We start from the raw sequence: 142,069 nt of genomic DNA on the forward strand, positions 1-142,069 counted from the left end.
GAGTTGGGCCCATTTCTTTACTGTAGCCTTGTGACTAATTGTATGTGCTCTCTTTCATCCTTTGACATGAAAACTGGCTCAGAGCTCATCTGCTTGTGTCCTGCCTGCATTAGGCCACTGTGGATCTATATAATTTATCTTTTATATATTTGCTTATTTTTGTATGTCTGCTTCTCTCTCTCTAAACCCCAGTTCCGCTGCAGGTTTCCTCCTGTTAACCTCTCTAAACCCATTTGCAAAGCGTTTACAAATAATAACTCAGAATGCATGAAAGTAACACTGGTAAAATGTTAGACATCGTTTGAGATTCTCCACAAATCAACAGCCTAGTTTAATTTATGGGCATAGCGAGCACCAAAGCAAGCATGTCTTTATTACTGCTGTTCAAAAAAGACTTATTATTTTCGAGAATTAAAAAAACAACTTTGAGTCATGTTTGAACTGATGCAGCTTGGGTGTATTTTTCACCCAATTTTCATGTATATATTCAGAAACTAGATTCTAGTTTCTGAATATATACATGAAAATTGGTTACTAGAAGATTAGCTTTCAAATAACATATCACACATTTAATTTAGGCTTACAGTTCCTCGGTTATTTGCTTTTTCATTTGGGTATGCAAAACAGGCGAATTTCCCAGAAATTAGGTGGATATTAAGAGGTTAAATGAGAGTTTTTCCTCTCCACCGTGTCTGCATGTATGCTCAGTGTGTGGGATTGCTGAATAGTCAACGACAAAATGCAAGCGAAATTCATCGTTGGACATCCTTCAAGGAGGAGAATATCTTGCAAGTCAATGACGGATGTAATCAAATGGTTTCCCTGGATAGAAACTTTTAACCTATCTAACTTTATTGTAGGGAAGAGGATTAGGGCCAGTGGAAAAAAAAAAAAAGTTAACTGATTTTTAAATTTTATTTCAGTTTAGTATGGGAAAAAAGTCAGAATTCTGACTTTAATCTCAGAATTCTGAGAAAAAAGTCAGAATTCAGACTTTAATTTCAGAATTCTGACTTTTTTCTCACAATTTTGACTTTTTGTATTGTCAGAATTAAGTCAGAATTCTGAGAAAAAAGTCAGAATTCTGACTTTTTTCCCATAATAAACTGAAATAAAATGTAAAAATTAGTTAACTTGTTTTTTTTTCAGTGGCTTCCGTATTATTGTCTCTGGAAAGTGCCTTGAAATATCATATGTTATGAACTGAATTGAAAGTCCCATTTTCAACTAATATGGCTAGTAATTCTATGCTAGATTTTTCTAGGTTTTTTCTAATGAAATGCAGGTGAAAAATTGGCTTTAGCTATTCTTCATAAGAAAAGCTTCATCCTCATACCAAGGTCTGGAAAAGACCCAAACTGTGCGTTCTACTTTAGAGAAAATCTATTTTAGAAGTTCAGTAGAGACCCAGGAACCACCAAGCCTGATTGGAAGCTCCTGGGTCTACAGTGTCACCCTCAATCTGGAATCCTGTTTTTGAGCCTGACTAAAATAAAAATAAAAATCTTAACCCTTGGCTGAAGTTTGGAACAATGAATAACAGCAGATAGAATATCTGGTTTCTAATAAAGTCTAAGTGGACATTTGGCAAAATTTTATTTCAATTGTTTTTTATTTAAATTGAAAAATGTATGCTATTATATTTTATCTCCATTAATTTTTTCTTTTTGCATTGTGTTTATTTATTTTAGCTTTCAGTTTTTATCTTATGCTCTGCAACTGTGATTCCTGTACGGCACTTTGGTCAACCCAGGTTGTTTTAAATGAGCTTTATAAATAAAGTTTGAATTTAGTTGAGAATAATGAAGACGTTCTTCAACTTTGCTTCAAAACAACAGAGTTGGACACTCATCAATAAAGGTTTGGGAGGAGAGGAATCAGCTATAAGCTCTGACATCACACCTGTTCACTGGAAAAAATGGAAATCTAGATAAGTATTTTTTTCTTAAAATAAGTGCATTTGTTCTTGGATTGAGGAGGTAAAAGAGACATTTTGCCAATGGAATAAGACAATTTACACTTAAAATAAGGAAACACAATTGTATTGTCTTATTTCAAGTGCATATTATCTAATTATCTTATTTTAAGAGTAAAATACTCATTCCTTGGGAAACTATCTCATTTACCTACTCAAAATAAGGATAAATAAACTTAATGGAAGATATTTTTACTTATTTCTAGATCGTTTTTCCAGTGTTCTGACAATGTCCTAATGTCAACTTACAGCCAGTAGGCCAACATTTTTAAATTACTTCTAGGAATTCTCATGAGAAAAGTATTTAAATCTAATTGCAACTATATGGCTATGCCATTTTTTTTATAAAGAAGAACAAAGAGCTAAAAGCTTTACTGTTGCTAGACAACAAATAGCACCTGGTGTAACAAAGTAGTTTTACGTTCAATTTTCAGTTAAATTAAACGTTATAATTAATTCTAAGAATGAGAAGCTGATATTTAATCCACTACTGTAACCTGGGAACAACAAAAAAAAAGTCAGAAAAGCAATGAGGATCATCCCTTTTCATCCCAGATTGAGTATCTATTCCTCCTAAAGCGTGACACCTCAACAACAAACACATTGTCCTACTGTATGGAGTCATACTGTGGCCAAAAAGACATACAGCAATACGTTTCAGAGCTACAAGGAAGCCAATCTCCTCTGGGGTCAAAGCACCTTCGGCATCCGTAGCTGGTCCAAAAGCAACATGGTTGGCTGAATGCGACCCATGCTGAGGAAGAGGTACAGGGGCGAGCCTACAGGATGTGAGACGGGATGATCAAACCACAGGGATCTGACTGGATTTACACTGCTGCCAGCATCTTCTTTGGTCAATGATAGACTTAATATCAGACCAAACAATGAGACAAAGGAGGATAACAGGACAGGACAAACAAACTAAAGGTGGTGCTTTGAGATTACATCTAACAAGTGATATTCTACGATAAAAAGTATAAAGGAAATGAGATTTGTGAGCCAATGAGACAGCGCATTTAAACGCGTGTGAAAAGAAGCTGATAACCCCATTAAGTAAAGATCTGTGGATTGCAGAGAATGCATCTTCAATCTTAACTAGATAATTTCAAACGTTGAAGGCTGTTTCTCGCAGAATGCTGGCACGCTCTGAAAACCACCTTGGCAGTATAAGATGACAAGAAAAGAGTTGATTTGTTCATATTTTCGGCTCAAATGAAAAGGAACGGATCCCAATTGCATAACTTTATTAAGAAAAATCTAAACAGAAGTCATGTGAAATATTTAACTGAATAAATAAGTAGGACCACGAGGAATGTTTTCAGTGAATGTTTGCAAAGTGGTGAATTTGTAACAAACCCTGGTATGATCATTTAAAGTGAAAAACTTCTGTTGGAAGTTCCAAACATTTTTAATAAATCATCAGCCTCTGACTGAACAGAAAGAGTTTGATTACAAAAAAGATCCAATAACCTGCGAGAAAATGAAATACAGATATGCAAGAATTAAAGGACAAAAAACGTCAGCTGTGTAAAATAACACCAAACTCTTAAGGCCAATTTATGCTTCTGATGCTTAGCCTCTGCAACCACGCACCATGTGCGCAGGTTCTGCAACCGTCGTCGTGCACCTCAAAAATATCCTGACTATTCATTGGACGGTGGCAAACCTTCGCAGATCTCAAGCGGAAGTGTGCAGACAAAAATCTGCTGTGATTGGTCCTTGGTATGCCTTTCCGGCTGTCTGTGTGGTCGTCTTTCACGATTCGGTGCCGGGGCGCGCCATTTTTAAAAACCAAGGGAAAACTACAATGGACAACTACGACGAAAGGTTAATCAGTCTTTTTGCCAACTCTATTAACAGAACCTGTTCCTCTTTGACGTCTAGCAACTCTGGATCCTTCTCCGTGTAACTTGCAGATGCGCCATGTGTTTTGGAAGATAAACACTCCCGCCGTCAAAGTTCTCTTTACCATCCTCCGAAGTTCTTGCGAGTTCTCGAATAGGCTCCCACTTGCGCTTTGGCGGGAAACTGCTGTGCGTCCCGAGAAATTCCAGACCGACGACGCAGAAGCATACCAGCAAAACTGGTTTGCGACCAGACCCAAGCGACATTTGACGTGCACGGTCACAGAAGTCTAATCTGCCCTTTATGCTTTTGTTCCGTCTAATACGATATTGAACAAATTTTTGGAATAGGCCTACTGTAATTTCCATGACTCTCTTCAAATTCAATAATAAAGCCCAGATAACCAGAAATACACTCAAGGACAAAGACCCAATTCCTTTATATGCTCTGCTGTCTGAGCCATAATCAATAAAACTAAATCCATCCATCCATTTTCTAGCACGCTTATTCCAAGTGGGGTTACGAGGGGTGCTGGCGCCTATCTCCAGCAGTCAATGGGCAAGAGGCGGGGTACACCCTGGACAGGTCGCCAGTCCTTCGCATAATAAAACTAAATTTGGAGGTCTTTATACACCATCCCAATTGCAGAGCAGGGAATTGGCAGAATAAAGATTGGTTTGTACTTGGTTTGTATGGGCGGCTAAATAGCATCATTTTGTGCTTCCGCATCTCTCCAAGCAGCGTCTGTGTGGACAGAAATTCCACATTTCGCAGGAAAACTCAGAACTACACGGACAGATCAAAGCCGAAAAACATGGCGTCCCAGCAGCAGCTCCTAACTGCGTGCGTTCACAAATTTAACCCTTATATTATGTTGAAAAAAAATTACATTCATTATGTTGCGGGTCATTTTGACCAGCACTGTGTAAATACAAGCAAAATAGTCAAGAAAACAGGTTAAACCAATAACCAATTTATTTTAGATTACTTAAACATTAAGTCAAGTGACAAACCATACAGTTTTAATTCACACACTTTATTTAGGTTTAAAATGTTGCCTCTTCACAAATTTGGTTTTTTGAAATTTAGCTTTAAAATTCGCTAGTTACTAATATTTTGAACATTCAACAATTTTAAAGTTCTCCACATGATGGGAAGAATGTAACTGCTTTCTGCAGATGGAATTCATACATTTCACACAAGATGTACTTGTTTTACTGTCCTCTCTGGAGGGACAGAGCTGTGATCTTTTCCTCTTCTCTTCACCCGTCTCCACTTTATGTTGGTTGGGTAGCGGGCAGTCTTGCCCTGGCAGTTGTATATTGCTGTGACTTTGTCCAGATTGTCAACTCCTCCTCTGGTTGAGTTATAATCCAGGATCATTTGTGCCTTCAAGTCCTTTTTTGTGCTCAGAGATATATCAGCTTGCATTATATTCATGATAAGAACCTTCTGTTCCTAACATGGTCAGCTTTCTTTTCTGAAGTTCTTCTCCAAACAGGTAGGACATAGAGGTTGTCACAAGTGATGTTATGACTTGCAGCCCTTCATTCATCTCCAGCATCAAAAACATCCCCTGATTCTTCTAAGCTTTTCCTCCAGGTAGCTTTCCAGTATACAGTATACTCATATTCCATGCATAGCTGGATTTTGCACCTCAGGTTGCCCATATTATGATATGGGCATTCTGAGCAATGCTGATTGAATCTCTTCAAATCATGTGATTGCAAATCTGGTAGGACCAGGAGTTTTTATCAAATTAGCTGATGATAGTCTGCATCAACTCTGGTGTTGTGATGTTGGGGGGGGGATAATAGAAGACTCTTCCTCTGAGTCCATCTCATAGTAGGAGAATTGATCATGTGGGTCAACAATAACTTTGTCTTCTGATTCTGGAATATCCTCTGCCTTAGAAAACTCTATCTCTACATCACTATCCAAGTTCAAAATTTGTGAAAAAGACTACTCAGCTGTAATCCTTCAGGAGCTAAGTTTTTGGTGAGTTTTTTCATATAGATGACGTGAGAGCAGTGACAAGAACTATTGTAAGAAAGTTCCCTCCCTTACCACACCTGGGTCTGGGTCTCCGAGGCAAATGAAAAGAGTAAAGTACATCAAAGAGCCATTTTTATTTACCTGAATGGCTACTTACCCACATTAAAGTGTCCGGGTCAAATTGACCCATAACATCATATTTGTATACATACTCTGCACAGACACTCCACTACACATCAGAGTGGCCAGATTTTACATACATGTTCATGACCCCAGATGAGGAAAAGTCACCAAATTTCATGAAGAAGAAAAAAAGATAACCAGTACCTTCATCAACACAAAAACTGAAATGGGTCAAATTGACCCTAATATAAGGGTTAAACATCTAGAAACATCCTGTGATTTAGCTAATAGTTAGTCAACAGATTGTGATAAACACTTGGAAAGAAACAGCTGTTGCTCTTGAACAGCAGGAAGAGACTTTAATAAAGTTGTAAACAGCTGTGTTTTCTACATGTTTGTGTCATGCTGTGTTGTCAGCTTGCAGTTTGAGCTGAACACATCCCCCCTGGAGCCAGCCAGAATGAGTATAAATGCTGCAAATATTGGGACGAGTAGCTCATTTTCTATGTGGATTGTATGTGCATCAAGCATAATGAGCTCCCCATGCGTTAACTCTTTATAGAGTACTCAGTGATATTTGGGATGCACGATATTGGGATTTTGGCCGATATCCGATATGCCGATATTTTAAAACTCATGTAGCCGATAACCGATATCGATACCGATGTTAAAGCTGGACAAAAATAAGTAGTCATTGAAAATAGCAGTTTTGTTATCCATTTCTGACACTTTGAAAAATAATATACTCAAATATATTTTCATATGCTGATATCAAATAGATTTTTAAAAACGCGGTATCGATCTATTTTACTTTCAAAATCTCGTGAAATTTAATCGTTCTGTTACAAACTCTTGTGATATTTTGCAAATTCTTGTGAGATTTTGTTAGTAAAATAGATCGATGCCGCGTCAATATATCAACATATAAAAATATGGCAAAATTTCGTGAATTTTCGGGGGGTTTCGTAGCATAACGATGACATATAGCAATATTTCATTAGTAAAAGAGATTGATATGGTGTTTTTAAATGGCAATATATCAGCATATGAAGATATTGGGATATTTTAATGTATCAATATTTTTTCCCTCGTCTTTAGAAGTTTTTAAGTCTGTAAAAAAGAAGTTTTTGAAGAAGAAGAAGAAGTAGTATATATTTTTTTTTAGACTTTAGAAAATTTAGAAGCTGATCAAATATCGGGTTAAATATCGATGGGGTGGCCGATGTCCAATATTCGGTTTTAAGGCCGATACCGATAGGGGGCCGATTATATCGTGCATCCCTACTTTGGAACATTAAAAAAATATGGATATTTTGATGGCAACAGTTAATGTAATAACAACTTGCCAGAATATATTAAGAAAAATAACAAATTCTGCTTCTATAAGAAATTCATGAAAAACACTCTGAGAGTGAAAGAAACCCTTTTTTTGTACAATATAACCTTAGAGGCATTAATGCTGTTTATATTTACAAACCTAAATATAATCGTTAACTAGGCTGATTAACTTTTTAACTTAATTTTTTAACTTTTCAATTAGATTTTTACCTTTTTTTCTTGACTTGTTAACTTTTTTCAACTTAATTTCCAGTAGGTAATATATCATTCAAGGGCTCATCTAATTGGTCAAATGCCAAAATAAGATGTACAGCCATGTAGCAGTATCTTTGCTGAATGGATGGATGTAGATCTTGTGCTTCTAGACCTCACTGAAGGACGGGGGGGGGGGGGGGGGGGGGGGGGACTCCATTTGTAAGGGTCATCAAAAACGTTAACTTGCCCTATAAAGGGTTAAGAGTGTGTTGGCACTTTACAGAAAGGATCGTATGTATCAAATCAACATCTCAACCCATCAACCAGGAAGGAAAACTGAGGAAATGTACACAAATACAAAAAAAACATCATATCCACTCGGTTGTATGCATGTGTGTCTCTACCCCCTTGGAAAACCAGGTGTAAGGCAGGAACTGGAACTCATCAACCCTAAAAAGGAGAGGATTCCTTGAGGCAGGGGCCAAATTGTTTTGCTCTTTGTGGAAATCAGGCTTACAACTTTTTATCTCTTACATTTATTTAAGTTTAATGTTTAACACTATTTGCCTGCTCTCCAGGTAACTAGCCTATCAGTTCAGGCTCTGCTTCTGGTTTCCAGTAATTATTAAAGGACTCACCTCAAGAGTCCCTCTGTGAATCTCCTCATCTTTAGATAGCATGCTGTCCTGTCCTCTCTAGAACCACCCCGTTATTCACCCGCCGGCTGAATGGTCTCCACCTGGAGAGAAGAAAAAGGAAATCATTACCAACAAGCCCCGCTTTTATTAGATATTTTTTGACACAACTTTACCAGGTTTGAGCTAAAAGAGAGCGTCTGGATAGAATATGAGCCTGCTTGATTTTATAAAGGATTAGGATCAAAAAGAATGCAAAGCGTCGGCGTCAGACTCCTTCAAAGTCACAAACACTTTGGTTTGTCTCACCTTTCTTTAAAGCGAATAATTTTCCAAATATGCAATTTTCTACAAATTATTCTATCTTAATAAGACCTTGAATTCAGGGGATAAAAAACACCATGCAGTGTTAGGATATAGGATAAAGTCCACTGGAGGAATTTATCATTAGTGAGCGAAGCCTGAAGGTATGTGAGCTTTTAAAATTAATGACAGAAGCACTCTGACTTTTAGTCCGTCTAAAATTTTCATTAAATTTCATTATTCAGCTGTCTCTGTGGCCCTGAATTAATAAACTCCAGGTATCATACCATGAATTCATATTACATTGGAGACAGAAAAAGCCAGTTATGCAGCCCCCTCTTCCCCCCCATCTTTACAATATCCGAAAAAACATACAATTAAGAGTAAGTTCAAAGCACGTTCTTCAATTCAGAACTTTAGTTATTACCTTGAAAACAGAAAGTGAGGACAAAAAGTAAAGAAACACACGTACATGTAGGCACACACACAGCCAGGTGCTATTTTTGCAGACTGAAATCAATGGCTCCAGCATGTATCACTCAATTGGCTGGGAAAACATCTCTTTTTACTGACACTGACAAATGAAGGGCACACAAGAGAGATTTTCCTTTAAGCGCCTGAAAACATCTCATCTCTTAATGGCTCCTTTGCTAACTATTTCTCTCCCTATAATGTGATTTTTATTTTTTTTTTGGTGAGGAAAATGGGCTTCAGGGATGCAGGAGGAGATGCCAGTGGCAATTATGAGCGGCGGCGCTGTTAAAGAGTTTAAGAAGAGGAGGGAAAACAATGCTTGTTTCATCTTAAAGCTGAAAATTGTTTTGGAAAGGAAGCGTTTAGGCCGAGCAAACTCCTTCTGGATGAAACGAAGCTGTGGATTCAGTCTCATGAATACAGATTTAACTCCCACCAAACCGTTTCTGACAGATGTGCTCAGACTCTGCCTGCTTGTTTTCCCAACATCTACAGCTTTCTGGGTGTGTGTGGTGGGGGGGGGAGTTCTCTATATGTAGCATCTGTTTTGTTCGAAGCTTTTTACATATTGTTCCTTTGGCCAGATTTCTAAAAACCTCCTCGGAAAATGGACAATTTACCCTGGAAGGGTATTTGTGTAAAAACTGCAGACTCCCGCTGTGTGTGGAAGTCATGTTTGTTTACCCTAAGCGTTATGGAGCGGAGGTTAAAGCTACCTTTAGGCTCTATAAAGAAGCAGAGCTGGAAGGCAACATGAACACCTGTTAATAGCGCTAGGTTTGATGGTTCTGACAAACTCCAGAGATTTTGCTGTATAAAAATAAAAAAATCAAAGCAGGATTTTGTTACAGGTCTTACTTAGGTTATGCATTATGAGATAATGGTGGAGAAATGCAAGGTAACAGTAAATGCTATAAAATGAACAGGTATATGCTGTGTTTTAAGGGGATTTTTGGTTTGTCGTTAAGACTGAAAGGACCAGGAGTTGTCCTTCTAACAAAGTCGTTAACAGGTAAATTTTAAACAAACTCTTCGGTTCTTTGGTTTAGGGCTTTCCAAAATGGGTTTGCAACCGACAGGGATGTTGCAAGACAAAAAGTGGGAATCGCAATATGGTTTTCAGAATCATCATATGATTCCTGAAGTATACAGAGGGACTAAATGCACAATGAGATAAATAAATGTGAGTAGCGTGGGGTCCCTTTAACATCACACTACTCCCTGGACGCCGCACAATGGCAGCCCACTGCTCCCCAAGGAGATGGGTTCAATTCAGAGTTAATTTGTTGCTCTGAACTTGTGACAATGTCATGACAATAAAGTTTAATTCTATATTGTATTCTAAATAAATAGGTACAACATGCATTTATTTATCCAATCCATGGTTCAAGTATTAAATATTAGATTGAATGAAAAAAAAGCACAATTAAATAATTCAATATCTTATTAATTATTTACAATTTTATTGAAATAATATTAGAAAGCAAAATCAATTAAATTATTTTACTCTATATTTGGATGATTCTCCAACTGCATTTAAATTAGGTCATATAATGTTTAACAGAAATTTCCAACATATTTTAAGAAATATTTTTATTATTTGTTCAATTTCATCACAATGTGAAGAAACATTAACTGTTGGTGGTGGTTAATAAGATTATATGAATATATTGTGTATAAATATTTAAATATATATGATGCTGGAAATGACTGTTGAGGAAATGATGATATATTAGCATGCTAACGTGCTAGTTTGAAAGTTAGCTTAAAATGTATCCAAAATACACAATATAAAACAGTATTTTTTTTTATTGTTTCTATATTCAAATTAAATATGAGGGGCTCGACAACAACGACCAATAAATCTACTCTTAGTTTAGGAAAAATTCACCTTGATTTTTTTTTATTCTTGTTTCGCTTCCCTCCATGGAGCTAACAATGCTATCCTGCCATCAGGTCTTCTGTCACGTGACAACTCGTGCTTGTACACCGAGGGCCAGGCTGGAGATTTTTTTTTTTCTTTTATTTCAAGAATAAAGTCGGAACATTTCGAGAATAAAGTCATAAAATTACAAGAATAAAGTTGTGATATTAAGAGAATAAAGTCCTAAAATTCCGATGAAAAAGTTGTATTTTATGACAACTCCTACAAGAAGCCTTTTCTTCCCTAAAATGAGGAATGAGGAGCATCATGAGAAGTTTTCTTTAGCTCCGGTTTGACAAATAAGGAAATCTTTTAGCACCAGCATCAAACACACGTTGTTGTATGATGACTATATTCTGGTAATAATACAACTTATTCTCAGAATTTTAGGACTTTATTCTCGTAATATTATGACTTTATTCTCATAACTTTACGACTTTATTTTAATAATTTTAGGACTTTATTCTGGTAACTTTATGAATTTATTCTTGTAATTTGACGAGTTTACTCTTGTAATTTTAGGACTTTATTCTCGTTATATTATGACTTTATTCTCATAATTTTACAACTTTATTCTTATAACTTTATGACTGTATTCTTGTAACTTTATGACTTTATTTTCATAATTTGACGACTTTATTCTCGTAATTTTAGGACTTTATTCTCGTGATATACCAACTTTATTCTTGTAATTTTACGACTTTATTCTTGTACCTTTAGGACTTTATTCTTGTAATTTGACAACTTTATTCTCGTTATTTTACGACTTTATTCTTGCAACTTTACGACTTTATTCTCATAATTTGACGACTTTATTCTTGTAACTTTACGACTTTATTCTCATAATTCTGACTTTATTCTTGTAACTTTAGGACTTTATTCTTGTAGTTTGACAACTTTATTCTCGTTATTTTACGACTTTATTTTTGTAACTTTACGACTTTATTCTCATAATTTTACGACTATATTCTTGTAACTTTACGACTTTATTCTCATAATTTTATGACTTTATTCTTGTAACTTTATGACTTTATTCTTGTAATTTAATGACTTTATTATCCTAATAATTTTAGGACTTTATTTTCGTAATATTATGACTTTATTCTCATAATTTTACAACTTTATTCTCATAATTTTACAACTTTATTCTCATAACTTTATAACTATATTCTTGTAACTTTATGACTTTATTCTTGTAATTTGACGACTTTATTCTCATAATTTGACGACTTTATTGTCGTAATTTTACGACTTTATTCTCATAACTTTAAGACTGCATTCTTGTAACTTTACGACTTTATTCTTGTAGTTTGACAACTTTATTCTCGTTATTTTACGACTTTATTTTTGTAACTTTACGACTTTATTCTCATAATTTTACGACTATATTCTTGTAACTTTACGACTTTATTCTCATAATTTTATGACTTTATTCTTGTAACTTTATGACTTTATTCTTGTAATTTAATGACTTTATTATCCTAATAATTTTAGGACTTTATTTTCGTAATATTATGACTTTATTCTCATAATTTTACAACTTTATTCTCATAATTTTACAACTTTATTCTCATAACTTTATAACTATATTCTTGTAACTTTATGACTTTATTCTTGTAATTTGACGACTTTATTCTCATAATTTGATGACTTTATTGTCGTAATTTTAGGACTTTTTTCTCGTGATATACCAACTTTATTCTTGTAACTTTACAACTTTATTGTCGTAATTTTACGACTTTATTCTTGTAATTTGACGACTTTATTCTCATAATTTGACGACTTTATTGTCGTAATTTTACGACTTTATTCTCATAACTTTAAGACTGCATTCTTGTAACTTTACGACTTTATTCTTGTAATTTGACGACTTTATTCTCGTAATTTTATGACTTTATTCTCGTAACTTTACGACTTTATTCTCATAATTTTACGACTTTATTCTTGTCGTTTTAGATTTACTCTGTGGTCTGATCTGCATGCAGAAATACATTTCTTAAAACCTTTTTTTTTTTTTTTAAGGCACCAAAATTCAAACCATGAAAGAATAAATGTACTCCAGTTTTGAGTGGCCTCCTACAGAATATGAATGGATTACAAGGTTGTCTATTTATTTATAACAACGTACATCCATAACCTTTGCCAGTGTTGTATAAAACAGGGAACAGAAGAAGTACAGCTCTTGACTTTCTGCTTGTAGAAAATAAAATAAAAAAGTGTGAGCTTTTGTTATTGCACATTTGACCAAAAGATTCCTTTGAATTAAAGATTTACTGTATTTGCCCTAAGATAACCACTCAGACCCGATCAAAGGAAGTTTTTTTTAAAACACTGACTGGTGGTTGCTTCTTTCAGTTATATAATGGAATAGAGTTCTAATGGAATGCAAAGTGGAGCAGCAGGTAACACTGCTGCCTTGCAGCAAGAAGGTTCTGAGTTTGATTCCTGGCACGGGATCTTTCTGCATGGAGTTTGCATGTTCTCCCTAAGCATGGATGGGTTCTCTCCAGGTACTCCGGTTTCCTCCCACAATCCAAAAACATGACTGATAGATTAATTGGCTACTCTAAATTCTCCTTAGGTTTAAGTGTGCATGCATGGTGTGTCTCTGTGTTGCGCTGGACAGACTGGGGAGCTGTCCAGGGTGTACCTCGCCCGTAAGCTTGTGGAGATATTCACCAGCCCCACAGTGACCCTGACAAGGACTAAGCAGGAGCAAATGGATGGACTAATGGATGGAATGGCATTACTGGTAAAGAAAAAAGTAATATTATTGTACTTCGTCATAAAACACAAAATTGGTTTCTATGTGAAGGAAACATTTCAAGATCTCTTTAGTTTGGGTTCTTTGGTTGTGCTTAAAAATAATTTTTATGAGGTGTTACCTGTAGTTATTTACCGGCCTGCCTTTTTTAAGCTGTCAGATGTTTGATGGGTCTCTACCTCTTCCCCACCGCCATTAGACTACTGAATGTTGTATAAAATGAGGTTAATAATACAAAAAAGCGCTGAATGTTGGAAACTGCAAATCACTTCCAGTCTTATGTTTACATTTTATCATTGCTGCACTTTAAAAAATGGAAATGTCTTGAGAGCTGTACTGAAGGAATTTTCTTTTTGTAAACACTGTGTGTGCACAGTCTAAGTCTAATGGTGAGCTGGCCAGATGTTTGTACAGCAAACTGTCGGGAGCTCAAAAAACTACGGTCCAGTGCACATAGAGACCAGCGTAGGTGTTCCCGTAGTGGTATTTTGTTGTTGCAATTTTTGCAAACTGTCATCTTTTAAACATGGTCCTGAAGGGTAAAGATTTCAAAATCCTCTTTTCATGTTTCGATTCATGCATGCTAAATATTTTCATTGGAAACTATGACATTATAGCTCCACCTTTCTTTGTAATCACTGCTTCCATGTTTTTGTTTCCCTCAAAATGCTGAGTAACTATGTTCTCCCAATACGTTTCTTTTTTTTCTGCTTTTAATGGGAACTTTAAAAGGGGTGTTTTCTTCAGTGCAAGTTCAGTTTGACGTTAGTTAGAAGAGACCCCAAAAACGAAACTTTCTTGCATACAAAATGCTATATTTAGCTGGAAACTAGCAGTCCACTAACCTTCTAGTATTTTTGAGCTCACAAAACACCCAAGAATCAGCTTAAATCATTTGAATCTGACCCAAAACAGGTCCACCAATTAGGTTTGCAGTTTTATAGTTTAAGGCGGGACATATTGTTGTGATTTAGGCAATAGCTGCCCAAAATAAACATGGCAGCGCAGGAGGATGTATGCGTACACTGGTAAAAGTCAAAATCTTGTCAAGTCATTATTTCTTAAAAAAAGTGCATTTCTTCTTGGATTGAGGAGGTAAAACAGTAATTTTGCTAATGGAACAAGACAATTTACATTTAAAATGAGAAAACCCAATTTCATTGTCTTATTTCAAGTGCATACACTGCAAAAACGGTCTAAAAATGAGTAAAAATGTCTTAAATTCAGTGTATTTACCCTTAATTTGAGTAGGTAAATGAGATAGTTCGCAAATGGAATGAGCAATTTTACTCTTAAAATAAGATATTTAGATAAAATGCACTTGAAATAAGACAATACAATTGTGTTTTCTAATTTTAAGTGTAAATTGTCTTGTTCTATTGGCAAAATGTCTCTTTTACCTCCTCAATCCCAGAACAAATGCACTTATTTTAAGAAAAAATGACTTATCTAGATTTGGATTTTTTCCAGTGTATTATCTAACTATCTTATTTGAAGAATAAAAATACTCATTCCATTGGCAAACTATCTCATTTACCTACTCAAATTAAGGGTAAATACACTTAATTTAAGGAAAGTTTACTTATTTCTAGATTGTTTTTCCAATGTTGCTGCTATTAGATCTGTTTTGTCAGAATCCAAGAGGAACTGTAAGAGCAGGAAAGCATAAATTGATTTGGTTTCTCATGGCATCTGCTGCTAATTCTTTTATTTTTATGATCGGATAAAACCGAACTTTGGTAGGAGGACACTTGGCCCAATTAGCTCGGAAGGTTTTGTTGAACGGCCCTCCTTTCCCAAACAGATTCTATCGTAGAAGCCCCAGATTAATAATGTGTAGCACTAAATCTTAGTGCTACACATTATTAATGTGACTTGCTATGTTAACACTCCACATCGCTGTGAACACACAATTACCACGACAAGCCAATGTGGTGGCAGGGTCAGGCTGTGGAAAAGGGAAAGGTCAAGTTTAAAGGAAAGATTGATGTTGATAAATACAAGAGCCTTTTAGATGAAAGCATATCCTTATAGAATGGCCTAGTTAAAGTCCTGATCTGAATCAAAGTAAGAAGAATACAGCAAGATTGTAAAACACAGGTGTTTTGTGCATCTAATTCTCTTTTTTTATTCTAAATTTCTACCTTTTGATTCTCCATACACCTTTGAGATCCTATGGAGAAGAACCAGATTATTGCATTATTGAATATATACAGACAAACACATGAGGCTGCAGGGTCTAAGTGTAATGATTAATGTTAAGCCTTTTATAATCCAAAAATCTGGTTTTGGCAGTTCATGGATGTTACAGAAGAAGCAGGCGGCCAGGAAGACATCAGAGACAAATGTAACTAATTGTCACATAACCTCGCGCTGGGGGCTAAGAACGTGTCTAAATAATGGCAGCTAATTTGCCTTGTATTGTGCTTTCTTGATGGGTTTAAATTGAATGAGTCAGGATCCATTCTGCCGTAATGTGAAAGCAGGGGCACCGGTTCACACCGGAGACATTCAAGGTCACGCTACTCCAAATGAAGGGGTGACGGAGTGGGGGCTGGGGGTTGACGAGATTTAAAGTAAGGAGGCTGAGTCAGTGGACAGCTGGGGTGCAGATTTGGCTCCACATACATGCAACCTTGAATTATTATGTTGTGTTTTTTTTTTTCCTTTTCTGCTTTGAAAGCTTTCCTGCAAGCCCTCCTCAAAAATAAATGCTTTTCTGTCACCCACATTAATGGCACAATCAGCTTGGAAAAAATTGCAGCCACAAATTATTCACTGTAATCCTCAATTTGAGGAGCCTAATGCCTCTAATTGGGCTTTTATGACTTACAAACTGTGTCTTCCTCTCTCTTAGTTTCTTTTATTATTATTATTATGATGGTGTTTTTTTTTCCCCCTCTGGCGTTTGTTTTTCTTCCTTCCCGCCATGCTGCGGGAGTGACATTGAGCCTCTCCCTGTCGAGGTGCTCTCTTGTCTCACTCGGCTGCACATTTTCACTGCACCCCCCCCCCCCCCCCCCCCCCCCTTCTCCTCCTCCCCCAGACATGGAGCTTTTGACTGAATACATTATCCGAGCTGTTGTTCTGTTTGTTGTTCTTTTAGTATCCAAGAAAAGAGATGAATTATTAATGATGACAGACAAAAAAATAAATAAATAAGAACTACTTTTTTTTTAGGATTGGGGCAGATCCCATCACCAGGCAGTATTTAATACAAAAGACATTTCTAAAAGGGAAAAACAAGCATTATTTAGTGTAATAGATGTCCCATGTTGTTTATTTGAAAAATATTAAGCAAATATATGACAACTTTCCTCCTATTTGATTCATTTGACTGTCCCAGGCCTGTAGTTGAACACCACGATTAAAAACCCAGCATGTTTCCAGGATCTGTCCCAGCATACCAAATCCCAATTAGGACACAGTGTGCCCCCTCTTGGCTGTAAATGCACACTACACTGACTGTCCAGCTTCCCGGTGAGGTCTTGCTGAGATTAATGATCTCAGGAGTCGGCTGCAGAGTGATTAGATTCAAAGATACAGCACGCTGCTGGCACATCAGAGCATAGGGGGGGTTGTTTTGCACTGGATCGCTCATTTGTTTTATTGTAAAGAATAAGAGGGCAAGGACTTCTGTTTAGATCAAAGGAGGAGCTGCCAGTGACAAATGAACTGCCATGATTGTGTCAGTTTGTCACTGTGTAGCAGACTAGATACGGACCTGTTTATCAGAGCTGTGTTTACCTCTTTCTCTTAGGAGTTAGTGATAAGAGAAAAGTGATAGGTAGGGGGTTTACGGCCATCTAACCCATTGTTCAAGACGCCTTAATTGTCAGGCACTTAAATCAGGGAACTTAAATGAATAAAAGGAAGAAAAAGAGAATATAGTTTTTAACAATTTGAATTTGAAAAGTGTGGCATGCATTTATCTCAACCACAAAGAGGAAATATTAATTCTCAGAGGGTTTTAGGGCTGGGTTTCTTTGTGTCCCCTCAGCATGATACTCTCACTACCTTGCTTCCGTGTGTAAATTGCATGTTCATTACAATAGTGGGTTAAAAAGTAACTTTCCTTTTGCTAATGACTGGAGCTGGATAATGTAACCAAAAAATATATATATATAACGTAAAATCAGAGGTGGGTAGAGTACGCAAAAAAATGAAATGAAAGCAGCACCACTTTAATTTGCTTACTCAAGTAGAAGTAGGAAGTAGTCATTTCAACAATTACTAAGGTAAAAGTAAAAAAATACTTGAAATGGTTACTGAGAGCTTGTTGGCTCATAACATCGGATTTAATGTTTAAAGATAAGGCAATAGACAGTTATGTGCAAATTGTAATATTTCAAAGTATAACATAAAATACAAGTAAAAATTAAAATATAAAATACCAAATGTAGGAAGAAGAAACACCATTCTAACACTTTTTAAATTTTTTTTTACATAAACTTAAATAAAAAAATCTAAATTCCCATTTTGGATAGGAATTTTTTTTATTGAATTTAAAATATGTAAGGAATTTATGCTAGGAAAAGGTCAAGAAATCTTTTTTCCTGCATATTTACTAGATCTGAAATAGCTTAGGTTACTCCTGGTCGGTAGAGTTCCTTGAAATTTTACTCAAGTAAAAGTAGGGATACTTTCATAACAATACTACTGAAATAAAAGTCAGAAAATATAGTAAAATACATCTACTCCTAAAAGTATATTTCTTTCTAAAATTTTATTGAATGTAACAGAGTAAAACCCTTTCACTTAAATCAAAAATTCTAAATAATCAAAGAGTATTATTGTTGCAAAATACTAGAAACAATATTCCTTTAAACATTGTGTAACATACTCTATTATTAATAATAAAAATAAATAAATAAAATGTTAAATTTACTTATTTGGTTATTTACAAAAAAATCCAGTTGCAGAAAGGTTAAAGAGTGGAAATAATGCGTGTTAGTGTACAAGATTAAAAAACTATAAAAAGTTAATTCTGCAGGTTGCAATCTCTCCTCCCTTTACATTGCCTGATGCATGAATATAAGCTGTAATTATACACTGGGTTTCTATTAAGGGTTTAAATGCTTGCCATATATTAGATATTCAATTTGTAAAAGAAAATATTATCCTTTAGATTGCATCATGCACTTAATTTTGCTGTCCTGTCCCATAAAACAAATTAAATTAATTGAAGATTATGGTTTAAATAAGACAAAATTCGGGAATTGTGACTTTTGCAAGGCTCTGCAGATATTGCAGATATTGCATCTCTCTATTTTTTCCCTGCTTGTGTTCTTTTTGTACACATATCCTTAAAGCACTTTCCCCCCTCGACTGGGGGGAAAAAAACAAAAAAACCCTGCCTGTTTGGAGTTTACAGGATCAGAGAGGAGGTAAATATCATTTCCATAACATTTGAACCAGTTAACCAGCAGCACAATACAGAGAAACACTACTGTAAGCGCCTGACAATGCCAATGAGGCTGGAACTCTGTGATTTGCCGCTTCGCCAAAGAGGAGTGAAGCAAGCGAAAACATGGAGGAGGTGAGAGGTCAACTGTGCTCTCCCTGCATCACTTTCCAAGCAGCCCCTCAAGCGCTGGTGATGTTTTAGGCAACAGCGCCTCAATTTGGGGGGAGGCCTGATGGATACGGCTCCCAAGGTGAATGAAAAGAATAGCATTAAGCTGCACCGCTCTGCCTGGGGAGAGCTGCGCTGCTTTGGGTGATTCATCTATTGATTATTTCTACCCAGGCATGGAGGTGCCATGTAAACACACATATATTAGCAGTCTGCGATTGCACATGTGCGCCCCTTATACACATCAGACATGCTGGATCCAGTGAAGCTGGCCTCGGGCCTAGTTACTGTTTTATAATCAGATTCCGACTCCTCGCAGCTCGTGGGCATTCTCTAACCACAAGCCAGATACATCAGATGGAGAACTAAATAGAGATGAATGAAAAGATGAAGGAATAAATAAATGCTAAATGTGCATTACCTCCACTTATGTGGGCCAGCTATTATGGTATTGATTTAGGTTTGAGTTTTTGGAGAGTACTCACGATGCAGAGTGTAAGCCAAGTCAGACTTTATTACTAAAATAAAATAACCTCTAAACTTCAACAGCATAAAATCTTATCAAATCTGGACAAAGTTTATTAAGTTTTCTAGTCATTGATTTTCAGGTTAAAACACATTTCTGAGTGCAGGACTTTGAAACCTTTTAATCCAGAACTGTTTGGGAACATTTCAGTGACAAGGCAAAAGTAAAGTTTGGATAATTTATAAAAGAAAAAGAAATAAAACCAAAATAAAAACTATTAAATTAGTTCTATTTCAGTCTTTTATTAAAAGAGAGAACAGGTATCCCAGTTCAGGTTTGCCAGAGGAATACCAGAAAACTTGTAGGTCTTAAAGAGTGAACCATCAATCACTTTCCTCAAAGTGTTTTTGACTAATTCTCGGAACATTAAAAGTCAAATAAATGCAACTACCTTATAATATTGCTGATAAATTGTTTGCATAGATTGGTTCAGTCTCTTAAAGCACCTCGGATGCATGGTGAGCTGGCCAGATGCAGCAAAGCGTCTCCACCCAAACCATGACAATTTCTCCTCAGTGCTTCATAGTTGCTATGATAAAAAGCATTTTATAATTGTCTGTCCAGATATTAATCCAGAATCTCTGACATCAGCTGTTTGCACCAGCTTTCTAAAGCTGTCAGGCTCCTTAAAGCTCTAAACTGGAGCCACCTGCAACATTATTTTGCACTATTAAGGTGGATGAACTTTTAAAATCAATGTTCTGCTGCATTTTGCACCGTACTTACTTTGCATTGCACTGAACCTTTTCATATTAATACCCTTTTGCAGCATTGTTTTTAAACTTTTCTCCTACATTGTTACACATGATATCTGCAATATAATTTCACCGTTGTAAGCTGTATGCAACAGAATTTCGTTTTGTACACACTGTGCATGCAAAATGACAATAAAGTTTGTCTAAGTCTAACATCTACATGCCCCCCCCAGCTTAAACTGTGGAGTACTACAATGTGTCCTCTTGTACATATTTGATAAAAGTCTATATATGTCATCCACATTCCAACAAAGCTACTAGGGAAAGTGAGTTAATATCAATATAACCAGATGGATAGATCAGACTTCCCTGCTACAAGGGACGGATCTACAGGGGGGCATGTGGGGGAAACTGCCCCAGTGTTGAAGAGCCTTTTATGTCTTTAAAGTACTTTTAATTAGTAGTAACTTGCCTTCAAGAGCCTCCTATCTTCTACTTATTAAATATTAGTTTATAAAAACAGATATGATTGTAGATAAAAGTTAGCAAAAGATATATATATTCATACTGCAGCATAGAAGCAGCTTACCAATTTTTTTTTATCTGAATCCGTTTAAGAAGTTGCTGTTAAGCTTTCCAACAAGTTCTGGTTGAATCACTCATATAAGCTTACTTTCCAGAAGAAGATTTGCATTCTTTTCACCATGTCAGACTCACCACCGGTAAGTGAAAATGGGGACGAGCACGTAGGACGGCCTTACGTAAACATATCACCAGAATGATTGAAAATCAGGAGGACCACTTATTTTGATGATCCACCCGGAAAAAGAACATCCTCCAATATACCTTTAAACATTCACAACTGTATTTGGAAATTTTCATTAACAAAATACGTTTGGTAGCAGTTGAAGAGCTTATTGTGTAATAAATCGGTTTGTTTTTTCTGCAAACAAGCAGCCTTTAGCTAGCATTTAGCCGCTTTAATGAGCTACCAGCAGCATTACTATAAAAAGTTATGAATGCTACTGCTTAGCTTCCTTTACATTTTACAACCAGAATTATCTATAAACCATATTTTTTTGTAAATTCAAGAAAACTGTCAGCCTCTTTCAGGTAGCTGGGCAGCAGTGTGCAGCAGCAAGGGGAAGCTTTTGCACTTGATTCAATATAATCTTTTACCCATCAGAACTATAAGCTGAACATTTTTTGATGGCATATCTTTTAAGCCATCTCATACCTCAGTATTTACCCACCAGTGCTTCTCATTTGCTCCACGTTCCTACTGCTGCTCATCCAATAACACCGTCACATCACACTGTAAAATAATTCACCATGACACGGTAGCATTTCGTCTTTTCCTGCACTGAAGATACAGCTTCTTTTTTTGTCTGTAAAATTTGAGCATAAGTGCTCTTGTTGGGATTCAACCTTTTCATACATCAAACGATAATGTCAAAGTTGTCACTTATGCTGGACGTCATAGTTCGGGTTTGGCAGAAGCAACTTTTCTGCAGTCTAAAAGCTACTTACCTAAAACTTTATACGCCTTTAGACCGAATGCATGAATAAAGAGGCTTCAGAGGCCCTGTTCTGTATATTTTTACTAACATATCCAAGCTAAAATGTTGAGTGTGGGTCCCTCCCTCAGGGGCTTTGATGGCATTCTTCATGACAATGGCAGTGCAACACAACTCTGCCCTTGAGGGCCATGCGCCTCCTCTGGAGGGAGAGCACTGCAGAAACACGACAGGGTCAACGGTCACCCCCCCCCCCATCATCCTCCAGCAACTTGCCCTCCTCTCCCTCTCTTTGCCTTCAGATAGAGCAGAGAGAGAAAGAGGGAGTCTTGAAGCAAGCCCACTCAGTCCAGGCCTGGCAAACTGGGAGCTTTAGCCACAGGCGGTCCTGGCTGGGTCTCCAGCTCAAACAGCTCCCTGCTGTTCCTCCAAGGCCACGGCTGGATCAATACTTACAGCAGAGCGGATTCTTTTGGCACCCAAGTATAGCTGTGCAGTATTGCCCCAAGGTATGGATGGGTCCGCTGAAGACAACAGTGAGTGCATGTGAGCAAAGTGGACTGAGTTTACTCACAGGAGCGATGAAATGCTTGGCATAAAACCGATGCTTCAAACAGGAAAGTTGATTCACCCCCCCCTTCAATTTGTTTATTATCAAAAGCAATAATGAAGAAAGATTTTTTATTATTCTAGGCATGTCCCAAAACAAAAAAAATATTGAATGCCTCGCCCAAATCTAGAATTTCATTTAGAATTTTTTTTTTTTTTATGCAACGAATGCGTCACCTTTAAACAAAAAAAATACATCCAGCTGGAACGATAATTTGAAAATGTTTTTTCCAAATAAAAGCAGCCAGGGTTTTATTTTTCAAAACAAAAACTCTTCTGCCACCTGCTGGCTGAAAACCAAACTACTCTACAATAATTCATATAAGACGTAGAAATTATCCATTGGGGTTATATACAAAAAAAAAAAAAAAAAAAACAGAAAGAAAAGATGTCATATCAGCTTAGTATGCATTTTGGCACTCTTAAAATAATTTATGAAGTAAACTAAAAATATACTCCAAGCTCAGTCACTCATATCTGTACATTTGGCGAGCTCCACAGCAGTTTTTCCGTTCAAACATATAAAAAGTAAAAACCAGAAAATAAAAAACACAAATGAAGGAAAACTAAGCTGTCAAAGCTAAAGGAGCTAGGTCAGGTCAAACAGGCTGGTGTCCTTAGGGGGTCCTGAAGGTTCAACCTCTTAGGACGACATGCAGGCGCAGATCAGGCACCTGTGGAACAAAAACGAAAACCCATTAGATGATGAAGAGCATCAATTCATGGTGATCTTTTCCACACTTTGTTAAGTAAGCATCACTAATTCAGTTTGTTCAACTAGGATTTTAACTAACTTCGTAACTAATGCAAAGCAGAGTATTATCTGGTTGGAAAGGGACGGATATTTAGATACTGAAGTTTGTAAAGCAGCTTTTCCAGAAAGGCCTTAAAGGTTTGTTAATGACCAAGACGGAGTCCGGCTAAACTAACAGGACGAATCAAAGCACAGCTAAGGTGAGATTTGCTGTCAGAACTACACTATATTGCCAAAAGTATTTGCTCACCTGCCTTGACTCACATATGAGCTTAAGTGACATCCCGTTCCTAATCCATAGGGTTCAATATGACGTCGGTCCACCCTTTGCAGCTAGAACAGCTTCAACTCTTCTGGGAAGGCTGTCCACAAGGTTTAGGAGTGTGTTTATGGGAATTTTTGACCATTCTTCCAGAAGCGCATTTGTGAGGTCGCACACTGATGTTGGACGAGAAGGCCTGGCTCTCAGTCTCCGCTCTAATTCATCCCAAAGGTGTTCTATCGGGTTGAGGTCAGGACTCTGTGCAGGCCAGTCAAGTTCATCCACACCAGACTCTGTCATCCATGTCTTTATGGACCTTGCTTTGTGCACTGGTGCACAGTCATGTTGGAAGAGGAAGGGGCCAGCTCCAAACTGTTCCCACAAAGTTGGGAGCATGGAATTGTCCAAAATGTCTTGGTATGCTGAAGCATTCAGAGTTCCTTTCACTGGAACTAAGGGGCCAAGCCCAGCTCCTGAAAAACAACCCCACACCATAATCCCCCCTCCACCAAACTTTACACTTGGCACAATGCAGTCAGACAAGTACCGTTCTCCTGGCAACCGCCAAACCCAGACCCGTCCATCAGATTGCCAGATGGAGAAGCGCGATTCGTCACTCCAGAGAACGCGTCTCCACTGCTCTAGAGTCCAGTGGCGGCGTGCTTTACACCACCGCATCCGACGCTTTGCATTGCACTTGGTGATGTATGGCTTGGATGCAGCTGCTCGCCCATGGAAACCCATTCCATGAAGCTCTCTGCGCACTGTTCTTGAGCTACATGAAGTTTGGAGGTCTGTAGTGATTGACTCTGCAGAAAGTTGGCGACCTCTTCGCACTATGCGCGTCAGCATCCGCTGACCCCGCTCCGTCAGTTTACGTGGCCTACCACTTCGTGGCTGAGTTGCTGTCGTTCCCAAACACTTCCATTTTCTTATAATACAGCTGACAGTTGACTGTGGAATATTTAGGAGCGAGGAAATTTCACGACTGGATTTGTTGCACAGGTGGCATCCTATCACAGTTCCACGCTGGAATTCACTGAGCTCCTGAGAGCGACCCATTCTTTCACAAATGTTTGTAAAAACAGTCTGCATGCCTAGGTGCTTGAATTTATACACCTGTGGCCATGGAAGTGATTGGAACACCTGACTCCAATAATTTGGATGGGTGAGCAAATACTTTTGGCAATATAGTGTATTAGGAGTAAGAAAGTGTACTGGTTAGATCAGTCATGCCCAAAGTCGGTCCTAGAGGCCGCTGTGCTGCACATTTTAGAGGTTTCCCTGCCTTAGCACAGCCGATTCTGATGATTCTGATTATTTTAGCTCCGCAGGAGCCTGTTGGTCAGCAATCAATGAAAACCAACTGTGTTGCAGGAGGGAAACCTCTAGAACAAGGGTGGGCAATTCCAGTTCCTGGGGGCCGGTATCCTTCAACTTTTAGATGTGCCTTTGGTTCAACACACCTGAATCAAGTAATTAGTTGATTGAGAGGACTTGTGAGAAACTGACTGCATACTGAGGAGGTAACTCAGCTATTTGCTTCAGGTGTGTTTGATAAAGGAAGGATGTAAAACCTTCAGGATACCGGCCCTCAGGAACTGGAATTGCCCACCCCTGCTCTAGAACCTGCAGGCGAGCAGACCTCGAGGACCAACTTTGCTCGCATTTAAATGCTTATCACACTATCCTCACAGTAAAGTATGGCGGTGGCAGAATCATGCTGTGGGGAAACTAGATACTGTACGGCAGGAACAGGGAACCTGGAGCAATGATGATGGGAATAATGTAGACAGATGATTAGGGCTGCAACAACGAATCGATAAAAATCGACTTTTAAAAGCGTTGGCAACGAATTTAATCATCGATTAGTTGTGTGGCGCGATTAATGCGTCATCCGCCGTCGCCGTCATCCCGGGGAAGAAAAAAAAATATGGCGGAGCGAGTCAGCGCCGTAGTTGCAGTGTTGCCAACTCAGCGACTTTTCAGACCCCTCCAGCGACTATTTTTTTAAAAAGCGACTAGCGACAAATCTGGCGACTTTTTACGGTGTCACTGGCGGCTTTTGGAGACTCTTACGTGAAAGCATGTATCGTTCCTACTCTTGTCCTCCAGCGGCAGCTGCTGCCGTGGGGCGCCTCCCCCATCCCAACGCCTTTCTCCCTCTCCCACAGGAATCCCTCTCAGCGCTGCAGTCAGAGCCGAAGGATTTTAGTGAGGAGTTTACCCTCAGCGTCCAGACTGCAAATGTAGCGCGCATGCCCCGGGATTGACGGCGCAAATTGATCACAATAATGAAAATAGCCTGCGCTTTGTAAAGTGAAAAAAGTCGTAACATGCAACTTTTGTAAAAACAAATGAACATGGCACGGAAGCACCACTGTTATGACGCAGCACCTGAAAAGAAAACACGTTGGAGCCTTCGATGGCAGTGAAGAGAGCTGATCAGCAGGGTGAGCGACCATGTTTGTTTGGTTTTAAAGTGGGGAAACGTAAGTTAGTTTCTCAGGTAGCTCATCTGATGCTTTCCTTACCGTGTTAGTAGGTTACAGACAGTGATAAGGTTGGCTACTTATTTTACTTTTAATTTCATTTGAATTAGCTTAAGCAGCGTTTATATTTTCTTTATAAATAAATTAATTTGCAAATTATGAGGGCAAGGCTTTTAAAGTTTAAATCTTCTGGCAAAGATAAAGTAAAGAAGATCCTGCAATTTATGGAAGTAAAGCAGAATAAAATCCAGCAAGATCAGTAATATGTCAATTAATTATCTGCCACATTCCCATGTAAATATCTGTCTTTGGAGGATGTGTTTTTTAGCACCCCTAGTTCTCTCATTTTTATTCCAAATACAATTTATAATTTGAATCACAGGGCTATTTTTATCTCTATGGTTCAGTATTTTCTCAAGTAGCAACTTTAACTGCTATACTTTCCTGTCTTAAAAGGCAGAACTCTTCTAGTCTAAAAAAACCTCATTTGTTGAAATGGGGGGACCTATTGTTTGAACCCCTTAGGGGCTTTAAAAAACAAAAATGCCTGTCTCTTTTTGCGCTTTATGAAACAAACTACCCTATATTTTGCGGATGTACAGCTACATTTCTCATGTAAGTTTGCGTAGTTTTAAAACAAACATTTATTTTTCATATAGCACCAGTACAGTTAATGAGAAACCTGTACTTGTGTGCTTGTTTGTTCTGTCTAAAATGTTTATTTTGGAATAAAGAGGTTAATATAAAAAATATATTTTGTGTCCGATTCATCGATTAATCGAAAAAATAATCGGCCGATTCATCGATTTTCAAAATAATCGTTAGTTGCAGCCCTACAGATGATCCCAATTACTAATATATTAAGCAAAGAAAAACTGGTTTAAAATGTTTATTTCTAGACCTGCAAAGATGGTAAAAACTATGTGCAAAGCTGCATTTTATTTATAGCATTTGAATGAATGAAAAAGATTTTTTTTAGAATAATTTTGCAAGGCACTGACAGCTTGGAACTTACCATACTGATATGAAGACCTTGGAGGCGATGGAACAGAAACGTTTGGGCGTCCGGAGAGTTGGGGTCCGAAGCCGATTCCAAGGCCTAGTCTCTGTAGGCGGGATCTCTGCACGGCCATGGCAACCGCCTGTGCAAATCTAGACGGGGCCACCTTCGTCTGGCCCGCAGGCGGCTCAGTAGCATCTGAGGAAGAGCCACTGTCGTCAGCCTCGCCGGATGCATTCCTATGCCCATTCATGCTGGGAGCGGCGGTTCCACATGATGGAAATGAAGCTTCTTCTTCTCCAGTTCCCATGTTGTCACTAAACTCGACCGGTGGAGGAGGAGAGGGGAAGGCAGCTTCCTCCCCTCCTGCTTCCTCACGTGAAAAATCCTCCTTAGATTTTCCATCAGTACTCGAATTCAACGGAACCATGTCAGGACTTGGATCAAACTCACTCAGATGTTCTGAATGACCACCATCATGGTTGGTCGCTTCCTTATCACAACCGTCCAGTAGCGCAGGCAGGACTCCATCCAGTGGGACCTCTGGTTCTTCCTCTTGGTTCTGGTCTTCATGATTCTCCCCGTCATCAAGCAAGGGTGAGTCAGAACAGTTCTGAGTTTCCTCTAAAGGTGAGCCAGAAATTGAGCTGTCAACCACTTCGTTAGCATACGTTTCTGAGCAGTTAATCCCTGTTCTGCTCTCAAATGTGCTAGAGGAATGTGGATCTTCCTTCCCCTCAGGAAGAACTGATTTCTGATCCTGATCCATCATTTCGGGATCACAGGATGCTGGTTTCTTTGGGGGAACAACTTTAAAGGTGGTCAGTCCGCTCCTCTGTACTTGGTCCTCCCACTCGTTCTCAGTCGGGAGGTTGGATCTGAAAACCGATTCCCGCTCTGCGCAGAAATCGCCGTCATCTGGACACTTTGAAGCCGCAGACATACACGAGGAGACATGGAAATTTGGGAAACCGGCAGAGTTTCTCAGGCGCCTCACCAGCGTCCCTTTGGAAACCGAAGATGTGAGGACTTTAGCGAGAGCAGAGCGGGCGTCTGATAGGTCTTTGCCTCGAAACGAAGGCCGATAGGAGTCGGGTATTTCCTGGAGACGAGCCAGCGATGGGCTTGAAGAGGCCATGGATGAGTGCGGCTGGGAATTTTCCGTCTCTCTCAGCTCCTCCACGGTTTTCAGGGACTCTTTCGACCAGAGGAAATATGGGAGGGGGACAAAACAGTTGAGATCTGCTATAGAAAAACCATAAAAAAATAAAAAGGTTCCAAGTAAACCCTCGCCAAAGTTTTTCCAAATCAATCCAAATATTTTATACACTCATTTATGTTGTTTTTCCTCTGTTTTATTAGATAAACTTTGGATTTTATTTTCCTGATTGTTCAACAAAACAAACACAAGCTGACTGCATTTACTAGAACTCTATATAATAAACCAACACAAAGCACAACTTTAATATAGTGGGAGAAAAAAAAAAGGAAAAAAAATAAACCCTATTGTTTTAACCAATCAAAATATGAAACATAATTTAGTTTTTCAGGGACATGAATCTCAAAATAGATATTGTACCAGATTTACCTATTGTTAGTTTCCATCTAAGCAGGTGGACACAATGCTAGCAGACATATTTAACTTTTCCAAAGGCTTCTCCCCCGAAAAGATTCCTACTCCACCTCAAGTGACAGACTATCAAGGAGATTTTAACCATGATAGGAGAACCATTAGTCATGAATGTTACAAATGTGGCCTAATGGTCGATCGAAACCTCTGGGGCTATCTTTAGGAAGCATCCTACTTCCTTGTCCTACCTCCTTCATCACTAGCAGCACTAATCCTGAAGCATTTATAGCAACCACAGGCTTCCACTGTGGCTTAAGAATTCTTACTGAATTAATGAATTGTGGACGGATGGTGGGTCTGAGTGAGCAGGAAGCTATAAGGAGCAAAATACCATCTCCAGCTAAAGGAACGCCCCCTACAGGCTGCAGAAGTTTAAGACAACTGGTTTCACTGGACGTTAGAGAAAAAGAGCGACAAATACAGATGAACACCGCACTTTTCAGGTTTCATGCAAGAGAAAATAAAGAACTATTTCCCCCAACTTTGCAATGACGTTACTTTGCGTCGATCTATTGGATAAAAAAAATAAATAAATGTTTTTTTGTGTGGCTGCTTTTGTAACTTCAGCTACTTTCAACATGTAAACAAGACAAACGGTCACCAAACAGATGCTTCCCACTGGCGTGAGTGGGCTGCAAGAAATGCTGAAAAATGAAAAACTAAATAAAGAAAATGAAGCAGAAAGAAAAGGCTTTAAAATGAAACTAAAATGACTGTATTAAGCCCTGGCTGTTTTAACTCATTTTCAGATTAATAATAATAATAATAATAATCATCCAGGGAAGATTTGACAACTTTAAAAGTTACATGCTCAAAACAAAATTAATTAATATCATCTTTCATATTTAAATTACTTTTACTTTTATTTTAAAAGCAATAAATTGAAATTTACAAAACAAAACTGACAAAACTAAATATGAAAAAGGGTAAGAATAATTAAAACTAATAAAAACAAGCTGCAATGACAACATTAGGTAAAGATGGAAAACAAAATATAAATTTAAGCTAAGAAATATTGATTATAGATTGTAATCAAGAAGCACCATAATGAGTTTTTAAATTCTTAGCAAAATTAGCATTTTTTTCTTTTAAAACAGGTTAAAAAAAATGTAAACAGAAAGGACTTATAATGAAAGGCAATAGTGACACATCCATGAAAGCCAGACGGGATGAGAAAAAGGAGGAAGAAGCCAGTGCAGGGGAGGGGGGGAAACAGGAAGAGAGGTGTTGGAAGGAGAAGAGGAAAGCGACTCCCCGCAATCACCCCCTTCAAGGAACAGAGTCTGTAAGCAGGAAGGAGAAAGAGCTTCGCTTCAGTCTAAAGGTTCAACATAAAGAAGCTCACAAACAGCATTTTCTGGATAGAAAATCTCACAAACTACAGATAGATTGGCTTTTAGATTAAGGGAGGCCTTGACTATAAAAGCGAGGAGTACATTCATTGACCATAAACTCTTCACTAGGAGTTGTTTTTCCAGACTTGCACCAACACCAGCTCAGCAAGGCGACATGTTAGCTTTAACTCAGGGAGGGGGAACCAGAACTTGGCTCTAAGCAATTTAATCGTTAATTGGATCACTTAGAAAAAACGGCCAGATGTTTCTCCTAACCAAAAAAACTAAAAATCGTCTAAAAGCAATCAGGGAAAAGCAGCGATGCTGAACTCGGAGCTGAGGCAGCAGGCAGAGTGAAAGCTTTGGACAATAGAGGGATTTCTCTCCTAAGAGGCAGAGGCCAATATGCTCCATGAACAACGCCGTGAGTCACTTTAATTGCTCTGAACGGGGTTAAAGTGTTCGGACTGATAAAAAAAAAAGAAACATTCTACCCCAGGTTTAGCAGCTAAATCTTCCATTTCATGCCATTCGCTGTGACATTTTAATCTTGATTTAAGGTGAATCACCGCTGAGCTCACGTGGCTCTGATCGAGGCTGCGAGGATTTGGAAAAATCACGAGCTGGAAACCCATTTAATTTCCTCTCAAATCAAATGTCTACAGGAATCCTGGAGCTCTAATCTGATCAGTTGTTTCAGGCAATAAATTCCATAAAGACAGCAAATGGAATAAAAAGTGGCTCAGCTTATCCTTAGCTATCTCTATAGTTATGCTGCTATAGGCTTATACACATAGGGACATAGGGACCCTATTTCATCATTCCATCTCTATTCTCTCACTCTGCAGAATCTGTTAGTTTAATTTCTAACGTTCTGCTCTCTCTGCTTTTTCTCATAGTAGCTTCGCCTCGTCTTTTCCTTGCTGGCTGTGACTCCATCCTGGAGATAAATATCAGCTGTGCTGCTGCCATCAACACCTTTGTTTATAGATGTTGGAGATCGGCCTGTTTTTCCAGTGTAGTCCTGTTTCTCTGACTGTGACTAACTGGATGTGCTCTCTTCATCCTCTAAGCCTGGTACTGCTGGAGGTTACTTCCTGTTAAAAGGGAGTTTTTCCTCTCCACTGTCGCTACAAGCATGCTTAGTGTGAGGGATTGCATTTGAGTTAATGAGTCGATGCAATTGTTGCGGTGAACGCCACCCTTACATCAGCTGTTTGAGCGTGAGCACTGCGTGCAATGAATCACTCAAAATAAGGTGAGACACTTCCGGGTTTGAGCAGGAGGATCACAGCATGAAATAAAAAGTCTGCCGTTCTACTTGGGCAGTAGAAAGAGGTGTGCAAAGTTCGCCGGTAAGCTTGCATTTAATGCCCTGATGAGGCATTGAGACATGTGGGAAATGTTTGTGTCTGTAGCGTGGTTAAGCTTGTAAACTCTCACATGGTGCATCGTGAAAATGTCGGCTTGTAAGGCTACTTCAAGCTTGCTTTATTTAGTCGGGGAAATGCTGGCGTTACTTGTTTTCAGTCATTTGTTTGACGTTGTGATTTAAACTGTCCAACTTTATGTGTTTGTGACACTGTTGCACGGGGTAATTTGTACATCTTTCTTCCTGCATGTGATTAAAACGGACTTTGAGTATTCCACAACTAAAATGAAACTTCATAGGTTGTGTTATGCATATTTAAAACGTGCTAAAAATCACTGACTAGTTATTTACTATTACTGTTAAGGAATTCATATAATCTATGGGGTTCAATAACCTGCATAAATCATTGTTAAAATGCTTTAATTTTTTTATGCATTTTAATGATAATTAAAAACTAAATAGTCTTAACTTAAAGGTAAAACCATAGTCTATTTTCATAAATATATCTAATGATACATTTCTCAGAACTGACTCTTACAATGTGCAATATGGTAAAGGTTTTGCTTGGTTTGGTCTTTTTAAGGTTTTTTTACCTGCTTAATTAATGATTAACTGTAAACAACACAAGAAGAAAAAAAAAAAAGGAAAAGATGAAACAACAGTTTGTTCATTGAGTGGAATCCAGTAAATGTTCAGCTTGATACAACCCTTCAAGTGTGGGAATAGCACAGCAAAGATTTAATCACTTGAATGCAATCAACTGGTTTTCCTTAGATAGAAAACTTTGAATAGATTTGACTGTATAATCTGGTGGACTGTAAACTATGGAGGATAAAAAGTGCCAAAATTAAATAAATAAATACAGAATTAAATAAATAATTAAATGTGGGATTAAATAAATAAATGTGTCATTCATTAATTAAAACCACGTCACTAATATAAAGTGCCACAATTAAATAAATAAATACAGCGATAAACAATTAATTGTGTAATTCATTAAAGAAATAAGAAATTAAATATATAAATATGTCATTAATTTAATAAAATACGTCTTCATTTTATAAAAAAATATATATAATTATTTCAGTGTGCATTTAATTATTTCATGGTCAGTTAGGGGGCGGTTATCTAACACCTGATTGGTCACCCTGCACATTAAGGCAAAGCAAATCGATTAAAGAGACTCGATTTGCGTTAACCCCGCCCCCTAACTTTGATGGGTGAGTTTGACAGATTCTTTTAACGGTTTCGATGCACTGCGACACAGGACCATGAAATAATTAAATGCACACTGAAATAATTATATATATTTTTTTTTAATAAAATGAAGACGTATTTTATTAACTTAATGACACATTTATATATTTAATTCCTTATTTATTTAATGAATTACACATTTAATTGTTTATCGCTGTATTTATTTATTTAATTGTGGCACTTTATATTAGTGACGTGGTTTTAATTAATGAATGATACATTTATTTATTTAATTCCACATTTAATTAATTATTGACACATTTAATTATTTATTTAATGCTGTATTTATTTATTTAATTTTGGCACTTTTTATCCTCCATAGTAAACTGCCTTGAGATGACGTGTTGTGAATTGTCACTATAAAAATAAACTGAAATGAAAAAGAACATCTGATGCGTCTCACTAAAGTAGTCATACCCCTTTTTGAAATGTTTTATAGTTGCAGGTTAGTTGTGACATTAGATAGAAAAGCAAACCGTTTACCTCCAGCATCACTTTGGGCGTCGTTGGTGGCTCCACAGGGAGGAGGAGGAGCCCTCCTCTTGGTGCTCCTTAAAGTAGATTCTGCAGACGACTGCAGAAACGGTTTAGAGGGATTTTTGTTTTTATTTCATTTGGGGTAATGACATTAAAAAAATATTAAAGGAAGAGATTCCATTTGCTGATATTGCATACCTGTGTTCTCTTGACGTAGCAGGTGCTGAGGTTGTTAGGGACACTCTGCGATGCGACTATAGGCGGCGGCGGCGGCGCCGGCCTTTTTTTGGCCGTATCTGCAGGCAGGGTGTTATTGGATGAAAGGCTTTCTGAATTCCCACGGACTCGGACTTGTTTGCCCCGGCTGGGAGAAGTAGGAGCACTCAGCGTCCCATTCTGCCACACAGTGAAATATATCCACAGCTAATAAACAAACGCTTATCAATCAAAACATTAATTACAGAGCGCAAAAACACACCGTTTCATTTATCTTTTTGCGTCTTCTGAAGAAGCTGAAGAAGCCCCTTTTCTTCTGCTTGTTCTCCTTCCTTTGCAAGTCTGGGAAACGCAAACAGGTCTTATCAGAAACTGATGTCATGTCGGCATTGGCTGCGCTGCGTCTGGAGCCATGGCGTCCATCGTTTTGTGTGCGCGTGTTACCTTGTGTTGGAGGTGGTGAGATGATCTCTGGAGTTCCAGCTGTTGCAACAAGAAAACATGACATTTCAGCACAGATTTATACACAAAGGTTTAACGGGAAAATGTTTAATAGATTATTATGTTTAAAGCTCAGTTTGGATTTAACCTTTTATTATGTTTCAAGCTAACAGCTTCCTCACAAACCTTCCTGTCTCTTTATGAAGCCATTCATTCATTTAAAGAACCTCTGAGGCCAAATTCATACAAAGATTAAATAACACACAGATGAACTTTCAAGGGCACTTTGACAAATCTTATCAAATCCCAATGGAAAACAGTAAAGCTTTAGGTTATAAAGGTCGTTTTCCTTGCATTTTCCTTTGCTGCTCCGTTATCTGACATACCTCCTTCGGTCGAAGCGTTCTGAGCCCCTGTATCTTTGGCGAACACCTCCCTCAATCTGTGGTCATTCAAGGTCTTGGTCAGGTCCAGCGGCTCCTTGGACTGAGGGTCCCTCAGCAGGACGGTTGTCTTTATGTTAAACTCACACTTGTCACACACTGCTGGCAGCAGCGCCTCCAGCGGCAGTCTGGGATTCACCCGCACCACCGTCTTATGGGACTTATTGTAGTTGATCAGTAAACGCACCGTTGCCTGAGCAGAAAGACGGCTATTTAATCACACATTTTGCCTCCCAACTTCCCCTCAACACTTTTATGTTCATTCTTACCTCAGGCATGTATGGCTTCTTAATTTTATCTTCAGAGCCTTTAAGCTTCAATAAAATCTTCTCAGCTCCCAACGAACCGATAGGACAGTTCGGCTTGTAGCTGATGATGTTCTTGTTAGGCGACAGGAACTCAATGGTGTAATCGGAAGGATTCAGGTGGTGATTTGCACAGAGCGTCACCAATAAGTCCATCACCGGTTTACTGCAAGGAGACGATGTTGAAAAACATACAGATTCCAGCAGCCATGCTTTGTGAAAGCAGTAGAGTGTACCTTCCATGCACTGTAATGTTTTTCTCGATCCCCGCTGGGAGCACAACACGCAAGGAGTGGTCCCTCTCCAGCGGACTTACTTCACCCATCTCAGGGGACGGTCGGAGGAACCAGGAGGCCACTGGGAATCGGACACTGCATCCAGTATCAGGTTAACCTCCTGGAGCAAAGATATTTCCACCACCAAGTTAATGTTGGTACATCATTTGGGGAAGAAATTTAGTACACAAATACAGCTACTATAATGTACAAAATTAATCACCTTTCCTGTCACCCTTTTATTAAAAAAAAAAAATAAATAAACAAACACTCATGTTTTCAGATCTGCTCAGGGCCCCGCCCCTTCTTATGATGTCAACATATGGCAACTCCACTCGGACAAACTGTATTGCAACAGTTTAAGAATAAAATCTCTTTTGGAGTCTCAACATATTGTTACCTATATTTTCTATTATTTTACATTTAATTGACGTTCTAAAATAGCCGAAAGTAGAAAACAATCATTCTAAGTCTTGAAAGAAATTACTGCGTTCTAAGATTGAGCTCTGCCATTTAACAGCTTATTTTAATTTTTGATTTTTTTTTATTAAGATCTGAGGACAGGAAGGACAAATGGAACATCTCAAAAACAACTTTCATAGAGATTTTAGAAAAATAAAACAGTTATTCTGCTTGTAGAAAATGAACGGATGCTGTTGACAACAAGTTAAACGGATTGTAGCGTAATATGGCTAACTGACCGAGCTAAAAGAGGCTAACCTGTTAGCTACATTTAACAGCTTATTTTAATTATTTTTTTTATTAAGATCTGAGGACAGATGGGGACAAATGGAACATCTCAAAAACGACTTTCGTAGAGATTTTAGACAAATAAAACAGTTATTCTGCTTGTAGAAAATGAACGCTTGCTGTTGACAACAAGTTAAAAGGATTGTAGCGTAATATGGCTAACTGACCGAGCTAAAAGAGGCTAACCTGTTAGCTACTCAGCTCTTTATATCATGGTCTTGCAGTCACTTCGTTCACCATAAACAGATTTCTTTCCGTTTTTTTTAATCGATCAGGTAAAACTTTATCGGTCATTAGACACGCCAACACTACAGCTGGTCCTGACTTTGCACAGTGACGCTGCACGATGTTATTATCGTTGCCTGGGCAACCATGTTTTACATCATGTGGCAACGTTCAGCCAATCATGTAACGTAAGGTCACTAACATGTGCAGGACCCGAGCAGATCTGGTACCTACACCGGAGTACCCGGGGAGAATCCAAGCATGCAAAGGGAGAACATGCAAACTCCATGCAGAAAGATCCCACTGCTTCAGGATGTAGCCCTCTGACAAAATATTTACAGCTCTAATACTAGTAAAGTTTCAAACATTACTTATTATATACATTGTAGAAAAAAAAAAGTGATTTATGGGGATTATAGAATATAAGCAGGATTATTTAAAAAGTTAAATTGAAATTTTAAAGGGGGAAATTAAATGAACTAAGAAATATTTCTTACTCTGGAGTTGTCAGTAAAATCCCCATTAACCTTCAAACGTAGAGGGAAGGGCTAATACCGCTTTTTTTTTTTTTTAAAGGATAAGTTTACAGCTTTAAATCAATGATTTAAACATTTAATAAATGGGAAGCCATGCTATATATTTTGCATTCATTCAATTTTACTTAAATGATTAAACAAAAACACTAAACTACAACCTTGATTTAGAAAAAATATATATATGTATACAGTGAAGTGTGGCACATTTAGCCTTCCATACTTTTTCAATTAAAGCCCCACAGATTTAGGGAGGCCCTGTGGCATTTCTAGAACAACAATCATAATCTTACCTGATTTGAATATCTCAAAGAAATAAGAATATACAGGTGCTGGTCATAAAATTAGAATATCATGAAAAAGTAGATTGATTTCAGTAATTCCATTTAAAAAGTGAAACTTGTATATTATATTCATACATTACATACAAACTCATATTTCAGATGTTTATTTTGTTTAATTTTGATGATTACAAATGACAACAAATGAAAATCTCAAATTCATCATATCAGAAAATTAGAATATTACTGAAGACCAATAAAAACAAAGGATTTATAGAAATGTTGGCCAACTGAAAAGTATGAACATGAAAAGTATGAGCATGTACAGCACTCAGTATTTAGTTGGGCCTCCTTTGGCCTGTATTACTGCAGCAATGCGGCGTGGCATGGAGTCGATCAGTCTGTGGCACTGCTCAGGTGTTATGATAGCCCAGGTTGCTCTAATAGTGGCTTTTAGCTCTTCTGAATTGTTGGGTCTGGTGTATTGCATCTTCTTCTTCACAATACCCCATAGATTTTCTATGGGGTTAAGGTCAGGAGAGTTTGCTGGCCAATTAAGAACAGGGATACCATGGTCCTTCAACCAGGTACTGGTAGCTTTGGCACTGTGTGCAGGTGCCAAGTCCTGTTGGAAAATGAAATCTGCATCTCCAAAAAGTTGGTCAGCTGCAGGAAGCATGAAGTGCTCTAAAACTTCCTGGTATGTGGCTGCGTTGACCCTGGACCTCAGAAAACACAATGGACCAACACCAGCAGATGACATGGCACCCCAAACCATCACTGACTGTGGAAACTTTACACTGGACTTCAAGCAACGTGGATGAAGTGCCTCTCTTCTTTTCCTCCAGACTCTGGGACCTTGATTTCCAAAGGAAATGCAAAATTTACTTTCATCAGAGAACATGACTTTGGACCACTCACCAGCAGTCCAGTCCTGTTTCTCTTTAGCCCAGGCAAGACGCTTCTGACGCTGTCTGTGGTTCAAGAGTGGCTTGACACAAGGAATGCGACAGCAGAAACCCATGTCTTTCATACGTCTGTGTGTGGTGGTTCTTGAAGCACTCACTCCAGCTGCAGTCCACTCTTTGTGAATCTCCCCCACATTTTTGAATGGGTTTTGTTTCACAATCCTCTCCAGGGTGCGGTTATCTCTCTTGCTTGTACACTTTTTTCGACCACATCTTTTCCTTCCCTTCGCCTCTCTATTAATGTGCTTGGACACTGAGCTCTGTGAACAGCCAGCCTCTTTAGCGATGACCTTTTGTGTCTTGCCCTCCTTGTGCAAGGTGTCGATGGTCGTCTTTTGGACAACTTTCATGTCAGCAGTCTTCCCCATGATTGTGTAGCCTATAGAACTAGACTGAAAGACCATTTAAAGGCTTTTGCAGGTGGTTTGAGTTAATTAGCTGATTAGAGTGTGGCACCAGGGGCCATCAATTTTGAACCTTTTCACAATATTCTAATTTTCTGATATGATGAATTTGAGATTTTCATTTGTTGTCATTTGTAATAATCAAAATTAAACAAAATAAACATCTGAAATATATGAGTTTGTATGTAATGTATGAATATAATATACAAGTTTCACTTTTTAAATGGAATTACTGAAATCAATCTACTTTTTCATGATATTCTAATTTTATGACCAGCACCTGTATACATCTCTTCAATATCAAAATTTAAATAAATTCACAAGATTTGATTACGATTTTTTTTGTTTTTGACTTAACTGACTTGTTTCTTTAAATAACGTTTTCAATTACCCGATCTAAGTCCAGGTAAAAATGAAGTGAAAAGCTGAAAAACAAACAAACAAACAAAAACTTTGCCAAGTTTCTGTAAAGTTCATCAAGCCAAAGTAGACTCACCTGAAGCCTGGAGATCACTAACTGCTAACTGGTGTTTCCAGGGAATGGAGGAGCAGTTTACCAGTCCTTCCTGCTCCCTTAGCGGCTATCTGAGCCCAGCTGTGTGGAACAGTTCACTGAACAACAGCCAGTTTCTCTAGACTTTTAACAAGAGGACAGTGGCGCGTGCCAGCGAAACAGCTGCAGCTGCTCTTCAGCGCGCGGCTGCTCCTAAATGCGCGACAGTTCACGCGCTACACCCAGTCAGCAATACTTATCTCTACCTACAGCTGGTTTGGTGATTTACATAAACTACACCATCACCTGTTGGCAAAAATGATTAAAACTCATTTTGTTTACATTTAATTTATCATGCAAACTGTAACAGTGGCGGTTCTTACAGGTTTGGGGCAGCGGTGTATTTAGGAAATTTGGGGTCTTGGGCAAATACAGGCAGGGGGCCGTCTGAACTGAGAAGACAACACACAGATACTGAAATTTTAATAGAATAGACATACACTATTTGTTCTAGGTTGTCTCTCTCTCTTCTTGTTCCTTTTCCTGTCGTTCCCCTTTCTATATTTTCTTTTCATATTTGCAATGTGCTCATGCTGTCTCAAAAGGCTACGTTCACACTCAGGCCTTGATGCTCAATTCCAATTTTTGTGTGAAATCTGATGTTTTTGCATTGCCGTTTACATTTTCAAATATATGCGACTTGTATGTGATATTCTGTGTAAACTGCAGTCATTCAGCTTAAGTGTCCCGCATGCGCAGTAGAGAACGCAATGACATCACAGACCAGCATGCTCTGTGTTTACCGTAGAAAACATCAATGGTAGCGCTGGAGCACATCTAGCGATCTTTCCAAACCTTAAAACCTCAATCTTTTCAAGATGGTTAAATGGTGTTCAGCCATTAATACCCGACGTCTGTTTGGACATTTCTGAACATGTGCAGCAAATGGACTGATCCAATATGGTGGACACAGAAGGGAGGGGCTGAGACACACCTAATATTATAAGGGTTCTGATTTGATTTTAAGGAAAGGATTTTTATCAAAAACATAATTAATGTGCACAAATAAGGAATAATTGTATTAACTATACATTTAAAAGGAGTTTTATGGGGCCCCCAGGAACTTGCCCCCCCCCCTTTCCAAACGCACACAAGAAATACAAAATACGTGAGTGTTTTATATTGAATATATATATATATATATATATATATATATATATATATATATATATATATATATATATATGGAGGATTAGAAGTGCCGCAATACAATAAATAGATAACTTATCAATGATTATTTTATTTATAATTTTTATGTATTTAATTTATTAATACTGGAAATAAATGCATTTAATATTAATTTCTTTAATAAATATATAATTCCTTATACAGGCCTTAGTTAAATATATTCATTTTATTTAAAGAAGTGAATATAATCATTTCATGATTTAATAAATTATTTAATGTTCCTGCACTGAAGTACACTATTGATTATTTTAAACTATCAAAAAAATCTTCAAAGTCAAGGAGGAGGGACTAGGGCCGCTTCCATAGAAATGCTAAAGTCTGACTGGCTGCTTCTTACTGAGCAAGATAAAGGATATTCTTCCTGGGCTTTTCTTTACACTAAAGTCAATATTATTGCTAGAAATGTTGTAAATAATTTTATAAAACATGTCGACATTTATTTACAGCACATTGGACGTGCAATTCCAGCCTCTATATCCATGATTAAATCTCTAAAAAGTTAGATAACAGGAGTAGGCGTATGATTCTGTTAAAATCCCCTTTGGTCCAAGCTCTATTATAAACTTATAAAACTGAAATAATCTGCTAACTTCTTGTACCAAACATATATGAAGATATTAGAGGGATACAAAAAAGTTTTTAATACCATATTGTCTCATAACAACTAGTAGCAAACCTTCAAAAGCACGTCTGCCTAGTGAAGAAACATTTTCCCACAGCATGATACTACCAACACCATGTTTCACATTTGTGATGATGTGATCAGAGGGAGGCATACTGCTAATTCTGCATAAAAACCAAAGGTTTTAATGGTGGAAGCACCTCAAGAAACTCCATTGAAGTATAAATCATCTAAATACTAAAAATGACTGGGGATAAAGCTAGTTCTGGAAGCTCCTGTACAAATGTGCATAGAAGATTAACAATTAACATCTGACCTTAAATAGATATAAACATAAAAGTGCAGCTTTTAATCAATTAATCAATATAAGAAGATATTTTTTTTAACCTAAAACCCTTAATTTATAGAAGACACAGCTACCTTCCCTGTATTCAGCCATATTGGTCAGGCTGTAAAGCTAGCTCCTAAATAAGCTTACCCTGTTCCTTAAAGCAGTAGGATTAGTGCCTGTAGGAATCTGCGTCTCTCTCTATGCTGTGACATTTAGAAACTCTTCTAATAAACCAACCTAGAAGCTGCTACACCGTCCTGTATCCACTGATTGGACTCATTCTCCTCCAGCCTTTCTGCTCTGCTCTGTAAAGTTGTAAACACAGACGATCCAGAGAGATGACAGAAATTTCTGTTCCCTTCTAATCCCTGCTGAGCAGTCAGGGCTGCCACACCTAGAACGCCCTGCCCAATCACATGACGACGCTTTGCATGAGTGGGTGTGTGTGTTTGCTGCATGGCTGCCTAGTGGATACTGAGGGGCATCTGCACCTGGTGACCCAATGAACCAATCCTCATCTTGGGAGCACTCTTCAAATACAACAGTGGAATTCTACAGGCCTCTCATTCATATAAAGGAGCTGATCCTCTCTGTAGGATCAGTGTGAATTTGTGCAGATTACCTATCTATAACTGTACTTAAGGAACAAATGCAATCCTACAACCTAAAGTTGCTAATTATTCTAAAAGTGTAAATTTAAGCATGATTTTTCATAGCATCACCATGTTGTGAAAGTGCAGAAAGGGGAGGCTGCAGGGTGATAGTGATGAACCAATATTGATAATTCAGATAGAGCGGAAAAAGAGTCTTCATCTGAAAACATACGAGTATCCGAGTAGAAGTTTTAATCAAATCAAGCATGGCGAACACATGCCCACACCTTCTGTAATCTTGTAATCTCATGGCGAGGTCTGTCACAGCAGACTCAATGGGCTTCTACAGGCGGCTGGCTGCAGTAAACAGATCGCTGTGTGACTGTCTTGTATAATGAGCTTCCTTTGATGACTAAGATATAATCAAAGAGCCTGTTCAATCAGCAGCCAGTCTGTTGCCATGAATCATGGCTGAATGTGTTGTTTCTTGAAGAGAATGATCAGAGAAACACAGGAGGCTACATTATTTAACCTTTGTTTATTCCTAGTAGTATCATTCCTAGTAGTATCATCCTGTATAACCGTCTTGTAGGTGATGCTCTAGACAATAATACAGAAATTTCTGTTTTTCTGTTTCTGTGCAAGTGAAGTGCGACTGATACTCTCATGATTTTATTTAAAGATCTGACCCACAGGCAGTAAACCAGAGAGACCAGGGAAAAGTATAACAGGTTTTATTGTGAGTAGGTAGAGAGGAGTCCAGTGCTGTTCTGAACACTGTCGAACCAGGACTGAAAAGTGAAGGGGAAGATTCTGTGGTTAGTTCAGGCTCAGTGGGAAATTTGTGTCTTTGATTTGAAGAAGGGAATAAAGGCAACAGGACTCACGTTTCCAGAAAAAGGAGTCTCGTTGAATCCAGTCGGTGTGTGGGTTTTTCCAGTAATTGATTTGTTCGTTGGAGGGCGGACAGGGTTTAACCAGGTTGAGGCGTTTCCTTGAGGAACGGAGGAGCTGACTGCCACTTAGATTTCCTGCGGTACTTGAACGGTTTCTTGTGGAGATGAATCCCCTGCTCAGAGAGAAGCCCAAACAATCCTTTGGGGAAAAGTAGATCCAAACCACCAGTTTGAATCCTCAGCTCAGCTTAATGCTCAGAGAATCCTTCCAGGGGGGAGAAGGTCCAAAACATCCATTTTGCAGGATAAATTCCTGCCGAGAGGCAAAGACAAAAAAACAACAAGATTAAGACTCAGGTGACAAAACTCAGTTTAATTGGCTAGAGTACCCAAAACTGGCAAACACTCTGGCGTCGAGGTAGTGGCAGTCAGCAGCTTAAGAGTCCTCCGGTAATGAGGCAACCATCCGCAGGTGTGTGTGGAGGATAACGAGAATCAGGCGCCACCTGGTGGTGGAGGGAAAACAAACAAAAGCACAACCCACACAAACTGGATTCCTAACAGATACGTCATAAAAAACACTCAACAGGTGTGAATACTTCCTCATGTACAGCTGGCTTGCCTTCCTTCACTGCATTATATGCATTCTAAGATAGCCTCACCTTTCATTTGCATGATAGAGCTTTGAATTCTGAGGTTGTGAGTCAAAAACCCACTCTCACAGACTGCCACTCTGGATCTGAGCAAGACATTCTGCAGCCCTGGCGCCCCACAATGGCAGCCCGCTGCTCCGCAAAGGGGATTGGTTAAATGCAAAGGTAAATTTCTGCAATGTGAGATTGATAAAGTTCAATTAATTATTAATTGAACTCCCCAGCATTTCTGGTTTTACTCCAATTTAGGCATCTCATATGTCCCTGCTTATAAAGCAGCAGATAATGTAGAGCATGGCAACATATAATGGAGTAAAACGGAGGCCTCTTCCAAAGGTTTAAGCCACTTATAGTCAGAGTTAGAGCACAGCTTCAAAATATCTTACCCTGCTGCTAATTAATCAGGCTGCAAAGTCACAAAGAGCAGCGGAAGAAGGTAATCCACTTAGGGTAACATAACGTAATGTAATACTTTTTTTTTACAGCCCTATGCTAATCTATCTGAGTATTTCTAAATGGCAAACAGAACAGGAAGTATGTAGTTCATTTAAGGAATTATACCATTACTTTGTGCATTTGTATTTAAAAAAAATCAGCAGTGTGATGCAAAGGAGTCCAAATCATCAGCCTCCACCACTGTGCATAAGAATCAGGATGTTTGTGCTTAAATGCTATTTTTAATGGATCTTTTGGGCAAATTAAACTACTGATAAAGTCTGTTTTCCTTTACAGTATAGAAGCTGGTGGTACCAGAGCAGAAAGCCAAGTCATAACAGCTTCAATGACTCAGCGTGACGCTTCTTAGCAGTTATCAGTCCTTCTATGAACTCTCCTTTCTCTTCCACCCACCCACTCAATGATTAAATAATAACACTCTGAACATTCACTCTCAGCTGCCTTCTGAATGTCCCTCTCACTAGGTTTTGTTCTGTTCATGTTATTTTTCTTTGATTATTTGCTTAGAACTGGAGGATCTGTATAGGAATTCCAAAATCAATTTATAAATAAATATTTCTGACACATAAAATAAAGTTATTTGTCTTTTAATTGTGGAATAAGATGCGCTTTTCAATGTAGAGAGAAAATGTTTACACTTTTTATATAGATATGAAACATGTAACACATCTAACAAAGGTTTTTCAGTTTTAAATATATTTTGCATTATGCCAAATTATCTACTATTTTATTCTTTGTTCCAGAACTTTCTGAGTTTAAATCTCTTTTTTATTTTATTTATTTTTTTGGCAGCCTTTCCAAATATACTTACATTTTCCGTCTTTTTCTGTTTCTAATTAATCTTAAGATAAAACCTGGACTTTTTGTGATTTATTTTCTAAGAATCTGCTCTGACTTTACTGAAAGAAGACTAAATTAAATGTTCTCCTTTGCCCTTCCACCATTTTCAGGTTAACAATTATTGCTTTTCTCACATCATTTCCAATGACTTTATCCATAATGTATATAAAAAATGCAGGAGTAAAATTGAGATGAACATTTTGTATTTTTTTCTTTGATAAAACCCTGCAGCTGCAGAAAAAAAACAGCTGGATGAATAAAGCCTGATTGTAACGGTGGTGTTTATATGAGGTGTCAAATATGTTCTCGGGTTGAAGTGAAACTCCTTTCACCCATGTGAGAAGGACATGGTTCACTGAGCACAAGGGTGTGTCCGCCCTGAGAATGACTCCTTCCTGTTTTTAAGAGTTGATGTTTCTATTGAAATCATACATTTGAATATCTTATAATAGGCACAACAACATTTAATGCTGGTAATGACATTCCAGCTGTAAAATTCCTTTATGGAGCCTAACTTTGCAAACCTAAGCCAAACTGCCGTTTGGAAAAAGCATAGCTTGCTCCCTGTAACAAAATCAAATTTATTGTTTTCCATAAGTCACGTTAGGGAACAAACTGGACTTTTTGGTCAATGTGCAATACATTATGTAGGGCTTAATTGAAACACTGCTCATCCCCTGCAACACATCGTCCCTATAGCACTGCATGGTGGAGGCAGCATCATGCTGGTCATTGGTTTTATTCTGGCAAAGAACAAAAATGACATAAATGTGGTTACTTATTCTATCGTAATTAACCCTGTAAAACAGGGTTAACCAATTAAAAATTAGGTCAGAATAAAGTAATCATCAACCAGTAAAGGTATAATTTAAGGTATAAGGTATAATCTGTTACGTCAAAAACAATTTAACACTGAAATAAAATAAGGTTTTTATTCATCCATGTTATAAATTCCATCCATCCATCTTCTTCTGCTTATCTAGGGTCGGGGCGCGGGGGTAGCAACTTCAGTAGAGAGGCCCAGACATCCCTCTCCTCAGCCAATTGGACCAGCTCTTCCGGGGGAATCCCAAGGCGCTTCCAGGCCAGCTGAGAAACATAGTCCCTCCAGCGTGTCCTGGGTCTCCCCCCGGGGCCTCCTCCCGGTGGGACGTGCCTGGAACACCTCACCAGGGAGGCGTCCAGGAGGCATCCTAACCAGAACCTCTCGATGTGGAGGAGCAGCGGCTCTACTCTGAGTCCCCCCCCGGATGACTGAGCTCCTCACCCTATCACTAAGGGAGAGCCTAGACACACTATGGAGAAAACTCATTTCAGTGCATTTCAGTGCTCCTTCTTCCCCTCATTTGTGAACAAGACCCAAAGTTACTTAAACTCCTCCACTAGGGGCAGTACATCCTCCCCAACCCGGAGAAGGCACTCTACCCTTTTCTGGCTTAAGACCATGGTCTCAGATTTGGAGGGATGATCATCATCCCGGCCACTTCACACTCGGCTGCAAACCGCAGGAGTGAGAGCTGTAGATCACGGCCTGATGAAGCCAACAGAACCACATCATCTGTGAAGAACAGAGATGCAATCCTAAGGACACCAAGACAGATCCTCTCAACACCTTGGCTGCACCTAGAAATTCTGTCGATAAAAGTTATGAACAGAATCGGTGACAAAGGGCAGCCTTGGCGGAGTCCAACCCTCACCGGAAACGAGTCCGACTTACTGCCGGCAATGCGGACCAAACTCTGACACCGGTCATACAGAGACCTAACAGCCCCTATTAAAGGGCCCGGTACTCCATATTCCTGGAGTACCCCCCACAGGACCCCCCGAGGGACACGGTCGAATGCCTTCTCTAGATCCACAAAACACATGCAGAGTGGTTGGGCAAACTCCCATGCACACTCCAGCATCCTGCTGAGGGTGTTACAAATTGACTTTTTAAATTAAAAAAAAAGAAAATTTTCCATTTTAAAATCTAAAGTGTTTTTCTTTTACTTTTTTTGTCATCAGTTCACCACGGTTCTTCCAGCAGTCCACACTTTCTCTGCTCTCTCTTTCCCATCGCCCGGCTTGCCACAGGTTTGTCTGCTGTGACTAAAAGTAGCAGCAGCAGCAACCCAGACTGACAGCTTATTGGTTAATTTGGATCACATGTGGCCGAGTCCCGGGCGCTCCGGAAGGGCTTTACAATATTAACTGGAGATAGCAGTCTAACATGCAGTAATTTATAATTTTTTAAAATCAGGTTGGGTCTGGATCCAGACCCCGGTCCGCTAATCCATGACCTCTGCTGTAGAAAATAAGATGGAGCTCTTATTTTCTAAACCTTTTCTTGCTTTCTTTAACTAAATCTCTTTAAAATATTTGAAAGTTGTTGCACAACCCTTCCTAGATTACTTGAGGCCAGATTTCATTGCTGATGTCTTTCCCTCCTAAAGAAAAGCTGTCCACTCCGAATAAAGAAATCTCAGGGACTCTTGCTTTAAAAATTTAAGCAATTAGTGAATACATGGTTATTGAGACACTCAGGGGCTAATTTACACTAAACCTTTTATCTCACAGCAATGGGGCATTTATTATTTAGCACACTGCTTCTGTGTTCTGTTGCCGGGTTTGTTAGATGGATCAGATAGTTTGTAAGTGGCAATATGCTTCTTCTTCGGTTGATAGATATGAAAAAAGTGCTTCTCCAGTGTAATTCATGATGCTTTGCTGCCTCGGCATTTTTTAATACTATTATATGCACTTCTGATGTGTGTAAATATATATTTTTTAACTTTTAAAATCCTTCTCAATTCACAATAGAAGACTGTTTTTTTAAGGTCACTGCTGATGTATTTTCTTCTTTTTTATTGGTGAAATTAACACATTTTGTTTATTCCATTGTGCAGGTGAACAGGCCCTAAGGGACTTCTGATTGTTTGGAAAGAGCAGCTTATATGTTATTGATGGTGTTTTTCTTATCTTGGCCTTTATGTTCCATCCCCATAAAAAGAACCCTGTGTTTTTAAAGATTGCTACATTTGCTTTTGACCCATTAACCATTTCTGTAAGAAGAACTTTTTTTTCCAACATACTTGTAATCGTTGTATAATGTAGTATTTTGTTTTTAAGATAATTAACTTTACAGTATATTGAGTTTTTTTTCCCCCCAGATCATTGGGATTGTGTGATTTGAAACTGTTTTATTTTGTAATATTATATTATTGGCATAAAAATAATGCTTTATTTCATTTCCAGCCAAAGGTAACAAGTGCTTCTCTAATTTGAGTGCTGATTTCTTTGTGTTTGCACAAAAACTGCTGTGTTACAGGCTGTGCAGAGCTCCTAAAATAAAGAAAATTATACATAAAAAGATTCAAACTAATTATAAGTTTTAGATAATGCACGAAATTTCAGTGATTTGTTAACTGAGGTCAATTTTCCTATCAGCTACATCAACTTCCAACATTCCTTATATAACGTTGGGTGTGTAACTCCCCAATTGGTCCGGTAGATGGTGCTGTTTCTCTGGAATAATAAGCGCTTCCATCATTTAGGATGAAGTCTGTGGACCCCAGGGTGGTCTCCACGTGTAGATGCACGTGTCAGAGAAAATAACACGTTTTTCGTTATATTCTGTAAATTATGGTGATTAAAAAAAAATTATAAGTATAACAGCAAGTTATATTCACATGTTGAGGTTTCTGTTTATTCCCTTTAAGATAGAACAAGGGGATAAATTATAGTATATATTTATTAAAATAACCTAATAATATTAACATAATTTTTTTCTGGCATATTTTATTGAAAAAAATTAATTTAAAATGTAAAAATATTAATCAAATGTATGTTTTCTGGCATTTGGTGATGACCAACAGGTTAATCACATCTCCAAGCAGGATTCTGAATTGTTCTAGAAGTGCTGCACGTTCGGGGGCCATCATGTGACGGTCCCTGACTGAACGACTCTCAGCGCGGCGCCCAACCAACCGGAAGCGCGGAATGATTTCTCCACGGCAGGCAAGGGCGGATAAAAAAAAGGAGGAGGGATAAAAACATCAAAGAGCCGCTTATTATATGATTAACAGCTCTTCTAACGAGATTTGACAAAAGAAGAGGAGAAAAATCTCTAAATCTGTCACTAATCCTTCAATTTCTGGGATTATTCTTTGGAAATGGGATCTACCTTCAGGGTCCCCACCTGCTGGGCACCGTAATGGTGGTAAGTATTCACATATATATTGGACTAAAAGCTTCAAATATAGGTAATATTCAGCCTTAGATGGACTGTTTCCTGTATATTTTTATAGTCAATTTAATCTGACGTCATGTTTTAAGTATCTTCTAGATGAAAACACATCAATGTTTAAAGCTTTGGTGTTTTTTAATTAATTTTCTTTGATATCCCTCCGCTAATTGCGCGCGTGCCAAGCTTATTCAGCCTTTGCAGAATTGTTGTTTTCCGTTTTGTTAATATATAAAAAAAAATTATTTAAAGGGTAAAATATGTTTTTCATCGATTCAAGCTCGGTCAATGTCATTAAAGGAGAAGTTTAATCATAATTACCAATTAATTTATTCTCTAGTCGTGATAAAACAGACCTGTTTGTGGAAGAAAAACATATAACTGTGGTAGAAATGGGTTTATTTTTATTTTATTGAATGTATCTCTATGTGACGCAGAAAGGGACAGAAATCACAGGTTTTAAGCAGGTAGAGAAAACCTGTGACAAAGGTTATAGTGGAGGGGGGGGGAAATAAAATGCCCTTCCATCTATTTTTGGAAAATCAGTGCGTGAAGTTGGTGAAATGACAACACTGGACACACATCTGTGTAGGACACGCCCAGAGCCATTCAGAACCGTTTGTTCAATTAATCCAGATTTTTTTTCAAGCCTCGGATTTACCTACGTAAAAAAATGCAATCATTATAAGAATTTTCGTTAGATGAAGCCTATTTAAACTAAGGTCGACCTGTTTGAAAATGAGTCCTTTTGCGCTTTGCAGAAACACACTGTTCACCAGAAGACTGTGAAGTTGGCTTCCGATTCGTCCCTCCATTAAAGGGCTATTTTACCTATTTTTTTAACTACACACATTTGTTACTTAAGTAGAAGTATAGATGCTGCAGTTTTAAAACACTCTGGGAAAAGTTGAAGTATCATTTTGGCCTCTTTACTCAAGTAAAAGTGAAAAAGTATGTGCTCATTAAAAAAATAATGCAACCTCTTTTGGCATTTACTTAAACACATTTAGTTACTTTAACACAATTGTTTTATGTCCTACCCTGCTAACATGAAACAATTGTGTTAAAGTAACTAAATATGATAAAGTAAATGCCAAAAAAGGTTGCTTTTTCTTTTTAAGTGAAGTATAAAAGTATAAAGTATCCTTTAAAAGAAAACAGCCAGATCCCACTATATGAATTGAAAGCTCAATTTTACGACTATTTTAAAATATTCTTTGAGATAGGGTCAAGGATGAGGGAGGTCTTGTTGGTCTCCATCTCCCGATACGCTCTTGCATGTGTCCAACCTTTCAGACATTTCAACATCTTTTTCTGAATCCAACATTGTAGCATGGCATAGACAATTCACGTTTGCAGTTTGAAGAACACCAGCTTGCTTCGGATGATTTCCTTTAGCTAACCAATGAGTGTTTGCGTTATATGACTCATCCAATCACACTAGTTTTTACTAGATGTGGATGGCAGCAATGATATTCATTGGATGGCGCACATGACGTGAAATAAATATTTATAAACATTAAACCGAAGCCAAGCGTAACGAGTAACGTCTGTTTTAAAAATTTAAGGAATAGAAAGTACAGATACTTGTGTGAAAATGTAATTAGTAGAAGTCAGAAGCAGTAAGAAAAATAAGTAATGGAGTCCTAAAAAGTGTACTTAAGTACAGTAACAAAGTATTTGTACTTCGTTACTTGACACCTCTGGTATTTCTAACATGGAAGATCATTTTAAAATGCATGAAAGCCAAACAAAGCTGCATCAGAAGTTATCCTCGTGGGAATTGATGTCATTTTATCCTGAGCTTTACGTCTTTCTAAATGCAGCTGCTGCAGAAGTTGTTGTTTTTATTCTGGAATCATGCTTAAAATATGCGTTAAAATATCTGTTTCGTAAGATGTGAGTTTCCACACACAAGCTTCTTCTTATTAATAACATTTTCTGGCACAAACCTCTCTTCGGAGTGTCTCTCACAGATGTTCTCTCATTTTCACCATTTAGATGTTCAATTGAAATTAAATTTAAGAACTGTAGAAAAAACTTAATTTGTTGTTTTTTAATTATTTGAAGCTGCCACTGCCTTGATTGACAGTTGGCGCAGTGTTCAAAGCTTTAAAAGCATAATTTCGAATCCTTACATTATTCTTAAAGCCATTATGTCAGTTTGTCTCATCTGATCACCAAACCTCACCAGAACACATGCTGGTGTTACAAATTTCACCTCAGCTGGAAGGTGTGGATTTTTGATGCAGATTGACCTGACAAAGGTTCAGCTTCATTTTGACTCTTCTACAAAATGAAACTCCTTATATGATTAAACCAGATTGTAGGAGCAGATTATGAATTTCTGTATTCCAAATGGTTTGGGTCACATGATCTGTCAGCTGTCTATATAAGTATGATCCGGTGTTGATGAGGACAGGTGTGTTCCACCCGAAAGGGGGAAACAGTTTTTGACCGCAACGCAACGCAAAGCAATACTACCGATACAGAAATGAAAGCTATGTGGATCGCAGAAACAATGTATGCGGTGTTATTGTGAACATTGCCGAGTCATGGAAATAAATGGATTACCTGCACTAACATCAAGGACGGCTCTCATTTCAATTAAGCGGCTAAGTAATCGGCGTGTCAACTTTACCCTGGTGTACCACCTCAGGGGCTTAAAGCTTTGGCTTAGCCTCTATACAAAAGTCAAAAACTGTTTATGAAAAGAACTGATCGTGGAGAAGGAACTTTGGATGGCGTTTGTCTACGACGAGGGACGCAGATGGAGCCTGTGTGTTGGGAACGGAGCGTCAGCTGATTGGCATCAGCTCATCTGCAGCCTGGGGTGACGTCGGACAGGATCGGCGTTCAGGAGGACACCTGGGATTTCCTCGTTGCTGGATTTGAAATGCACGCATCAAATAGGTATGTGTAGCGCTACAATTAGTAAGATGGCCATCTGAATCTAAATCTAAACGTGTGCACACATAATGGCATAAATCCAATGCATTGGTTGCTGAAGTGGAGGAACTTTGTATCAATTAACTGGTTGCAATCTATTGACTGACGGACTTTTATTATGGAGGATTGCATAGCGGACGTGGATTTACCAGCAGGTGCTATTGCGCCATCTACTGCTGACAAACAGGACTTTCTGACCAGCAGTTGTGACACACAAATGGGCAAACGAGTGGTTAAACTTTCTGCTAAAGCAATTGCCAATCGGTTAGATCGGTTGCAAGCTGATAGAAAGGCTAATCTAAATAAAGCTAGCAATTTAAAGGAAAAGATACAAGAGTTGATGCAAAATGGTTTGGTATCAGAAGTTCGAACGTTTCTTGATGGTTACATTGACTTGTGTGTTGAAATAAGATGCATACATGATTCATTAATGAATTTATTGCCGGTTGAGGAGAAAGAAAAACATGAAATATGGTTTAAAGCAAAAATGTTGTTCACTGATGAATTTGCTGAAAAGGTGAAAAGGTGGGTTAAATCAAAAGAAGATGATGAACTTAAAAATGAAAGTGTTGGTCATTTAAATATTGGTGCTGATATTAATCATGATGGGTTGGATAACGATGATATTAGGCCTAATGATAGTGTTTCTAATGTGTGTAAACATTATAGTAAAAGTGTTACCAGCAATCGGTCAAGTACAACTTCCTCTGCACAAATAAAAGCTGCAGCAGAACGCGCTGCACTGGTTGCAAGAATGGCTGTTTTGAAGGAACGTCATGCACTGGAGGAACAGGAGCAACTGATAAAAAGGAAAAAGGAACAGCTTGAGCTAGAAACTGAGCTAGCTGCGTCTACTGCAAAGTTGGCAGTTCTGCAGGCTTCTGATGAACAGTGTCTTTCCCGTGCACCAACTGACGGAATGAACTCTTATTTTGAAAGGCAAAAAATGAAACTCACATCAGATAAAACTCTTAATGCCATGGCAAAGGATTATTATCCTGCAGCATGCAAAGTGATGCAGCAAAGAAATGCAGTACCAACACCAACCAAACTGGAAACAATGGATGTGCGACCAAAACGGACTGAAATGAAAAGTTCTGTGAGCAAGCAGCATTTTGATGCACATGATCAAATGGACTTTAAAAAATCATAGGTTTTACAACATGATGTAAAAACTTCTTGTGAAAATCAAACCAGACAAAGAATAAGTCATCAAACTGATCAAGTTCAAAATGGAGATGTTGTCACTATTATGCATAAGCAAAATGAAATAACTGCTGCACTTGTGCATCAACAGCGTCTACTGTCTTTACCACCACGAGACATTCCAGTGTTTGAAGGAGATCCATTTCAATATAAAGCTTTCATTAAAGCATTTGAACATGGAGTGGAAAACAAAGCCAGTAAAGCTGACTGTCTGTATTATTTGGAGCAATTCACTGCAGGACAGCCTAAGGAACTGGTCCGCAGCTGCCAACATATGGATCCTGAACGTGGCTACATTGTAGCAAAAGGTCTTCTGCAGGACCATTTTGGAAATGAATACAAAATAGCAACTGCTTATATAAACAAAGCTCTGAACTGGCCATCAATAAAATCAGAGGATGTTAAAGCTCTACAAGCTTATGCTTTGTTTCTACGAGGATGTTGCAATGTGTTGGATATGCCAAGTAACATGAAAATGGTCCTTTCCAAGCTCCCATACAAACTCAGAGAGAGATGGAGAGCTGTTGCTCATGATATTTTGGAATCATATGACCACAGAGCTCATTTTATTGATCTGGTTGTATTTCTGGAGAAACGTGAGGATCCTGTCTGATCCAATTTTTGGTGACATTGAAGTGTATGCACCACAACATACAGCTAGCCTGAGGTCTTCCAGCAGCTTCAAGCTACAGTCAAGGATCAGAAGTAAAGGGAGTAGTTTTTCTACCACAGCAACATCAGTGGATTACTCTGAAGATGGATCAAAGACACAAAGGCCATACTGTCATTGTTGTTCATGTGCTCACCTTATAAATAAATGCCAACAGTTCAAAAACAAGAAACACAGAGAGAAAATCAGTCTTTTGAAGGACAAAGGGATTTGTTTTGGATGCTTGTGTACTGGTCACATCAGCAGAGATTGTAATAAACGTTTAATCTGTGAAATTTGTGATCAACTACACCCAACTGTGTTGCATATTCCAAAGGCAAATTCTGAGCCTGAACCAATAAAAGAGCCAACAGGAGTTAAACCATCAACTCTTCCTCAGACATGTGGACATACAGGGGCCGGAAAGAGTCGCTGTATTCTGTCAATCATTCCAGTGCAAGTAAAGTCAGCCAAGGGAGTGAATGTCCTACAGACATATGCTCTTTTAGATCCTGGTAGTACAGCTACATTTTGTTCAGAACAGCTTATGCAAAGATTAAACATCACAGGGAAAAGGACTAACTTTCTCTTAAAAACAATTGGGGCAGGAAAAGGTTGTTACTGCTTATTCATTGTCTGGCATTGAGGTATCAGGGTTGAATGGAAACAACTTTTATCCTCTGCCAGAAGTCCTTACGCAGAAGCAAATGCCAGTCACTTCAGATAATATTGTTACTGCTGCAGAAATAGAAAGATGGCCCTATTTGTCAAAGGTTCAAATCCCCACCATAAAGGCCAATGTTGACTTGTTGATAGGAACCAACGCTCCCAAGATATTAGAGCCTTGGGAAGTGGTCAACAGTTGTGGAGAGGGCCCATATGCTCTAAGGACAGTGTTGGGCTAGGTGATAAATGGTCCATTGAATGAAGATGGAAATAACAGCAGCACTGAAGTGAAGCCGCGTTCTGCTCTAGTGAACAAGATCTCTGTATCTAACTTGGAGTTCCTGCTCAACAATCAGTATGACCATGACTTCAATGAAAAAACCTCAGAGAAAAGTGAAATGTCAAGAGAAGACATTCGTTTTATGGAAATCATGGAATCCTCTTCAACTTTACAGGATAAGAAATATTGTCTTAAACTGCCCTTTAAGAACACAGATGCTATGCTACCAAATAGCTACTCTGTAGCCAAGCAGAGGATACTTGGATTAAGAAGGAGGTTTATAAATGACTCTCGACTTCATGAGGAATATTCAAGTTGCCTCCAGGATGTCATTAAAAAGGGTTATGCCGAGCAAGTACCAGATCAACAGTTGAAAGGTACAGTTGGGAAAGTATGGTACATTCCTCACCATGGTGTTTTTCACCCAAAAAAAGGTTCGTTAAGAGTGGTGTTTGATTGTGGAGCCACTTATCAAGGAACATCATTAAATAAAGAACTGCTACAAGGACCGAACCTTACCAGCTCCTTGCTTGGAGTACTCCTTCGCTTCAGGCAGGAGACTGTAGCATTTATGGGTGACATTCAGGCCATGTTCCATCAGGTGAAGGTTGCAGAACAAGACAGAGACTTTCTGCGCTTTCTCTGGTGGCCAGAAGGAGACATCAGCAGAGAACTGAAAGTCTACAGAATGACTGTGCACTTGTTTGGAGCCGTTTCCTCTCCAAGTTGCGCTAGCTATGCGCTAAAGAAAACTGCAGATGACAACAAATATGATTTTTCTGATCAAGCTGTTCTTGCTGTCAAGCAAAACTTTTATGTTGATGACTGCCTGATGAGTTTGGGTTCAGAGGAAGAGGCCATAAAAATTGTGAATGAACTAAATGCTCTCTGTAAAAGAGGTGGATTTCAGTTGGAGAAATGGATCAGTAACAGTCGAGCAGTGTTGCAGTCTATCCCAGAAGAACACTGGGCAAAGGATTTAAAAGAGCTCAATTTGGATCGCGATGACCTCCCAGCTGAAAGAGCTTTAGGTCTACTGTGGTGTGTTGAGTCAGACTCCTTCAGATTTAAGATGGAGATGAAACGTCAGTCTCCAACTAGACGTGGCATGCTGTCCATCACCAGTTCAGTATACGATCCTTTGGGTTTTCTGTCTCCAGCCATCCTACCTGCTAAGATGATGCAGCAAGAGCTCTGTAGGAGGAGCTGTGGATGGGATGATGTCATCCCACTGGATATTTTAAAACGGTGGGAACAGTGGTTGGAGGAGGTCAAGTTACTGGCTTCATTCAAAGTAGCAAGATGTATGAAACCAAAAGATTTTGGGAACCTCAAATACTGCCAGTTACATCATTTCGCTGATGCCAGTAAAGATGGCTATGGAACTGTAACATACATCCGGTTGAAAGACAACAAGGATCATATTAATGTAGCTTTCTTACTAGGAAAGGCCAGAGTAGCGCCTTTAAAAACTGTGACGATCCCAAGACTGGAACTTACAGCCGCAGTTTTGGCTGCCAGAGTGGACGTGATGCTAAAGGCAGAGCTTCAAATGCAGCTGGATGAATCTGTGTTTTGGACGGACAGTACATCAGTTCTGAAATACATCAACAATGAGGATAAACGTTTCCAAACCTTTGTGGCAAATCGGATCTCAACAATAAGAGAGATTTCAAGCCCTTCCCAATGGAGGCATGTTGGTTCCAATGACTACCCAGCCGATGCTGCATCAAGGGGAATGAAACCGACCCGTTTTCTGACTAACCACATTTGGATTGAGGGCCCCAGCTTTCTTTGGAAGCCTGAGGGATTCTGGCCAGAGAATCCTGTTGATAACAAGATGGACTCCAATGATCCAGAGCTCAAAAGGGATGCTCTTGTGAACTGTGCTGTCACTGATTCAATTAAGCCCACTGATTTTCTTATTAACTACTTTTCCGAATGGAGGAAACTCAAGATTTCTGTTGCCTGGTTTCTCAGACTGAAAACCCATTTGTTGCAGCTCATTCGACAAACAGCTCATTTGAAAGATCCTGATCTTAATAATGGGCAAGTGAAAGGAAAAAAGGCTGCAGTGACATCAAAGGGCAACGCCTTAAAGCCCAAGGATCTGTTGGAAGCTGAGTTGGCCATTGTACGCTATTGTCAGCAGCAGAGGTTCGAAAATGAAATTTCCTGCTTGCTGTCCAAGACTGGAACAGTAAGCAAACAGAGTTCCATCTATAAACTGGACCCTATGTTGGATAATGGGCTTTTGAGAGTTGGAGGAAGGTTAAGTAAAGGAGCAATGCCCATGGAAGAAAAACACCCTCTTATTCTCTCTAAAGATCAGCATATCTCCAGGCTCATTCTTAAACATATTCATCAGTTGTTGGGACACAGTGGACGAAACCATACTCTGTCAACTCTTAGGAGGAAATATTGGATCACCAATGCAAATGCAGCAGTGAGAAAAATCATATCTGAATGCCGCAATTGCAGACGTTTTAATGGGAGAGCTTTGGAGCAGAAGATGGCGGATCTTCCAAAAGAGAGACTTGTTCCTGATTTGCCTCCATTTACAAATGTTGGAGTGGATTATTTTGGACCTGTTGAAATCAAGCAAGGCAGAAAACAATGCAAACGATATGGTTTGATATTCACCTGTATGACGAGCAGAGCAATACACTTGGAAGTAGCAAACTCCCTTGAAACAGATGCCTGCATTAATGCAATACGTCGTTTTATCAGCAGAAGGGGTCAAGCTGTTCACATCAGGTCGGACAATGGGACAAATTTTGTTGGAGCCGAACGGGAGTTGAGGCAAGCTCTCGCTTCATTGGATCATAAACGGATTCAAGATGCTCTTACGCCATCTGGAGTTGAATGGAGTTTCAATCCACCAGCAGGATCCCATCATGGTGGAGTCTGGGAACGTATGATACGCCTTGTTAGGCGCATCCTCAACTCCGTTTTAAGACAGCAACGATTGGATGACGATGGACTTCATACTGTTATGTGTGAAATAGAGGCCATATTGAATGATCGTCCAATAACAAGGCTATCAGATGAGCCAAATGACTTGGAACCTCTCACACCAAATCATCTACTGCTACTAAAAGGAAAACCTGCCTTACCACCTGGGCTGTTTGAACCGTCAGATATGTATGTGAAGCGCCGTTGGAGACAAGTTCAATACATCTCAGATTTATTTTGGAAACGCTGGATCAAGGAGTATTTGCCCCTATTGCAAGAAAGACAGAAGTGGAATCAACAGAAGCAAAATTTGAAATCTGGAGATGTCGTCGTCATCATGGATTCATCTGCCCCAAGTGGCTCCTGGCCTCTTGCTAAAGTAATATCGGTTTTTTCTGATAAAAAAGGCATGGTGCGATCTGTAAAACTGCAGACAAAGAACAATATCATTGAAAGACCTATTACCAAACTTTGTTTGATACAGGGGGTGTAAATCAACAGTTATGTATTCATTTGCTCCTATTGTTATTGCATATAATTGTTACGTCTGCCTGCCATAACAATTAGGGGCCGGTGTGTAGGAGCAGATTATGAATTTCTGTATTCCAAATGGTTTGGGTCACATGATCTGTCAGCTGTCTATATAAGTATGATCCGGTGTTGATGAGGACAGGTGTGTTCCACCCGAAAGGGGGAAACAGTTTTTGACCGCAACGCAACGCAAAGCAATACTACCGATACAGAAATGAAAGCTACACTATATTGCCAAAAGTATTTGCTCACCTGCCTTGACTCACATATGAGCTTAAGTGACATCCCGTTCCTAATCCATAGGGTTCAATATGACGTCGGTCCACCCTTTGCAGCTAGAACAGCTTCAACTCTTCTGGGAAGGCTGTCCACAAGGTTTAGGAGTGTGTTTATGGGAATTTTTGACCATTCTTCCAGAAGCGCATTTGTGAGGTCGCACACTGATGTTGGACGAGAAGGCCTGGCTCTCAGTCTCCGCTCTAATTCATCCCAAAGGTGTTCTATCGGGTTGAGGTCAGGACTCTGTGCAGGCCAGTCAAGTTCATCCACACCAGACTCTGTCATCCATGTCTTTATGGACCTTGCTTTGTGCACTGGTGCACAGTCATGTTGGAAGAGGAAGGGGCCAGCTCCAAACTGTTCCCACAAAGTTGGGAGCATGGAATTGTCCAAAATGTCTTGGTATGCTGAAGCATTCAGAGTTCCTTTCACTGGAACTAAGGGGCCAAGCCCAGCTCCTGAAAAACAACCCCACACCATAATCCCCCCTCCACCAAACTTTACACTTGGCACAATGCAGTCAGACAAGTACCGTTCTCCTGGCAACCGCCAAACCCAGACCCGTCCATCAGATTGCCAGATGGAGAAGCGCGATTCGTCACTCCAGAGAACGCGTCTCCACTGCTCTAGAGTCCAGTGGCGGCGTGCTTTACACCACCGCATCCGACGCTTTGCATTGCACTTGGTGATGTATGGCTTGGATGCAGCTGCTCGCCCATGGAAACCCATTCCATGAAGCTCTCTGCGCACTGTTCTTGAGCTAATCTGAAGGCCACATGAAGTTTGGAGGTCTGTAGTGATTGACTCTGCAGAAAGTTGGCGACCTCTTCGCACTATGCGCGTCAGCATCCGCTGACCCCGCTCCGTCAGTTTACGTGGCCTACCACTTCGTGGCTGAGTTGCTGTCGTTCCCAAACACTTCCATTTTCTTATAATACAGCTGACAGTTGACTGTGGAATATTTAGGAGCGAGGAAATTTCACGACTGGATTTGTTGCACAGGTGGCATCCTATCACAGTTCCACGCTGGAATTCACTGAGCTCCTGAGAGCGACCCATTCTTTCACAAATGTTTGTAAAAACAGTCTGCATGCCTAGGTGCTTGAATTTATACACCTGTGGCCATGGAAGTGATTGGAACACCTGATTCCAATAATTTGGATGGGTGAGCAAATACTTTTGGCAATATAGTGTATGTGGATCGCAGAAACAATGTATGCGGTGTTATTGTGAACATTGCCGAGTCATGGAAATAAATGGATTACCTGCACTAACATCAAGGACGGCTCTCATTTCAATTAAGCGGCTAAGTAATCGGCGTGTCAACTTTACCCTGGTGTACCACCTCAGGGGCTTAAAGCTTTGGCTTAGCCTCTATACAGATAATAAAACATATATTTCTTTTTGTTTTCCAAATAGTTCGAGCCTGTCCAAAAGTATAAAGATTCAAGAAATATTATATTTGGGTTAAAGTGCAAAAATATGTTTTTAATTTCCAGCTGATGCTAACAGAAAATGCACACCATTGACAAGAAGTTGACATTGTTTCACAACAACCTCGTTAACTCTGTAAATAAATGTTCCTATTCCCTTAAACTTAAAGTTGTTCTTGAAAATGAACATGTCCTTCCATTAAAGGGTAGAATAAATTGAAATTGTAATACTGAATAAAAATAAAAGTTCCAGAAATGTTCACCTTTTAGATTTGTATTATAACTTTTTTCAATTTTGTGTTATTTGAGTTACTAGTTTGAAGTTATAATATCCTTTAATGGGGGAAGTATGTACATTTTCTTTAGGGCTGCAACTAATGATCATTTTGCTCATCAATTAATCTGTTGATCATTTTTCCCATTGATCGATTAATAATCAGATAGCAAAAGGTCTTTTTACATAATTTAAACCAGGATAATTTTCCGCTTGAGGAGTTTTTGATAGAACATGTATTAATGGAGGAAAATGTTTTTTTTTACATCTTAAATGCAAAATAATAATTATTAGGTAATTACTGCTCTAAGCGGGTCACTCTGAAAGCTAAAGGCATGTTTTAGAGTCTCTACACGCCAGTTAACGATTAATTCATTACTTAATTAGTTGCTAATTATTTCAATAATCAATTAATCCCATCAATTGTTTTCATCCCTACATATATTCATAAGAAATATCAGACCCATGCATGATGACTGTCATTTTTCTGTATTTTTCTATGTAATGAATAAAATGCAAAGCTGACAAGAATGGTATAACATACTAACAAATAATCTTGTCCAGTTAGAGCACATGATGAGCAGACCTTTTAGAACTAATGTTATACATTTCAAACATCAAAAAGCAAATACATACATTTATTTCCCGTTAATGAAACGAGACAAACTCAGCTGCCAAGATTGTACCAACATTTGAAAAAACCCTACATAATGTTGTTGCAGTTGGAAGGTGTTTTATAATAAGATTGAAGATAATATTTTTGAATTCTCCTCCACGGAAAGCATTCCTACGCATCCCCGATATGCAGCTGCACACTTCCTGTCAGCTGGCTGCAAGGAGAATAGAACAAAATGTCAAGCAGCTTACTTTAAACTTTGCTTTAGTTCTTTGTTAATGTGTTAATTTCACCAATATATATATATATATATATATATATATATATATATATATATATATATATATATATATATATATATATATATATATATATATATTCTTTTTTTATTTTTTTTTTATTTTTAGGTAACTGTAGTAAAAGTTTCACAAGTTGCGTTTTTTAATGAATCTGTCCTCATTCTGGAACCATTTTAATCCACCTATCCAAAAACTGCTCCCTAGTAGAGCTGATTAATTAGCACTTTATTCGAGTGTGTGTAAATCAGAAGCCAACTTCAGCGTCAGCCGGTTTCCGGGGGGAGGGAGGTGGTGGAGCGTGGCTGATGCTGCCTCTCAAGCTAACCAAGCCATCCACCTCGGACAGCCTCTCACCTGTGCGCGTGCAAATAGCCACGCGGACGTCCGTTTTTTTTCCCTCTTTTTTTCTCCGTGTCATGAATGTTCATTGTGTTTTCTGCTGGCGGACTCTCCTAAGGGGCGAAGTCGTTTGCGTCGTTAGAGGTGAACGCGGAGACTTCATCAACATGGCGATAGCAGCTGCTGCTGCTGCGGTGATAACCAGGTACAGACTTCCCTGTTCCCTCCAGACACGTTGCTAGAAATCAGCGCACAGGAGTTCCTTTCCGTGGCTACCAGCTTCCACAGGAGGAGCAGACGGTGTCGGAGGTGCTGTCAGGTCACAGTCAGCCAATTAAACATTTCTAATGGGGTTTTCTTCTCGTAAAGAAAGCAATTTCAGCTCAGGTCGTGCTGGATTTCTCAGTCTGGCTCTAGTTTCAGCAGACGGTAAAGGCTTTCCACCTGTTTGCATAGGAGGCAGCTGGTTCAGCACCATGGACAGCGAACCACATGTCTATAGAAAATCCGTGCAAACCATCAATAAAACTCTTAATGGAGGTGTAATAAAAAAATGAATTATTCTAATGCTCTATCTTCTTATATAAAGCTTTATTTCACCTTTTGGCATAATGATTGTTTTGTGCTGCAAGTGCCCCAAGGGCAAAAAGGAATCCCCTTTAACAGACAATGTCACCTTCTCATTTATTAACAAGGCTTCTGCCTTTAGCTTCAGTTCAAAGTTAATAGAACCACAGACATCTGGTAAAAAAAACCAATCAACCACAATTAATTTGGCTGAGCCTTTTAAATGTTCTCAATCTACATTTTCTGAAAATAACATTTTCATCTATCTATCTATCTATCTATCTATCTATCTATCTATCTATCTATGTTTTTTTTCTTTTAAACAAAGGAAAGAACATGTTCAATTAGACATAATTATGTTGTAGCTTAAGTGTTTTCTGGGACAGAATAAACATACAGCGGATCAGTGTAACCATTAGCTAAATAATGATTGGGTGAACAACTTTTTATTTTGTATGGATTTTTGTATACACACAAGATTACATTTATGTATGAATGACTGAAAATATACAGCAGATACAGCATACCACTTATTTAAAGGATATTTAAATCATCCTTTAAGATTAAAACTTCTTATTTAATAATTACTTAAATTTTTTAAAAAGAAAGTTAAATTTCATGATTAAAAGCCAGTAATTTGTCTAAAATCCATGCCAACACTGTCGTAGGAGTGATGGCATTGTTAGACAGCTGGTTCAAACGCAGACTGTCACTCTGGTCCCCTGAGCAAGAGCCCTAAACCCAAACTGCTCCACTAGAGCAAATTTTCCCACTATGGGAATAAAAAGGAATCTCTTTCCTGTTATTCGCTTGTATTTATTTTTATATTCAGATCATATATTAGTTTTATACATATGTAATCTTTCTGCCAGGATCCATGAAGGCAGATTTGGCTGCTGGCCCTCTGTTGTCAATCTGTCATGTTAAATCTGACTGTAAGGACAGCCACCATGAGGGGTCAGTAGTAAGGATGATGGCTAAGGATCCTAATATACTTCCAAACAGCTAATGGTATGCATGCTGTCAGGATACATATTACAGCATGATATATCTTTGAAGATAAACTCATAGATGTGTTTAATGGATCTTCTTAGTCCCAAAGTCCCTTATTGACGGTACAGCCTGGGCTGCAAGGAGGGAGATATGCATGTGGAAAGGACGAGCAGATTCTAAGTATTTGAGACTGATGTTTCTTGACGTCTCCATCTTGGAGTAGGGGCATGCTGTAAAGCTGCATGATTTATAGTTACCATCAGTGGTGGAGTGGTGGTTCTACACTTAATTTACCAGTCGAAAGACTAGAGTTTATGTTTTTGCCTTGTTTTTATTTATTTTAGTTATGGAGGCACAGAGAATACTAATACAATGAACAGGGCAATAGTTCATTGTTTGTTATTGCATTTCGCCTGACTTACAGCTCTGGAGACCATATATAGCAATAGATGCTGAATGCCTTTGTTTTTCAGGAAGGAAGGAAGGACTGATCTGTAAGATCAAGGATTCCTGCCACATTAATGAAGAACTGGCCAATCAGAGTTAGACCAATCAGATGTCTGTGCCTGGTTTCTGATCCATCAATGCCCATTTTTTTTCTGTCCTTCTTTCTTCTTAGATAGCTCCTTTCTCATTTTATAATATCCGGCTTTAGGTCATTTTTAGCTTCCATGCAGAAGAGTTATCTGGCTAGGACAATCTTTTAGTGTCTGAGTAAGACATGTTCAAAGATAGGGGAAACACTCCAGTTGCTGGTTGGACCAGGCAGTGAACCAGGTATCGGTGAATCTCTAACCTCAGACCATAACACCTCCACCACAGACCTGAACCAGACATCCCTTTTTCTGCAAGGGCATATTAACCTTGTGCTTCTGGATCATTCTTCATGTGGACTCTTCAGACCACATAAGATAAATTCAAAATCCTAGCTGACCTTTGCATCGTGCACGTAGAACTGTTCTGACCCACAAAGACATTTCACTGTGGGATTACTATTATTATTGTTCTTAAATCAGTTTGGCGAATGATCCCAGTTCTGATCATGGAGGGTTGTCTTTTAACCTTATGCCCTTTTTAAAGATGAATAATTGTTCATCATGTAAAAAGGGGATTAAAGCTACTTTAGAAAAATGTTTTGGTTCTTAATCATTTAGGTGAAGTAGAGTTTAACCTTTCAGAATAATAGAGTAATAATCTAAAAAACAGAAAGCTGCTGACTGACGGTCTGTTTTCTGTCATTCCCGTTTAAAAAAAGGAGCAAAAGCTGCCGAGATCACATTTGAGATCCAGCCAATGGGGAGATCTCCGGGCCATCACCGTGTCCCCCTAGAAACACGGCCCACCTGTGATATTGTAGACAGCGGGAAGCACCAAGGAGCCGCTGATAATGGCTCACTAGGGTCTTTCACTGGTGAACTTGTTTGTGTGCCTTCTCACCACTTATCCTGTGGGAGAAAGCTAGGCCTCTGGGTGAGAAGGGGGGACAGCGGATCGCTGACAGGGACATCTGGTGCTAGCGCTGATTAAGGAAACTGTAGCTTACTGCATTGGCTTATTCTAACTTCTTCTGATTGGACTTCAGTCTTTTTCTGTTTCCAGCTGGAGGCCAACTACCAGTTAATTACTGCAGGAGAAAATGTCATCTGTGTACAGAGAGCTGTGACTCCATGAAGCATAAAATGACTAAGATAGAGCTGAATCTCGTAGCAGATAGAGATGTACCTTCCTGCTTTTAAATTTCTCTCTTTTTACATACACGATAATATGCAATATAAGCTCAACTTTGTTGAGAATTTGTCGGGGGGGGGGGGGGGGGGGGGGGGGGGGGGGGGGGAAACGGATGTGTGAATAATTTCCGTAGGGGCCGCGTCAGTTTCTTCTCTCCAGACCTCCTGTCTGAAAGAGATGATAAACGACTTTTTTCATGGTCCGTGATTCTCATATGAACCTTAGCTATCAGCCATCAGTTATAAAACTGAAAATGTCAGACTATTGTGTGAAACAGAAAGGCAACCCTAAGTGGGATTAGTCACTGTAAACCATTAGCATGTGAAATGGCTTCTTTTCACGTTTTTCTTTCCCTGCATCCAGGCTTGTCAAATCTGATATCTGCCCAGATGTAGTGGCAGCTTTTCATGCCAAAATAAGAGCTTTTAGTAAACACAGACAAAATGCAATTAAAGAAACACAAAAACAACCTCTGTCTGCACAGATATGTTTTTATAAAGGTTCCTACAGAGATAGAAATATGCCGATATTTTAAAACTCATGTAGCCGATAACCGATATCGATACCGATGTTAAAGCTGGACAAAAATAAGTAGTCATTGAAAATAGCAGTTTTGTTATCCATTTCTGACACTTTGAAAAATAATATACTCAAATATATTTTCATATGCTGATATCAAATTGATTTTTAAAAACGCGGTATCGATCTGTTTTACTTTCAAAATCTCGTGAAATTTCATCGTTCTGTTACAAACTCTCGTGATATTTTGCAAATTCTTGTGAGATTTTGTTAGTAAAATAGATCGATACCGCGTCAATATATCAACATATAAAAATATGGCAAAATTTCGTGAATTTTCGGGGGATTTCGTAGCATAACGATGACATATAGCAATATTTCATTAGTAAAAGAGATTGATATGGTGTTTTTAAATGGCAATATATCAGCATATGAAGATATTGTGATATTTTAATGTATCAATATTTTTTCCCTCGTCTTTAGAAGTTTTTTAGTCTGTAAAATAGAAGTTTTTGAGGAAGAAGAAGAAGTAGTATTTTATTTTTTTTTTAGACTTTAGAAACTCAGAAGCTGATCAAATATCGGGTTAAATATCGGTGGGGTGGCCGATGTCCGATATTCAGTTTTAAGGCCGATACAGGCCGATACCGATAGGGGGCCGATTATATCGTGCATCCCTAATGTAAATCATTTAAAAATCAGCTTTGTTTAGTTAGTAGCTGATTAACCAGATCATAATGGGTTACAATCTGGTTAACAGAAGCAAATACATCATAATATAAATATCCAAAAAAGATATTGCCGATTGCAAAACGGGCATACAACTGGAAAGAACTGTCCTGCCAAACAATTTAGAACCTTGTTATAAGAAAACAATGCAATGCTGAAATTAATTCCTTATATCTAAGTATTTATAAACATTTATAGTTTTTTTTTATTTTTTTTATATATCTTTATATTTCGATTCCGACTAATGCAGACTAATTTTGCAAACATGTTGGGTATGCAGTGTAACTGTTGAAAAGTCAGGAAAGCAACCGGGTTTGTGGCACTGCTGCTTTGCAGCATGGAGATTGTGGGTTTAATTCCCTTCTGTGTGGAAAATCTTTCATTTTATGGTGTTGAGTAGATGTAACCTAATTTCTCCTGGGTTTTTAATGGCTTTTAAGATCTTATGAATAGAATTTCAGCAATTTTGTGAAATGTACTGAACCAAACTGAGTATAAATTCTTATCTTCATTTTTCTGGGTACATTTATTGGTTCTTTGCAATGCAGTGTATCATTTAGTTATTTTTTTTTTCAGTTTAAAAGTATTAGAAACAACTGTTTTGTGTTTTTTTTGCTGTTTGTTTTTTAAATTATGTTTCATTAAATACTATAGAAATGTGGAGAGCAGTTGGAAAGAAATCTGTTCTTGTTCTTATTAATAAAGTGCGTCCAGCAGGCGGAGGTATTTGTGATGTCATACAGATTAGGTTAAAAAAATGTATATGCTCTTAATGTTAGTATGCCAAAAAAAGGAACTGCATTTGGTTTTTCTATATTGTTTCATGAAATGAACTACAGTGTGATGCATTTGCACTTTGGCTTTAATAATCAGAATGTAACTTGGATATTCTTCTGATTTCAATGTAAAATGATTACTTTATAAGTTTATTTTTGATGTAGATGCACCTTATAAGTTTTTCCCGGGCACAAATGCTGCTCAGAAATCTGAAAAACCTGATCTTCTTCTTTAAAAAGCTGGTCTAATATCTTGTTATTTATAGAGAACAACGTCCAGCAGTTTTTCTTAATATTTTTAAGGTAAAACCCTTTTTTGTTTTGTTTTTAGTATCATATTCCAAAAATATCAACATCCCTCAGAGAAAGAAGTGTCCATCTTTGTTTTCAGTAACACTATTGTCTTAGTTTGCTGGTTAGAAAGTTTGCTTTGAAATTGTTTTTACCACACGTTTTTGAACCCGTTCAAATTTGTTGATCTGGATCATGATCCACAGCTCCTTCTGTTGTTTCGTCTGAAAATCTGAAAATAAAATGGTGCTTCTTTAAAAAATAACAAAACATAAAATAATTTAAAGGCCATTAAGTTGAAAATTGGGGGAAAAATATGTCTCTACACTGTAAAGTTGTAACCTGCTGGTTTAGTTTAAAGAATGTTCATTTTTGGCCTAGTCAAAGCACAGACCTCTACTTGAAAATTATGTTATGACCTCTAGATAAAGAACATATGAAGAAGGATAAAATGTAATGTAAAACATAATGTAAAAACTAAAAGTAGATTTTAAAATGGTTAGAAAATAATCAGCCAAAATTGCTGAAGATGGGTGCATCACATAAAAAATGACAAGCTGCTTTTTGGTCACGTTAAAGTTTAAACAATAAACAAGAATCATTCTTAAATGATTACCTTTAGCTAAAGGCTTCTCTTGTGTCCCCTGGCAGCTCTCTCCTATAGCTGAGCCCCTCGCTGCCCTCTGAAGGAGCAGGATGACAAGATGGCACAGCTGCTTGTACCGCCCGGACCAGACAGCTTCCGCCCCTTCGTCCCCGAGTCGCTGGCCGCCATCGAGAGGCGCATCGCCGAGGAGGAGGCCCGGCGACCGCGGGCGGAGCGTCGCAGCGACGACGACGATGAAAATGGGCCCAAGCCCAACAGCGACCTGGAGGCAGGGAAATCTCTGCCCTTCATCTACGGGGACATTCCTCCAGGAATGGTGTCGACCCCTCTGGAGGACCTGGACCCCTATTACAGCAACCAGAAGGTCTGTTTCAGGGTTTTAAACTATCTGAAAGAGAAACGGTTAAATAGATTGTAGCTCTATACTCTCTGCACCTCCTCTCTGCATTCATGCAGCAAAGCCAGGAGGCGATTGTTCTGTGGTGTCCAGGAAGCTCAGGATGCTTTAATGGAGCCTTCATCTTGTTTGTTGCGACTCTCCATTGCAATCATCCAGCAAATCTTTGGACTTTAAATCAGCCCTGTTTGTCAGCACAGTGACGCAGTGGATTTTAGCAGTGTGGGCTGAAGCCAGGTCCTGCAGGATAAATAAATTAGCATCACTATGCAGCTTGTTGGCAGATGGAAACATTTGGACGTCATGAAACAGAATTGAGCGACTCATCAGCGGATGAAATGGCACCAAAAAAACCCCAACTAACTTCACACTGGATCTCAAGCAGCTTGGATTCTGACCTCCTAATAAAACAAACCCATCCGATCTCATATGGTTAGCTTAGGCTAGATTGAAGCTACCGAGGACCATCCTAAACCTGGCTCCATTTCCAATGAAAAAAAGCCAGCATAGCTTTCACGCTGCTGTCCTCAGCCACTAAGTGCTGCTGAAAACCTTGTATTTCTTAACCTTTAACACATTCAGACACCATAACAACATGTTCACTAGCAGAGGTGAAAATTGGAGCTGTGTGGGTGTCACATGAAGGTTAAAACCATGCTAAGTGGAAATAAACAGATGTTACTTCAGCTTTAATACCACACAATGCAGCAATGAAATAAGTTCCTAAATTTCTCTTTGAGACAGCGCCTTCCTTCAGCACCATAAAAAAAAATATAGTAAATATAAACATTGAGGATCATTTTTCATCAATTTTTTCAGGGTTAGTTTGATTAGTTTCTACTCCAATCAACATCTGACTGCTAAATCCTTGAGTAATAAGAGTGTCAAATTCATCTATAACAACTTTAACTTTTGTCTATTTGACGAAACCTCTCTGGACTTCCTTGCCATGATGATGACTATGATTGCGAAGGTGGTGCTACAGAAAGGGGAGGAGCTTAATGTCTGCTTACATTTCTGTTTGTATTGATTAGATTTAAACAAGTATCTAAATATCAATGGAAGTAAGGTGCATGATTATAACCAAAAAAACTGGTACAACTATAATGTATCCGTAGTATCTGGGCTCCTAAAAGTTAGTGTTTAGCATGAGCTACTACAATGTTTTATACGATGCCTATCTGAAGCTTTTTCTGTTGTTTTTTTGTCTTTCAGACCTTCATAGTATTGAATCGCGGGAAGGCAATCTTCCGTTTCAATGCCACTTCTGCCTTGTACATCCTAAACCCCTTCAACCCTCTGAGGAGGATAGCTATCAAAGTTTTAGTGCACTCATATCCTTTCAGGGTGGCGCTGGATGGGGCCTGGTTTGGATTAAAGGGTTTAACAGATAAAAGAGGGAATTAAAGGAGCTGCTGATGAAGGCTAAATATATGGCTAAGCCTTTTCTTTTTTGATCTGCTTGGTGTCCATCTCTAAGATACAGACGGAGGGGGAGTTTTTTTCCTGTTTTGGTTGTCCTTTTTTGGCGGTTTCCTTAACTCTGTTGCTACGATGTTTAGCATGTTGATCATGTTCACCATTCTGACCAACTGTGCTTTCATGACCCTGAGCAACCCGCCGGAATGGGCAAAGAATGTAGAGTAAGTACACCAACGTTACCTTTGAGGTTCATTTGTCTAGTAACAAACAAAAACAAGCACATTTTGTGAGGAGCGGAAGGTATGTGGCATGCAAAGTTTGCATGTTCCAGATAAAAAATAAGAGAAAAATGTATAAGCACTTCCTGTTAGTCAGCATTATACTGCAGATTCCCATTAAAAACAGTAAAGTTCGTGGTTCCAATCCTCTTCTCAAAGCCAATCTTCCTCTCTGTGTGTTTTCATTTCCTCTCCCCCTCCCTCCCAGGTACACATTCACAGGGATTTACACCTTTGAGTCTCTAATAAAGATCCTGGCCAGGGGGTTTTGTGTGGGGAAGTTCACTTTTCTGCGGGACCCGTGGAACTGGCTGGATTTCAGCGTCATACTTATGGCGTAAGTATGACCTCATGTGTTGTCAGAATCCTCTTGTAATGACCTGGAAAACTGTTTAGCCTGTTAGAGTCCCCAGCATGAGACAAACCAAGTATGGAGAGATGTAATCTGAAGTTTAGTAGTGAGCGTTTAGAAAGCATTGCCAGGAATCGAAGATGCCCTTCATGGATGCGATCCCCCCAAGGAACATTACTCCGCCCAAATTTGGGTCAATGCATCCAGCTACATGTCTTTAAAGTGCATGATGACGATAGAGTGCATGCTCTAAAGATGTTTTGATCGTATTTTGTTGTAGAGACGCACCGATCAGATTGTTGTGGCTGATTTTAATACTTAATTAAGCCATTGCTGATTTTTTTTTTTATTTTTTTAGAAGGCTTTAAAATGCTATTAGTTAGCAGATGCATCTTTCTTACCTCAGTAACAACAACCACACCAAACAGTGTTGCTCCATGACCTGGCACTGCTTACTGTAGGTTTGCAGGATTTAGAAGTTTTTCCAAGCTGAGAAATTCTCCAAATTTAGCGAGCAGATGATTTTTTTTTTTTTTTTTTTGTGGTGCATCTGAATTTGAATTTCTGACGCCCTGTTAGAGGATGGGTGATTTCCCACATGTGACTCACTGAGCAGTAGGTTTTGGTCTGCAATGCTCTGTAGTAACTGTGCATTTAATCCTGCAGGTATATAACAGAGTTTGTAAACCTAGGCAATGTTTCAGCTCTGCGCACATTCAGAGTTTTGCGAGCTTTGAAAACTATCTCAGTTATACCAGGTAAGGGCGCCTGCTGCCAGCACTCCTGCCGTTTGTCCTCTGTGTGTGACCGTTTGCCGTCCCCCCCCCCCTTTCCCTTCCTCACCCTCCCCTTCCCGTAACCCCTCCTTGTTGTCTCGTCACGCCTCGTGTGTGGATGTCTGATCTGTGAATGCTCGTGTGTATGTGGGTGCGTGTTCCACACCTCCCCCCCCCCCCTTCCAAAATCCCTTCCCACCCCCTCCTCGAATACCACCCCTCCCCTCCCCTCCCCCATCCCTGCATTCCCTTACAGATATGTCACAGAGTTTGTGGACCTGGGCAATGTCTCAGCACTGCGAACCTTCAGGGTTCTGAGAGCCCTGAAAACAATATCAGTCATCCCAGGTGAGACGGCCATCAAGGCCTATAGGGTTAACATAACGCTAATGGCTAACTGGCATTCCGCTAACATCAAAAACCCATGCCCCCTCCCCCCCCTCTCAGCTCATCTCACAGTAGCTAAGCCTGACGACGCTAGTCGCCGTCCCTCATGCTGCCTTCGTCCCAAGGCCAGTAAAAGCTGGAATCTGTCTCCAATCTGCAGAGATTGACAAGATTCTGGGCTTTTAAAAACATCCTTTAAGGCAGAATCCTTTTTGGTTGAAATCTATTCTTGCCTTGGGAGCCTTTACAAGTAGTTTTGCACTATTTATTTTGTTTTCCTTTTTGCATGAGACATTGCAAAAGCCGATTTTCTTGTGGCAAGCTCTTGTGTGTGTGTGTGTAGGTTTCCTCCTTACCTTGTTTTCCCGTGCATGTGTCGTTCAGTGTTGTGCGTGTTTTGTGGTGAAAACACCTGGTTAGTGGTGAGCAATGCTAATTGAACACCACTGTAATTCACATCACAAACACAAAGATTTTTTTCATACAGTCCAAACAACATTCATCAACTTGGAGCTCCTATAATTTGAGGTCTTCTGTATCTTTCAGGTTAAATGTTTGCAATACCTGCACATTTTAAAGTTTAAATTCACTTAAGGTTTATTTAATCCACACAGGATCAGAATTATAAATGGATAAGCAAAAAAAAAAAAAATACACTATGTGTTTAGACAAGTTGCAGATAAAATACAAAGAGAAATCATCGTCAAGCAGGATTTATTAAAGTCGGTTGGTTTGCTTTTTCAGACTAGGCTTTCTGTAAGGTTAGGCTGCACCAAGTTTTGAATAATTGCTCAATTTGATGATCCAAAATGAGAACTGAATCATGTTTTAACCCTCTGTTTGTCTAACTGGAGGTAAAGTTAGAGAATCTGAAGAGTTTTCCTCCTCTTTTTCCTAATTTCCTCAACATGATGCCACCACCAGCATATTGGACTGTTTGGTTGGCCCCAAATCTCACATTTCCACAGCTTGTTCCTTTTACTGGAGTTTAGTGCAGGGATGTGGAACCTGCGGCTTCTGGCTCTTAATCGTGGCTAAAAATGATTTAAAGAACTAACTCATGTACTATATTAACAAATAACAGTCTTAAAGGCAAAGTGGTTTTTATAAAGGATATTTCAATTGATTTTCTCAACAGACCATCCTAAAAAAAGCAGAAATATGCTTCCAGAGCCATTTTCTTTTAGTTTGCTTAGAAATTATGTGTTTTATTCTAATTTTAAAAGCTAAAATTATAAATAAACTGCTGGTTTCTTAATATGGCAACAGCTTTCCTATAGGAGATAATTAACAAAAATAATAGGTTGACATATTCAATTCAGTTCAGTTTGTTTATTTAGCGCCAATTCACAACGCTTGTCATCTAAAGGCACTCTATAGAGACAATTCAACCAGATCATGCAGTCAAATTGCTTAAAAGTTTTCTACCTAAGGAAAACCAGCTGATTGCATGCATGTAGAGACAGTGGAGAGGAAAAACTCCCTTTTAACAGGAAGAAACTTCCAGTAGAACCAGGCTCAGTGTGAGAGATACAAAAAGGCAAAGTCATGTAATATTTTGCTTTTCTAAATGACTTTTACTGGCTGGAGTCATTGTTTCAAAATGGCTCTTTGGATATCAAAGGTTACAGACCGCTGGCTTAGAGTGTCTCAGTTCTTTTCCCCCTGGATCCACACTGCAGCTAAGTAGTTTGCTAAAGTATGTTACCCAAAATTCGGTGGTGCGTGTGATGTATTGAGAAAAAAAGGTGAAAGCATTTTTCGCAAAATCATTTTGTTTTTGTATTTTCTGGTGGCGATTTTAATGGAATAGTTTATTTTGGTTAACAAGCATAGAATGGTTAAATTTACATTCCCAAACAAAAGTAACTGAAAATCCAAAGCTTTTTTGTGCCCAGCCCTCAGTAAATATCAAATTAATTAATCTTCTACTATATGTGTGAAACCAAAATAGTTTTTTTGTTGCGATTTCAATAGTGAAATCGTTTTTTTTTAAGAAGGAAGATTGGAAAAACAATTAGGGGTTATTGGTGCAGAGGCGCAAGTAGGTGCACTTCTACCCAGGGCGTGCTTCATAGAGGGACGTAGGGGGCAGGGGGGGTCTTGCGTTTTAGTTCGAAAGCTAAACCTGCTCGATTTTCCAGTCTGGCTTTTTGACCATCCTTCCTATCAGAAAAGTCGGATCTCATTCAACCTTTCTCATTTAGAGCGTAATGGCAGAGCAGTGGAAGACAATTCAAGAAGCCTTAAATTAATTCAAATATGTCTTGTTTCTGCCCTCTGGTCTGAGCTGCTCCCCTTGTGATTAAATGAAATTCATTGAGTCGTTCTGGAACAATTTAAGAACCTTCAGCCATAAAAAAAATCTCCTGAAACAAACAATGAGGCTAATTTGACATCAACGAAAGTTAATAAAAGAAGAAGGAAGCATTGTTGAGAAACATTGATGGAAAATGCAAATTATTTTTAGATATTTTTACAATTTACAACAAGACAAAACAGTCATCGTTGCACGATACAAAAGATACAATTTGCTAAAAGGCATTTTTTTTTTAAAGAAAAGTGTGGAAGCTTTAATAAGGTTTGATTTAGATGCAATGTGGTATACAGTAAACCCTGAAATAGAACAGCTCAAATATTTGTAAAAATCTCCTAATTAAAGAAGTTCTTGTCTAACCTTTTGACTAACGATTGATACCAGATGTTAAAACTAGCTTGACTGTGTGAGTCAAGAAGAGAAAAGTGCATTCAGAGGTTCACAGATGCAAGAAATCTGACCTAAATTTGAAAAGCTGCACGAGTAAAAGGATGCTTTTGCAAGATATGATATGATGCTTGCTTGAGTAGTTTGGATTTAGTTAGTGAGGAAAGCCAGGGATGTTCGGACATAGAAATAGGAGGAGGGATGGTGTATATCATGGAGATGAACCCAGATTTATGTAGCAGCTGATTTCTGTCAATCAAACATCTTAATTTTTGAGCTGGTGTTTTCCCTCTAACATCTAGGGAACTAGTAGACTTCTCTTTGCATAAAGGATCTAGTCCTTCTTGTTTAACCTCTTAACATCCACCTCATTTTGGGTAACCCTCGCCTCGCATACCCTAATGGAAAAGCAAATAACTTAGGAACTGTAAGCCCAAATTACATGTGTGATACATTATTTGAAAGCTAACACCCTTTAGTTTCCTAATATATAAATTAAAATTGGGTGACTAGAACACGGACCAAGCTGCATCAGTTCAAACATAACTCAAATTGTTGTTTTTTTTATTCTCGGAAATGATAGGTTTTTTTTGAACAGCAGTAATAAAGACATTCTTGATTTTTTTCTTATTATATTTGTTCTACATCATGTCAACCACAAATGCAGAAAATTTTAGCCCTCTAGCTATAACAGTTCCAGAGCTGTGGGCCTTTGAACTTTTGGTGTCAGCTTGGAGCTGCGCTCAATGGCTCCACCTGCTAGTAAAAAATTTACCTGCAGGTGGAATTATTACCCCCACTTAAAGTCGACCCGGTGGGTTTTAAGAGGTTAAATAAAGCAAATATGGTCTGTAAGTTCTGCTAAAGAGCTGACATGAAGGCTAGGATAGATTCTCTTGGATTTTGTATTTGTATCAGAACAAACCGCAAACCGAGCAAACTGCCAAACCGCAGCCAATCCCATGTTAGTCCCTAAACATCTGTGACAGAATATAGATAATTTAACAAATGAAAAAAAGATGAACAATAACAAGTTTCACATAAACTCTACCTTTTCCAGCTGCAGGCAACAGAAACACAAACATATTTCTTTCACTTTTTCACGCTGCAACTACAAACCTCAGTGTAATTTATTGGGATCTTGTTTAATAGGTCGACACAAAACATGTGCATATAATGCAAGGGAATGTAACATAGATTCATTCTAGGTTTATTTTACAAATCTATCTGAACAAGGGTGTGTGTTTGTATTTATTTATCTGCATTTATTTGCAGCTTTGTGAGACTTAGTGTTATTTTAGATGAAGGATTGAATGGAGCTCCATGAGATGCTCAAAGTTTTACAGCCCAACTATCTTCTCTCTGACCTGTCTCCTGGGTAACTTAGGCTATTGACGCTGTTTGGTCTCTTTTCTACGGTGGCCCTGAAGTGCAAAGTGCAACTACAAATCTAAAAGCGCAACTACATTAAGGAAATCGCAACTACATAAAGCAAAGCACAACTACATTAAGGAAAACACAATTACATTAACCTACCGGAAAAGGTAGGTACCAATCAGCGATGTCTCATGTTTCCCACTGGTACCTACAGATTTGTACAGGTGCTGGTCATAAAATTAGAATATCATGAAAAAGTAGATTGATTTCAGTAATTCCATTTAAAAAGTGAAACTTGTATATTATATTCATACATTACATACAAACTCATATATTTCAGATGTTTATTTTGTTTAATTTTGATGATTACAAATGACAACAAATGAAAATCTCAAATTCATCATATCAGAAAATTAGAATATTGTGAAAAGGTTCAAAATTGATGGCCCCTGGTGCCACACTCTAATCAGCTAATGAACTCAAACCACCTGCAAAAGCCTTTAAATGGTCTTTCAGTCTAGTTCTATAGGCTACACAATCATGGGGAAGACTGCTGACTTGACAGTTGTCCAAAAGACGACCATCGACACCTTGCACAAGGAGGGCAAGACACAAAAGGTCATCGCTAAAGAGGCTGGCTGTTCACAGAGCTCAGTGTCCAAGCACATTAATAGAGAGGCGAAGGGAAGGAAAAGATGTGGTCGAAAAAAGTGTACAAGCAAGAGAGATAACCGCACCCTGGAGAGGATTGTGAAACAAAACCCATTCAAAAATGTGGGGGAGATTCACAAAGAGTGGACTGCAGCTGGAGTGAGTGCTTTAAGAACCACCACACACAGACGTATGAAAGACATGGGTTTCTGCTGTCGCATTCCTTGTGTCAAGCCACTCTTGAACCACAGACAGCGTCAGAAGCGTCTTGCCTGGGCTAAAGAGAAACAGGACTGGACTGCTGGTGAGTGGTCCAAAGTCATGTTCTCTGATGAAAGTAAATTTTGCATTTCCTTTGGAAATCAAGGTCCCAGAGTCTGGAGGAAAAGAAGAGAGGCACTTCATCCACGTTGCTTGAAGTCCAGTGTAAAGTTTCCACAGTCAGTGATGGTTTGGGGTGCCATGTCATCTGCTGGTGTTGGTCCATTGTGTTTTCTGAGGTCCAGGGTCAACGCAGCCACATACCAGGAAGTTTTAGAGCACTTCATGCTTCCTGCAGCTGACCAACTTTTTGGAGATGCAGATTTCATTTTCCAACAGGACTTGGCACCTGCACACAGTGCCAAAGCTACCAGTACCTGGTTGAAGGACCATGGTATCCCTGTTCTTAATTGGCCAGCAAACTCTCCTGACCTTAACCCCATAGAAAATCTATGGGGTATTGTGAAGAAGAAGATGCAATACACCAGACCCAACAATTCAGAAGAGCTAAAAGCCACTATTAGAGCAACCTGGGCTATCATAACACCTGAGCAGTGCCACAGACTGATCGACTCCATGCCACGCCGCATTGCTGCAGTAATACAGGCCAAAGGAGGCCCAACTAAATACTGAGTGCTGTACATGCTCATACTTTTCATGTTCATACTTTTCAGTTGGCCAACATTTCTATAAATCCTTTGTTTTTATTGGTCTTCAGTAATATTCTAATTTTCTGATATGATGAATTTGAGATTTTCATTTGTTGTCATTTGTAATCATCAAAATTAAACAAAATAAACATCGGAAATATATGAGTTTGTATCTAATGTATGAATATAATATACAAGTTTCACTTTTTAAATGGAATTACTGAAATCAATCTACTTTTTCATGATATTCTAATTTTATGACCAGCACCTGTAGTTGCAGTTTGCACTTCAGGGCCACCGTACTTTTCTGAGGCCTTTATAGAACAGTTTTGTAATCTGATTAAAATAATTTATTTAAAAAAATCAGTTAATCCTAAATTTTTATTTAGGGTTATCAGTGAAAAACATTCGTAAACCTTCCATCCCATATTGCCTAAACTAGACTATGCGATGCTTTGTGTCTGCCTATCACATTAAAACTCAATAAAACACTTTACATTGTGTTGTGTCACACATATAAAATCCATGTTTTGTGACTTTTGCAGCTAAAAACACCTGATGTTAAAAGTTAAACTCAGTTTTCTAAGTGAATTCCTTGGAAAACGTTTCAATCTGTGTTTTTGTTTTTTTTCTGATCCAGCTGTTAGTAACAGGCACTAATCGTTGTGTGATCTCCCTCCTCCTGCCCCCCCCCCCCCCCCCACCCCCCCCCCCCCCCACCCACCCCCCCGAAGGCCTGAAGACCATAGTCGGCGCTCTGATCCAGTCTGTGAAGAAGCTGTCGGACGTGATGATCCTCACCGTGTTCTGCCTCAGCGTCTTCGCTCTGATCGGCCTGCAACTCTTCATGGGCAACCTGAGGCAGAAGTGCGTGCGTGTGCCAGACATCAGCAACAGCAGCGGCAGCCTCAACGTGACGGGGAATGGCACCGGTCCGTCCAACGCCACGCTGGAGTGGATAGAGTACATCAGTGATGAGAGTAAGCAAAGTGATAACCTGTGGAAATAGATCGCGTTTACTTAGGTTCCTTGTCGTGGAGGTGAGATTGAGATAGAAATGGCTCAGGTATCATGAGTTACGCGCCTCCAACAAAAGCTGCTGTGGGAACGGGGCAAAAGCAGCGGATAATCACAGCAACAATAAGAGCCTCCACTTTTCGCCCCCTCACCAGCAGCCGCCGTTCTCCTAAAGTGCTGCAGGAGAGTGAGTCACTGACCACCAACGGGAGATCAAGGACACACGGTCCAGCAACATGACGAGCTGAGGCAGGGTTGGAGGCAAACCACGGACATTGGGCAATGGGGTCCATTTACACTCACAAAAATCAAAACATGTGTACTTCTAATCTAATATAGATGCAAATCTGAATGAAAAAATGGTTTAAAAACTTTTCATATCCTGAAACTTTCATGTATTTTATTGGTATTTTATGTGTTTGATTAACACAAAACATCCCATAAGTTATAAATATGCAGCGATGTAAATAGTTTTAATATTTATTACTCACCCAGAAGTATAAATAAACTTTTGTAGAAGTTAAAGTATCAACTTAAGCTTTTTACAGAAGTAAAAGTGTAAAAGTACCATTTTTAAACTGATTTAAGGTATAAAAGTAATGCAAAATGTTAAGGACAGATGCTTTACTGCAATACTCTATGAAAGGAACATCTTTTCTACAATTCTGGATGATAACTTCCTTATAATTCATTTTCTTGTTGTTTATCTAATGGTAACGGTGTCAAGGTTAAATTTCCACCATCTTGAAAAACTATTTATTTTGGTATGTGGCAAACAACAAGTTGATGCAGAACCGTGTCCAACCACAAAGAAATAATTGTCTGAATGAAGCAAATTATTTTGATGTTTTTAATTTTTTTTTTTTTAAGATACCAGCCATATAGAAAATGTGCTTAAATGAAACAAAAGGATATAAAATAAGGAGTCTATTTTTAAAATGTAAGGAGTAGAAAGAGTAGAGATAATTAAAAAAAAAGTAAGAAGTAAAAAGTTGTCTAAAAAATAACTACAGTAAAGTATAGATTTCTACTTAAATAAGGTAATGAAGTATTTTTATTTGCTTTTTATTTTATTGGTGTGTTTCTTCTGAAACCCTGTGCCACTAGCTTCTAAATAGAGTCCACACGTGTGTAGTTTAGGGCCTCAACTAACAGCTATTTTGCTGATAGATTAATCAATTAATAATTTAATGGCAAAATGTTCCTCAAAGAAGATTTTCCACAGAATTTAAAACATGTGAAGCTAAAACTGTGCCCTCTGAGGACTTCTGGAAAGATCAAATCAAATGACAAAAAGTTTTTTTCATCTTTAATACAAACTGTTACAATATTTTTTTTATTATTTTGGTATAATAACTGCTTTAAGTGGTTTAGTCTTTCATCTGAATGCGTGTTTTAAAGGTACACTATGCAACCGGTGTTGATTTTCCAGCGAGGCTCCCCCTAGAGGGCGAAAGTAAAAGTGCACTGTCGTAAATATGCTCAGCTGTTCTCCTGGTTTCTCCGTCAAGCCAGGCGCGGTTGTTTTGAAAAAAAAACGCCAGTACAAACAATGACTAACACAGTGAAAGTATGAACATGCACACAGAGGGAGAGAAACCATTCCAATGTTACTTACAATCGCATCAGCAGAAACGCGAGGTGCGTGTCAGCCTTGCAGCCTTCTTTTTCTTTTAGCTCTCGCCATTCGGAAAAAGCTTGCCTGATGTTCACCCGTGTACGACTCCTCTCTCTGTCCAGAGCCCTTTTCCTCTTTCTTGCCTGCTCCGACATGGGCTTTTGCTGTTTTCACGCTGGTTCCGCCATGATAACTGCACAAAGATCGCCACTGTGCTAGCAACGAGCATGCCTTTCACTGGGGGCGTGTAGCAGTTCTCGCCGTAAAGCAAGACCGACTCTCGCGAGACTTCTGAGCCTGTGGGTGCGGGCCGAGGGCTCCTGCAATTGCAAGTACGGTATTTCCCCTACAGACCACCAGGGCGGCCGAGAAAACCTTTGTTCGACCTGAAATGACTCATTTAATCATCCAAAACGTTATGGAACACATTAATTAAATGCCTTTAAATTCTAAACTTAAGTTAATGATTAATCCTTTACTGATGTAGTTTATTTCAATAATCTATTAATCACTAATAATCCCATTAATTCTTTCAGGCCTAAACTTGGCCTCAATTTAATCCCAGCTTTTTTTTTCTGTCTGACTAATAATAAATAGCCCGAATCAGGAGGAGGAAAGATCAGAAAAGTAAGGCGGTGGCAGTATAATGCTGTGGGGATTTGGTATGAGGAGCAAAGCTGGTCAGAGTTAAGAGAGAATTGTTGCTAGTTGCTGTAATTGATCCGGAAGATGGTTGAATAAAGGAGGGTGAACAAAAAGGCATGCCGCACCTTTCAGATTTTTTTTCAGATCATGTCTATCATATGGATTTTCATCATTATGCACCTATTTTTCTTGGTTTGTCCAATAAAACCCCAGCCTGGTTCTGTATTGTTGAGGTGTGTAACATCCCAAAATCTGAACAGGATTGAAGTTATAATAATATTTCTACGCAGCGGTGAATTGATCTCACTGATAGAGCTCATAGGATGCTCATTCCTCTGCCTCATATCCTCTACCATATTCTGAGACTGTTGTCCTCTCCCCTTTAGGTAATTATTATTACCTTCCTGGTCGTAGGGACGCTCTGCTCTGTGGAAATGGCAGCGGTGCAGGGTAAGATCTGACATCTTCTATTTATATGACCAATTAGCCACACTGCAAAGCTACGGCAGACAGTTCAAGTTGGTTCCAGAAACGCTTCGGTGCAGTAGGGAGATTTAGCTGCGTTTTTATAGAATATATAGAAAGAAAGGTTTTCTCTTCTTATGTTTAAGAAATAAAGGGTAATGATGCAGACGGAGGGACCTCACATTACCAGGACAGCCATTAAGGCTCTTCTTTCGTCGCTTCCAAGCCAATTCCAAAGATAAAAAAATCAGAGATTTTAGGATAAAATGCAAATTATTCCTGTTAAAAGCTTCTTCTAGTTCCCCTGTTGATGTTTATCTGGTGGTCGGATGGCAACAGATGATAAGACGGGTTAAAATGTGCAGCTATGCAGTTTATCAACAGATTTGGTTTAAGGATGCAGCAAAATTTCTTGTATTATAAAATCTGTCTTCATGGGTTCTTTTTGTTGTTTAGAAATCTGCTCATTTATAACCTCCATTTGGTGTTTTAAAGACTCTGTCCAGAGGGGTTTGTTTGTCTCAAAACGGGCCGTAATCCAGACTACGGCTACACGAGCTTCGACACCTTCAGCTGGGCCTTCCTCTCTCTGTTTCGACTCATGACGCAGGACTACTGGGAAAACCTCTACCAACAGGTTTGTCAGCACTCTAATAGCCTTCACCTGTTGAAATAATGGAGAAATGACTAAATAAAGATGAAAAAAATCTAAATATATATATAATTTTAGCTTTTCTGCTTTGTCTTGGCAGACTTTGCGTGCAGCAGGGAAGCCCTATATGATCTTCTTCGTGCTGGTGATCTTCCTCGGCTCCTTTTACCTCATTAACCTGATCCTGGCTGTGGTAGCCATGGCTTACGATGAGCAGAACCAGGCCACCATCGAGGAGGCTCAGCAGAAGGAGGAGGAGTTCCAGGCCATGCTGGAGCAGCTGAAGAGGCAGCAGGAGGAGGCGCAGGCACGACTATTTCCTTTTTATTCCCACTCAGCTTTCTGCTATTTCGGTTTAAATCGTGCTGCTGTTTGAAAATCAGAACATATGCAGAACAAATTGGGTGTTCGGATTGGTTTATTTAGTATTCAAGACATGCAGAGTATTCTGCCTGATGTTTAGTCTTTCAGTGTTGCCATGGAGACCCAGAGATTTATTGTCTGGTCTCTACCAAGTTGTAAAATTATTCACTTAAGCCCAAAAGCACAAAAACACACGCATCACACTCCAAAGTGTCACCATAAAAAAAAAAAAAAACAGTGGGACAATTTGTAAAAAGAATGATGAAGTAAATATGAATCTTAACACTAGAAGTCCCAAAGTGCAGACTTTAGTCTGCACCTAGTTTGTATAAAGTATCCCCCCAAAGGTGTTAACGGCTCTCCTCTGGTGCTCCATTTTCAAATCAAATGCAAATGTAGGAATGTGGTTTGGTGACTTCAGCTGGTGTGCTGGGGTTTCTTTGTTAAAGTTGCCTCTCTTTGTGTTGTAAATTAGCTTTTTCAAGGAGTTGAGTAATTTACAGAATTTCTGTGGGGATAAATAGAGCAGGCACAGCACACAGACTCAGAATTCACCTGGAATTCACCATGGCACAACCAAGGCGACCAAGAAGGATGAACGCTCAAGAGGCTTTAGCCATGCTTCAGAGCATGCCAGACTACGAATCTGATGGTGGATCTGTTGGAGACTTAGCATTTCAGAATGAAAACGGCGCAACCGATTCTTCAAGTGAAGAGGATGATTCATATGAGAATGCGACTGCTTTTGCACCAGCAAATCCTCCCCTCCAAAGACGCACCAGGGGCCGAGTGGTCAATTATATGATTGAGCGGGACAGTTCAAACACTGAGGCTACATCAGATGAAGAGGAAGACACAGTGCGCGGCAACTCCCCTCCTTGCAAAAAACAAAAAACGGCTGATGTTGGCACAATGCCTGGAACCACAGAGAAGGCGAAAGATGGCACTGTTTGGTCCCATTGGAAAGTTGAAGACTTTTCTGTTCCTGAAACCCCACAGACTGCCTTCAATGGATCAGGAGGGCCAACAGATTCTGCGAAACGCAAAATCACAAGCCGCCTTCGCAGCTTCCTGTGTTTGTTGGATATGAACATGTTGCTCACCATCAGAGACTGCACAGTCCACGAGGCCCGCAGAACAAACCCCAGCTGGCAGATGAGTGTCTACGAGCTGATGGCTTTCCTCGCAATCCTTTTTCGAAGGGCTGCCATGGGTTACATTGGTCCCATGCGACACATGTGGGCCAATAAATTCGGAAACGCAGATATCAAACCCATAATGCCTCGTAACCGTTTTTTTGAAATAAGACGGTACCTTCGTTTTGACAACAAGGACACCCGCAAGGAACGCATACACAATGACAAATTTGCAGCAATTTCTGACATCTGGATGCGGTTTGTTCAGAACTGTGTGTCGTCCTACAGTCCAGGACAGCATGTTACTGTGGATGAGCAGCTGTTTCCGTCCAAGGTTCGGTGCCCCTTTTTGCAGTACATTGCATCCAAGCCTGACAAGTTTGGAATCAAGTTTTGGATTGCAGCAGATCTGGACACAAAATACATGTGTAATGCCATCCCTTACTTGGGAAAGGATCCCACTCGTCCAAAAGGAGAGAGGTTGTCAGAGAACGTTGTTCTGAAATTGATGGAACCATTTTTGGACAAGGGAAGGACTGTAGCTATGGACAATTTCTTCACCTCTCTGTCTTTGGCTAACAGGCTCCTTCAGCGAAATACAACTCTGCTTGGCACCATCAGCAAAATCTGTCGGGAGCTACCAGCAACTGCAAAGCAAACCTCGGGGCGCCAGTTGCACTCCACGCAGGTCTTCAAATCTGGAAGTGCCTTGCTGACGGTGTATGCGACAAAAAAAAGAAATCTGTCTGTCTTCTGAGTACCATGCATCACAGAGTGGAAATTGTGGACATTCAAAAACAAAAACCAAACACTGTGGTTGATTACAACCATCTCAAATGTGGTGTTGATATTATGGACCAGAAACTGCGCAACTACTCTGTGCGTGCAGGAACACGGAGGTGGCCTATGGCTGTGTTTTATAACCTGCTTGACATGGCCGCCACAAATGCACATGTTTTTTACACAGCGTGTACAGGATCCAAAGAAAGTCGTCGACTGTTCATGCTGGAGCTTTCAGAGGAACTCAAAAACAGGCTCCTGCAGGAAAAGACACAAGAGGAAGAGCAAAAACAGCTACGTCGTGAGATGAGAGTTTCCCAGCAGAAAAAGACTCAATGCCAGGTGCGCATACTCTGCAATAACAACAGAAGTACTGAACGTTGTGTCCAATGTGGCAAATTTACCTGTGGCAAATGTAGGAAAGGCTCACCATGGGAATGTGGAAACTGCTAGATGGGACAATTGCATTTTACATTTTTCCACATTATATTTAGTGCTTTATCCATATGTAGACTGTTTTTCTTTATCTGAAATAAAAAAAAAAAACTTTCTGAAGCTATACCTTCTGTCTGTTGTTTTTCAAAATTGAGCTGTTTGGGGTGGGAATTGGGCTCCAGTCCCCCCAACTGATCTGTACAATGAAAACATCTCCATCAGCTGACAAGAATATTTATACAACAATGACCATCTGCCCTATTTACTAGAGGGCAAACAAGCAAACATCATCCGCTCACGATTTCCAGCGGAAAGCCGGTTTTGTGCTGGAAACCCGTTTCCAGCTCAAATTCCAATCTGGCGGCAGGGGGAAATGTAAAGGTTGTGGGTGGGAAGTCTAGCTCCCAGAATAAATAGGCCCAGCAGATCGACTCAGTTATTGAGATTTCAAGCTTGGCTTGGCTTGGCGTACAAGCTTGGCTGCAACAGACGAGCATGTGTTGTACAAGCCGTGCACAGGGACCAAAGAGAGTCCACCAAAGTTAATTCTGCTACTTGCAAATGAACTTCATAACATTTGTATGCAAGAAAATGCAATAAAGGAAGAACACATGAGACAGCATTGTGAGATGAAGAGACTAGGGCTGTTCCTTTTGTGACATATACAGGTGCTGGTCATAAAATTAGAATATCATGAAAAAGTAGATTGATTTCAGTAATTCCATTTAAAAAGTGAAACTTGTATATTATATTCATACATTACATACAAACTCATATATTTCAGATGTTTATTTTGTTTAATTTTGATGATTACAAATGACAACAAATGAAAATCTCAAATTCATCATATCAGAAAATTAGAATATTACTGAAGACCAATAAAAACAAAGGATTTATAGAAATGTTGGCCAACTGAAAAGTATGAACATGAAAAGTATGAGCATGTACAGCACTCAGTATTTAGTTGGGCCTCCTTTGGCCTGTATTACTGCAGCAATGCGGCGTGGCATGGAGTCCATCAGTCTGTGGCACTGCTCAGGTGTTATGATAGCCCAGGTTGCTCTAATAGTGGCTTTTAGCTCTCCTGAATTGTTGGGTCTGGTGTATTGCATCTTCTTCTTCACAATACCCCATAGATTTTCTATGGGGTTAAGGTCAGGAGAGTTTGCTGGCCAATTAAGAACAGGGATACCATGGTCCTTCAACCAGGTACTGGTAGCTTTGGCACTGTGTGCAGGTGCCAAGTCCTGTTGGAAAATGAAATCTGCATCTCCAAAAAGTTGGTCAGCTGCAGGAAGCATGAAGTGCTCTAAAACTTCCTGGTATGTGGCTGCGTTGACCCTGGACCTCAGAAAACACAATGGACCAACACCAGCAGATGACATGGCACCCCAAACCATCACTGACTGTGGAAACTTTACACTGGACTTCAAGCAACGTGGATGAAGTGCCTCTCTTCTTTTCCTCCAGACTCTGGGACCTTGATTTCCAAAGGAAATGCAAAATTTACTTTCATCAGAGAACATGACTTTGGACCACTCACCAGCAGTCCAGTCCTGTTTCTCTTTAGCCCAGGCAAGACGCTTCTGACGCTGTCTGTGGTTCAAGAGTGGCTTGACACAAGGAATGCGACAGCAGAAACCCATGTCTTTCATACGTCTGTGTGTGGTGGTTCTTGAAGCACTCACTCCAGCTGCAGTCCACTCTTTGTGAATCTCCCCCACATTTTTGAAGGGGTTTTGTTTCACAATCCTCTCCAGGGTGCGGTTATCTCTCTTGCTTGTACACTTTTTTCGACCACATCTTTTCCTTCCCTTCGCCTCTCTATTAATGTGCTTGGACACTGAGCTCTGTGAACAGCCAGCCTCTTTAGCGATGACCTTTTGTGTCTTGCCCTCCTTGTGCAAGGTGTCGATGGTCGTCTTTTGGACAACTGTCAAGTCAGCAGTCTTCCCCATGATTGTGTAGCCTATAGAACTAGACTGAAAGACCATTTAAAGGCTTTTGCAGGTGGTTTGAGTTAATTAGCTGATTAGAGTGTGGCACCAGGGGCCATCAATTTTGAACCTTTTCACAATATTCTAATTTTCTGATATGATGAATTTGAGATTTTCATTTGTTGTCATTTGTAATCATCAAAATTAAACAAAATAAACATCTGAAATATATGAGTTTGTATGTAATGTATGAATATAATATACAAGTTTCACTTTTTAAATGGAATTACTGAAATCAATCTACTTTTTCATGATATTCTAATTTTATGACCAGCACCTGTATGTTACTCCAATACTAAAGGCATACTGTTTGTCATTCTCTAAGATTAAATTTTGAATTACATAAAAAGGCGAGACAAGACAAAATACAATTATTCTTTCTTTCATATAGTGAGCTTTGCAATATAAATGAGTCTGTTGGTGAATGGACAATAGAAATAGACTCTGCCTTGCCTTGTTGGAAAAGCATGGTTATGACTTGTTCTCAGCTCAGGAACTAGGACCACTATAATATCTGGTTGTTCAATAGGTTTGCCTAAATAAAAATTTAGATATGACATATAAATATATTCCTGCAAAAAGGTATGATGTTGCAGGGGCAGGTACTGAAAAGTGCTTGGAACATGGTCTTGATGCCAGTTTGTTTCAGCCTTTATCCAGTCTTAATGTAGAAGGGCTGGTCATATCACAGGTTATTTGCATTACAATAGGGACAGTTAGCAAGGCAGAGTGAATACACAAACTTGCAGAGGGGAGGGGGGCTTGCAGGAAAACTGAAAATCTCTGGGACATCTAGTGTGAAAACCAAAGAAAATCACAATAAATTAGTAAATATATGTCCTTTGTCCTATGTACTGTAGTGTCCTTTCAGGAGCTTGTTTGCACACTGCGATAAATTTAAATCTAAATAAGTATTTTTTTTTTAAATAAGTGCGTTTTATATTGAATTGAGGTGGCAAGTGAGACACTTTGCCAATGGAACAACACTATTTACAGGTGCTGGTCATAAAATTAGAATATCATGAAAAAGTAGATTGATTTCAGTAATTCCATTTAAAAAGTGAAACTTGTATATTATATTCATACATTACATACAAACTCATATATTTCAGATGTTTATTTTGTTTAATTTTGATGATTACAAATGACAACAAATGAAAATCTCAAATTCATCATATCAGAAAATTAGAATATTACTGAAGACCAATAAAAACAAAGGATTTATAGAAATGTTGGCCAACTGAAAAGTATGAACATGAAAAGTATGAGCATGTACAGCACTCAGTATTTAGTTGGGCCTCCTTTGGCCTGTATTACTGCAGCAATGCGGCGTGGCATGGAGTCCATCAGTCTGTGGCACTGCTCAGGTGTTATGATAGCCCAGGTTGCTCTAATAGTGGCTTTTAGCTCTTCTGAATTGTTGGGTCTGGTGTATTGCATCTTCTTCTTCACAATACCCCATAGATTTTCTATGGGTTTAAGGTCAGGAGAGTTTGCTGGCCAATTAAGAACAGGGATACCATGGTCCTTCAACCAGGTACTGGTAGCTTTGGCACTGTGTGCAGGTGCCAAGTCCTGTTGGAAAATGAAATCTGCATCTCCAAAAAGTTGGTCAGCTGCAGGAAGCATGAAGTGCTCTAAAACTTCCTGGTATGTGGCTGCGTTGACCCTGGACCTCAGAAAACACAATGGACCAACACCAGCAGATGACATGGCACCCCAAACCATCACTGACTGTGGAAACTTTACACTGGACTTCAAGCAACGTGGATGAAGTGCCTCTCTTCTTTTCCTCCAGACTCTGGGACCTTGATTTCCAAAGGAAATGCAAAATTTACTTTCATCAGAGAACATGACTTTGGACCACTCACCAGCAGTCCAGTCCTGTTTCTCTTTAGCCCAGGCAAGACGCTTCTGACGCTGTCTGTGGTTCAAGAGTGGCTTGACACAAGGAATGCGACAGCAGAAACCCATGTCTTTCATACGTCTGTGTGTGGTGGTTCTTGAAGCACTCACTCCAGCTGCAGTCCACTCTTTGTGAATCTCCCCCACATTTTTGAAGGGGTTTTGTTTCACAATCCTCTCCAGGGTGCGGTTATCTCTCTTGCTTGTACACTTTTTTCGACCACATCTTTTCCTTCCCTTCGCCTCTCTATTAATGTGCTTGGACACTGAGCTCTGTGAACAGCCAGCCTCTTTAGCGATGACCTTTTGTGTCTTGCCCTCCTTGTGCAAGGTGTCGATGGTCGTCTTTTGGACAACTGTCAAGTCAGCAGTCTTCCCCATGATTGTGTAGCCTATAGAACTAGACTGAAAGACCATTTAAAGGCTTTTGCAGGTGGTTTGAGTTAATTAGCTGATTAGAGTGTGGCACCAGGGGCCATCAATTTTGAACCTTTTCACAATATTCTAATTTTCTGATATGATGAATTTGAGATTTTCATTTGTTGTCATTTGTAATCATCAAAATTAAACAAAATAAACATCTGAAATATATGAGTTTGTATGTAATGTATGAATATAATATACAAGTTTCACTTTTTAAATGGAATTACTGAAATCAATCTACTTTTTCATGATATTCTAATTTTATGACCAGCACCTGTACATTTAAAATAAGAAAAAAACAATTGCATTGTCTTATTATAAGTGCATATTATCTAATTATCTTGTTTTAAGAGTAAAATACTAATTCTATTGGCAAATAATGCCATTTAACTACTAAAATTAAGGGGAAAATACACATGTGGTTGCACTTTTAATCTGGACCAGCATCCTTTGAAATTATAAACCCAGAATTGAACCAAAAATCTATGGAGAGCCATTTCAGCCAAAATTAAATAAATAAATAAATAAATGGGTGAAATAAATAAAAAATGAGTAAAATAAATAAAAAAAATGAAGAAAATAAGTGAAATAAATAAAAAATTTGTTAAATAATTTAGCTTTTTCATTAAACCAATTTTTAATTTATTTATTTTTCATATTATCAATTTCCCAATTTCTCTTTTTCATTTATCTATTTGTCATTTATCCCTTTATCCATTTACCCATTTTTCATTAATTTAATTTTCATTTAAACACTTTTCAATTTCCCTTTTTTACTAAGCCAACTTTTTAAATTTATTTATTTAATTTATTTTTCAGATTATCTATTTCTCAATTTCTGTTTTATCCATTTTTCATTTATCTATTTTTCTTTTACCCATTTTTCATTAATCTATGTTTTAATTTAACCACTGTTCAATTTCCTTTTTCCATTAACCCGATTTCCTATTTCCCGGTTTCATTAATCAATTTCTCATATATCCCTTTTTTATTTACCAATTTTTCTTTTATCTATTTTTCATTTACCATTTGTTTGAAAAAATTTTAATTTTCCCATTTTCCAATTTCCCTTATTCATTAAGTATTTCCTTATTTTTTAATTTATCACATTCTATTTTCCCCTCTTCGCTTCTGCTTTAATATGATAATGAGGGGCGGTGTCTTCAGGCTACAATGGCAGCCTATTGGTTGGTTAGATGCAACTGCAGCGCTCAGGTCCTGTTCAGTAGCAGTCGAAGTGTAAGCTGTTTTTTCAAAAGTTAAAGTTAAACAAAACTCAAAGGACCATAAAACACGTCGGATATTAAACTTACAGCATTCTAGTTCATCTATTCGATCGGCAGCTTCCCTAAGAAGAACTCTTCTTAGGGAAGATGAACGGTCGGCAGAAACGATTTTAAGTTGACATGTGTTGGGTGTCATTGTTTCTTAATTAATTCTACCTTCATTGCATTCATCCTCAATCCATGTGAAATGATTCCCTCTCCAATCATTGCTGCTTTTTTTCAGGTTGGGAATCAATTCAGTTTATTTCTATAAAGCCAATTAACAGCAGATGTCATTCAGTTTAACATCCAGACAAGTTAAGGAAAACCAGCTGCTAGCATCCAGTTATTGTCCTTGCAGGACTTCTTATTCTTTCTTACGCATTTTGGACCCATCTTGTTATTTGTTTGACCTAAAACATTCTGCAGTTACCATAAAATAAGTTTCCATGGTGTTTTTCTTCAGAAGTGGAGTCTTCTGTCGTGAACATGCATAAGTGAGATCCTTTCACATGTCAGGACAGGTATCTGGAACCAATCAGCCATCATTTTGTTTTAAAACGACATGGTTGCTGAGGTTTTTTTTTAGAGGTTTTTACTTTTCCCCTTCATGAGATGCTACTTGTGTCCCGCTTTACTGTGACCGACCCAGAGAAAGGTCTCTAAACACTGCTGGATTTCAGGAAACTCATTTGTTTTTTGCCTTTTTTCTAATAGAAGCATGAGGTGTTTCTTGTTTTCTCCACGTATGCAAAGCCAGACACTTTGTTCTGCTGGTCTAAAATACATTCTAAAACTTCCCATCACATGTTTCTCATTCAACTATTCATAACAGGCCATACATTTTCCTTCTGCTAGTGTCCAATTATTCTCTAACCTTAGCAAGGTCATTGCTGGTGCCTTTCCTACCTTGCATTGTGTCAACACACACTTTCTTGGTGATAAATCAGTTCGATTAGAAGCATTTGATGCCAATTTTCCCTTTCAAATCAAAGATCACAGCTTTTCTTTGTTGGCATCAGAACAAATAAGCTGATGGAATGTTTTTTGGTGTTTATTTAGATTTAATGTTTGATTTAATTGTTTATTTTTTTACCTAAAAAAGAATAAAATAGTTTATAATTAGGTGAGAGTTAAGAACTCACTGCCTCGCTGTAATCTGAAATCCATCCTGCTTTTTTTCTACAGGCAGGACATCAAATATGTCTCTTTTCTGCGGCGTTGCTGGGTTTGTTTTCTGTCAGATGTGTTTCATCCTTTAGTGGTTGGACTCATGCTTATCAGCCGGGTGCACAATCACACACGTGACACACAATAAAATCCCTGTTCCTTTGCTTTGTTTGCCCTTAACTACAGATAGACAAACATAGAAGAAAAAGGTTTAATGTTTTATTTGAGGAAATGAATGGTGATACTCTCAGATTACAGAAGCTGGAAGTTTTTATCAGTTCCACAATATGTCTGGTGTTTGTTCAGATATCTGTCTTGTTTTCTAAAGCAAAGCAGCTCTAATTCATCCCTCCATCCACACAAATGTTTTGGTTCTGGTAAAAACATTCAGACGTCCATTTTTAGAATGCGTCTGTGGTTGATTTGGCTCTTCAAGCCAGGCTCTCTCCTCCGCTCCCCTCCGAGACAGGCGCTGGGTCTCCATGACGACTGTCTCTGTGCTCTAATTGGCTGGCAGGTTGCCGCGGCAGCAGCCACGGAGAGCGGAGAGTACAGCGGGAGAGGGGGCCCCACCTCTGAGTCCTCCTCGGGGACGTCCAAGCTGAGCTCCAAAAGCGCCAAGGAGCGACGCAACAGGAGGAAGAAGAGGAAGCAGCGCGAGGAGGAGGAGGAGAGGGGCGTGTGCGACAAGTTCCACAAGTCCATGTCAGAGGACAGCATCAAGAGGTCCAGCTTCCGCTTCTCCATCGATGCTAACCGGCTGTCCTATGAGAAAAGATGCTCCTCACCCAACCAGGTAACTTTTACACAGCACTGTCATCATGATTTAAAAACATACTTTATTGACACTTGATGAGCAGCAGGCCTCAAAACATTGGAAACTTTATAAAGTTTATTGGGATTTGATGTGATAAACCAATTGAAAGTATCTCATTAGGACTGTGAGGACTGAAAGGTGTGGCATGCTTTTGTGTTAAACGGGGTGTCCTCTTCATCTATCCTGTATCGTCACGTTCCATTCGCCTCCTCTCCAGTCTCTCCTCAGTGTCCGTGGTTCCCTCTTCTCGCCCCGGAGGAACAGCCGCGCCAGCCTCTTCAGCTTCCGCGGCCGAGCCCGCGACATGGGCTCGGAGAACGACTTCGCCGACGACGAGCACAGCACCTTCGAAGAGAGCGACAGTCGCCGGGGGTCCCTGTTCCTGCCGCGCCGCCTCGAGCGCCGCTGCAGCGCCGTTAGCCAGATGAGCCTCGGGGCGCCGCGGATCGTGCTCCCCGCCAACGGGAAGATGCACTGCTCGGTCGACTGCAACGGGGTGGTTTCGCTGGTCGGTGGGACATCTGTAACAACCTCTCCTGTAGGTCTCCTGCTACCTGAGGTGACTTTATGGTTTATTTTCACATTTCGCTCTTTAAGAATTTATTTCTTTGAATCCTTTTGTTCCATTTTCTGATAATTTTTATCCATTATCCATCTTTTTCACAAAAACCAAGATAACCAGTAGCAAAGATTCAGCTTTTATAATAATAGCCTAAACATTATTTAATTTTTTGTTTTTATTAGGGAACAACAACAGATACCGAGATAAAGAAGCGCCGATCTGGATTCCTGCAGCCTTCCATGGACTATTTAGATGAACCGGGGGCGCGGCAGAGAGCCTTGAGTGTAGCCAGCATACTCACCAACACAATGGAAGGTCGGTATCTTTCAGAGCTTTTTGACCCCTGAATCCTAAAGTCTGAGGATTCAGACTTTAGGATTCTTATTGTCCATTATGTCTGTATCTAAAACCCTTCGATGTTAGCTGACAGCAAGATAGTTCAGATTACTTCTCTAAAAAGACACTCCTCCTTTTCCAGAGCTGGAAGAGTCCAGACAGAAGTGCCCTCCCTGCTGGTATCGATTTGCCAACAAGTGTCTGATTTGGGACTGCTGTCCCGCATGGCTGAAAATCAAAGAGGTGGTCAGCATGGTGGTCATGGACCCCTTTGTGGATCTGGCCATCACCATCTGCATCGTCCTCAACACTCTTTTCATGGCCATGGAGCACTACCCAATGACTAAGGAATTTGATAACCTCCTCACCATTGGAAACCTGGTAGGTGTTTATTCTGATTCGACGCACCCTTAGAAAATGGACGGGGTCGGTTGATGTGGATATTTAATCAGCTTTCCCTTTGTGTTTATTCTAGGTGTTTACAGGCATCTTCACAGCTGAAATGTGCTTCAAGATCATCGCCCTGGATCCTTACTATTATTTTCAGGAAGGCTGGAACATCTTTGACGGTATCATTGTTAGCCTCAGTCTCATGGAGCTGGGCTTGGCTAACGTCGAAGGCCTGTCTGTGCTCAGGTCCTTCAGATTGGTAAGAGTAAATGTTGTCATTTAAATCTATAAACCCTGGTATAAGAATACATTATAAACAAGCAGGGTACTGTTGAAGGTATTTTGACATTGAGGAACTTAATTATTGTTTCGTTCAGACACTCGTTTAGATACTATTCCACCAGGATTTGTACTTTATGGCCAGAAATTGATATTATAATAATTTTATGTTCATATTTCAAAATGTAAAATCTATTGCTTGTGGTTATGATGATATTTAGCCATCTAATGCAGCGGGGAATAGTTACTCAGACTCTAACCCTGATCCAAAAGTACAAATCACACCACATACGCTAAATGTTCAATAAAAAAATAATCATAATTGTTTCGGTAGTAGAGCAGAACAAGCTAAACATTATTAATTGAGGAATTGTTAGAACAGACGCCTTGAAACTACCCATGTTTACTAAGAAAACATGGTCCCTACTGGACATCTTATCGGTTTTTATTACATAAACAATGGATCTGTGAAACGATCAGCGATTAAAGTCAACATAAGGTCTACTCAAATGACTGCAGTTTAAAAGGAAGGCTCTTTCACATAACCGAGTCGATTAATTAAAAATAAATAACTTCACTGTGAAAAAAAGGAGCGATAAAGTTCATCCTCCCACCTCTTTTTTAATAAACCAGCGCAGTCTTTGTCAGCAGCTCTTTAAATGTGTCTTTTGCTAGATTGGAGCAATTTTCAAAGGATAAATTATTTTCCCCTTAGTGCATGTTGTATTCAGACCTTCCCACATAATGGTATTTGTTTTTATATCAGCTTCGAGTCTTCAAACTCGCCAAGTCCTGGCCCACTCTCAACATGCTGATCAAGATCATCGGTAACTCGGTGGGCGCTCTGGGCAACCTGACTCTTGTGCTGGCCATTATCGTCTTCATCTTCGCCGTGGTGGGCATGCAGCTGTTCGGCAAGAGCTACAAGGAGTGCGTGTGCAAGATTTCAGAAGACTGCGAGCTGCCGCGCTGGCACATGCACGACTTCTTCCACTCCTTCCTCATCGTGTTCCGGGTGCTGTGCGGGGAGTGGATAGAGACCATGTGGGACTGCATGGAGGTGGCAGGACAGACCATGTGCATTATTGTCTTCATGATGGTCATGGTGATCGGAAACCTAGTGGTATGACCTTTGCCCTGGTCAGGAATCTCTTGCAGGATCTGGTTTCTGTACCATGACCATCATTTATTTTGATTCCTTTCAGGTTCTCAACCTTTTTCTGGCTCTCCTCCTGAGCTCATTCAGTGCAGACAACCTGGCCGCCACCGACGAAGACAGCGAGATGAACAACCTGCAGATCGCCGTCGGACGCATCCAGCGCGGCATCTCTTACGTCAAAGCCAAAGTGCGACAGTTCCTCCAGAGCCTCTGCTTCGGCGGCGGGAAGGGATCCGGCCTGGCTGAGGAGAGCAAACCCCTGGATGATCTACAGAGTAATGGAAAGGGGAACTGCATTTCTAACCACACTCCACTGGAGATCACCAAAGACTCCAGCGGGGTATACTTGATGGAGGGCAACGGAAAGCCAGGAGGGCTGACTGTTGGGGTGGGTGGGGACACCACCAACAAGTACGCAATGGAGGAATGCGACTATATGTCCTTTATTCACAACCCCAGCCTGACTGTGACCGTCCCCATCGCCGTTGGCGAGTCAGACTTTGAAAACCTAAACACGGAGGATTTCAGCAGTGACTCCTCTGACGTGGAGGGAAGCAAAGAGGTAAGACAGCCGACTATCTGTTGGCTGACGTCTTTGTCGGCTTGCGACAGCCGCGTCGGCATCTTTTTAAAGCGTAATTAGCCGATCGTATCTGCGTTAATTAGCAGGATACACAAATATGTGTGAATTTATCCGGATTTGGATAGAAATGGTCTTTTGTAGACAATGATCTGACGGTAGGACACTTTTAAAATAACATAAGTGCTGCCTCATGCGTACACACGTCATGCTGCTCTGTGCTAATGGCGTCTTATCCTGGCAGCCGTAACAAAAGAGATTCAGATCCGTCCTTTTGTCCCTGGCAACAGGTTTATGTGTTATCGTTAAGATGCATGACTCACTATTTTGGAAACTGCTGACTTACCACTACACTTGTGAACATTTATCTCTTGTGCTAATCCAGTTATGTTTGCTTCATCCTGTTTCAGGACAACAAGAAAATGGTGTAAAGATTTAATTACAGCTGGTTTCTTGCAAAAAATGTGCACATTCTTTTACAGCAGAACCACAAACAGAGATTTTATTTGACAGACAAACAATGCAGAGCATAACTTTGAAAAGGAAAAAGATTATGTTCTGGTCAGATGAGACAAAACTGACATAAAGAAGAAGGCTTTAGACCAAAACATCTTTGTATTCCATAATGGTTTCCATTCATATGCAGAATCAGTGGACATAATTAAATACTTATTTTCATAAATTCTCCATCCAAACCAATTTTAAGATGTTTAGCAAAGAATAAAAAAAATCCCTTATTTCACAATTTGAGTAATTTTTTGTTTTTGTTTTTTTATAACGATTAACTTTTGTAGGTTTATCCCATAAATCCCTCAAGAAAACACTTTGAGGTTTGGTTTTTTTTAGGGATGCACAATATAATCGGCCCCCTATCGGTATCGGCCTTAAAACTGAATATCGGACATCGGCCACCCCACCGATATTTAACCCGATATTTGATCAGCTTCTGAGTTTCTAACGTATAAAAAAATAAAATAAAACTACTTCTTCTTCCTCAAAAACTTCTTTTTTACAGACTTAAAAACTTCTAAAGATGAGGGAAAAAATATTGATACATTAAAATATCACAATATCTTCATATGCTGATATATTGCCATTTAAAAACACCATATCAATCTCTTTTACTAATGAAATATTGCTATATGTCATCGTTATGCTACGAAATCCCCCGAAAACTCACGAAATTTTGCCATATTTTTATATGTTGCTATATTGACGCGGCATCGATCTATTTTACTAACAAAATCTCACAAGAATTTGCAAAATATCACAAGAGTTTGTAACAGAACGATGAAATTTCACGAGATTTTGAAAGTAAAATAGATCGATACCGCGTTTAAAAAAATCTATTTGATATCAGCATATGAAAATATATTTGAGTATATTATTTTTCAAAGTGTCAGAAATGGATAACAAAACTGCTATTTTCAATGACTACTTATTTTTGTCCAGCTTTAACATCGGTATCGATATCGGTTATCGGCTACATGAGTTTTAAAATATCGGCCAAAATCCCAATATCGTGCATCCCTAGTTTTTTTTTTTTTTTTTTTTTTTTGTTAAAAAAATGTAAATAAAACTTCAGGGGGTTTGGCACACTTTTCCAAAGCACCCTAACCCTTCGACTGATTTCCTTTTTTTCAACCGATTACCCTTTGTGCCAGAGCAAAACCATAATTTGGTATTTGTAGTCGTCAAGCTGGTAGAGCATTGGGGCTCTGCTCCCTGGTGATGGGAATCTGTCATTGTGGGTGTGGTGCCAGCTCCCTTTGATTCAAAACAACCCGTGAGTCTATTTCTGGCCATGACAGCACATGCTCCATATATGGATCATTTGTCTGACATCACAGCTGCTCTTTAGAGGCGAAACATTTTTTTTAGCAATAACATTCCCATTGCTGTGTGCACTCACTGAATTTAATATCTGTCTCTGAGATAACTGTAACCCTATGGAGTGGCCAGTGAGGGTAGACATGAGGTTGTATGCTGGCTTTGGTGTTGATGACTTACTCTGTTTAACCCCCTCGTTTGTTATTACAGCTGTTTCACAGGCGCTCTCAAGGTTTTCAGTGAGAAGATGCTTGTAAGATCACTTTATTGCACTAACCATGAGGATTGCCTATATCATTTACAGACAAACATATTTTTCTCATACCTTCAATGGATTGCCCATTTTCGTTCCTTGCCTGGTCCGCCCTCAGCCACCTTCCCACCGTCTTTGCTTTTATTCCTCTCCCTGTGCCATTCAACAGCACTCCCAACGCTGTGATGATTTTCTTTTCCCTCGATCCCCTTTCCCCTCTCATAATTAACCTCAAGGCATCAGGCTGTATTTTAGTTCCAACCCATTATGAATGAGCACCCTTCTATCCATTTATAGACCAACTCATCTAACATAATGTTTTCTCTTGGTTTCATTGCTTGGTTTTGACTTGGTTTTGGGACTTGATTGGCATCCTACGCTCTGAGCTTGAGAATGAAAGAAGACAGGAGGCAGAGGAGACGGAATGAAGGAATGAATTTTGCTTTGGTTAGACAAAATTCATTTGTCTGGCTCATGTCCCATGCATACACACTTGGACAATATGTATGTATTTACCTGTGTACCTTGAATGATAATGGAATGATGAAAGATCCGAGTTGATAATTTTCATGAGAACGAGGTAAATGTTTTCCTTTTTGCAGGGTTTCAAAAGAGATAACACATTCTAGATTATCATAACTATAAAACAAAATTGTAAATACCTTATCTAGGACTATCAGATATTGTGAAAACACAATTTAATATAATTTGGCTTTAAAACATGTGTTATCAACTTTTGTCTCGCTGTAACTTTATTGTAAAGAAATGTAAATTTTCCTTAGCAGATCTTTCCCCTTTTAACCTGTAAGATGTGAGGCTAATAGCTAAGACAGATTTTTATCTGCTTAAGAAGAAACAGGGAGTGGGAGGAAATCATTCTTCCATAAACAATGCACTTGCAAGCAGCATGCTTCCATCATTCCCATGCCGTATTAGCTGGGTCCCACGGCAATCAGGGCTGCTGCACTGTCTAGGATTACATGTTACTATACCTCCCACCTCCGATTACTCCAAAAAACACCATGTTTGCCCAAATAAAAACAGACAGGAGGCCTGACTTCCCCAAAAAATGTCACTGTATGCGGATGATATTATGATGTATAATAATAAATAAAGCATTTTAGGGTGTTTTTTTTTCCCCAATGAAAGTTGAAGCAGGATTTAAAATCTTTAAAAAGCAGAAATATAAGCTTTAGAGTAGGAGCCACAGTTGTCGTTTCATGCGTTATCTTCTCCACCAACAAGGAGTGTAATTTATCGAGTCCTCTATTAGGTCCTGTGTGTTTTCTGGGTATAGATCAGTCCTAATTCAGTAGTTTTTGCTAACAGGAATATAAAACAAAAACTGACTAAGATGTACAGCACATGCTGTCTTTTAAACAGTGCACAGTACTGGTTTTTGCTGGTAAGCTAATGTGGTTATCCGTCTAAATCTACACAACAGACGAAGCTTTTACACTGCTTTTAAGGAATGGAGAAAGTGTGTTTTCATGTCACTGAGGAAAGTGTTCTGTCTCCTTCCTGGAGTGGCTTTGGACTTGTTCATAAAAGAGACTTGGTAAAAGATTCTGTGATATTTACCTTTGGAAATGGTAAAACAAACCAATTGATTCAGGATCCTTTTTCAGTTGACATGAAAATACTGGATCCCACGTTCTGCTTGGTAATATTTCAGGCTTGGATTGATGATGCACTGGAATACTGCATGCACTCTTCCTCCAACTGAGGTCACATCAAACGTACCCACAGTGCATTTCCGTAAAAGCCAACCTCCCCATGTCACATAATCTAATTTGAAGCCATCTGGTAAAGCTAGTGCCAAAGCCTGTAGGTACATTTGATCGATGCTGCATGTGACAATGATGATGTTAGTTTCAGAATTACTTTAAAGAGCCCAACTCTGTGAGCTATTTCAGCCTTCTCAGTAAGGTCTACAGTTACACATGAATGTAGAATGCCCATGATTTGAAGCTCAGATGGTTGGCTCCTTTAGAAATTAACCTCCACATCCCAGGCCATAGTGTAACCCTCTTTCTGCCCCATCCATGCAGAAGCTGGACGTAGACCCCCAGCCCTTAAGCTCATCGGAGGGGAGCACAGTTGATATCCGTCCCCCAGGAGATGGGGTTGAATCTGTGGAGCTGGAACCCGAGGAGTCATTAGACCCAGAAGCCTGCTTTACAGAAGGTAAGAATTTTATGTTCTTGACAGGATAAGAGTTAAAAGGGCATCTGAGTGGGCCATAACTAGAGGGGTGGAAGTACAACCTCTCCAATGCCCATTTTCATCAAGAGGAAATCATTAGAACTGCTAAAGCTCAACAACAGCCTTTTGTAACGGCTAACAGGAGTGCTCAGTGAAGCAAGAAATAGTCATTTGGACCTGCTATGAATCCTGAATCTATAAATAAGGCAATTGGAATAAAGTGAATTCCTTTTGCATCACAATTTCAAATATGTTGTGGTAAATAAACCTTAGCTCCCTTACTGATTCTTCAGTTTGTTCCTAATTTGCCACAGCTGAAGGCTTTACATATTTAGACAAAGCTTGATAAAGGTTTATTGGAGTATACATCAGACAGAAATAACCGGGATGAAAACGAATTGCCATTTTCTATCCCGGTCAACTGATCTTGCAGACAACGGCTTTCACTTTCACAAACCTCACCTCAAAAACTACTGATTACCAGACCTTTACAGAAAAAGACATAAATAAAATACAGAATCCATCTCATAACATGAACTAGACGGCCAGATGCATTCACCCCTCCATTCATCTATTATTAAACCACACAGCCCATTAAAAACCTCAATATTATACAACCACAAACATGGATAAGAAGCAGCAAAGAGGTATACAACATTACTAAGAGTAACACAAGTAGAATGGAATGACCACAATATTAAAATTGTTGTATTTAGTTTGTAGAGATGCTGGTTATGTAATTTTAGAAGTGGGTAGAGGTGAGAATTCATTTCAGAGATGACTGTTGGCATAAAAGCTGTCTTGCAGTGTAGGTCTTTGGAGACTTGTGCCGTCTGCCAGAGGGTAGCAGGGTGAGCACCGGTGAAAGGGTCGTCTAAAGTCTTTCCCAGTCTTGCAGGCATATTGCATGTTCTAAAGAATGATCCCTCAAGGGCTTTAAATGTTTTCTCTGGTGTTAATCCCCGGAAATTGAAAACTAGAGACATTCTCCACCTCCTCTACTCCTATTCTTGTGGCCTGAACTACTGTCTGTTTCGTCTGAAATAAAGAAATGGTTTCCTTTGTTTGTTTTTTTTTAGTGTTCAGAGAAAGTTTGTTAAGGTCAGAACCAGAGCGCCCAATTCATATTTTATAGGGTACCTCAATACCATTTGAATCCCACCATGATTTGTTGTCCACAAACTTGATGATAATATATTTTGGAGGAGCATAAAGTGCAAAGGGTATAAAGAATAGAAGTACACAGCCCTGTGGTGCCCCCAGTCCTATTTTGGACTCCAGGGTTACAGATTCCAATAAAACACAGTTTTTAGTATCCATGTTCACAATTTAAAAAAAATTAACAAGACTGCATCAAAATGAATTCTCTGTTAGGGTTCCAAAGCAAGGATAGATGATGACCAACAAAAACACAAAGACTACCTCACATTTTACAAAGAAAGAGAGGAAAAAGTGAGTTGTTGTTCCCATGTAGATGTAATTAACCATATCTGGACCATACAGTTCTCCTCTAAACCAGAGGGGGCAGCAGCGAGGCCATCATGATGAATCTTCTTCTTTGACATTTTAGAGTTATTGGATTAACCAAGAACTGACAACAAAAATACAGAAAAGGATTATTCACAATAATATAATACAAATAAGGAGGACTACATGAAAATTCTTGCTCTTTTATAAGCCAGTTTTATAGGTGATTGTCTCCAAGTCATCTAGTAGTCTTCTATGAAATTAAAGATAAAGAACAACTACTGAAGTCATTTAATATATATATATATATATATATATATATATATATATATTATGTAGAACTATGAATTCAATTTAAACATACCAATGTTTGCTTATGTTTGTAACTTTATTAGCAAGGGCCTCATTCAAATTTGGTCCGTCTTTAGTTATTTATTCAGAAAATAGAGATGTTGTTCTTGTTTATTTTCAGTTTTGGTTTTACTGTTTACCTTTTACTTTACTTTTTGTTTTTGTCCCCCCTTGAATGCCCAATTGGTTTCTGCCTGGTCACCCTTTTTTCTGGAAAACTTTCTATATTATGGTTTCCATGGATCATCAAAAACATTAAAAGTCATTAAATTATATATATTTTTTAAATTAAGGCCTTAATTAGCAGTAAAATTCATTATTGTGATTATCGTGGCATTTAAAATGCTTCATTTAAAAAAAAAAAATTTCTTAAAGCAATTTCATCAGGTATATTATATTGCGATATATTTGTGCGGAAATGCTTCCGGTTGATTGTAAAGTCGTCAATCGGAAAAGAAGCTTGAGGGAGAGAAAAAGCTAGAGAATGGAAAAATGCAAATTTCAACAAAAGTGGCGAGGAATTCGGGACATGGCTGCAGCCTGTCGACGGTAAAGATGACGAAGGATTTCACAGTGTTATATATTTTTATATATATATATATATATATATATATATATATATATATATATATATATATATATATATATATACTTGTTGATGGCATTACAATTATTTCTAAGAGCATTAAAAGAGCATTAAAAAGCATTATATTAGAGTTACTCATTCCTGTATAAACCCTGCAATGTTTTCCAAGATATATAATTTTGATGGGAAGTGCTAATGGTTATTTTAAAAGCATATAAAAATAGTTAAAGAAAGGCCAGAATGTTGAATTCAGGCCCGGTGATGTTTGACCCTGTTAGATAACCTTACTAGATCCTAAGTCAATTTGGACCCTTTGAATATATTCCTGTGGTCTGATCTCTTCTAACTACTCTTTCTGCAACATGTCTGCAGGCTGTGTGAGTCGGTTCCCATGCTGTCAGGTCAGCGAGGATGTAGGATGGTTCAAGAGCTGGTGGACGCTCAGAAAAACCTGCTTTATCATCGTGGAGCACAACTGGTTTGAGTCCTTCATCATATTTATGATCCTGCTCAGCAGTGGAGCGTTGGTGAGTCGGGGGCCTTTTCTTTTTTTTCTGGCAGATATTATACATATATGTAAAACGTGTTTTAGATCTAGATGGAATTACTCAGATAGCTTTTGTTTCATCAACTTTTTCTGTTCAGGCGTTTGAAGACATTTACATCGAGCAGCGGCGGACCATCAAAACAGTCCTGGAATATGCAGACAAGGTCTTCACTTATATCTTCATCCTGGAAATGCTGCTTAAGTGGGTGGCGTACGGCTTTGTTAAGTACTTCACCAACGCTTGGTGCTGGCTCGACTTCCTCATAGTCGACGTAAGTATTGTAGAAGCAGTTTTATTGTCTTATGTCAGATCAGAATCCGAAATCAGAATCAGAATGTATCCTACAACATGGCCATATACTTACTTAGCAACAAAACAGTACATCTTGAAGTTCAATTATGAGTCTTAGCAATAATAAAGTCTCTAATGCTGTAGAATATAAATATCTGGCTGGCTTGCCAAATATGGAAGCAGTTCTTACTGGCTGACTCGCACGCAATCAGGTCATGAGCTAAGAGATTTCCAGGAAGAGTGTCCAGTCGTGCACGTGCATCCACACAGTGCGATGTGGAAACTATAAAGGCTGGTTCAGATGGACTGAAGGTTGGGGGGATAACAGGATTTTTGACGACGTGTTGCTGGATGTATGAAGTGTTTAAGACAGCTGTATGAATTCTGTTTTGTAATTAAATGTGTCCCCCCCTCCGGATGATAGATGGTGTGAATCGTGGCCTTCTTTCTGTCATAAGGGAATTCTACCAATGAGCTTCCATAGTATACCACGAGAATAGAGTCTGTTGGCTTAAGAAGATGCTAGCAATGCTTTTCTCACACTGTTCCACCATTAAAGCTTGGTGCTCAGCAGAACTGGTACGGATCTCCTCATCACTTTAATTAAAGAATCGTCCGTTAAAAGAAATTAATAAGTAAAACAATCTATTCTTAAAAAAATATATTCCCTTGTATGTGGTGAAATCATTTATAGATGTTTTATTTTCAGTTTTATTTTAAACCCTTTTTAACTCAAATTTTGATGGAAGGCTGATTCAGCATTTTTTTCAAACATCTACCCTGATGTGGCTCACCTGATGTTCTCACCCTGTATGTCTGTGACATGATCTTCTCCCAGGTGTCCTTGGTTAGCCTCGTAGCGAATGCTCTGGGCTACTCTGAGCTCAGCGCCATCAAAACTCTGAGGACACTGCGAGCCCTACGGCCCCTGAGGGCCCTGTCTCGGTTTGAGGGCATGAGGGTAAGAACAGCAGGGATAACAGCGGCACAGAATCAGATTCTTATGATGGTTATCGGTGGTTGAATCGGTTTTGTATTTAAACTTTTTGTATTTATGTTTGATATTAATTTGCTTTTAAGCTAAATGTGGTTGCTACAGTGTTAAGGTGGGCTGAATCAAATAAATTAGGCAGAAAATGGCTCGTAATAGATATAAACTGGAGCTTAAGAGGCTCTGGGTCAATTTGCCCTTTTGCCAATTTTTATCCTGCATTGGCATCTCTTCCCTTCCAGCTTCAGTTAAACACTAAAAAACCTTTTCATCCAATGTATATACAACATTTTATGTCAGTTTATTCCTCTGGGTGGTTAGATGTTTATCCTGAAGCATGTTGAATAACTTTAACTTGTTATTTAAGTGTTTAAATGCAAATGTAGATGTTTTTAGTGCTTATGATTTAATACAGCTGCTGGTTAATTTCTTTAAGGCTATGTATGTCAAACTACAGGCTTTTAATGGGTTTTAGAGAAACCCAAAAGATTAAAGGAGAAGGTAACAAAATGACATCCACCTTAAGATGGCATTTGGTGTGAGCTGAACTGGAATCAGCTAAACTGAAATAAGTTAAACGAATGTGGTCATAGGTTAGCTTAAACTGTAAAACCGATTAAAGAAACAGGAGGTTCATCTAAAATTAAAAAATGTGGTTTAGTAAGTTTAAGGATTACCTTTTTTATGTTAAAGGTATAGTGGAGGATGTTCTTTTTCTGGGTGAATCATCAAAACAAGTGGTTCTCCTGATTGTCAGTCACTCTGGTGATATTCTCAACCCCATTTTCACTTACCGTTGGGGAGTCTGACATGTTGGGGGAAAAAAAAGCTGATCTTATTTTGAAAAGTAAGCTTGTATGAACGATGCAACTTTTAAACAGAGCGCACACAAGGAGAAATGGGGTCGTGCATGCTCTCGCAAGAGTTTAATAGGCGTTCTCTCTTGGGAGTGGGTACAGGGTTGTGCATTTGCATTTTTTTTTTTATTGGAGAGGGCAGGTCTTTTCAAAATTTTGCAAAAATCCTTCACTACACCTTTAAAGTAATAGAGAAGTCATATTTAAATTCCAAATCATTCTGGCTTAAATGTGTATATAAATGTACTCTTTACCAAAATATATTGTCCCAAAAGTTAGAAAGTTTCCATTTTAAAAAAATCCTGTTTTAAAATCTGTGTTTTTTTCCGTTATTTCATGGAGGCCAGTTAGTTATACGTCAGCTTGTACACCTAAATTCGGCCAATCATATATCAATGGTCATCTGTCAATCAAATTTTTTTGGTCATAGCATCTTGAGTCATATTTCGCGGCTATTATACGCAACGGTTGAAATAAGGAATAAGAATCATTTCCTCTCGCATTGAGTTCCGTCCCAGTGTTTACGGGGATGGGCGTCTGTGTCTTCAGCAGGCGTAGAGCTAACAGAACTGGCAGCGTTGCGAGGCAAGGGCTCAAACATGTACGGCTGTAAGCCTTCTACACCAAACCAAGCTTCTGCCGCCCTGACAAACTCTTCCACAACATCTTTGTCCCCACTTTCCTCCTCTAAATAAAAAATGTATGATGGAGGAGACTCATCCACGACCTCCGACACTAAACTCTCCTCCTCAGCGTCGTCGCTAAGTGCTACTGGGTCCCAATGTAATTTACCTTTGGGAACATACTAGCACTAAGTTGCTAACTGGTTAGCAAGATCTTTCCGAGACACCGGCTACAGCTTACGAACCTTCCGCCACAATAATCCCGCCCCCTTGATAATCGACCAATCACATTCATTTTATTCACTCGTGTAAAGTCAGGCACCACTCGGGAGAATTCGGAAATGCAACCGTTGGAACAGCCGCTTCCCTAAGACTTTAAAAGTTTCTTGCTAGCTATGCTAACTTGCAAGGCTAAAGTTACCTAGATTTAGTATCATGTTTGTTTTCATTTTTTTTTTTTTACTGACTTTCAATAACAAACAATGTGAAACATCTTAAACAGAAACATCTTAGATCATTTTTCAAGAGGATAGAGGATAAAACTCAGAAAGGATCATCCTCCATGGAATCTCTCAGATTAGCTGTTAGCCTCAAACGCTCTGAGGATTTACTTTTCTGCAAAATGTTCTTTGCTATGTAGCCTTAAAAGTATTTTCAACCCATCAACCTGTTTGCCAGGCTGCTTTTTGCCGTTTTTTTTTTAATTAGCTCACCATTCTCTCACTAAAAGGGCATTTTTATCACATCTTTCTGTCTCCATGTCATAAAGCTTTAGATGTAATTTCTTAGCACTGCTTGTCATTTGCAAAATGTTGTGCCAAAGGGATAACGACACTGTATGATTCCTGTTCTCATTCTCATAATTTGATCTCAGTTGTGGCATCTTGTTTTCCAGACAGAGTGTTTTTAAATGGCTGGTTAGGGCTCCTGCCTGTAAGACTGCATGCTTACTTGCCACTTCTGCAAACACATCCTTTCCTTGCGATTTCAACGCTGTTCTGCTGTATGCATGACCTGCTTCACTCTTTGTGTCATTAGGTTACAGTTTATTGCCTTTCTCAGACTTTGTTTTCTGATGTTGCTTGCATTGTGCCTTTAACCTGTATTTTTTTCTTTGTTGTGTGTCTTTGTTTCATTTACAGTCAAACAAAATGTTGTGACTTCATCCTGCCTCTCTAAGGTTTTTTCTGTTTTGCTTTTTTTATCTATGAAACGTTAACTTTTTCACCTATTCACCTTCTTTGTTCAAATTATCACCTATAATTTCTCTGTAAATGTCTGGGTTTAAGTTTTTTTTTATGTCTACTTAATATAGGAAAAATATATCTTACAGTAATTCTTAAAATAATTTGTGTGATTTATCTTTGGCTTGTTTAAATCAGCCAGCTAATTGAATAACTTTGAGCAAATATTATAAAATTTTAACAGTAGACTCCAGTTTTATTTGACCCTTAGGCTAAATTGGGCTTTGTGCTTCAACATCTTTAGGTTGTGGTGAATGCTCTACTTGGTGCCATCCCTTCCATCATGAACGTGCTCCTGGTTTGCCTCATCTTCTGGCTTATCTTCAGCATCATGGGGGTCAACCTCTTTGCAGGGAAGTACTACCATTGCGTCAACACCACCAACGATGAGCTCTTCCCAATCAGCATCGTCAACAACAAGACGGAGTGCTTGAACTTGGTTAACAATAGCGCCCGCTGGAGGAATGTCAAAATCAACTTTGACAATGTGGGCGCCGGTTATCTGGCTCTGCTGCAAGTGGTACGTCTGGGCTGGGTCATGTGACGAATGCAAACCCAATGGGATCTGACCTTGTGCACGCATGTAGTTGATTCAAAAGCTGTTTGTTTAGATGCCTGCAAATTTATGCCAGTTTCCGTTCAGTATGAATGATCTTATTTTTATTATTTAGAACTTCAGAAAATATTTTCAGACCAATCTATGGTTAATTCATAAGTCCTGACATTTTATAAGGTTTCAATTTTAATGGACAGTATTCTGCATTTTACAGCTCTTTTGGGGAAAAAAAAATAGGTGGTAAAAATGCAAAAAAATAATTTAATTTGATCGGGAAAAAAAATTTCAAATAATAAAAAATGCTATTTTAAATTAAAGCTACAGTGTGTAATTTTCAGCGACATCTAGCGGTCAGACTGCAGACCGCAGCAACATGAACATCTCCCCCCCACCGCTTCTCCCCCCCAACAGTACGGCGAGCGTTACGAGACAAAATTTCTTCCACGACGTCCACATCACCTACCTTCTCAAGTGATGAGGTTTGTTTACATAGATAATTTTACAGATAGTATTTCATTAGTCTGAGTAGGGTATAGATTTCATGTAGACTTAAGATAATAAATATACCCGTTATTTTTTCTACATCGTTGTGACGTTTTGGTGAGCTGCTTTGCATGGTGATATAAACAGACGAAGTAATTGTAGTCATTAGTTTAACAGCGAGATTGTGTTCGCTGGAAGAATATATATTCCCCGTTTACAGAGTCTAAGTCATTTTGGTGGCACGGGGGTTACAACGCGAGGAAGAGGGAGAGGACGAGGGCGAGGGCAGGGAGGCCGTGCAGCTAGGGCCAGGCGAGAGAGGGGAGCCAGCGGGGTGAGAGCAGAGGAGGAAAGGCTTGAAGATCTCCAAAGGAGCTGGAGAGAAGTAACCGAGGTATATATCCAGAAAATCATTTTACAGAAAATTACTGAATCATTACCTATGAAACGTCAGGGACGTTGCTGAATAAGTATACTGGAGAGGAACAGCATCATCACGCCGCAGCATGTTATTGTTTTAGACAGGTCTGAGCATCCTGTACTCCAAAAACTGCAGTGATATTAGACAATTGTGTGTGTAGGATTAATTACCTGTCCAAGAGAAAACTGGCAACTTGAGCGTCACTTTGAAAACCTTTTTCCTCCATCAGTGACTTCCATCGTGTAAATGCCGTGCCAATGTTGATCCGTGTTTTTTGCCGTTTCTTGTCACGCTTGCGTTTATTCTCGTCGTGTTTCCGCTTCTTAGATGACGGGGGTTCGGTGTCCGCCGCTTTTCGTTGTGATACAGAGTAGGCATGATCCTCCATTCGTCTGATGTTTGGCCACACAGTGCCAAACAGTTTGCAAAGTCACTCACGCCTGCCGCCTTGTTCACCTTTCTTGTTACTGAGGCGCAGTATACCTGCTTCTTCTTCTTCTTCTTTGGTTTCAGGCAGACTAAACGCTTCTCAGGCATAATACTGCCATCTACTGTTCAGTACCGTCTCAGTTCATCTCTCTCAACTTGCCGTAGTTATTTTTGAGCGTCATGGGAGATCTCGCAATCGCTAGTTTGTTGCCTCTGCGCTGCCGTAGCGCAAAGATGTCAGCCTCCATGGCTGCGAGACCCGCTCCTATGTAATTATAAATAACGAATTCTAAGGCAACGCAAATATTATGGTTAAAAGGCTGAGCTCATAGGTGATGATAAATAACATAGTTATGTATAATATATTAAATTTCTGACTTTATATCCCTGTAATTATTACACACTGTAGCTTTAAATATAATCTATAGTAAAAATAAACAAAAATCTCTTCTTTGCCTTTTTAAAATATGCAGTGAAGTCTCTCCCTGACTAGAATAAACATTTCATCCCTTATCCCTCTAGTTCTCGTAACAGACCAGAAATCCTCAAGACTTCTCTTTTTCTTTGCACTTAGGCAACGTTTAAGGGTTGGATGGACATCATGTATGCTGCTGTGGACTCTCGTGATGTAAGTCTACCTTCTTATCAACTCAGTTGCATAAAGCGGAGGGTTTATTTTATGATATGCAACATGGTAACCCCTGCTATAATGTATAAAAACCTAGAAATGTAGGGTTGCCGAAATTCTACACTGAAAACGTGAGAAATCAAACTCTTAATTTCATTACCTTTTATTAATAAAAGGAAAGATCCCACTAATCAGCGTCCTAAAAATATTTGTGTGCCCATACAGTCTGTTTTTATTACTTTTCTAGTTGTTTTAAACATTTCAATATCTGCTCTAATTGTATCTTTGACCAAATTAGCTGAGCAATAAAGAACATATTTTTAACCTTTATTGCATGTTTTGTTATCTTTGTTATTTTTAATGTTGGCTAAAAGAGACAAGCCTCAATTTAAAGCCAAATTAATCCATCATGGAAATGTTTGTGTAATTATAGTAAATGATTCTTGTTGAATGTGTTATTTAGTGTGTTGCACTTTAAAAAAATATATATACAGATATTTTTAGCTTGGGTTTTTCCCCCAATGGTTAAATGTACTCGGATACATTTCTTTTACAATTATTCAGTGTATAGAAATCTGATTGTATCATATCCTAATGACTTTTGCTCATCCTTACAGCTACCAGTAAGAAAACATTTCTCCTATATTGATTTCTATTTTTTTTAAAAAGTAAATGATAGTTAAATCTTATGAGATTTATTTGCTCTTTGTTTCCTCACAGTTGGAAGAGCAGCCTGAATATGAAGTGAACCTGTATATGTACCTCTACTTTGTCATCTTCATCATCTTTGGCTCCTTCTTCACCCTTAATCTGTTTATTGGTGTCATCATCGACAACTTCAACCAGCAGAAGAAAAAGATAAGTTGCATTTCCTAAGAGTCACACCAGTTTTGGTTTTATTCTTGATTGCAGCAAAGAGTAAAATGGATGCACAGCAAACTTTATATGTTGGATTTTAAAATATTGAACTCCTTGAGAAAATCTCAGAGCGAAGTTTCTACCTTCTTTTGTTGTCAAACTATTTAGATTGCAGTAAACCGTAAGATCTCAAAGCACTCTGCATCTCGCCACCTCACAGCACATTTCAGTCCTATAGCAAAACTGTTTTGTTCCCAGAAATCCACTGCTGTTCCCGAAACAGCAGTATTTTAAAAAGCCTGGCATTTCTTACGTACCTACAGCGCTTGCTGTTATTAATGTTGACACAGCCGGCTTTCATTTTGCTCCGCGGTGTTTCCATTTTTGAAATGGAACACCAGCAGGTATCGGTGCTGCGTCACACAGGGCCGAACACAAGCTCTGCCGCCGCACGCAGCAGCCCAGAGCCCAAATTTAGCCCTGGCAGACTCACAGCTGTTCTCAAGAACGACACAAGCTAATGATCAGCTGCTGCACGGAGACGGACCCACAGCTGCCTAGGATCACCGAAGATGCATGAGTCACTGAGAAACCCCCCCGCCTGCTTCAAACTTGCAGTGCTAACTCCAAATATAGTCTAGCGTCATGTCTTTATGTTCAGTCAGGACCTAAGAAGGAGGACCTGCAAAAGCCATCTGATGGGAGAGGTGAAGAGAGGCTGTAAGCATAATTTAACCCACTCAGTCGGTGTTAGGATGCTTGTTCAGTGCTGAATGCAGACACACTCAGAGAGCAGCACTGAGGGAATGATGTCTGCCTTGTCCCTGAGACTGGGAGGAGCTGTAGTAATGGCTCACTCATGGCTTTGCTGAAATATTAGGTGCCAAATCATTTTTTTCTTTATATATTTCTTCTGTTTTTAGTCACATTTTAATGTTGCCAGTCATGAAGATCAGAGTCCTTAAATAGCTGAACTTAATACAGGATGATGTCATTCATTAATGGATGAAAGTTATCCACACAGCATGGACCTTTATGTATAAAATTAACTGTCCCTCTGTTTGCGACAGGTGGCAAACCAATGTTTCCTCTAGCCGTTGAGCGCAGTCTATATATATATATATATATATATATATATATATATATATATATATATATATATATATATATATAGTTTTCTGTATCATTTTGAATCTGTGTATAATTTGTTTTCCAACTCAAAACCAACAATGAAAATAGAAGAAACAATTGTTTTTTTCCCCCGAATGTTGTTACATAAGACCAGAAAAAAACAAAAAGCAGTTAGTTTTGCTTGCCATAGAATAAAGACATTTTAAAAAACAAATTAATAGGGAATACATTTATCTTATTTTTATTTCATCTTACAGCATCTCATTTTTATGACCTCTATCGCAAATGACCTCAGCCTGCTGGTCGCTGTATTTTCAAGCAGGCTGTTGAATAAATTAAATCATCTATTCTGGCGCACAATCTTATCTTCAATCCCGGTTTCAAATATCACCATCAAATCAGTTTTATAATAAAAATGAATTGAGTTAAGAAGTGTTTGTGGATAAAAATGTTTAGTAAAATTTGTCTGTCAAGATGCAGGACAGAAGGACCCAGTGTTCAATAGGGGTGTGCACAATAATCGTCATGATGATGCATTGTGATTGTAATTTTCGTGATCTACTGCATCGATTCTTGACGCCAAGTATCGATTATTAATTTAAAAAAATAAATAAATAAAATTGCATGAATGGTTGGCGAACATCAGCCAAAAACAAGTGCAATACAACTTCCAGTCCAGTAGATGTCGCTGCAAATGTGTTGACGCACGCTGCCTTGTGTCACAAGCATTTCCAGCCGTGGGATACTGTGCCTAGCCATTAAAAAACAAAACATGGAGGAGAAAATATTGCAATGCATCACAATAATTCAAGTATCGTGATGCATCGTGATAGAATCGCATCGTGGCCTGTGAATCGTGATTCAAATCGAATCGTGACTTCTTTGGCAATACCCACCCCTGGTGTTCAAGGCAAGACAGGCACTGGGATAACTCCAACCGTTTATTAAAAAAACAGAGCGGGCTGTGGATCCACGGTATCACTGGAAACTCTGGTTGGAGAAAAACACAGATTTGTGACAATGATAATCTGATAGAGGTTGATTAGCTATGTGAGTCACTAACCTGGTTCTGAGCCAGATCAGGGAAACAGATCAGAACAGGAAGGCTCAGAGGTGCAGGAGCCCAAAGCCAGGTCAGGGATACAGATGACAGGAACAGGCTGGTTCAGGGTTCCAGGAGTCCACAGAATGTTTAGTTGGGAGCAGGCAAGCACAGCAGATGAGAGGCAGAACAGGATCAGGAAATCAGAAACATTACGGAACGCTCAAAACCGCTCTCTTCACTGGCCACCGAGAATGAGAACAAGAGCAATAATCTGGCTCCGATGGCTGGGACAGAGACGTATAAATAGAAGCAGGAGCAGTTGGATTAGATGAGCGGTAATGAGCAACCGCGCAGAGTTAGACAGGTGAATAGAGTGAGCAATTAGACCAGCCGTCAGTGCCAAGATCATGACAGTGTCCTTTAGTAAGGGTTCAGCAAATGTCCCTATTCAGCACATCAAAGAGCACTACAGATGCATAAATAAATAATCCAACAGGAAGAAGAGGTTGCGGCCGCCCCAAATTATTTATCTGTCTAGACTTCCAGAGCAATGAGAGTCACTATCCTACATGCATTCGGCTGAAGACGCACCTGTTCTCCAAGTAGCACGATGCTCTGTGTTAATTTTTTATTTTTGCTAAATTCTAGTGACATGATAAAGTGAAAACATAAATTGGTCAATCTGCACATTGTCAGATATGGTGGCTGCAGCAATTAGATGTAAGGAGATAAAGGAGATTTCTGTACTTGTGGATATTTGTGCTACATTTCAAGCATCCAGTGCTAATTATTGTTTTAATTTAATGAATCATGAAAACAGACTTAGAAGCATATCTGGAAAACCATTGGAGAGTGAAGGACAGGCGTGAAAAAAAGATCACATTTAAGTCAGTTTTGTGAAAACAGATTTTTTGTCCAGATTTTTTATTTATTTATGGATATTAATCATGATATTTTTACTATTTTATTATGTGTGTTAGAAGTAATGCGAACAAACTGTGATTTAAAAATTAACAGACAAAGAGTTAATGGAATTTCTTAACTATCACAAGATTCAACACTAATTTCATTGTGCAAAAGGAGAATGGTTTAATGGGAACAAAACGTTTTGTCTGAAAGGTCTCATTTCCTCCAGAGCAGGACTCTTACATATAGCATGTATCTAAAATTTAGTGGCTTTTAAAATTTTAAGTGGGTCAAATCACTTTAATTAAAAGTAAAATTCATGCTGTAATCACGCATTCTTTTAATAAACCATGTAACTTGCTATGATCCCAGGTTTACAATAAGCTTAATATTGGTGTGTATCACAGTGGTCTTCATTGTTCTCAGGGGGCTTGTGCAGACATATGAACATTTAGATGGAACATTGTTTGCAAAATATCTTTTACTTATGGAGTAAAAGATAAAGGTTTAAAGGCAGTTGCATTATAGTCATGCCCAGGTATCTGAATTATATTTAGGTGAGGACTTTGAAGTGGTGGCCTGGTATTTAGAGAGAGGGGTATTTTCATCTCACAGAGGCCATAAAGGTCGGCGTTTAGAAACCAGATTTTTACTCTGGGTCTCTGAGCCCGACCTTTAACCCCAAATTGCTCCCCTTTTGCAACTCAGGGTGGCAGCACATAGCTCCCCAAAGGCTGGGTTAGGCGGAGAAGACGTTTCCCCTCTGGGAATATAAAGGGTTCGTTCCTTTCCTTTTTTTAACCCTTCAGAGGTCCTCGCTCCTCTTTCAGTTGTGCTTTAGATGATTGACCTTCTGCATCACCCACCTTTTATTTTTCTATATATAAAAAATGGGTGATTACAATAACTAGAGCAAGCTGTCAAATTTCTGATGCAGCTAAATATCAAACTTCCATAACCAAAGCAATTAAGGCCTGTAGATCTGACCTCCCGTACGAGTCCTCCATGTGCTTTTGGACAGATTTTGGTTTGCTTACCACTGCTGAGAACTTTCTCCACTGTTCCGCTTTTTTTAATTTTGTTAATTTGGGCTCTCACTGTAGGTCACAGTCCAAAAGCCTTAAATATTAGATGTAATTTCATCTTGGAATATGCTGCTTTTAATACAAATAAATCCTAATGTTTTAGTAATTAGGAGTTGCCAGTGTGGTCTCCTTCACATCCACTTTGTGAATCTCACCCTAAAAGCGCGGTATTACCTTCATACAGACATTTCTGAAATATTCATGCTGCATTTAATTATTCATACATTTTTGCTGCTTGGCAAGATGCAGACGTGGCTCTGAGTTAGATACTAACACTAAGCTTATGGGGAGCTTATTGTCTCAACTGTCTTCGAAAACATGAATTGTTTATTTTAGAGTAATTCTGATGATGTAGGAATGTTATGGACTTAATTTTTTGAATAAGGACCAATCAGCCATAGTAATTCAACCACTGAGGGCAACCAGGCCTGTGCTGGTGCAAGCAGATGAGGAGGCACATGCATGAAACACCTAGATCCTAAGCCTATAACCCTTTAGCATTGAAAACTTTTGGAAACATATTTCTTAGTTGGCTATTTGGCTCTATTCAGTAAATGTTATGGTAAGCACTGAATTAATTATTATATTCAGACATAAACATGAAATTAAAATCTCAATGTTTAGGATTTAAATAAAAGATGCACACTTTTAATTCATGCAGAATCTCTAAAATGTGTTGCGCCATTTAAAATGCTTGTTTATATATTCATATTCTGGATATGAGACAAATATTAACCCAAGTCCTCTGAAATATGAGTTTGGTTTATTTAAGATTATTATTCTACATAACAGGCATAAACTTATGGATCCATATACATATATAACTTTTTGGGAAAATAGCTTTATTCTATATTTATCTGACAACTGATTATCCTAAATATTTAGCAGCACAAACTAAAATATAATCCTAACTGTGAAATGCCGTTATTAAACTTTGTAAAGTCTGATTATTCTGCCTTTGGTCTCATCACAATTATTCGGTGAAAAAAGAAAATTTCTTTTTATCCTTAAAAACAGTCACATACTGTACTGACAGTAGTCTTCCACTAAAGGGATCAGAATTTATATTTGTTCTTATGAAAGCCAGCTTTAAAGGGTGGAGCGAAACCATACAATTCAAATCCACTGAGATTTTTTGTTGCATTTCTGATCTCACAGCTGAATTCAAACAGAAATGTTTTACTTCTAACTTCTTTAAGATGTTCAAAACAATGTAAGCAGAATAAGGAAACATTTGACTGTTATACTTTTAAATAGGTAAGAGGAAAAATTTCATTTTAGCGGTGATTTCCTCCTTTACTATGGTTCAAGTTTGTGCCCAAAAGGTAAATATGAGGAGGACCAAAACTGCAGAAGTACAAATTAGTCAACGGATAAAATTGAAAACCACCCACTTTATGGTGGTATTTGTTGGGAACTAGGGCTGAATAATTCACTGAATTAATGTGAAATACCCAATCTTAATAATAAAATTAAGAAAATACCAAAAATAACTACATTTCATTTAGCAAACTTAGGAACTGCAGACAGGAAATGTGCTAGGCTAAGTTTCCTGTTAGCATGCTAATGTTCCACCTATGCTAACTCGCCTAGCTTTAGCTTAAACGCTTCATGCTTGACCGAAATATGTCTTCTATTCCTATTTTAGGAATAACGGAACAAGAAGGAAGAGTTTTGACTTTTAAGTGAGGTTCTGTGAAGTTGTTTATTATAAATATAGGACTAAAACGCCATTAGGTTTCCTTTTAGCATAATTTAGCTATTTAAAACAACTCAAACATAATTGTATAGTTTCCTGGATACATTATCTAAACAGGTTTATGACAAAAAATAATTTATTTGATTATTGTGTTAACTATTGTTACTTATTATAAATAGTTGAAGCTACATGCTGCATATAGGCATCAAACTAGACCACGTCTCTTTCTACAGTGTATTAAATGCTAAAGGAGAATATCCTAATTATTAACCTATTTATATTAAGTTCACATCAACTTAAAAAAATATAATACCTGTTAATATTTAATTACATTAATGGTTATTCCTTTACTTTTCGATAAATCTATTGTTGCTTAAAATCTTTCCACTATCAGTAAGTATAAGTATAAATAATTATAACTTCATAGAATCTCACTTCCATACTTTATTATCCCATTAAGCAGGAAAAAATACTTTTTTCCCACCAAATAAATCACAAAAGATGTTAATTTAAACCTTTATGATCTTTGCTATTAATTTCAAATCACATCACAGAATGAGGTTAAAACCATTTTTTGTCTGTTTCTCCTTTACTTTGGAGGTCAAGACATCTTCATGACAGAAGAACAGAAGAAATACTACAATGCCATGAAGAAACTGGGTTCAAAGAAACCACAAAAACCCATTCCACGGCCAACCGTAAGCGCGTTCGCTCAGTTAGTATTTAATGATTGCCACAAAGGTATGAAAGACTAAAGTTTACTTTTTCTGTATCTTTCTCCTTTCAGAATGAATTTCAAGGCTTTGTGTTTGACTGTGTCACAAAGCAGGCGTTTGATATAGTAATCATGATCCTCATCTGCCTCAACATGGTGACTATGATGGTGGAGACGGATGACCAAACAAAGGAAATGGACAAAATCCTTTACCGGATCAACCTTGTCTTTATTGTGCTGTTCACTGGGGAGTGTGCGCTAAAGATGATCTCCCTTCGACACTTTTATTTCACTATCGGTTGGAACATATTTGACTTTGTGGTAGTGATTCTTTCGATTGTAGGTAAGGAAATCTCATGAATAATTTGACTATTTTGACTGATTTGTTTTTCAAAAAACTTGGATTATTCAGATTTTTTTTTTCTTCCTTTTGCAGGTATGTTTTTATCTGAAGTTATCGAGAAGTACTTTGTGTCCCCAACATTGTTCCGAGTGATCCGACTTGCCCGGATAGGCCGCATCCTTCGCCTTATAAAGGGTGCCAAGGGAATCCGGACTCTCCTCTTTGCCTTGATGATGTCACTCCCTGCCTTGTTCAACATCGGCCTTCTTCTTTTCCTGGTTATGTTTATCTATGCCATCTTCGCAATGTCCAACTTTGCGTATGTCAAGCGGGAGTCGGGGATCGACGACATGTTTAATTTCGAGACTTTCGGGAACAGTATGATCTGTTTGTTTCAGATTACAACATCAGCTGGGTGGGATGGTCTGTTGGCACCCATTCTGAATAAAAGAGAGCCAGACTGTGACAGCAAGATAGAGCACCCTGGGAACTACTACAAAGGCAACTGTGGTAACCCTTCAGTGGGCATCTTTTTCTTCGTCAGCTACATCATCATTTGCTTTCTGATTGTGGTCAACATGTACATTGCCGTCATCCTGGAGAACTTCAGTGTGGCCACAGAGGAAAGTGCCGAACCATTAAGTGAGGACGACTTTGAGATGTTCTACGAAGTATGGGAGCGCTTTGATCCTGATGCTACTCAGTTTGTGGAGTACAGCAAGCTCTCTGACTTTGCAGATGCTCTCGATCCGCCACTTCGCATTGCTAAACCCAATATGATCCAACTTATAGCTATGGACCTACCTATGGTGAGTGGCGAACGCATCCACTGCCTGGACATCCTGTTTGCTTTCACTAAGCGAGTGTTGGGTGAAGGTGGAGAGATGGACATGTTACGTGGACAGATGGAGGAGCGATTCATGGCCTCCAACCCTTCTAAAGTTTCCTATGAGCCAATTACTACCACATTGCGCCGCAAGCAGGAGGAAATGTCGGCCATAGTTATCCAGAGAGCCTTCCGGCGCTACATGATGCACCAGGCCATGAAAAAGGCCTCCGCTCTCTACAAGGAGAAGCTAAAGGAGGGCGTCCATGACCCTGACAAAGACGTGATGGTCATCAGCAAGTTCAATGAGAATTCCACCTCAGATAAAACAGACATGACTCCGTCCACCGCCTCCCCGCCCTCCTACAACAGTGTGACAAAGTCAGACAAAGACAAATATGAAAAAGAAAATAGGGAAAAGGAAAACAAAGGGAAAGACTTGAAAGACAGAAAAAAATAGACTTCAACAAATTGGAACAAACAATGCATTAGTAATGTGGGGGGAACTTGTTTACAGCTTCTAGAGGAGGTAGATTGACTTGTCAGTTGATTGTTCAGAGATGAGGAACGCCGAAAAATGGGAGCGCTGACGCAACAGAAACAAATAAGTGGGTTCTTCCCAGAGAGGGAAAACGAAAGCAAGATATCCAGCAGACACTGCCAGGGGTTGACTGGAACATAGCGCAGCCCTTCTGCAAACCGCTTGTGATTTTCCTTTTGGTTGTAGTTACTATCTGACAATTGAGTGTACTGTTAATTTGTCTGTAGCTCGTGCTGCTGCTACTTCTATAAATCCAGTGTCTTGAATTGAAAATTTGCCGTATCACTTAACAACTACATTTTCTTTTGTTTCGGTTCCTTTTTTTATTGAAAAAATAATGTTTTATACTATTTTGTGTATTTATTTTTCGAGAATGTCTCCGCTGCTTTCAGTCTTGTTCAATCACCAAGGGCAGAAAAAGTCGATGCTGGAAACTACAACCATCAGAAACTCGTACAGTGCAGGGTCCGCATCGAAATGCTTGCAGGTCATACAGCACGTGGAGCTGGAACATACCAATGAAGTGCAATGAATGACTCACTGGTGTCACATTGGTGATTGTTAAAATCGCTATCTACTGTCATGTTCCAGTTTCAGTAGAAAGCTCTGTCTCTAAAAACAGAGAAGCTGAATGTATGCAATCTGGAGGAAAAAAGACACAATTCAACAAAGTTGGGAAATATTCTTGGTTGCTTTTTTGCCAAGATTTCGATGACACAATTGGCACCACTCTCGTGCCTAGCTTAGACTCTAAAAGTTCTAGAGTCCTCATTTTCTAGGTAAGCTATGCCCAGGAGAGTTCCCATCTAGAGCCAGCCTAAAATCAGACTGTTGATCTGATCAGAGTGCCTGTTTTTAACCGCAATGTACAACTAAAGTCTTAACTGTCAGCCTACATGTCCTTCCTTAACAGTCCTCTGAGATATTCATACACTAAATGCATTTTTTCGTGTTTTTTTAATAGTTTGGACCCATTTCTTTATCTGGGTCATTCTAAACTCACTGCAATAATGGATTCTCTTCATCAGTCCCTCTGCTTTATAGGCACTGTATGTAAAACAGTTCAACTTCCACACCTCTCAGGTTGTCAGTGCTGAATGTTAAACACTCCTTATCATCAGTGTAGCGCTTTCTGTTGTGAAGAGAAAGGAAAATGGCCGCCAACCTATGAAAGTACTGCTCGCTAGTTACCTACTTAGCTAGCTTGCTAGCTACCAGATTGAAGCACTGTGTTGTGTCGTATTCCTGTTCCAGATTGTTGTTACAATCAAAAACTTTTGTCGAGTACTTTGCTCGACCGCTCGGGAATATATTTCAGTAAGTTGCAGGTCTCTAATAACCGTTGCTATTTGATTAGCATAGGGACAGATCTTATTGTTTATATTAACACTGAAACAAAATATTAAAAAGAAAAGATTATTTATTAGAGTCATGTATTTATAGTTCATTGCAATAGGGAGGAAATATACAATAGAAGGAAGATACAAAACATTGTGTCACAACCCGATCCGTCCTGCGCATGCGCATCCAGATATACAACCGGGTCGCCCTTGATTTTATTTTAATAAACAGACCTAAATAATGTTTTTCCCTCCCTAAAAATAGTAAGTGTACTAAACTATAATGTGTTAAAGGTTAGTAATGTATTTCCTGAGATTAAAAAAATGCCTTAAAATCCTTTCTGTTTTATCAGTCGTCTCTGCCCGATCTGCACCGCTTCTTCTAGGAGCTAACTTTTTCGGCTTTGGATTTTAAAACAAATCTGTTATTTTTTAATTTTATGTTTTCCTTTCATGTTAACATTATGGCATATAGTGTGTAATTTAAATAAAGAAACAACTAAAATGCAGTTAAACATCATATTTGGCCGGACTGCTCTGAGCATGTCCCAAGATGACGTCAGAGAACCTGTTTAAAGAAAGAAAATGTTAAAAGCATCAAAATTGTCTCACAAAAGTCATAAAACATTTTTTAAAGATGTGTATTAGCATTCTTTAGTGAGTAAAGGTAAAGTAATTTTAGTATCATAATTACATAATTTATTGACACCTGGATGTATATCTGTTTGTGCAGGACGGGTCGGGTAGTGACATCCCGCTGGTGGGTATCCTTTTATGCTAGTTCTGACTGAAACGCCCTGCAGTTGGTGGCAAAAAAAACGCCCAAAAATAAAAAAAATAATATAAGGAATTGAAATCGGCACCTGAAACAGCTGAGATGTATTTTCTTATGGCTGACATAGGAAAGATGTTATCTCGGTCAATTGTTAGTCCCTTCTTCCATTCTATTACCTTAGAAAATGTGCTCATTTATTGATTAGTTACTTTAAATAATATTAAATTTAAAGAATCATACTATTAAAATTTTACTCCTACTTTATTTAAGGTACATCCTACTTTCAAAAGCTTTTGTATCACCATTGAATTACTGATTTTAAAGCTCTCTTATAAAATATAATTTATGACCTGCGATCAGACCAAAACATTCATCAGTGATCTCCTGATTTTCCTTCACTAGATTATAAGTAAATTATAGAAATGTCCTTCAAGTTGTTATGAAGCGTACCCCTGGCGGGTAAGGATTACCACATGGTCAGCTCCTTTATGACTGCATTTCATACTTTATAAAGTTGGGTGCAAAATGGTAAATAGGTTAAATAATCACCACCTAAGGAAGCTTAGATCCCTTTTTCTGGGCCAGAACTTTTCATTAAAGGATGGTGTCTTCCTAATTTCGTTTGCACATTTTGCTAACAGAGATCTGGCTTTTGTACCATCTCATATGTTGGCAAAAGATATTCAAAAATAGACCTCTAAGCAATAGGTGGCTTGGCTGGCACAACTTGTACCAGATAAATCGACCAGGCATTGACAGATAATAGTAGATATATTTAAAGTAGAAGGTGTTTCTCTTTTCTTTGCTACAAAAAGTCCACTGTGTGCCATTGCAGGAGTGGTATTAATATCCTCATCCATCTCTTGGCAGCAAAGATAAGTGAATTTCCCAAAAATCTGTGTTTTAAGGCGACACTCCGGCCTGCGTGTTCACCTGCCGTCATGTTGCATTCACTGTGCTCCCTTTTATCCTCCGTGCCCCGTCCCCTCCACATCCCACGGAGCTCCTGTAAACAAAATGTCTTTAAAATAACGAACTATAAGAAGAAAATGTCAGTCTTTCTACCTGCTTTTAAGCTAGAACATGACAATATATCACATATAAAAGCTGTAATATCACAAATGTTTGTATGCCATTCATGTTTAAATTGAGAAGCGAGTGGTTTTAATGTAGTGGTTTGGTTTGTAAATAATATAGCTATTTGGGCCCACAGTATGCATCACACTTACATTTGATGTAAGAGCACTTTTTATCCCCACGGCTATGTCATTCCTCGTGTGGCTGTCATACATGTGTCTGTGTCGGTGTCTGGGCGAGACTGAGAGAATGTCACCCTCCATCTTCTTATTTGAGCAAGTGTGTGTGCGTGCAACTGGGCTCTGCAGGTTGCTTCTGTTCTGCCAATTATAAATAACAACTTAAATGTAGATATGAGTGCATTTTTGGTAAATCTTCACATTTGATTTCTGATTATTTTATTTTTTTACAAAAAATTGTTTTTTTTTTTTCCTTTTCTGTACTGTAACACCTGATGAAACACATGTATGGTCCTCAGATCTGTAGATAGCCACGAAGCAATCAGTAGCCATCTCTCATTGCGCTTGTAGTGTTTAAGTGAACTGCATGCAGGAAGTGACCACTGTCCGCTCATTTATCATTTTCAAGCCAAAAGAATAAAGAACATTTTTTTTGTAAATGCTTGTTTATTTTTAATAATTTTTTTTTGCTTTCCAGGCTCTAACTTTATTTTATTTTTTTACTCCTCCTGTTCGTGTTTGTCTACGTCGACTTCCTGGTGTGTGATGAATTATGATTGCTTTAGAGGTCAGTCAGGATCATTCATGTGATTCCATCTCATGTTACACCTATCTATCGATTTGCAAAATGTGACAATTGACTTTTTTTTTTTGTTATAACCAAAGATGTGGCAACAAAACACAAAATCTAGATTTCCAAAATAAAATCTGTTTTGGAAAGCATATTTTGGATGCCAGATGCATTGATTTGATGACAACAGCTGTGATGGAGAGAGGTAAGAAGTCTTTTTACTTTCATTTTGTGATAATGAAACTTAAAGGCATACCGTGGCCTTTGTGACCTGAAAAGTTAACACATATGGGTTATTTTAAATGATTCCTCAGGCCAATATACAGCACTTGACACTATCAATGCCATGAGCGGTGCTTCCCTCTTGAAATCACGACTTTGTAAGTTTGGAGGAGATGCACCTTCATTGGCCAGCTCATGTGACCTAGAAGAACTGCCACAGGCTCTTATATCATCATGGAGCTAAGGCTTTTGCTCTACTATTTTTCCGCCTTCTCGACACCTGGTCATGACTGAGGCAAAAAAAAAAAGTTTAAACCTTCTGAGGAGGCTAAAGAGAAAACTTGAAAGGGATTGAGCGCAAGGAAAACCAAGAGTCCATCTTGAAAAGGACTTTGGTCATCAGTGCAAGCTGAAAGTAGAAGTCGGATGTAAAACTGCTTTTCTTTTCTCAACTTTATTTTTAGTCTGGTAGGTTAACACTTTGCTCCTAGTATATAGTCGTATATCTTTATTTTTATTTTCAATGTTAAGTAGAAGCAAACTATGGCAGTTACAGGTTTAATGCCCCTAGTGGCCAAAAGTCTATAGGGTATGTGGTACTGGTCTAACCTGACTCCGCCAGATGGATTTGCTCCGCATATCCATCTGGAAACCTTCCGTTAAAGTAATTTTGGGAAGGGGCGAAAATACTGGTTAGCTGATTGGTCTATGTTGGTGATAGACGGGCCAAATAAACCAATCAGATCAACAAAGCATATGACGTACTAACAGAGCGCCGACGAAGAGGAGCCAATTGATAGATCAAACTCTTGCCGAAACCAGTCGGGAGAAGAGCAAAAACATCTTTTCCTCTGAGAAAAGCCTCCAGAGCAGTGTTTTGCTCTTCTTTCAGTAAAGAAATTCTGTTTAATTCCGATAAAACTTGCTCGATAGCCACGCTAACGCTAGTTTCATCGGCTGAAGCCTCCATGTTCGTTAGACTGAACTGTCGCGCTTCTCGTTGCGTCACACCTCAACCCGCCTCAAAGCCAACGCTGATTGGATGTTCGTTTGGTGAACGGCTCCAAATTTTCTTTAATGGAGAGTCTCCAGACTGATTTGCGAGTGAAACCTTGAAAGCTCGCGAGATCAGGATGGTCTCACGAGGCTAGCACTGGTCCTTAAGGTCTCTGAATAGGGTGTGTAGCATTGGTTTTCAACCGGTTTTCTTTCTTTTATGGTACGATCATGAATATTTAGATGAGCTGTGTGCTGATTGGTTGGTTTACAACGAGCGAAGCTGCTGAGCAAAGACGCATAATAGCAACAAGCACTCACTCTCTGAAAAATCAAATTGTTGATATGGTAGGGTGACCAGACGTCCCCTTTTTCCAGGACATGTCCTACTTTTCATGCCTAAAACAATGTCCAGGGGGAAATTTCAAAATTGCCGGGATTTTGGTCGATTACAGTGCATCACATCGTCAAAACACACCAGTAATTTGAAACAAGCTCTGAGCTCCAGGGGCAGGGTGCCAGCGGGGGACGGAGCAACCGAACCCGACCCGGTGACGTTAGCCTGGACAACGGCGGCCCCGTGCTTCCCCTCGCCTGCCTCACCGGGCTGGCTCTGGAGCTGATCCCTCGGGTTGAATGCAGTCAGCCGCACCGGGCTGAGGAGTTTGCTCCTTTTCAGAAACCCAAATCTGGTCACCATAGATGCTAGCATTGCTATCAACAGTTTAGCCACAAAATAGTACTTCCAGCTTGCGGTTGTGATGGCCTTATGGTTTCAGCCCCTCGTCCTTTTAGCAAAAGAAGTTTGGCAAATCCTGCTTTGAACTGTCCAACATTTTGAAAGCTGTCTTGGGTAAAATGCTTAGAGCAAATGAACAGCTGAGCATCGAACTTTGCAGGGTTCTTCTGATACACAAAAATAATCCATGCCTGTTGAGTCTTCAGATCCTTTGGAGGACTGAAAATGTTCTGCTTTCTCTGTGCAGCCTGGAACACTGCATTTCCACCCTTGGTTCTGGCTCATTTTCAATAAACTGCCTGCTTTGTAATTGTTGTAGAAGTAAACCCAACTGTAGGCTAAACAGCTAAGCTGGTGTCTTAAATTTACCTCTATTCATGTTCTTGGGCTAGTGAACCAGTGGGCTGGTCTGTATGTCAATTTCGGGGCGTAACAAAAGTACAGGCAAGAACCAAATAAGGCAACATCCCCGAGTTTATGTCAACTCGGTGCTTCGTTTGAATTCGCCCGTTTTATGCTGGAAGTTTGGAATATTGAGATCTGCAGAGAAAGGAGGTGTTGATGATAGGGTTTGAACTTCTCTGTACGTCCAATTCACCCACTGAACTATCGTTATTCATATATCATCGCTATAAACTTTTTTTTTACGTGAACCTCTGTTGAATTCAGTACCAGACTTAATTTTATACAGTTACCCTCTTTCAAAGGGGTTTATCTTTAGCTTCATCCATCTTGGGATCTTTGATCATCCTTCCCCCGCTGAAGAAGCCCACAACATGATGCTGCCACCACCAACTTTCTCACAGAACAGCTTTATTTATCTTATGAATTACACCCATATAGGCTCTTTACTAATTAGATTTATTTAATGGCAAATGTGTAGCAGGGGCTGAAATCAAATGTAAACCAGCTTCCAGATTTTTTTTTACAATATAACAAATAGTCATTTTTTTTTCACTTTATTTTGCCTTGCTGTGGATTTGTTTATCACATAAAGTCCTAATAAAACACATCCATGGTTTGGGGTTTTAATTGGATGAAAACAAACCTTTAAACTGTCTCCAAGGATCCATAGATGATCATATGACTTTGTTTTCAACCTAAAGTTATTGCAGAGGATCTAAACAACTGGGAGAAAAAGTAGGTCAGTAATCCCTGCCAGAGGGGGAAACCAGAGGATCCTTTCTATAAAATAATTATTCAAATCAGGGAATACAGATTGAAATAAAGATGCTAACTCGAGTTTCATTTCATTGGCTTAATTGAAGTTCATTTTTATTTAGAAGATACGCTTATGTGATTATTACAGATGTGATGGAGGGCAAGGAGAAGATGCTGGTTGTAACAGACAGGAAACTGAGACAACCCCCACCCTGAAGCTCCCTCCAAACGCTTTTGCTTCTGCTGCTTTTCCCTTCCTGTTGCCTAGCAACCCAACATCACAGTTCCACTGCCTGTGATTGATCAGTACCCTGCCTACCCATAATACCTTGCAGACAAAAAAAAAAAGGCAAACAAGGCACTCCCTTTCTCCTCCTTCCCACTGCACAGCACAGCTTATCGGATGTATATTATATATCTGACATGGATGCCACTGTATAGCCTGTGCAGAACAGGTCATTGTTGGATGGTAATAAAGCATATTTACTTTACATCTGAGCTCATGTTGTAAATACCCACCTGTTGTTAGATGTTCTTATTGTTTGCTTTATACAATAGATCATAAAGGGATAAAAGCTTTATAGAAATAAGTGACAGAAAAAAAGCTGCCAGCACTGATTTGTGCCTCACCCACAAACACATTTATCTGAAGCAAGCTCAGCAGTGCCCCCCAGAGGTTAAGAAGAGTAATGGCATCAAAAAAGAGCCTCAGTATTTGATTGAGACCAAAACACATCACTGTTCCAGAAACCTGTGGGTTGTACAGTTATGGGGTGGGGATACAGATTTAGTCAGAAGATTGAAAAGAGAACAGCAAAATCAATAAAAAAAACATCTACATCAAGAGCAATGGTTTAACTATCTCGGTGGAAACAAAGAGGAAGGATGGAGAGCAGCATCTGCTGGATGAACAGTAGAAACTCAATATTATTATCAGACTATTATTAATAACTAAACCTCAAATGAAAATACCAGTTTAATAGTTTTCAGAGATGGCAAAAGTACTCACTTTCCGTACTTGAGTAAAAGTACAGATACTTGTGTTAAAAAATACTCTGGTAAAAGTGGAAGTACTGATTAAACTTCTTTACTCAAGTAAAAGTAACAAAGTACAGGCTTGTAAATTTACTTAAAGTATAAAAGTAAAAGTAGAAACCACTTTTTTCATGCCGTTGTCTACATTTTAAATGGATGTCTGCCAATAGGACTAGATCTCCGTTGTGTTTATTTTCAATCATCTTGTCGTCCATACTACTATGCTAACGCCACCGCCACCAAGCTGCAATGATTTGCCGCCAATGAATACTGCCGAATCTGCCGATTCATCTTGTAGTGGTGTGTCAAATGCAACGTAGATTCCCATCCAATTAGATTGAATTTGGTATTGATGACGTGAAAAATAATAACGGTAACTCCATTGAAATGATTCAAAACTAAAGTAACGAGCCAATTTTTTAAAATGTAAGGAGTAGAAAGTACAGATATTTGTGTAAAAATGTAAGGAGTAGAAGTAAAAAGTCGCCATAAAAATAAGTAGTAAAGTAAAGTAAAAATATCAGAAAAATCTACTTGAGTACAGTAACAAAGTATTTGTACTTCGTTACTTCCCATCTCTGATAGTTTTACACTAATTGGTGCTCTGGGAACCAGTATTTCTGGTTTGTCTGAGGTGTAATCTGTAGTTCATTGGCTGTTAAATAAATCTGACATTGAAAGACTTGATTTCCAGCCAGATATGAATATCTTGTGACCTGAGAAATTACTCTGCAGAGAGCATTATGATTTGAATGCACAAATAAAACCAGAGAGACACAGAAATGATGGTTCAACTTAATGCAAACTACTGGGAATCTGCTTAATCATATTTACATGACATAATTATTTAATGAAGCAATAGAGTTAAATTAACAATTTCTAATTAAGTAGATGCCAAAAATGACTGCATGGATTTCTTCAGTTTAAAATTGTAATGCAAGCTCTATATGAATATATATACAGAGACAGACAGAGGGAACCAACATACAGTAAAACAATATTAGCTTTTTCATTCACCTGACGTGTCAAAGTCAGTTATTACCTTTGGTTCACCAGTAATTAGCTGCTAATTGGCTTTTACCAAAAATTGAATAAATCCAAATGTCTTGTTACCTTGAATGACTCCACATCTGCTGTTCCATTGACATTCCAGACGATATATGCATCCAAAAGGGGAATTTTAAGGTATGGATTCATTTTATTTTTGATTTTTTTTTTGTTCTTGTTCTTTTTAAGCTGTGTTGAAGTGCTGCTTAAACCATTTTAAATAAGCTTTGCAGTTGCTTATAGAATCCGTCCATCGAGCACTCATAAGGTGTTGAAGTTATGGTCCATTTAATCGTCGTGAATTGTGGTTTAACCTACAGCTGCACCTGTTTAATCTAGAAATTGGTTATGTAGAAATATTTTTCTACAATTAATCCAAAAGGAGATTCTCTGTAAATTAAGACAAACGTCTTTTCAAACGTGTTTAAATAACAAAATAAAGTCAAATTATTGAACATTGCATTTGTAAAAGGCCTGAGAAATAAAAAAAATCCCATTTTTAAAATGCTCTTTTAGGATTTCTGGACAGAGTTTATTTACAGATGAAGGAATTTATTAGTAAATGCAACTTGACTTTATTTTCCTGGCTTTAATGCTGCTCTGGGGTTCACTTTATTGCATGTTTTAGATCATACATGCATACTCCAGTTAAGGATTATTTGGTTAATGAATTATTTGACCAGTATTTAAGTAATCAATTAATCAGATTAATCCTTAGATCCATTTTTCATGCATTGAATAACTTCACACCAAAAAGTTCCCAGGTAAAAGCAGGAAAACCAGTGAGGTTTGCTAAATGTTCACCAAACTAACTCCTATTAGTATCACAAGTTGACCATATGGTGTATTTTTTGACATTTATATGCATTTAGAAACATATGTGCAAAATATGTGCAGAAACAAATACTGTGTAGAATTTACTGTACAAACAACCTGCTACACACAGAAACAGATTTCTCATCATAAAATAGATTTGATGCCTATCTATCCTATCTGCTTCTGAATGGACCCGTTGATGGGGTACAGGACTCTTATAAGACCAAAGCCTCTGTTGTCTGCTGCTGGTAGTTAGAGGTGCTACATTTCCTTACAACAGATTTTGAATCATTAGCATAAAATACTTTAATAAAAGTGTACTGAAAGGGAAAAAGGGGTTTAAAAGATCCCAAAAAATGAAATTAGGAAGTTAAATGCCAACAACTCACTTCCAAAACTAGTGTTGCAGTGATACCGATACCATTGTGAGAGCCAAAAGTTTATTCAACTGTTGTCACCTATTCCTAGCCTCGTGAGACCATCCTGATCTCGCGAGCTTTCAAGGTTTCACTCACTAATCAGTCTGGCTACTCTCCATTGAGGAAAATTTGGAGCCGTTCACCAAACGAACATCCAATCAGCGTTGGCTTTGAGGCGGGTTGAGGTGTGACGCAACGAGAAGCGCGACAGTTCAGTCTAAAGAACATGGCGGCTTCAGCCGATGAAACTAGCGTTAGCGTGGCTATCGAGCAAGTTTTATCGGAATTACAGAGTATTTCTTCACTGAAAGAAAAGCAAAACACTGCTCTGGAGGCTTTTCTCAGAGGAAAAGATGTTTTTGCTCTTCTCCCAACTGGTTTCGGCAAGAGTTTGATCTATCAATTGACTCCTCTTCGTCGTCGCTGTTACGTCATATGCTTCATTGATCTGATTGGTTTATTTGGCCCGTCTATCACCAACATAGGCCAATCAGCTAACCAGTATTTTCGCCCCTTCCTAAAATTACTTCTACGGAAGGTTTCCAGAAGGATATGCGTAGCAAATCCATCTGGCAGAGTCAGGTTAGCCTATTCCAGGTAGGCAATAAAAAGTTCTACTGGATTCACTTTGTATTAGTCTTTTTCCTGCTTCACAAAGGTAGGCAGCAGCTTGACAAAGCCATGATGGCAATTATTTTATCCAAGTACTATGCAGTTCTACATATATACACACTCACAAATGGTATCGGCCAATACCGCACAGCCAGGTATCGGGGCCAAAAAATGGCATCGGCACAACAATATCCAAAACCAACACTACTTTTGGTCTTGCTTCTTTTCAATCTGCTGCTGCTCCTGACTGGAATGCTCTGCGGAATATTCTTAAACTAATTTCACTTCTGTCCTTCAAAACAATTATATCATCCATATTCACAGACACTTGCAGCTGGTTCTACATAGTCATTTTTGGCAGTGTTGTATAAAGTACTGAAATCTCAGAGTGAAGTAAAAGTATAAGTACCTCTCCAAAATATGACTTTGGTAAAAGTCCAAGTCACTGACTGAAATGTTATTTGGGTAAAAGTCTTAAAGTATCTGAAATGGCTTGTACTTAAGTATAAGAATTACTGTAAAAATAGATGTACTCAAGTAATGTAGTGAAAAGTATAAGTACAAAGTAGGTGCAGTTTGATTGACATTTTTTTATATTTTGGTAAACTATGTTGGTGATAGACGGGCCAAATAAACCAATCAGATCAACGAAGCATATGACGTACTAACAGCCAGGCTACTCTTGCCGAAACCAGTCGGGAGAAGAGCAAAAACATATTTTCCTCTAAAAAAAAACCCCAGAGCAGTGTTCTGCTCTTCTTTCAGTGAAGAAATACTCTGTAATTCCGATAAAACTTGCTCGATAGCCACGCTAACGCTAGTTTCATCGGCTGAAGCCGCCATGTTCTTTAGACTGAACTGTCGCACTTCTCGTTGCGTCACACCTCAACCCGCCTCAAAGCCAATGTTGATTGGACGTTCGTTTGTTGAACGGCTCCAAATTTTCTTCAACGGAGAGTCTCCAGACTGATTAGCGAGTGAAATCTTGAAAGCTCGTGAGATCAGGATGGTCTCACGAGGCTAATGATCAAGTGTAGGATAAATTTAGACTGGCTTTGCGAAAAAGGCGTAACCTATTGGTGTTGATGAACAAGCCCAGGCAAGACCCGACTTTGTAGTCAGTAGGCGGGGTAAAAACACTTGCATTTCACTCACTCGTTTTTTTTGTTTTGTTTGTTTTTTACTTAACGTTTAACTAAACCAAACATTGAAAATGTATCTGAGTAAAAGTATACAATTAAGTTGTAAATGTAGTGCCGTAAAAGTGAAAGGTCTCAAAAAAATGTACACTCTTGCAAAGTATAAAGTACTCCAAAATATACTTAAGTACAGTAGTGAAGTATTTTTACTTCGTTACTGATTTTTGGGCTGTCTTTTGTGTTTTTAATTTTATTTTAGGTATGTATTACAAATATATTGTATTTATTTTAGCTCTTGTGTTTGTATTTTATGTATAACTAATGTATTTTATTTATTTTAGCCCTACTTCCCTTTTCCTAAGTGGTTATTCCGCTTGTCAGGCCGCCATTGTGAATAAGAATTTATTCTTAATGACTTACCTGTAAAAATAAAGGTATAATGATAAAAATATTAATAAAAATACATTTAGCAATATTACTAAAAAGAAAGAGGCTCTACTTTTAACCGATCTTGAGGAAACAAAATGTTGAAATTTTAAGACCATTAGCTAAAATAAAGCAAGGAGGATCATTGGAAAACAACCAGGACACTTTAATGATATGGTTCAGGATATATAGCCTTTCAGAAGTATTTATAACCTTTGAACTCTTACACATTTTGTCATGATAACACCACAAACTTAGATGTATTTACCTGTGTTTTTATGTAATAGACCAAAAAGAAGGAACTTTTAGTGTTTTTTGTTTATAAAAAAAAAAAAAAGCTTGAAAACAAACACTCTATAAAGCAAGTATTCACACTGTGAAACATGGTGGTGGCAGCATGATGCTGTGGGGTACTTTTCCTCAGAGGCAGGAAAGATTGAAGTTTGTGGTTATAAAGTGACAGAATATGAAAGGTTCAGCCTGTGTGAATAGTTTTGCAAAGCACTGCTTAGTTATTGACAGGATTAATGCATCTCTTTACAGTAGATGGGTTTGTGTTTGAACTGCAACGGAATGAGCACACCGAGGAACACCTTTAGTAAACTGAACTCATGCGGTACAGAGAAGCATTTCAGAAACATTAGCAGCGACGGGCAGCACAACGGAAAATACCAAAACAATACAAGCACCTCCAAATCCTGCTCTGATTTGTCACAGATGCCAAAACAAGCAGATAAGCATGCGGCAGTTCCTTTAAAACCTTTAAAACAGAATTTGGGAATTATAAAACCATCAGCGCAGATTCAGAGTTACAGACCGGATCTCGTTATTGAGTCTTAGGTTTGCTCACGACTTTTGCCGGGAATGAATCAAAAGCAGAGCTTTCTGAGTCAAAATAAGTGACAGTCCTTCAACGTTTGCTTCTCAACAATAGAGCAAACGTTTATAGTTACAGTGATTTACCACCTTAATGTTTTTAACTGTTTTTTGTTGCACTTGAACGTTTCAGATCATCCAGGAAATATAAATAACAGACAAAGGTAAGCTGAGTAAATACAAATTCATTCTTCTAATGGGTACCTTTATTTTATTTTATGCCTTACCTTCCTAATTTTCCGAATCCCTTTATTGCCATTTTTCTTGTTATTGCTAAAAGTAACCGTAAAGTTAGTAAAAACATTTCCATATTCTCCATCCCTGCTGCAGTGATTAATTTCATTCTGGGTGGTTGATGTGCTCTTGGAGTAATTTGTCCAATAGGAACCCAGCTTAAGTGTGACTCATAGGATGGCCTTTTTTCCTCCCTATTAGAATGAATTCATTTGAAAACTGTATTTTGTATTTACTCAAGTTGCAGTTATTGTTATTAAGACTTAGTTTGATCTTAAAGCATGTGTGTTTGTGACAAAGAAGCTGAGGAGGAGGAATATATTTTCACAATTTCATGTCTAAAGATGTCCTAACAGCAGCTCAGCAGTTATTCTCTGATGATGCTGTCTGACTGATGTCTCCCTGCATCCCCTGCCCTGCTTGCTCCTCTCCAGGCTCCTCTTCTCCTCCTGCCTGTGAGTCACAGCCTGGATTCTTCTGGAGGCCTGTGGAGCGAGGTTGCTGGTCAGGAGTGCCGCTGGGGGCAGCGCTGTGCTCACGCGTGTCTCCATGTGAGCAGGGCTCAGAGAAGGGGCTCTGCTGCTCTGTTTGCCGGTGCAGTTCGCTGCCGATTTCCGACTCCAGAGCAGATTCGACTGAGGGGAGCATGGGTGTAACGTTCAGGTTATCCCCCAGGAACGCAGGCGGGGGGTTTATGGAGCCGTCCGTCTGATAGTGCTGCATGGGGGGAGTGCTGTGAAAGGGGGTACTGAGGCTCACCAGTGAGCTGTTGGTATAACTCAGGACAGAGGGGAGGGGGACAGAGTATGAGGGGGGGCTCAGTCCATGCATTGAACAGTCCCAGTCTTCCTCCTCATCCTCCTCTTCATCATCCTCCTCCTCGTCCTCTTCATCCTCCTCCTCGTCTTCATCTCCATCCTCTGTGTCTAGAGTTTCCAGACTGTGTGTGCTGCAGTCCGACAGCCCGCTGCAAACACTGCTGCCGTCATCGTAAGCTTCGTCCTCCTCTTCATCATCTTCCTCCTCCTCCTCTTCATCCTCTTCCTCATCTTCGTCCAGATGCAAATCAACCTCACCTGTGTTCTGGAGGTGCATGATGGGATTGCTCATCTTTAGAGACTGAGGGGTTTGCTGCTGCTGCTGCTGCTGGATCAAGGGGGTGTCGCCATGGTAACCGTTGCCACTGGTAACAAGCTGCTGCTCGGTCTGCTGATGCTGGTACTGCTCCTCTCGGCTTTTCTCCAGCTCCAGCTTCATGATGGTGTGCAGGAAATGGGTGCGCACGCGGACCGGGTTGAACTCCAGCCGCCCGGCGTTGTTGCTGCAGCCGTCCTTGGTGCAGCCGCAGGGGAAGGACATGCGGTCCACCTGGGGGCAAATATCTGAGTTATGCATGGGTGTAGAGCAGCAGCAGAGCTGGTCACGAGTCGGGGGGAAAAAGTTTAGACTCTACTTTAGATGTTAGAATATTAATTACATCGACAGCTATATCGGAAAAGCTGTGGCATAAATTTATAATTTTCTGCAACCTTCAAATCCCCTATAAATACATTTAAAAATACTTCTTTTCGATTTCTGTTATCCTTAACAACTGATTAAATACTAGTATGATGAATTTCCAATTTTTAAAAAGAGGAAAGCCTCCAAAGCTTGTGGATTTAAGCTAAAATCTATTTACACCTTCAATTATTGTCAAAACCCAAACGTCCTAATTCTAATATATTATGTATATAATAATAATTTTGATCAATTCCACAAAATATATTTCATTTTTACAAAAAAAACAACAAAAGAACAAATGAAATGCCTTTAAAGATATATATTTGCATATTTTTATGGAATATACATCTAGAGTGATTTAAATTCTGTTTTATTACACACCTGATTTATCTTCTGGTTTTAAAAGGACTTAAATGGGATCATGTTATGATAAACCTGAAATATGGATGCATGTCCACGTTAAAGATTTTTAAGAGTTTTAGATCATTTTCTCAATTTTAATACCTTAGTCTGGTATCAGCATGAGAAATACACTATATTGCCAAAAGTATTTGCTCACCTGCCTTGACTCACATATGAGCTTAAGTGACATCCCGTTCCTAATCCATAGGGTTCAATATGACGTCGGTCCACCCTTTGCAGCTAGAACAGCTTCAACTCTTCTGGGAAGGCTGTCCACAAGGTTTAGGAGTGTGTTTATGGGAATTTTTGACCATTCTTCCAGAAGCGCATTTGTGAGGTCGCACACTGATGTTGGACGAGAAGGCCTGGCTCTCAGTCTCCGCTCTAATTCATCCCAAAGGTGTTCTATCGGGTTGAGGTCAGGACTCTGTGCAGGCCAGTCAAGTTCATCCACACCAGACTCTGTCATCCATGTCTTTATGGACCTTGCTTTGTGCACTGGTGCACAGTCATGTTGGAAGAGGAAGGGGCCAGCTCCAAACTGTTCCCACAAAGTTGGGAGCATGGAATTGTCCAAAATGTCTTGGTATGCTGAAGCATTCAGAGTTCCTTTCACTGGAACTAAGGGGCCAAGCCCAGCTCCTGAAAAACAACCCCACACCATAATCCCCCCTCCACCAAACTTTACACTTGGCACAATGCAGTCAGACAAGTACCGTTCTCCTGGCAACCGCCAAACCCAGACCCGTCCATCAGATTGCCAGATGGAGAAGCGCGATTCGTCACTCCAGAGAACGCGTCTCCACTGCTCTAGAGTCCAGTGGCGGCGTGCTTTACACCACCGCATCCGACGCTTTGCATTGCACTTGGTGATGTATGGCTTGGATGCAGCTCCTCGACCATGGAAACCCATTCCATGAAGCTCTCTGCGCACTGTTCTTGAGCTAATCTGAAGGCCACATGAAGTTTGGAGGTCTGTAGTGATTGACTCTGCAGAAAGTTGGCGACCTCTTCGCACTATGCGCGTCAGCATCCGCTGACCCCGCTCCGTCAGTTTACGTGGCCTACCACTTCGTGGCTGAGTTGCTGTCGTTCCCAAACACTTCCATTTTCTTATAATACAGCTGACAGTTGACTGTGGAATATTTAGGAGCGAGGAAATTTCACGACTGGATTTGTTGCACAGGTGGCATCCTATCACAGTTCCACGCTGGAATTCACTGAGCTCCTGAGAGCGACCCATTCTTTCACAAATGTTTGTAAAAACAGTCTGCATGCCTAGGTGCTTGAATTTATACACCTGTGGCCATGGAAGTGATTGGAACACCTGATTCCAATAATTTGGATGGGTGAGCAAATACTTTTGGCAATATAGTGTAGCAGCGTATATCTACGTTATTATTAGCATTCTAGATTATCGTGTCACCCTGTGACTCACTTAAAATTTGAATGTGAATTATTTAATAGTATTTGAGTTGCTTTTCTCATCAGCTCTCAAAGAAATTAAATTTAGTTTATTTATATAATTCTCAACGCATGTCATCTCAAGGCACTTAACAGTTCACCAGATCATCCAGTCAAATTGATTCAAGGTTTTCTATCTAAGGAAAACCAGTTGATTGCATCGACTCATTGACTCGAATGCAATCCTTCGCATTAAGCATGCCTGTAGTGACAGTGGAGAGGAAAAACTCCCTTTTAACAGAAGAAACCTCCAGCAGAACCAGGTTCAGTGTGAGCGGCCATCTGGGGTTCAAGGAGACAGAAGCAGAGATACAGAAAGCAGCTGTAAAAGATGGCCCCGTCCAGGAAACACACAGCCAGGAAGACAAGCTTTGAGCCAACTCCCATCTCAGAGGATGAAGAGAGCACATCCAGCCAGTCACAGTCAGAGAAACAGGACTACACTGGAAAAACATTAGGAAATAAACATAGAGCCAGAGAGACGATAACAGCTTGGTGTCTGTTTTTGGATACAGCAGGTAGCTTACCATTAGCTACTGAAGATACTGAAGTTGGCCTTTGCCTGAAGCATTCTGGCTCTCAGCCTCTGCTCCAGAAACCCCAATAAAAATGGCAAAACACCTTTTGTCTTTCTCTGACCAGTCTCCTTTTCTTTCTCTGGTCTTTTCTGGCTTACACCTCTACTCTGAATCAGCCTATATTTAACCTTAGAGCACCAGTCGTCCTCTGTTCCCTGCTCCTGAGTTGTCCAATGAGAGGATCCAGCTGGGTTCGCCTACGTCTACCAATCTTTTTCCAAAGATTCCAAACCCTGGAATCTTTGGAAAATCATTGGAAATGTCCACAAAAGAAAGGATCCGGGTGGGTTGGTCTTTTGTTCCAGAGTAATAACAAAGTGGTCCAGTAGGGCTGTCCTTAATCTCCTTTCCTTTGGCATCTCCTTTCTCCTTACCTGAGAGCAGCTAGGTTTGCTAATCTTGATTTCAAGTTGCCTTTGAGGATAAGGTTCTGTTGAGATCTTTTAAACTTTGGTGTTTTGCTACAAATATATTTGGCAATTTCTATTCTGCTTCTTCTCCCCTGTATCTTCTATCAGCTCTTTCATGATTTTCAGATACTTCCCTCCCAGCTTTACCGAGCTCATAATCCATTACTTCCTTTGTCATCTTATTATTCCCAGCTTTGTGTTTCATTAGGTTCCTCTCATGCTGTCTGATAAAATCCCCATTGGACCTTGGTTGTATATTCTATTCCTAGGGTCTCCATCGTGTGGCTCTTCATCATTATAGTTAAAAATTATGAAGAGCCAGCTAATTTCTTAAACAATAGCTATGCTAGCTAATTATGGATGTTTCATAAGTGTCATAATTGTGCGTTCTCATGTGCTCGTGAAACGTCATCAGCCCCAGTACTGTTCCAATTCACCAGAACCACAGACAGAGAACGGACAAAGTTGGCTAAGAGGCCGATTACCTTTTGTCATAGTTGTTCCTCGGTTTTTAAAAAAGGCGCCCCGGCACCGAATCGAGAAGGACGACCACACAGACAGCTGGAAAGGCATACCAAGGACCAATCACAGCTGCTTTTTGTCTGCGCACAGAGGGGCGTGGTCGCGCACACAGAGAGATTTAAGAGTTGCAGAGGGTATGCGTCAGAAGCATAAATTGGCCTTAAGTATCAGAGCAGACTTGTCAGTTCTTGAGACTCTCCCAGCATGCACTGCAGCAGCAGCAGCTTTCAATGGAGCGCTCACAGAGCTCAGAGTATTAGGTTAAAAGTTCTCTTTTCTGTAGCTGTTGTTTAATAAAAGTACGTTTTAAGGCAATTTGAGGTGAGAATATTCTACTTTTAAGTATCACTATGCGGCACAATTTAACGATCTAATGCGCAATTTAAAAAAAAGAATAGCAAAGTTCAGAGGACCGCGGCAACCAGCGGCTCTCCGAGGCTAACGACAGCCAGGGCTAATACAGCAGCCCTCTCTCGCCATAGTCGTGTGGAAAGGACCGCTTGCTCTGATGGCAAGTTTTTTGTTTAATTTGGAAAAATGTTCATTTGATTTGTGTTTATCTGACTGTGTTCATTATTATTATTCCCCCAATAAATGAAAAAAGTAAGAATTTATTATTATCTAAAGATTATTAATAACAGGAGGTGAAATGCAGCTCCAGACGAGCCGAGCATGTGGCGTCGTCACGATTACACTTCTGTTCCCATTCACCCATATTTACGCTGCGTCCATATTTTCCTATGTTCTTCTCGAGAACATACTTGGCGAGGACACGAGTCTGTACTTGTGTTCTTGTGAATTGAGAAACGGACTGTGTTTTAGCATTTTCTCCACTCATTATTGCATTAAATTTCCCAAAAAAACACTGACTGGAATTAAAACATATTTTATGATCTTTTATAAGAGAGAGAAATGTAATTTTTTTTTCATGATTTTCCATGTATTTATTTTAATATTTATCTTTTTGCAATTCTTTCCTTTATTTTAATCTAAAATATTGAAACAGAGCTGTAGTTAGTTAAAGAGGGCGCATTTCCTGTCTGAGATATTGTTATTGTAAAGAAGGGAATGTGATGTTTGGAAAGGAGTTTTATGAGCTTTTTTTTTTTCGAATCAAAAAATAAAATTACGGAGCCCCTCTGGGACATGGTCAAAAAAAAAATGTAATTATGGCCACGAAGTAGTATTTCGTGCGCACGAAATACTTATAATATTAATATCATTCCTGGACAACTGGGTAAGCAAATCGAGCGCGCCTTAGACCTTAGAGAAGGCACGCTCAATTTTCTTACCCAGTTGTCCAGGAATGATATTAATATTATTAAAAAGTATTTCGTGCGCACGTTAAACTTATTATGTGGCCACGAAGTAGTATTTCGTGGCCACAATTAAAAATTTTTTTTGACCATGTCATCAGAGGGGCTCCGTATAAATGACCCTAATAATATCAGAAATTAGATTTTTTTTTTAACCTTTTAAGACGGAGTAGTTTTATCTTTCATTATATGATTTTCCAAAACTTTTAGAAACCTATAATGAATATCTGTTAAATAAAAGTTTTATTTTATTTTTTTAAATAAACCTGTCTGGAAATGTTTGCAGCTCTAAATGAGTTTTATGAGCTGGACTGAAAGGAAAAATGGCTCCTTACACCACGATGGTTACAGACCCTTCTATTTTATACCAACTAGTATTTCATGTTGTGATCTTGGTGTAATGTTCCATCATCTACTGTTCCATCTGTCTTAAATGTTTTTGTTTTCTTTAAATATTCACAAGGTTGCATTTTGGTTTAGTTAAAACTCTTTCTCTGTATATGTTTGTTTTTTCATTCAACTTCAACTCAATCATTTTGCAAATCTTCCTGATTCTAAATTTTTTCCTGTTTCATCCCCTACGCTTCTTCACACAGATGCACATTTACAAAACTTGAGTATTATAGATGTGTCTCACCACATTTCCATTTACCTGGCACTTAATGCCGGCCAGGCTGCAAGCACAGGTCTCCGGGTCACAGATCCCCCGGCAGCGACACCCACACTCCTCTCTAGACATCCGCAGGGCCCGCAGCTCATGCTTCTCCTCCACATCGATGCGGCGGACCCCTGAGGCCCGGAGAAGCGCGCGTCGTCTCCTGGTGGTCAGAGGCTGGAGGAAGAAGTAATCGTCCACCTCCGTGTTGTCCACATCTAGGTCGTCCTCTGAGATGTCATCTAGAGTCAAAGTTTCAGCCTCCATGGAGGACACCGTGCCGTTCTTGGTTAGCTGAAACGACGAGAGCGTTACATCAATTTAAATTCAAACCTTTTGTTTGATCATATGCTGAGTTTCTCCTCTAACTTTCAGTTTGATGGCATTGAGTTTCTCCTCTTTCAGGTGATCCCTCAGCATGTTCCGATGGCTCCGTTTCTGCTCCATGGCGAACTCTCTGAGGGTGAAGCGCTTCACGCCGCTGTGGCGTGGGGACATCCCTAGGGTGCTACCACCCTGTGTGGGAACGCTGGTGAAGCCCTGTCGCCGTGTGAAATAGTACACAGTGACGCTCTCAAAGTGCACATTACGGCCTCGCAGTCGCTTTGCCTGCCGCTGGATAGAGGCTAGCAGTAAGACACAGAGGAGGAAAACACAATGTCAGCCAGTATATGAAGAAAATCCATTTTAACCGCGTTCATTTTCTATGAAAATATCACTTTATATATATTTCCTTAGCTTTTTCTTTAATAGCTTTTTAGCTCCACTAAAACAGGCTGTTAAGAACTATTGTGCTGCTACATAACCCAGTTGAGTTCCTGAATCTGGAAGCAAAGCTCTCACAAACCATCAGAGATGGCAAAGTAAAAGTACAGATACTAGTGTTAAAAAATACTCTGGTAAAAGTGGAAGTACTGGTTAAACTTCTTTACTCAAGTAAAAGTAACAAAGTACAGGCTTGTAAATTTACTTAAAGTATAAAAGTAAAAGTAGAAACCACTTTTTTGATGCCGTTGCCTACATTTTAAATGGATGTCTGCCAATAGGACTAGATCTCCGTTGTGTTCATTTTCAATCATCTCGTCGTCCATGCTACTATGCTAACGCCACCGCCACCAAGCAGCAATGGTTTGCCGCGAATTAATACCGCCGAATCTGTCGATTCATCTTGTAGTGGTGCATCAAATGCAACGTAGATTCCCATCCAATTAGATTGAATTTGGTATTGGTGATGAGAAAAATAATAACGGTAACTCTATTGAAATGATTCAAAACTAAAGTAACGAGCCAATTTTTTTAAATGTAAGGAGTAGAAGTAAAAAGTCGCCATAAAAATAAGTAGTAAAGTAAATGTAAATGACCCGATTTCCAATTTAGTTACAAGACATATTACAATGTGAAATTATTATAAGCTATTATTTTTGCCCTCATTATTTTAGCGAATTTATAATGCTTTACATTTTACCTTATTTTAAGGGACTTTATTTTGAAAATACTTGACCGGACTTTTTGTTAGTGGCTACCGGCTAAGATTGAAACGTAGAAAAAGAAGGGAACATAGTTATCCCTCTCCAGGCAGATGTTGCAGATTTGCAACAGCTAAAAGCTACTTAGCTAATTACTTCACATCCATATTTTAAGAGCTTTTGTTACTCAGAAGTACAACAGAAGGACTTAGTTGTGCATTTGCAACAAGTAGTTTCTCTCCAGCTCACCACATGACACCGCTGACTCACTTTCAACATGGCTGAGTCCTTGGTGTCACTGAAACAGATTTTCTAAGCACCAATTTCATGTAATTATCACTACCAATTTCCATTATTTTAAAATCAATACTACATAAGATGAATCATGAATGTGTATAGATATGAAACATGCCAATTAGTAGATTTTATCTCCTCTGGGTTTTTCACCAGAGGCATCTCGATTTCAATGTTGTGAATTCGCAACGTGTGCCCAAACAGGTACCAAAGGATGCTACATGCTTTATCTTCTAGTTTGCCTATATTTTGAGCAACAGTTTAACAGAAACGGCCTTCTCAAAAGGTTTTAAGAAGTTTGAGAAAACATTTTGTGAGAAATTTTTTTTTTTTCGAATTTTTTCTTTGTGACATTCAACTAAAGTTAACGTTCATATCAGATTCAGTCTTCAGTGTCAATTTACCACTCCGGGCCACTGTTGCAAATCTGCAACATCCCAGAATCCATTGCATGTGAAGGGCTCTCTCTCAAAAAAAAAGTCTGAATTGTATCTTACTACCCTATATGATCATTTTCTTCAAATATCTGATTTTTCCTGCAACTACAACTTAATTTGAGCCTGAGAGGGTTAAAATATTAAGTTTTATTTGAAGGACTTGCACGCTCTGAAGCGACACAAGGTTAGTGCTTATGTGATAAGACATGTTTAATATGTGTTCTTGGGTTTTTAAATGCTTGTGAAGAAGTTTTTTCTGTTTGTTAAGTCTCCGTAGCTTACGTATAAGGTGCTAATTTTACGTAGTATCAGCCAGTACTGTAATATATTTTTTCTTCTTTTCTCTGCCTAGCTCTTATGTTGGACTTTTAAAAGGATTACTGACATTCCAATAGACAGGAAAACCATCAGTCAAGTTTTGACCATCATTTGGGGGAGATGCTACAGTAAATAAATCAAGGAGCTCAAGAAGTAATCCAATGTTAACTACCTAAATGATGCATGCAGTATATATAGCCCTTCCTTGTCATGCACATCCTTGTGACGGTTGCAATAAGGTGTAATTTTCTATTTCTTCAAACTGTAAAATCCTTGCAACAAACTAAATTATAATAAAACTAAAATACTTTCTTTAAACTAAACTACGATGTTACTCTTATATTTGGCGAATTTATGTTCGAATATTTTGCAAAAATATGTTGAAGTGCATGATGGGGTTTTGCATCTAACGTTTCCCGTCTTACGTGGATTGTTGCCAGGTTGCGATGTTTCCCAAGTGGGCCGGTATAGGTGGAAAAATGTCAGGGCCAAAAACTGTTCCCAGTCCTAGCCTGGCGAGGACTATATAGTGGACTTGATAGCGAACTCAGTTGACTGACTGTTCCAACAGATGATCGCTACTTTTCATCCCCATGGGTCACGTGTCTCCTCCTCCCCCCGGATGGTGTCTATACCATCTTTGTCATCTGTCGGGTAGCGACAGCCATAGACGACAGTGGATCACCGTGACAACAAAATGTCTAGTGACCATGGATGGTCACTACTATTGAGGGTGCATCGTACATCAACCCACCTCCAGCCCCTCCTCCTCTATTGTACCTAAAACTTTACCAGATTTTAATTCCTCCTGCACTCTTTCTGCATCATGCGTCTCATTTCAACTGGTCTGGCAGAAGCCATGTTGAGCCTGGTTCTGCCAAATGTTTCTTCGCAACGGGGAGTTTTTTCTCTCCACTGTCGCTTCATGCTTGCTCATCATGGCCAGGTTCTCTGAACTTGTGTTTTCCAAACTGGACTTCCATCTTCCAGGTCCCTGACTGAAGCTCTAGTATCAGCTCATGCAGTCCACTGGATCTCTCCATAAAGCTCAGCAGACCGTCTCTCTAACCAGCAGTCTACAGACTGACCAACTTCATCTATCTCCACTCTACCACCAGTTTCAGGCCTGGGGGGAAACAGTCCTATCTTTGTTCTTGTTCTATCAAAATACAGCGCTATGTTTCCTGCCGAGGTCTGAGCGCCAAAGACCAAGTAATTGTATGAATAAATTTGAGTTTTTCAGATTGAATTTTAGCATAAAGTAGTGAGAAGGGATGGAAAATATTTGTAAATTAAAACCGCGAGCGGTATTGACGGCCCTCGCAGCTCGCACCGCCTGGTATGTCGCGACCGCGGGAACCAAGCGACCGCCGGCTCCACGCTCCTTCCCAGCCTATGCTCCTGCTCTTCAGCCTATGCCTGCTGCTGCTTCCCCTCATCCTCTTCATCACCCTGTGCTGCTCCTCTTCATCCTCCTCTATCTCCGCTCGGCCTATCGCGACCGCGGGAGCCAAGCGACCACGGCCCCCTTGCACCTTCCCAGCCAGCGGAAAAAGCTCCACGCTTCACCTCTGGACCAGCAGAAGACAACCACAGCGTTGGTCAGGAAGGGTTAAACTAGGGATTAATGTAATATGTGGGATGAATCTCATCTGTGAGATAGATACTGTGGCCATCTCAGTTGGTGGGTCAAAAGTATATGTTCAAAAGATGGAGGAACAGCACCGCCAAAATCCACGGTTAGCGGTAATACACCCTACTCAAAACAAAAAAAATCATTAAAAATCCATAGTTTGCAATAAAATCCCGAAAAAAATCACAAATGTCAAGGAACACATCTTGCATGTCCTAGATTTTTTTTAGATGATTTATTAAATAATTTAAAGAAAGAAAAATCTTTAAACTTGAATGCCATATACTGCGGCAG

The 142,069-nt window shown here is 39.1% G+C and overlaps 3 protein-coding genes across 6 annotated transcripts; 1 reads left to right on the top strand and 2 right to left on the bottom strand.

Moving 5' to 3' along the window:
- Positions 1 to 22,534: 22,534 nt before the first annotated feature.
- LOC119794418 (cordon-bleu protein-like 1) lies at positions 22,535 to 38,690 on the bottom strand. 2 transcript variants are annotated; one of them, XM_038301972.1, is made up of 10 exons: positions 38,409 to 38,690; positions 34,713 to 34,872; positions 34,441 to 34,642; positions 34,106 to 34,364; positions 33,732 to 33,770; positions 33,550 to 33,629; positions 33,270 to 33,467; positions 33,078 to 33,168; positions 27,017 to 28,198; positions 22,535 to 23,167 (listed from the first exon to the last, which is right to left on the bottom strand). In XM_038301972.1, the coding sequence occupies exons 2-10, from the start codon at positions 34,799 to 34,801 to the stop codon at positions 23,160 to 23,162; spliced, it is 2,148 nt and encodes a 715-aa protein (XP_038157900.1). In that variant the 5' UTR covers positions 34,802 to 34,872; positions 38,409 to 38,690; the 3' UTR covers positions 22,535 to 23,159. The 2 variants fall into 2 exon arrangements, with proteins under 2 accessions (XP_038157900.1, XP_038157901.1); XM_038301973.1 differs by having other exon boundaries at positions 22,537 to 23,167; positions 34,115 to 34,364; positions 38,409 to 38,689.
- Positions 38,691 to 47,983: 9,293 nt separating this feature from the next.
- Positions 47,984 to 118,962, top strand: scn1lab (sodium channel, voltage-gated, type I like, alpha b). 3 transcript variants are annotated; one of them, XM_038301959.1, is made up of 27 exons: positions 47,984 to 48,245; positions 67,000 to 67,319; positions 68,568 to 68,686; positions 68,906 to 68,995; positions 69,261 to 69,389; positions 70,071 to 70,162; positions 76,945 to 77,190; positions 79,877 to 79,940; positions 80,451 to 80,592; positions 80,708 to 80,914; positions 90,599 to 90,877; positions 91,116 to 91,457; positions 91,643 to 91,775; positions 91,939 to 92,177; positions 92,272 to 92,445; positions 93,232 to 93,588; positions 93,671 to 94,186; positions 98,339 to 98,474; positions 101,269 to 101,423; positions 101,542 to 101,715; positions 102,574 to 102,696; positions 105,695 to 105,970; positions 107,914 to 107,967; positions 108,688 to 108,825; positions 115,285 to 115,389; positions 115,479 to 115,749; positions 115,843 to 118,962. In XM_038301959.1, the coding sequence occupies exons 2-27, from the start codon at positions 67,053 to 67,055 to the stop codon at positions 117,033 to 117,035; spliced, it is 6,021 nt and encodes a 2,006-aa protein (XP_038157887.1). In that variant the 5' UTR covers positions 47,984 to 48,245; positions 67,000 to 67,052; the 3' UTR covers positions 117,036 to 118,962. The 3 variants fall into 3 exon arrangements, with proteins under 3 accessions (XP_038157887.1, XP_038157890.1, XP_038157888.1); XM_038301962.1 differs by having other exon boundaries at positions 91,116 to 91,436; XM_038301960.1 differs by lacking the exon at positions 70,071 to 70,162 and adding an exon at positions 70,437 to 70,528.
- A 10,850-nt stretch (positions 118,963 to 129,812) lies between these two features.
- Positions 129,813 to 138,283, bottom strand: LOC119794409 (cysteine/serine-rich nuclear protein 3-like). The gene is made up of 3 exons (XM_038301958.1): positions 137,997 to 138,283; positions 137,625 to 137,921; positions 129,813 to 132,148 (listed from the first exon to the last, which is right to left on the bottom strand). Exons 1-3 carry the CDS (start codon positions 138,123 to 138,125, stop codon positions 131,141 to 131,143), a joined length of 1,434 nt encoding a protein of 477 aa, XP_038157886.1. The 5' UTR covers positions 138,126 to 138,283; the 3' UTR covers positions 129,813 to 131,140.
- Between the last annotated feature and the right edge of the window lie 3,786 nt (positions 138,284 to 142,069).

The sequence above is a fragment of the Cyprinodon tularosa genome, unplaced genomic scaffold, assembly GCF_016077235.1.
Source record: "Cyprinodon tularosa strain WSP-4 unplaced genomic scaffold, ASM1607723v1 ctg48, whole genome shotgun sequence".
Lineage (NCBI taxonomy): Eukaryota > Metazoa > Chordata > Actinopteri > Cyprinodontiformes > Cyprinodontidae > Cyprinodon > Cyprinodon tularosa.

Coding starts and splice junctions, on each gene's coding strand:
- scn1lab (XM_038301959.1), top strand. CDS start 67,053: ATGGCACAGCTGCTTGTACCGCCCGGACCAGACAGCTTCCGCCCCTTC. Junction 101,716..102,573: donor TCGACTTCCTCATAGTCGAC/GTAAGTATTGTA, acceptor ATCTTCTCCCAG/GTGTCCTTGGTTAGCCTCGT. Junction 102,697..105,694: donor CTCGGTTTGAGGGCATGAGG/GTAAGAACAGCA, acceptor CAACATCTTTAG/GTTGTGGTGAATGCTCTACT.
- LOC119794409 (XM_038301958.1), bottom strand. CDS start 138,125: ATGTCCCCACGCCACAGCGGCGTGAAGCGCTTCACCCTCAGAGAGTTC. Junction 137,922..137,996: donor TCAATGCCATCAAACTGAAA/GTTAGAGGAGAA, acceptor TCGTCGTTTCAG/CTAACCAAGAACGGCACGGT. Junction 132,149..137,624: donor TGGCCGGCATTAAGTGCCAG/GTAAATGGAAAT, acceptor ATTTGCCCCCAG/GTGGACCGCATGTCCTTCCC.
- LOC119794418 (XM_038301972.1), bottom strand. CDS start 34,801: ATGGGTGAAGTAAGTCCGCTGGAGAGGGACCACTCCTTGCGTGTTGTG. Junction 33,630..33,731: donor CTCACCACCTCCAACACAAG/GTAACACGCGCA, acceptor TGCGTTTCCCAG/ACTTGCAAAGGAAGGAGAAC. Junction 28,199..33,077: donor CGCCCAAAGTGATGCTGGAG/GTAAACGGTTTG, acceptor TCTGGTCGAAAG/AGTCCCTGAAAACCGTGGAG.